Below are 144179 nucleotides of genomic sequence, written 5' to 3' on the forward strand. Positions count from 1 at the left end.
GCCGGACAAACGCCTGGACCGATGGAACCGATGCCTCAAGTTCCTGGGAAGAAAAGAGAGGTGGTTGGTAGCCAAGGCAACATTGAAAAGGGGAGAGACCCGTAGATGCAACAGGGAGAGAATTGTGGGCATACTCAGCCCATGCCAAATGCCGACTCCAGGATGTGGGGTTCTGGGACGCCAGGCACCTAAGAACCCTTTCAAGGTCCTGGTTGGCCCGCTCTGTCTGGCCGTTGGTCTGAGGATGGAATCCTGAAGAGAGGCTGGCGGTGGCTCCAATAAGCCTACAGAACTCCTTCCAAAACGAGGACACAAATTGAGGACCTCGGTCAGACACCATGTCAAAAGGCATTCCATGGATCCTAAAGACATGGTTAACCATGAGAGAAGCTGTCTCCTTGGCAGAAGGGAGTTTAGGCAGAGGGACAAAGTGCACACACTTGGAGAACCGATCAACAATAGTCAGGACAGCAGAGTTACCATCAGAAGGCGGGAGGCCAGTCACAAAATCCAAGGCTATGTGGGACCATGGTCGTCTGGGTACCGGGAGCGGCAGGAGGAGTCCGACAGGTGGCTGATTTGATCTCTTGTTTTGGGCGCAAATCTGACAGGCAGCAATGAAGGCTTGGACATCTGCAACCATTCGGGGCCACCAAAACTGTTGACGGAGAAATGCCATAGTCCTCCTAACCCCGGCATGGCAGGTCAGTCGGGAGCAGTGACCCCACTCCAAAACCTGAGGACGGACAGAACTGGGGACAAACAGGCGGTTAGGGGGGCAACCAGCTGGGCAAGCCTCCTGTTGCTGGGCACTGCGAACCACAGAGACTATATGCCAAGAAACTGCACCCACTAAACAGTGAGAAGGCAAAATGGTGTTAGGGGCAGGGGCAGCATCTGGAGCACTAAACTGTCGAGAAAGAGAGTCAGGTTTAGCATTCTTGGACCCAGGACGGAAAGACAAGGTAAAATTGAACCGACTAAAAAAAAGAGACCACCTGGCCTGGCGTGCGTTGAGTCGTTTGGCAGACTTCAAATACTCCAGGTTCCTATGGTCCGTCCACACAAGAAAAGGAACCTCAGCGCCCTCTAGCCAATGACGCCACTCCTCCAGAGCGAGTTTGACCGCCAGAAGTTCCCGGTCCCCGACATCGTAGTTTCTCTCAGCAGGCGTTAACTTGTGGGAGAAAAAGGCACATGGGTGCAGCTTACTGTCCTCCTTGGACCTCTGGGACAGGACAGCTCCAGCCCCTACCTCAGAGGCATCCACCTCAACAATGAACTGACACGAAGGATCTGGCATAACCAGAATGGGAGAAGAGGTGAAACGCTTCTTCAGTTGTTGGAACGCCTTCTCCGCCACTTCCGACCAGAAAAACCTGACAGAGGAGGATGTCAGAGCAGTTAGAGGAGAGGCAAGAGAACTATAGTTACGAATGAACCGTCTGTAAAAATGTGCAAAACCCAGAAACTTCTGCAGATCCTTGCGGGACTGAGGGGTAGGCCAATCAATGACTGCCTTGATCTTAGAGGAGTCCATCCCAACACCACCTTCAGAGACGACAAAGCCCAAAAACGATGTGGAGCGTTGATGGAACTCACATTTCTCAGCCTTTACATAAAGTTGGTTCTCTAGTAACCGCTGAAGAACTAATAGGACATGATGGACATGGTCACGAAGGGACTTGGAAAAAATCAGAATATCGTCCAAATAAACAAAAACAAATTTGTTTACCATATCCCGCAGTACATCATTGACCAAAGTCTGGAACACAGCTGGGGCGTTGGTCAGTCCAAACGGCATTACAAGGTATTCGTAGTGCCCTGTGGGTGTATTAAATGCTGTCTTCCACTCATCTCCCTCCCTGATTCTCACCAAATGATAGGCATTACGAAGGTCCAATTTAGAAAACACTGTGGCACCCTGTAACAGTTCAAAGGCTGAGGACATCAAGGGAAGAGGATATCTGTTCTTAACCGTAATATCATTGAGGCCCCGGTAGTCAATGCAAGGTCTTAATGATCTATCCTTCTTGTCCACAAAGAAAAACCCTGCCCCTGCTGGAGAGGACGAGGGACGGATAATACCTGCTGCTAGGGAGTCCTCAATGTACTTGTTCATGGCCATTCTCTCAGGGGGCGCCAGAGAGTACAGACGACCTCGAGGCGGACAAGCTCCAGGAAGCAACTCTATAGAGCAATCATATGGACGATGAGGTGGTAGAGAAGTTGCCCTGGACTTGCTGAAGACGGGTCTCAGGTCTAGGTATTCCTCCGGAACTCTTGACAGGTCTGGAAACTCCTCAGGTAGCTCAGGAAAAACAGGGAACCGGTTAAGGGCAGACCTCAGACACTGGGAATGACAGAATGGGCTCCAGCCCAAAATAGAATTCTTCTCCCAATCAATGTGCGGGTTGTGTTTGACTAACCAAGGGTGACCAAGAACTATGGGAATCTGTGGTGAATCAATAACATAAAGAGCAATCTCCTCAGTGTGATTACCAGAGAGCATCAAACTCACCGGGGATGAGATATGGGTTACCTTGGCGAAACAGGTCCCGTTTAGCGCTGAGGCAGTCAATGGCACTTGCAGGGTGGTTACTGGAACTCCCCATCTGGTGGCCAGTGATACGTCAATGAAGCTCTCTTCAGCTCCAGAGTCAATGAGGACGGAGGTGGTGTGATGATGGCTCCTCCACATCACAGTTGCTCGCAGAACAGTGCGAAGGGATGGGGAGATCCTTGAGGGAATTGCGCTCACCAGTACTCCCCGCCTCACTGGTGAGCATTGTCTTTTACAGGACAGGTTGAAACAAAATGGCCACGCTGACCACAGTACAGACAGGCACGAGACTCCAGCCTTCGCTGTCTCTCAGCTGGTGAAAGACTAGTCCGGTCTATCTTCATTGGCTCTGGAGGAGCCGGAGTGGACGACCTTGATCCCCCCTCAAGGACCTGAAGAGGAGAACTGGACCCTCGACGAAGCTCAGTCCGCTGAGAACTACTGGTTGTCTTCAACCGATGAAGCTGACCTAGCCGAGTGTCCACACGGATAGCCACATCCACCAAGCCATCAAAAGATGAAGGCAAATCGCGGGGAATGAGTTCATCCTTAATCCCTTCAGAAAGTCCATTGAAAAACGTATCATACAGAGCTTCCAGGTTCCAACCAGTAGAGGACGCCAGAGTCCGGAATTCTATTGCAAAGTCGGACACTGACCTGCGGCCTTGACGGAGGTTAAGGATCTCACGAGCAGCCTCCCTTCCCTGTTTAGAGCGATCGAAGACCTTCTTCATTTCACCAGTGAATTGAGTGAAGTCATCCTGGATCGCCACCTGGTTGCTCCAGATGGCCGTTCCCCACTCACGAGCTCTTCCAGACAACTGGGTGATGACGTAGGCAACCTTAGAACGATCGGAAGGAAAAGTCAATGGCTGCAGTCCAAAAATCAGCTCACACTGAGCTAGGAATGACTGACAGGATCCTGGATCTCCTGAGTAAGTCTCAGGTGGAGGCAGGCGAGGTTCTCGGGCTGGAGCAGCTGGAGGAGGTGGTACTGAGGAGGTTAACTGGAGCTGTTGCACCCTAGCAGCAAGGTCAGTCACACTTGCTGTAGCTGCCTCCAACGTCCTGGAAACAAACTCAATTTGTGCCTGGTGTCTCCCCAGCGTTGCTCCATGCCGATCAAGAACCTTACTTATTTCTGCTGGGTCCATTATCTGGTCAGATTGTAATGTCAGGTTTTGTAGAAAGTTCGGACCCAAATGCAGAAAGTTCCAAATTCAAGAGTTTTTAATTGAACAGAAAAAGTCAAAAAAACAACTCCAACAAAGAATGTCCCGTCAAACGGTGAAAAAACTCAACAAAAATGCAGGCTCTTGGCCACAAAACTGAAACAGGAAAAGAGCTGACAAACTAGAGGGCAGTCCAAAGAGTGGTCTAGAGGCAGGCAAGGGTCAGGTCCAAATAAGCAGTCCAAACAGGCAGATAATCCAAATCGGCAGGCAAAATCCAAAAACCAGGTTCACAGGCAGAGTACAAACAAGCAGGTTGGCAGACAGGAAAAGCAGGTAACAACGGTAGATGTGCTCAGAACAAAAGACTGGGACAATCTGACAAACTGGGGCTGACAGAGCACAGAATAAGTAGGCCTAATCATTAGGAGTTAACGGAGTACAGGTGAGCACAAAATGGCCGACAATGACCACATGGAAGCATGACAGGTGAGGGCGGAGTCATTACCCAAAACAAACAAAAGCACATGGTTGCAACACACAAAAAATGTCCAGCAGGTGTCAATGAACATGCAAGGATACTGACACTGGTACACACACGAAGGCTACACACGCACGCACTCAGAAAGACACTGGAAGGACACAGAAATTATGATAGCCCGTGGAATTAACAATGAAAATGTTTTGGGATGTGTGTATCTTCACTTAATAGTATCTGGGGATATTGTAATCTAATTATCTGGGGCTAAAAGCGTGCAAATGCTCAACATAGGAAATTATTACAGGACTCATTTTATTCAGTCACACTTAAAACATCCTAGTGTGTGTGTGTGTGTGTGTGTGTGTGTGTGTGTGTGTGTGTGTGTGTGTGTGTGTGTGTGTGTGTGTGTGAGTGTGTGTGTGTGTGTGAATTGCATTTATAGCCTTTGTTTTCAAATAATGCTATGAGTAGACTCAGTGTCCAACTTACAGTGTTATTTTAGCTTGCCATAAAGTTATAGTTTGCAGGTGTTACAGCTTACAGTTATTATTATCATGTAATATTAGTGAAACATTGCTTTGCCTAAATGGATGATAAATCATTGGTAGGTAACCAGAGAAATAACACTAGTTAAATTAACATTCCTGCCTCTCTCTCTTTCTCTGTGTTTAGTCAAGCCATACTGTTGAAATAGGAGTGGAGGAGTCACAGGGAGATCAGGTAGTTGTACACTATTTTAGCCGCCCTCATTCCACAAAGAGTCAGGAATTCATTAAGTTTCACCTACAACAGGATGCCAAAAACCCTGTCGTCCAGAGGCTCTTCACTAGAACGGATGACGTGGCATGGAAATGGCTGACTTATTGTGGTCAACGTCATACTTTATTTTGTTTTATTTGCCTTGCTTTTAGCAGGCCCAATGATCCAACTGGATGTATGGTCTTACTGTAGGCTTAATTGTCTTATTTGTATTTGTATAATTGTATAAACAGCATATTTCATTAAACACTGAAAAGACATCTCTAGCAGTGTTTCTTTGACAACTACTTTCACTCAAGATGGGAATTGTGGCACTGTACCCCTCTCTCCCAAGATGAAAGTCTCTGTAAGTAGTGAAAGAGCGTATACATTTTTTAACATGTTAAACTCTTAACAACTCTTCCATTTAGGCTACTGTGCTGTATTTTCATTTTTGAAACAACACAATGTGCGCATATATCCTCTGGTATGTCGTGTGCCTCCGCATATCGTATAAATAATCATGGTGGGCCGCCATGGCCAAAAATGCCAGGGCCATTTTTTGGTCCCAGTCCACCCTGCTTCAAAGGTATTATTTATAGACGCAGTTAGCGTCAGAAACAATACCTTCAGGTTTGGTAAATCACAATGCGTGTGCTAAATAACATATTTGAATTTTCTCCTCCCTGTATTTTGCGCTCTGGAGTAAAAACGCCTCATATTACATATTCATTATGGTAAACGTAATAAATGGACAGCACGTACTATCTTGCACAGATGAAAGACGCAAACCTCAGTGCGCCGCGTTAGTAGATCAGCTTGCAAATTATTTGCGGGTGATGTCAAGTTTGCACACGTTTCTACACACGCAAACCTTTAGTAAATCAGGCCCTAAGTGTTGTCATTGAACAGGAAGTAGTTTTTGAAAAAAAATCCTCATAAGGGGACAATGGGTTCATTTTACTGTAAAACAATGAATTCACTAGTGTATAAAACTATGTATTTTCCTACATTAACACCTTCCCTTTGTATGACATTAATAAAGTCCCAACATCCTCAAACGAGTACTTCTTGATTAGCAGTGACGTAGCTTGTTGCTTTTACTAAAATTAGTCAAATGTGTATAGCATATTAAATTGCAAACATTATTAAGCATAAATAAACATGTTTCAACCATAACATTTACAAGTTTTGTACCTGGTCCACTTTTATCTGGAGATCGGCTGATTGATTTGGCTAAGATGCTTGCCACTGATTAATGTATTGTGCTTTTGCTGCCACTAGGTGGCACAGAAAAAGTGTTAATGAACGAGGACAGGTCCACGTTAAGCAGAGTTAAGTATAAGGTCCCCATATGATGATGCAGGGTTGCAGGAGGTTTTTACACATATATTTGTGGAAGTGAGAGAAATTTCAAGCTACTGCTTATATCCAGCATAATGATGGAGACACTGAATTTGCTTATTTGTTGCGCTCCATCTGGTTTAAAATGAGGAAACGAGCAACTTTCTTTTAAGAATACAATGGCATGTTTCAAAACAGGGCATGTGTTGGTAGTTAATTTTAGAAGGGGCATTACGTCCACACTTCAGGCCATTCATGATGTCTTTCCTGCCATGCAATTCAATATAGCCCTATTAACTTTCCCGGACAGGGTTAGGGTTAGGGCACCCTGGGGACTCAGTTGGCCACACATGGTATGAATCTTTAATGTCCAGAGATGAATGGATACTTGGTTCATTGTTACATGTTGACTTTCTACAATAGAAATCTGTCCAAAAACTACAAGTTAAAAGCAATAAGAGATTCTTATTAAGATACAAGAAAAAGTGATAAGACTTGTAACAGGAAGGTTGAATCAGGACAGGGTTTGACCTCTTGGAGAAAAATTCACTTTCAAATATTTATTGTCTTTAAGTGACGGTTGGAGCCATTCACAGCATGCACAGGGCAGAGGGCAAAGCAACATTTTGAACAGTAATTATTCATCATCATCACAGAAAGACCCCAGGCAACCTCTCATTTTGAGCTGTTGACTACTTGAATTGAATGTTTGGGCCATGGTAGGATGACCAGGCAGGCAAATACAAGGAGAACATCAAAAATCACACATTTTCACTTCATTAGAGTTATTTACTGGGTATCAAAGTGTTAACTGCAGCAGCTAGCTAGTTAATTCAGAGCTACATCGGCAGCTTTTTGATTCTAAAAATGGTCCTCAGAGAAAGACATACAACGCTGTATTTATCCTTGGTTACACACGTGTTAACACTGGCTCTTCACTTTGATTTCCTTTAATAAACCAAGCTCACGACAAAGGATAGCTAGTCAGCAAGCTAATTAGGTAGCATGTGCTGCCTTTTTAGGCTCAATAAAAAGACATATTACTTAATGTGTCTGTGTTTATTTGCAGCACTATCTGGTTGCTTGATCCATATTTAACATGAGCTTACAGTCTACATTTGTTAGCAGTTTAGCTTGTTAAGAGCGGCTGGAGGCATGTGATTGGCTGCAGTGGCGGCTGGTGACAAAAATGTTTGGGGGGGGGGGCGCAGTTTGATGGTTGGTGGTCCTAGGATTAGTGTAATAAGAAAGAAAAACCAATCTAAAAACAACACAACACACTATAATGTCCCCTGGTTTGTCCCAGTATGGTATCTCTGACCCACGGAGAGAGGAATAAAAAATTATAACCAGACATGATAAAAATGCCCATTTCACTCACATCACCTAAAGTTACCAGCAGTTAAAGCAGAGTTACCAATAAGGTAATATGCTTAAAAAGAGGCACCACCTATATTTTAGTTATTGTGTCTTCAGTCCTGATTTCACTGTAATATGTTAGTTGTAGCAATACCTAAACATGACAATAGATGGCGCATTAAGCACTATACACTGCTGTGATTAAGCATCATTTAGTTAACTTATTTTAATAATGAAATGTACCCCAAATCAACTGTAATAGTCAAAATTACTTCCATCATTTCTTATCCTGCATTTATGCATTTTAGTTTTTTACACTTCATAGTTATGTCTTTTATAAAGTATTTTTTTTAACACTTTACAATATTAATAACAGCAAAGCAGCTACTACCTGATCTTTTATATGTCCTGTTGGATCTGCTGGATGCAGACACTGACTGAATCTATGTTCCTTTTCTGGAGCTTGGCATAGCAGAGGTCTACATGTGGCCAGATGTGGTGAAACAGCTGCAGAAAGAGCTCAGCAATGCTAAGTCTGCTAAAAACAACTTAGCTTCATGCTATTGTCTCGATGGCTGCAGCTTTATATCTGTTTTTTTTCGGAGAGATGTTTTAGGTCTCGTTCCCCTGTCGTTGTCCACAACGCTTCGGTGCTGGCACTTTGAAACAGCAAACAGATTAAGCAATAAAAGGAATAACTCACTCTTTCTCTCTTCTAGTGAAAGTCTTGTGAAATTATGTTTTTGTAGAGAAATTACAAAATAATCTTCTTTAATTTCCGCGGCTCCACTTTAATGTCATCTCCTGAAACTACCGTCAGCAGGAGTTTGGGTGACAGCCAGGCGGGGAGTTCTGGTCCTCTGAAATGATGCGAACGCGGAAGTAACTTAAAACTGCATTCTATCAAAAGGCCACCAGGGGGCGACCGTTTTGGTGTCAAAAGGACTTCCGTCTCTATACAAGTCAATGGAGAAATCACCAACTTCTCACTTGATTTATAACCTCAGTAAACGTTTTCAAAATGTGTTTATGGTCTCAATGCAGTATGATGTTCATTTGTGAAATGTTGGCCTCCCTGATTTTATATTTGATGATAAAGCAGGGTATGCATTAGGGCGTGGCTACGTTGTGATTGACAGGTTGATTGGTTCACAGGTTGGGAAACGTGACGCAGGCCAATGAGAGAGCAGCCTCAGGTCATGTGCTTGTCAAAAGTTTGAGAGCTTGCATTGACTCCCATTAGGCCGGCGCCCCGCATACAGGAAATACATATAGAAATTAATAAAATACAATTTGGAATCGATTTATAATGAATGCTGACAGGTGCTGAGAGACTAACAGGCGCATTTTACAAGCAAATACTTTTGATTTCATAATGATTTAGCATTATCTAATTAATTTATATTTAATATGTTTAAGTAGACTTTCTCTAGATTATTGGATGGGGCGGCGCCCCAGCGCCCCGCATTGACCAGCCGCCACTGATTGGCTGAAAGGTGAGGCAGTGACAACTAAATATATGAAGAGTGAATAGTGAGAATATTAAATTTAGACTGATAAAATAAGTTATAATAATTATTTGAATTGTTATATAATTTGTTGAATGTACATATTTGTGTGCAATGCATTAATATAATTAAATATTTCATAATTACTCCATATATAAGTGCTCTTCTTTCATTTATTTTATATATCAAATATGGACTCCTGCACTACCTGTGGCCACAAACACTTTGATAACAGTAGATACTGTACCTTTTATCTCTGACTTTGTCTCTGTCTCTTCTCAGACAAATGTAGTGTGGCATGATTTCATGTGCAGACCACCTGCAGATGTTCATAATGGAACATCATTAAGCTCCTCTGAATGCAAAGATTTGTCAACATGAAATAAAATCCTTATAGGAAAATGTAAACTATTCCTAACCCCTCAGATGATGTCTGTGTTAACATTTAAACACTTTGGTGCCAGTCTTTATGTTGTGTTAGGTAACCAGTTAAAAAATCAGCATTGCCTTTTAATACCAGAAACAATCAACAGGCTGATTACTTTACCACACTCCTGACAGCTCGGAAATCAAGTAATTTGACATAAATTACACCCTTAAAGAGGTATAAACTTGTTGAAGACATTGACCTAGAAAGTTAAGGGGCCCCTAACCCAGTTTGTACATTTCCTTTGGCAGAGATGTGGCTCAAATTAATGAAATCAGTAAGCAATAACAGGATTCTTCCTGACTGTACCTTTGATAAGCCAAATTGAACTGCCATATCACAGTATAGACAGATTTAATTTGATATTCTTACCTTCAACAACTTCATTTTATGGTAACAAACTAAAGTGAAATACAATGACAACAATCCACAATACTTAGATGGCATTTCTTGTCCAGATATTAGTACTGTATGGGTTGGAGAGACAGCAATGTTTGGGGGGCAAGTGAGGCAAAAGGACTAGTAGGGGAGGCATAGGATGGATGGACAAGTGAACCACAGACAGACAGATTTGAATGATATGGCAAATGAGTGCAGAGTGTTGGCAAAAACAAAAATACAAAAACAACCGAGGTTTTAAAATAAGCATTAATCAACTTTCTAAATGAGGCTAGACTCGTGGCAAAGTTGAACAGTACACAGTGCTCCAAATTACACTTGGTGACCATTAGCATTGTTAGTAGGGTAGTAAGGTGTAGACAAAGACTCAATGATGTATCAGAATAACAGGTGCTCAGTTAGTTATGTAACTAGTGCTATGCTTGCGAGGGGCAGACAAACTTGACCAACAACACTGACACGACTCATAATGCACTTTCAAGTCTGAAATCCAAAGTTTAGAAGAGATTTGGATTTTAGAAGAAGAACAGAACACTAGATAAAACATTGCAGCATGTAAGGAGTGTAACAGCACTGAAGTTCAGCTGTAGCACGACTAATCTCAACACATGGAAACACAGGCTTACTGTTACTGTTGCATTAACTCTCTGTGTTGGCTCAAGTAACAAAAAGACTTGTTCCCTGCTCTTTTATTAAATATATCTATTTGAAGGATTGACTTATGTTCATTTATAATGTAAATGAATGTCTTGTACTGTACATTGTAATGTACTTCAAACAAAGAAACTGTATCAGATTGCATCATATCACATTGAATCATACCGAATTGAACCAAATCATTCCATATTCAAATGTATCATCCCTGAATCGTATCGTACCCCATGTATCTAGATATGTATCGGGTCGTCTTACACTGGAGAGATGCACACCCCTAAACATACCAAGGCCAAATACTACTACTGCTCTGTTCATTTATACATGTGTCCAGATAACAACAACAATGTGCCCAAGGTAGCAAAGCAAGTACATCCTCCAAGTGTGGAGATCAGAATCAGAATCTAAAAAAACGTTATTTTCCATTGCAAGGCAGTGGAGATTTATCTTTGACGTGGTGCTCAATTTACATAGTATAAAAAAGTAAAAGAAGACTGAATGATACAGCTCTCTACCTTGAAAGGTTATGGGTAAGGGTAGTTATAAGGTCATTTCTCTAGTGGACATCACACATGCATGACTCTGCAGGAAATCCTCCTTTGAAATACATACATCAAAGCTGTACCAGTGTGATCAATCTGTTGTTAGATGACTTGATGAATTTCATCCTGACCTAGACCTGGAATATCAATTTATATTTAATGTCATTTCTCGCAACATGTGTCAGTACACCATTTGAGTCATCGCCTCATCACTCAAGCGTATGGAAACCTCACAGATTTATTGTCTTTTCCAACATCAATCATAGACTACACTCACTGCTACATATACAGCAAACATCATGACAACTTCCCAATGCTGAATATAATTTGGAATTAATTTTAAGACGTAATCATGAACTATTGACGAAAAACTAGGATTTTGGATGTGTGAAGAGGTTGGTTTATTTTTGTCATTTAGCTTCACGTTAGCATATCTATGGTGTAATTTCATTGTGAGCAGACATATATGTAGGATCTACAGCATGTCTACTGAACAATCACACTGACGAAGTTTGCCTTGACTAGAAGGCACTTATTGTTACATTTTGAAATGAAGGTAACAGCTAATATGACAAAGAGTCTTCAGCCATGCTAGCAGCTCTGTGGGGCTATTGGGCCTACTTGGGCAAAGCAGTGCTTTAAGCTAAATGCTAACATGCTCACAGTGACAGAGCTAACATGCTGATATCGAGCATATTTACTATTTGTCATCTTAATTGAGCTTATTAGCATGCTAACATCTATTAATTAGCACAAAGAACAAATATTTGAGTGTGCGCTTTATGAAAAATGACGGTATTACCAAAGCTGTTGGGTTTTTAAAAAATCGTGTTTAGCTTATTTTTATATTTTAGCTTATTAGCATGCTAACATGTATTAATTAGCCCTAAAAACAAAGTGAGGCAGAGTGTGCGCTTTATGAAAAGTTAAAGTATTTCCAAATCTGTTGGGGATGTTTTAGTCACATTTGCACTGTGGTTAAAAAGGTTACTGCCCTATTTGTGATATTTGTTACAATATCTTCATATCACTGCTATCCAAAAATGTCAACTTTTCATGGCTTGTTTTGTTTTAAGCGTAATGACAGAGCATTTGTAGATAACTGAATTTGATTTTAAGAGAATTTTCGCAACCAATAAAGGAACATTTAATCCATTTAGTTTCTATCTGAAAACAGAAAGCACTAGCTTAATACAAAGAAGGATGGTTTTGCGCAGTGAAAACACCTGGTGGTATCCAGGAGCCACAACTGGTTGAAAAGTCTAAAAATGACTAAAACAGTTATCTATAAGCAATGTAGCTCCTTACAAAGCACAAACAATCTGAGGGTCAAAATGTCTTCATCATAACGAAGTCGTGCAACACGCTTTGCAAGTAACCCAGTGACCAAAGTACAACCAAAATTTCATCAACCCCCAAGAAAAAAAAAAGTACACAGGAAGTGCTTTCTCAACTTTTGAAACCACAGTCAAGTTTCAATGCTTTCATTATCTGTAAAAAGATTTATGTAGAGGTGGCAGTGGAATGCAGTGTGATAAAAGAGCTATTATTTTCCCAGAGTTGTGACCTCTGAACGTCCCCAAGACACATTCCAAACCTGAAGGGCTGCTGAAGCACTTGCTCACATAACAGCATTTAACATTAATTAAACAGATTGAACAGCATGTAAAAACAACACCGGTGATAATGATGGAAACTTAAGTTGACTGCTGAAACTGTTGCCACATGACAGCTAAAGTTCCCGTTTGGCATGTTTTGTAACCAAAAGTATTACATTATTGATACAGACACACACACACACGCACACACACACACACACACACACGCACACGCACACGCACACGCACACACACACACACACACACATACACACTCACACACACACACACACACACACACACACACACGCACACACACACATACACACACACACACACACACACACACGCACATACACATACATACACACACACACATACACATGCAGAGACAAAGTCATATTTGTGAGCTTGGATCATAACATGTAGTGCAACTTTTATCTGCATATTCGTAACACCATTACCATGGTTACCAGACTCCATACACATCTACTTGTTTTTTTTTAAGTAATGCATTACTTTACTTAGTTACTCCCTGTGGAAGGTAATCAATTACTCTTTACATTACTTTTGCGTTACTCTTTAGCACTGGCTGCGATGTGTGCGACACACACACACACACACACACACACACACACACACACACACACACACACACACACTGACATCACATCCTGGTCCTGACGACTGATCTAAACCCTAATTCAAAATTCAGCTTTTGTCCCCAATTGGTAAAGCCGCCAGCAAATTAACTTATCCTAAGTCTTACATTTGTCCGCAAAAGTAGCCTATGACAGATGACACACATACACATGTCCTTACATTCCCACGCACAGATAAAGTTAGAAGTTAGTAGGGGACGGTCAGTTGGTTTAGGAAAAATGGTCCCGTCAATGACAGTGTCCATTCATTTCCTGAAGACTTTAACCACTGTCTCAAAATTCAGCAATTTCCCAATTGAGGACTCAGCTTTTGTCCTCTATTGGACAAGCCAGCCCCAATTAACTGGTCCTAAATCATAAATTTGTCCCCAGAAGTAGCCTATGACAGACGACACACACATGTCCTCACATCCCCACACACACAGATAAAGTTAGTAGGAGACGGTCAGTTGGTGTAGGAGAAACGGTCCCGTCAATTACAGTGTCCTCAGTTAACAGGCCTTCCTCTTGTTTTAAAAAAACTATGACAAAACAAGAATGTATTATCCACTTACATCCTCACGTCACAAGGTTGCATACTTCTTAAGGACCATCATACCCTCCAAAATAAAGTCATTTTGAAATTAATTAGTAAAGGACCATGTGAAACCATGATCCTGTGTCCTGTACACTTCTCTCCTCAAATTAGGAGCACATGTCCTGCGGATAAAATTCACCGCAGGGCTCTTATTTGTTGTCCTTTACATATTTAAAAAAGAAAAAAAAGAAAAAAAGAAAAAAAGAAATCCAACAAACTGCCCATGTGGTTTCAGTTCTATAAAACCCTACGATGCCATTGTTCTGACTGGGAAAGTTTAGTCTGGCCAAGTTCTTTGCTTTTCTCCCACAGGGGCAAAACCCATCAAGTGTCCACAAGTGCTGGACCAGATGTGAGGACTTAGTTGTAGCGGAGTGTTATTCTGCTGTGTGACACATCATTATCCTCTTGTTGTTATGCAGGGTAAACAAGCTGCTGTCAACAGAGAGCTAAATTGACCATCGCATGTAACACAAAGAAAGTAAAGAGCTGCCAGGTTGTTACTCCATGTGGGACTGCACTGTGTCCACCTGCGGAGGAAAAAAATGCATGTCACACTGTCATGCCAATGAATACTTGGGTTTTTTGGCTTGTTTATTTTTATAGAGGTCTTTTTTTAACTTTCCAGAAGTGGTTTTAATGAACCGTCAGATGGGAAAAACCATCTACAACCGTTTTAAATATCTGAGAAACCCAGAGGTGCATTCATCATCAAAAAAAGAGCGAGTTTACTGATTCTTACCAGGACATAGACAAGTGGATTCAGGAGCACGGCCGGATCTATCATACAGGTAATCTGGGCAAGTGGCCCTTGAGCAGAAAGGGGTCCTCCATGATATGGGGTAAAAACATGTGCACTTTTTTTATTTTTTATGTTGTTGGGCTCCACAGAAATAAATTACAAGTCCTGACCCATTCTCTTGATGTTGATAATTATTGTCAGTGTCAGAAGCCTAGTATGTCCAAAACTAAATATGGAGTTACAAGGTTTCCATCCGACAGCAGCGTTATCCAATCAGAATAAAATAAAAGTTGTTTGGGGGACATGAGCTTCAGTGTCCAGCAGTGGCGGATTTAGATATGGGCGACATGGGCATCTTGCTGGGGGCAACATGGGGCGCATGCACCAAAAGAAAAGAAAAAAAGATTGCTCATATGTTCGTCATGTCTTTTTATATGACTGCGTATTAGGGTCAAAGATTAAAAAAAAAAAAAAAAAAAAAAAAAATATATATATATATATATATATATATATATATAAAAATTGACCTGGAGTAGGGGGTGGGTAATCAAATTAGGACAGATAGTGTCTGATACTGGTGTGTGGTGAGGGAGTTGTGGGATGCGACTGGTTTTCTGGAGATAACACCGTCTCTCTTACGTGGTAGTTCACTATGACCTCGGGGGGGTCCTAATACCCCGCCTTATTTTTATAATGTCACTGTGTGGGTCAATTAACCTTGTTACAGGATAGGCATCGTTCTAGTTTGTGAACTAGCGTCTTGTACCTGCTGAGATCTCTCACAGTCAGCAGTAAATGTGTATGTGTGGGGGTGGGGTGTTAGGTTTACCTTAGGTCTCTCCACTTAAAGCCTGAGGTAAGAGTGGAGGAATCTAGTGCACCTAATTTGTATGGTAGCCTAATGATGCAAAAAATTAGAATGACTACCAAATAAACCACAATTTATAAATGTGTTTTTATTTTTGTGTTATTGTGATTTATTTCTGTAGGGTTTTTTATTCGCAATTTATGATAATTTGATTCTTTATTTCATTTAAATGTATATGCTAAAATTGTTTCTATTGTTTGTACTTCATTTTTGAAATTTGTGATTATGATTGTATATCATTTTGGTATTTTTTATTGGGTTATTTATATTTACCTATATCTATATTGGGTTATTTATATCTATATCTATATGGGGGTTCGCACAGGGCACCGCACACGCTAGAACCGCCACTGGTGCCCAGGGGCCTCTGGGGGGGTACTAATGCAGCCTTGTTCAGAAGATAATTATAATATACTTTCCCAAACAACTTTACTCATGGTAAATCACTCATTCACTACTCCCTCTATAATATACACTGAATAGTTCACTCAATAATGAGCAGCAATATCAAGATTTTGGCCTCTAATCTGTCATATTGGTGGTATGTATGTATGTATGTATGTATGTATGTATGTATGCATATATATATACATACATACACATATACACACACAGTGACAGGAAATAACACACAAACACATGGTATTGTAAAGTAAAAAAAAACAACAATTTTATTTACAAAAAAAGACCACTGCCCCCATCCCACAAGCCCCTAAATTCAGTGACTACAGTGGAATGCTATGTCTGAGCTTGTGGCTGAGGTTGGGAATTTACAGGACTCAGAAGAACAACACCCAGTGCAAACCTTCAGTATTCTTCCGCCCACTTATTTAGTCTGAGTTCACCCGTCGTCTAATGCCAAAGTATGGCAACAATTTTTGAATCAAACCGTGGCCTCTGACTGATTCACAGGTCGGCTTCTGTTTGGCTCCCAGTTTGCGAGTAAGCAATATGCTTTAATGAGCCTGGGGGCCGACGTGTTATTAACTGAAGACAGGTAGGACCGGAGGCTAAGAGAGACTTAATACCATCAGAGACTGTGGTATATTCATTATGACAACTAGAACCAAAACATTAAAATAAATCACATCATACAAAAACACACTTCATTCTGCTGAGATTAAAGATAGGACACACAAAATACACCTTAACTAAATCACCGCTTACAGACATTAAAAATATTCTGTTTTCACGTCTTCTGTCCAGGCAGTATGAAACATGTCTACTGAACATGTCATTAGGAAACTTTTCTACTTTTCTTCTTGGCATGAGTTTAAATAAAAATGTATGGTTGCTCACCCATGACAGGTAATTGCATTCAGTCTGCATGTACTGTGCATGAGGATGAATGTGAGCTAACACAATCCAGTATGTGTGTGTGTGTGTGTGTGTGTGGTTGTTGTTGACAGTAACGGGGTGGGGTGGGGTGAACAATTGACGCTAATTTCTCAGGAATTGCGTCAATAAGCAGGTCTGGTGGTGATGATGTTAATGTTTTTCACACCAGTGTTGTGGGTGACTGTTTACACACAGTTCTGAATGCAGGTATTCTTGTTGGCGAGGGAGACAGTGCATGTGGGTTGCAACATAATTGAGCAATGCAAGAGAGTCAACAAGCATGTGGCTTCTTGTTGTAAGTTTTTATGTGATAAGGTGTGTTTGTGTGTGTGTGTTTGCCCACAGATACCCATACAAAATACAAAAACTATGTCCTAAAAGGAGGAGGTTACTGTAGCACAGGAGGTGTTTGTGTGTGTGTGTGTGTGTGTGTGTGTGTGTGTGTGTGTTTGTGTGTTGTTGAGGCATTGTCTGTGTGGTTAGAAGGCGTAGCGAGTGCGAATGTCCTCCAGTTTCTTAGAGACCTCGGGTGGCGTTCGATCAAGCTCTTCGGCCACGCTTTTCTGCTTGTGAGGGTCCATGCTGTTGAACTGCTCGCACAGATCTCCATCGATCACATTCTGCAAAGCAAACACAGAAAAAATACTCACAAAATGTTTTCAAAGAGTCCTCCATGATTTCAGGACATGAGATTGGAAAAGAGGGGAACGGCTCGACCACCTACCTTAACGGGGAAGTAGTAGGATCTAAAGCTGAGGTGGTCTCGGCCACACAGTGGGGGGAACTCGGAGCGCATGTGCATCTCTAAATGCTGGAAGAAGTCGTGGTCCTGGATAAAGACATGAAGCACAGAGTCAGACATGGTTGAAAAAAAGAGCTCAACAGGGTCAAAAAAACTAGTTGGGTTAAATCAAATTGGGACAGATAGTGTGTCTGATACTGGTGGTGTGGGGAGAGGGTTGTGGGATGCGACTGGTTTACCTCATGTGAAGTGAATGGGACCAATATGCCGATTCCTCCGGACAGCGTGGTGTAGACCAGGGACTCTGAACCTCCAGGGATCAGAGTGGTTTTCTGGAGAGATAACACCGTCTCTCCTACGTGGTAGTTCACTATGACCTCAGCCTGGAGAGAGAGCGGAGAGAGAGCAGAGAGAGAGAAACTGTCATGTGTTGACTGGTGGGATAACACTCAAACCCACAAATGAAGTAGTAAAATATGGTTATTGACTTGGCAGTATCTGGTTTCTGATCAAAAACACACATGCAGCACCTGATTATTAAGTCAGAAACAGCTAACCTCTATCTGTCTACTGTCATTCAAATGGAATATTACCATCAGCTCAGCTCGGATGAAATAAGATCATACAATTACACATGTCTGATATGGCACTTGAAGCCATTTCAGGTCTTAAGATCACCCGCGCTGCCATCTGTACGTACATATAAAAGTATGGAGGAGTAGAATGTTTGCCGAGGTCAGGAAGAAAAGACACAGTGTCATCCTCTGCTCAGAGGAAATTGGTCCAGATGGTCAGTTCTAATCCAATAACCATCAAAAAACTGCTTTGCAAATAATTAGAGGTAGTAATTAGGATGTACCTCGGATACAAAGGCGGCATTGGGGAGGAATAAAACCTCAGTATTAGTCTGGGCAAACTGCCTACAGGACATAGATGACACTGACGCCATGAGACCAAAAAAGGACGGGCGAAGTTAAAATAAACTCTGTGCTTCAGACAGACACACACACACACTCACACACACACACACACGAGCCGGATATAAACAGAGCACAGCTTCCCTCTGATGGGAAACAACAGCTCTGAATGAGGCCAAATGAGTTTTTTTGGCGGACAAGGTCATCTACCGAGGGGGCAGAAATGAAATTATTCGAGATAAAAAACCCTGCAGCTCTGAAATAAGAGAGCACAATCTTTGCTTTTGATCATCATGGCCTGAGACTCAGCAAACTTTAACAGCCAAGAGGTCAGAGTCACATCAGTGACGTGAATCAGATTCATTTATGAACTAAAACAAATTCACATGTCTGTTCTTTTTCTACTTGCCAATCTCACATGTTCAACTTTTGATAAGATTAGGGGTATGCGTTTGACAAAAAACTGTTCATCTTTAAAACATTACAAAAGGTGCTTGAACTTGGGCCCGTCTGATACTGGATTTTGTGGGCCGATGCCAATATTAGAGAGTAAAATATCAATATCCAATATTGATATAGCGGCCGATAATCTTAGATATACAGAATGTATATAAAACACATATTTGTTGTTATGAAACACTTGTGATATAGATATGTTGTAATGGAGGCAGGATATTTTATGGTTTAACTAAAAACTCTAAACTTCACTGGGAATTGAATTATTAGAAATTCCTATAAATAATAAAACACGTACAACAAAAAACATAGGTACGTATATATTACACCTGAATTAAGAAAAAGAAACTGCCTATATAACTTTTAAAGAATGTCGGTGCATATCGGACAACATATATGCCGATACTGATGTATCGATGATGTAATAGTCTAGTTATACCAGCTGACCGATATGTCAGTCGTTCTCTAGATTTAACTGCTGCTTTTCTCCATATATGTTTCATTTGTTTCACTCATAGTTGTCATGTTTCATACACAGATGTATAAACACACTCTCATACTGATTTTGTTATGGTGTATATATAATTACTATTTAGTCATTTTATTTTCTGTAACACTGAAATTTTATTTTATTTTTTTTAGGTGGAGGCGTCAAATAAGTGTTCAGGTGTTCTGCCTCTCTGCACTATGTATGATTTGTTGTTTGTAGTTTTCGGTGTCATTTTTGGTTTGTGCAAAATAAACTAAACTGAACTACGCTGAGCATCCTGTGGACTTCCTGTCATGATCCGTACAGACTGCTGTGACTGACGCTGCATCAGCATTTGAGATGGATTCAGATAGTGAAGAAAGGGTAATAATAATGTAATAATGTATGTGAGGCTTGTGATCACATGACTTGTACCTATATCACATCTGTGATTGGTTCTTATGAGAAGAGAGCCCGATGAAGGCAAAACATGGATGGTCTTTTATTGGTTTTAAATGATAAATGAACTGTACTTATATGCACTTTTCTAGTCTTTTCTACCACTTTTACACTACATGTCTCATTCACCCACATTCATACACTGATGACAGGAGCTACCACACAAGGTACCAACCTGCTCACTAACTGGACAACCCATCTTATGTTCTGAGCCACAGCTGGCGACAATAGGTCAGTCCACAGCTTTTTGTAAGACAAGCCGCTTTTCCAAATTCTTTCCTGTTGATTGTGTTTGAGCAGTGATCTGACTTGATTTTCCTGCTATGTGGACATCTTGGATGAGAAAAACCAACAATTGAACTGCAGCCTTTATAGGGACTAATCAAACCTCTGCAGTGGTGTGGCGCTCTGTGGGGATTCCAGCACAGTGGAAATGTCACATCCGCTCAACACAGGCTGAGGAGTTTAACACAACACTACTGAGATGTTTTTGTTTTAACAAGCCTCTTTAAGTGTTGAGGAGCAGAAGACAGGAAGTAAGCGGAGGTTAATGTAACCTCGGGGAAGAGAAGGACTCCCTAGGTGCTGTGCAGGCGTGTGACTGGTAAAGCACTAAAACATTTGCTTAACCACTAAAAGGCCACAAGTTGTGTGTGCAGAGAGGGAGAGGGTGCCATTTAAAAAGTAGGAAGACTGTAGCTGCTGGCAGACATGCAGTGTAACACACTTTCTCTTGGTTTCGTGCCAGAGGAAAAGTGGACTGCTTAATAAAACTGAGAAGGGTCATGTGAATTTGAGTGGACTGATTTGCTTCTGCTGGCAGAAAACCTGCTATACATTTTTAAAAGAAGCTAAATTGGTGAATATTTATACTCCTTCAGTCACAGAGAGCACAAATTGATCCAAATGTATCACATATGTATATCTGTTAAACTTTTCCTTTAGATGTCACATTTCTATATTTATATGAAATGTTTTGACTTGTGTGTAGATTTGGACATGAAACATTGCTGAAGTGAATAAAAAGAAAAGAAAAAGAGAGGATGACAGAAATGTCCCCCCCACACTCTGTATGACATTTGGGGTGAAGACAGTTGATCCTTTCATTTTACTCACCAGACAGCTCTGTTGCCCTAACCTTGATCTTTACAGATATATTAATCAAATAAAAGTGGAATGCATCTAATTTAATGTAAGGCAGCATTTAACCTAGCCATGTATAGATAATTATGTTCAACCAGCCAGATGTGAAAACACACACACACACACACATATACATTCTGTATACAGACAGACAGGCATGCACCCAAACCCACATCTAAAAACGGATGCAGTACATTTCCACACTCAAATTAAATTCTCGATCAATGTAACGTGGACGCAGAAATAGCTGACAAACAGTTTGACAAAGACAACTGGGACCAGCTTATAATGTCGAAACTGGAGGGACTTTCCCAGTCTATCTGCTACCTAAACAGTTTCTGACCAGGATTTAAATATGGGACGAGTGTGAGTGTGTATTGAGTTGTGCATGTGTCCACACGCGCTTGTATTTGTGCGTAGGTTAGACTTGTGGTTGACGGTGTTATGCAGTTTATGCATGTGTGCTGGCGGTTAGAGGTCAGAGCGGTTAGAGTCCTGTGCAGGCCTCAAGTTTGGGGGCGGGTGTGCCGGTGGTGGAAGCCATTCCGTTCAACTTCCTCCGGCCTGGACTCAAAAACTGGCACAAAATATCTTCCCTCAAACAAATCCTCAAAGGCTGAACTAACAGTTTTCATATTTAAAAAAAACTCTCTAACTACAGTCCTGACACAATGTTGCACATAAATGCTGTCTCAGTCTCAATAAACACACGTAAAGGGCAGCAGTGCAATATGAACACACTGGTGGCCTACTCTGGTGCTTTATTGGCTTTTCCATCATGTCATAAATTCGATTTATATACATCTAACTTCTTCTATCAGGCTCGAGTCAATTTAAAGACCTCTACACCTAATGCAGGTAAAAAATCTTGCATTTGGTTTGTTGAGGCCCTCCATGGATAAAAGCAGGATCCAAATATTGCCTTAAGTCAGGGTTGATGTCAGATCGAGTAATTCAAATTTTCTTGAAAAGGAAAACTCTAAGTTTCTTAGTTTCCACATAATTACACATCCTTCATATCATAATCATCATTCACCATCATCCTTCATTCATGCCACTATATTGAGTAACAATCTGTTGAATTCATATTGTTTTGCAAGTTATTCATCATTACATTTGTTTCTACATCACTTATTAATAGTGTGTAGTTAATAAAATCCATAAAATTCACTCAATTGTGTTTGTGTATTCTTTGAAGTGGTACAGGGGATCTATTGAACCGTAGAGCCACGAATTCAGAAATGTGTCTGATTTATCAAAATGTATTGATTTATTAAAAAGAATTAATTAACCAATTAAGTAAGTACAATCTTCCCTCCGAAAGACGGAGGTGGTGCCCCTGATAACGAGAGCTTATAAATTTAAACATCCAAAATGCTACACAAGGAAATCACTGGAATCTACAACACAATGCTAGAGATGACCCTCAGGAGACTGTATAAGAAGGATGGATTTGGGGAGTGGTGGTTTTACCTTCTGTGATGCTCCGTTAAGAAGACCTCTGTCCCATAAAGCTTTGTTCCCTGTGGGGTCCTCATCCACGTCATCGCTGGTGTTGGGGGGAAGACGCACCTGGGAAAAGTAAAAGTTAATGATTAGATGTATTCCTACGAGTCAAACAGACAGATGACGCTCTCTGTACTCACAATGCTGATGTTCCCGAACTTGTCGGCGGAGGCCATGGTGTCGTAGTCCAGCAGGCAGGCTGTCGTCACCCAGCGGGGACATGTGTCGTCGGCGAAGATGATGAGCTGGTTCTCATTGCGCCGGTAACGCACCCAGAACAGACTCTCCTGAACGTCGGACACGATCACACGCTGGCCGATCGTGTAGATCCCCGACACCAGGTTGGGAACGTGCTGGAGAGAGAGACGCGGAGGTAGAGCCATAAGTACACACAAAAGATACGTGGAGGAAGATTTGTTGACATGGTGAATTGTCAAAAAGGGTCGCATATTATTAAGGCTGGGTATCATTTAAACATGTCGATACCATTACCAATCCAAGTACCATTAAAGTGATACTGATACCAATTGAGTACTTCACTCAATAACAATCGCATTAAATCAAAGAATTCCTTTGTTGATTGGCTGTGAGTAAGTCTATACAATTAGTCATGTTTTGTAGCTCTGGGTGCAAAAAAAAACTGTTAACAGCCCTCGGTCTCTCCTGTTGTAGTCATATAATTGTGTGTTGTATCATGGCCAGAAAGCCAAAAGCAGCTCTGGAGTGAGTCGTGTGGAGCAGCGGCTCATTTGCATCGACACAAAAACAGCTCATCCAGAACAGGACTCAAACACAGGCGGATTCACAAATGCATAATCTCAGTGGTATTTTCAACAAACTTCAGAGACATATTTTGAGGACCTCAGAGACCTATATTAACTTGTTGACCATAATATTGCTTTAAAACTAGCATTGTTTGCATGAGCATGTGGTTTTTTTCACCCCAGGCTGTTAATGTTCATTACAGCACTGCGCAATTGGCAAAAATGTGTATTTACATAAGACACAAATGACACTCATTTAAATGTTCCTCTACAGCGCCACTAGGGCCTAGATAGAAATATGAATTTATTACACACAGTCTCTTCTTTAGAAACAGCAGGCAATTCAACAGATCCTAACTGCAGTGATCAGGAAACTGTGCACCTTTCTGTGATTCATTTTACACTGATGTGCATCACAATCATATTTCATCTTTAAAAAGGAATAAAAAAGGTCAGAGAGCAGCAGATGGTTGAATTGAATAAAACTACTTCAACCAGCGATGTTACACACTGTCAAGATAAAAACAACTTATTTGTCCTCACGGGAAGGACGAGCCAAGCTTTACTATTACTACATTTATCTGCACTCAGGTGTCTCTGAACAGGTTATTAAATGAACATGAGCACATTTCTGATTGAAAAACATGATTTGACCGTGATAAAGATCCAGGAACAAGAGTATCACTAAATCTAGTTTCTCTGTTTCTTTGTTTGTTCATTTTGACAGATAAAGATTTATTTGCAAAGATTCCATGTGTGTAATTGCATTTAGAAAAATACACCCATTCTCTACATCACCTGTTTAGGTTTATAAAATTCTAGTTGGGGCACAGGCGAATAGTTTATGGTGTTTACTCAGCCACTAGTGTGCACCCCATGTGTTTTTTTTTTGTTTACCCTCAACTTGGCTCAGTGCTGAGTGAGGTCAACCCGTCAGGCATTGTAATGTATGAACTTACTTATTTAAGAAGCACAATCAAAAGGTTTCTGTAATGTACTTTATTTTAAAATGCCATATTTATTTGATATAAGAAAGAAAATGTATTTATTATATTCTTAGTTTATTTCTTTGTTTTACAGAAAATTCCCCAACAATTCTTGGTGACGTAGAGAATGGGTGTATTTTTTTCTTATACAATAATTATTTTATTTTGAGTCAGACCTTAGACATGATAGAAATAATGACTGTCCATAAAGAATAAACCAGGCACCCAGTATTGGTGATGTTTATCATGGCGGTGTGTGTGGAAGAGGAAGAGGATATTTATTTACTATGTCTTGTACTTAATTTCATAATACACTGTTCAAAGACAATAAAGGCATTGAACACCACGTGCCTTTAAAACTTGAATGGATAACAGTAAACATATTTACTCAAGGGCTTCAATAATTAATATAATATGTTATGCTTTAATGGCATCAGGAATGCAGCTGCATTGCAGCTTCATGAGACTAAGCTAATTATGTTGTAGGATGTGACCGTTTTGCTTGATGAGTCACTTGGTCAAGGCCCGGGGTCAGTTAAAAGTCGGCTTTTTTAAATGTGAATGCTATATGAATGTATCTAAAGATTTGCAGTCCTCACCTGCATTTTTCTTTTTTAAAGTCTCTGGTCAAATGTATCCTCATATAGAGACCTACATTAAGTGCACTAAGGTGTGTGTATTTTGGCCGCTGCCTTACCTTGTTCTCACACTTCCGTAGCAGTTTCTTTTTGCCCATGTCGTAGATTCTCAGCAGTTTCCCAACTCCCACCATGGCACGTCCCTGGAATGGAGCAATGGCCAAAGGTACGTCCTCTACTGGGGTCTGCCAATCAAAAAAACAAAGAATCAGATTATTTTATGGCAGCTTTTAGTTTGAGATGCAGTCAGTTTGTCACAACAGAAACTGTTCATATTTCTTAAGAGGGGAAAGACTTTTATTTTGAAGCAAGGTCCAATATCGCACTAAACAGATTTTGACAGTTCCAGATATCCGTTGTGTCAAAACTGTGATCCAAGAAGGTGTGAAAGTGTTTTGGAGGCAGACTAATTTTACTGTTTTCTGTGTCCTTCACATGGCATCCACATAACACCTTTATGATACAAATACCATGATGATAAACTTAAATCTTCAGATTAGATTTTCAGATTTGACTTATTCTGTGTTTAAGAAATGCAAAATAAAACAACGTTATTGAAAAGTGAACTTAAAACTACTGTTGTAAATGTTGTCTTGTTCTGAGACCTATAACAAGATCACATCCCATGACTTTAACATTAATGCAGACTTTGGCAAATCTAGCATTTTATTTTTAAGCTATGACTTCTATCAAAAATTCATTACCTCTTAAAAACATCAAATTTTGGTAAATTATATTTTTCAAATTAGATTATAGCGGTCACAAGTCAAACTGTCTAAATACTTTCAATGTCCAAGATGAGCCTTAATCATAACTAACACATGAATTTAGAATCCACATTCTCCCAGCTCTCTTCTGGAGAATCAGTCTTGTGATATTATGGTATGTTGCGTTTCAGTTGATTCACTTGGCACATAGCATGGGATATCCACCCCTGAATGACCTGACTGAAGACCCCTCTATTAACGCCTTTGAACAAGTATTGCCTGTCCCTGCCCATGTCTTCAAGGGTGTGGCTTTGCACAAAAAGACCAGCACGGTAATGTTCTTGAAGACAGTGCTGGGAAAGAATAACACCACATAGCACGGACCATCCTCTCTAAGTCGAAGGATCTAGCAGAAGTATTGACATCTGCTGCTAAATTAAGATGTTTTCAAAAATATTGGCTTTGATTTATAGTTTAAACACAGCTGGACTCACAGTCAGTGCAGTGTTCAAAAACAGCCACTCAAAACCAACTATGGGTGAGACCAAAGAAAGACAGAAAAAGTAACACGAGATGACACTGGTGTCAGTGCTTGGTGTCAAGTCATGTCAAGGGCGTAACCAAACAGCTAGAGGAGCATTGTTAAAAAATGCTGGGGAAACAATTTTTAAAATGTCTCAAAGTGAATTTTTATTGGCAAAGTAGTCAGAGTTTGTCGTTAAATATTCGTTAAGTGTGCCACTGTGATCACTGTGATAATCAGTACCTTTGCGATATGAATGTGATGTATATTGTGACCTTTCAACACCATCACTTACAGACTACTTTTAGTGGAGTGGAGCAGCAAACTCCAGCAGTAACAAAAACCAACTCTGAGGTGAAGAATATAACTCAGTGCTCAGTCTGTCACACCTCAACCCTGCACCTGCTCAGTGTGTTGGACAGTGATGTAATTCAGAGACAATAGTGCAGCAGAGAGGCTGCTCTCCACTGCTGGAGACATGATGTTAATAACACAGCGGAGCACTCCACCCCCCTCAGTCATTATTAATAGTTAACTGTTTTTAATTAAAAAGGCTGCGGACCATTTATGTTTCATATTGTATTGCTGTGGACTACAGACACCAGTGAATGGCTTTGCACACAGTATACTGCAGCAAGAGACTGAAAATAGTTCCCCCTTTTCTATTCAATTAATTGAGAAATGGTTTTGACTCGAGACTCGATTCTGAGCCAAATTAGCACCCGTGTGTTATAAAAGTATGGGATGGGGAGATAAGCATCCTGTTCCAGGCCTACAGTGTATGAATAATCGGAGTTCTATCTGGCTATGAATGTGCATGTGCATGTGCATGAGTACATGATGTGTGTTTAACCAGACTTATCTGAAACATCCGATCTGGTTAAGAGGTTGGGAAAGTCCTCTAACTTAAAGTGGCTGACATCACTGTGCAGTACAACACTTGTGACTCACTTCCCCTGTTCGTCCACATCAGGTAACAACTGCATGTGGGCTGATTCACCCTGATGGCCTCCACCCTGCTCCAGTTTCTGGGGACTTACCCGGGAAACCAGTGCGTGGCTCCAGGGGCAATAACCTCTGTGTTTGGCATCATTACATTTTTAACATGGGGTTGTCCTGGCCTGGTGAACTTTGAAGACCGTTTCACCCTGAAATCCAATCCTTATCTTAATATCCACCTCAGACTTTGACCTAGTGACACACATTTCAATAAACGCCTCATGCTAAGTGGCCATGTCACACTTAGCCATGGGAACAGTTTTCTATGATCAGTATAAGGCTATTCAATACAGCTCCAGTGATTAGTTTATTCACTGATAAGTCAATCAACTGTCAATCAGCAACTACTTTGTTAATTTACTCATTGCTTGGAGTCATTTTTTAAGAGACAAATGCAAAAGTTGTGTGGTTACAGCTTCTTAAATGGGAGTATTTCCTGGTTTCTTTTCAGTAAACGAAATATCTGTGGGTTATGAACTGTTGGTCGGGACAAAACAAGGCATTTTAGGTTGCATCGACTTACTACTTTCTGGCATTTTTAAAATGTGGACTTTTAATAATGAAAATAATCTTTAGTTTGAGCCCTATGTAATATGTGCATTTTGTGCTTAGTCATTGAATCATTCAATCTTCTTTGTGTTGCTTTTCTATAAAAATGAGCTTGACACAATGCTCTTCCACTGATGTGCAGCCAGTCCAACCTGTGTCACCTATTGGCAATAAAAGCAATAGTGGCAGCAGCAGTATAGACCTGCACAATCTGCAAACAAGTTCATTCTGCCACCTACAGACAAAGAAAGCAACAGCTGCTGAAATGTTCTTGGACTTGCACCACCTGCAGGCAAATGTTACAGCAGCAGTTTTCACTTCTCTGTGTGTCTGCTACATAAGACTGAGTGAGACATGAGTTGCTTTCTGTGTGATGTCAGCAACCGAATCGCCATTTCACTTCACTTGAGATACTTAATCAATCAAACCCACCTTGTGCACAAACTCCAGCTTCTCCCCGCCGCTGGTGAGTCGATAGGTGTAGATGAAGCCGCCGCTCGTCGATCTGGGGTTGAGAATCATGTCTCTGGCCACGCCCACCAGAACGTACCAATCATCTCCTGCGTTGTTGAAACGACACACTGCAACGCTGAAAAATATCAGGGAAGAAATGTGTGTGAGATATGAGCTACTGTGCCATCCTATAGCAGAAAAAGAAATAAAATGTCCTTTTAATAAATAATAAAAAACTGTCCTACAGAGAAATGCTACATTTCATCAGAGCATCAGTTCCACTAACATATTAAGAAACCAGGAAGTTACAGGGTCAGCAGAACTATATACTGCTATGGTATGAATGCAAGTTACCTGTTGACTAACACACCACAATGTTATGTATATAAAAATGTAATAAATACAAGAAGTAACTAATATGGCGGTTTGCTATTTGACTTAACAAGTGAAACCAAAAAAGGTACTATTGAACAGCTTCTCATTTCTTCTTATTCAGGATATTTTCTAACAGCAAAACCATTTCTATCTTCACACCAAACAATGACATTTCAACTGACATTTTATGCCCCAAAACCTTCACTGTTCTGTTTTGGGAGCTGCCAGTTCAATTCACAGTCAGGAATATGAGACACTGACTGTACATTAAAAGTGAAAGGTGTTATAAATAAGAAACAGTCCAGGGTCAGACTCTGGACAACGTGGTATCCTTTAAGTTCACCCACACCACTCACAATATCCTTTCAATAACCTTTTTTTTCAGTTTCACTTTTTATTTTATGGCAGTGTTTATCTTATCTCATCTCTGATCATCCCTCTACTCTATTCTCTTAACGGTTAAAGCTTCCTTGTATCCATTCGTAAACAAACACCCCCACCTCTTAAACAAAAGGCTGAACTCTGGCTCACTGTCACAGTTTTATCATGCCATTCTGACATCTCACTTCTTTTCCTTTCACTTTATAGTCAGAAATATTGTGCTTTACACATCTCAGAGTTATAAATGACTCTTAACTCACCTAAACGCTGCTTCATTCTGCTCCAGCTGCACCTGGTCCAGCGTTGTACCCTGAATGGGGTTGACCAGTCGCACCAGTGAGGCCCACTGCCCCGCTCCAGCTTTAGGTGCACCGAAAATAGCTTCTGGGAGATTCTCATTGAGAAAGGCGGCGGCCATCTCAGCAGCCAGCTCTCTTTCATCCTCACCAGCAGCCTCCACCATCTCCTGCAGGGGGGGGGGGGGGGCAACAGCAACAAAAGAGGTCAGTTGGAGGGATACAATGGCATCAATAAATCTATTTTATTACAACAAGACTTTAGGGAATTCAAGCTCTTAAGTTTAAACACTTCCCTGCTTTTGTAAACATGCAAAAATACTTTGAAGAACAGTGTTCTGTCACTGAAGAGCCTGAACCTCTGTTCTTACTAGGTGGAATAATATCTCCCAATTGGAAATTTGCATTCTCCTGTTGTCACAACTTTACTAACCACTGCTCTGGTAAATGTATTACTGTGATTTACCACAGAGTACTCCATTATTATTTTACTGTGTGTGAACGTTGCACTTCATACCTCAGCCATCTGCTGCTTTCTCTGGGCTTTGGTGGCCTCGGTGTAGGCATTGTGGTCGGTCTCGATCAAAATGAGGTTGTTGGTCTCTGGGTGGATCACAAATTTCCTGGGGGTGTACTGCAGAGGAAAGGCCACCTGGTTGAAGACAGCTCCTAATTTCTCCAAAGCCAAGATTCTGCAAGACAGATAATGAAAAAACGAAACGATCAAGAGGAGGGACAGACAGTTACAAGTCATTTGAAACTTTGAGCTTCACGACTGAGGAAAAAATTCTGGCTTATGAAGTGTAGAAATTCAAAGTTACTTTCCTTAATAGACAGAAGACACCTGTGTCTTTTGGCTGAACCAAAGTCCCTAAACTCTCAGGATCTTCCATACACCACATCAAACTAGTCTACACTTTCTACCGCTCTTTAAGTTATATGCAAACATGTCTACATACCTCAGTGTGTTGGTGGAGATGGCCACTATGCCTTCTGGGCACTGCTCCGAGGCAAAACCAGAGGCATACTCCAGAGTCTCATATGACAGAGGGGTCAGATGGAAGCGAGACTGATACGAGTAGCTGAGCCAGGAGCGACTGGACATTGCCAGCACCTGTCAACGAGAGGAGACGGAGACAATACTTTACTGCTGCACCTATTATTGGAACTATTATCTTGTCTTTAAAATGACAAATCCCTGCAGGTTCTTAGAAGGTAACATTTTTATGTTGACGTGGTCTCTTCAGCAACAACAAGAGTATTCATTTCACACTTGTATGTGAGTAAATAATATAACAGTCTGTGTGCAAATTATGTGCAAATGTGCAGGAGTCACGTACAGCTTCTTGTCCCTGCATCCTGACTCTGAAGAGTTTGACAGGTCGTGAGCCCAGATATCTTGTTCTGGTATCGGACAGATCACCAGTTACTGGGTCAAGCACGGTCCTCAGAAGCACACCGTTCTGAGAAAAGAGAACACACACACACACACACACAGATATTACTATATGACATGATCTTAAATCCATGTCATCATAAATCTTTACCAGTAGCCCTCAAGAATGATAATATAGATTTTTTTTTTCATGCATCATATACTGCTGACATGTTCGTATTTACTGATTACAATAGAAGGATTTTAAAATGATTTAAAACTGCTTCAATACCTAAGGTTGTTGCAGTTATTATTAGAGAAATGATAAGAATAAACAGTAACCTATATTCATTGAGAAATGTCATATTCAGCGTGCCTGTGTAACTTTATTATTAAAGCATGAGGTAAGCAACTTTTCCTACTACAGGAGGAATCTGAGTCAATGCTAACACATACATATGAATGTCTTATGTGTACTTTTACAGGGGTATGTGGGCACTGCTATTACAACAAAACTAAACTTGTGATGGAGAAAAACGTAACATGAGAATCGCTGAATGAGAAATAATACCTGAAGCCCTATGTTGAGGTAGAGGAAGCCGATGGTTCCCTTTTCTCCAAGTTCGTCCTGTTTCTCGACCCCTCCCATCTCAACTATACACAGACTCTCTGGCTGGGCGGGCAGGGCCTGCATACTCAGTGGCTGTAGGCAGTCCTGAACGTGAAGAAAATTCAAGGTGTTAAAACTTTATCCAAAAAAAATGTACAGGTTTCACTGTGGTGCACACAAAAATGTAGATGATGGTAGTTCTCTCTCTTTAAACCATATTAAGTTGTATGGACAGTGGAAATCAACCACTTGCTTGTGTTTGGCTGAATAAGGGCTAATTGGAACTTTTAGGAGTAATCAGTAATCAATGACTGTGAGCATTGATCACACTTATTTAAACTAAAGCTGTGGTGAAAAGGTGGTGTGTAGCAGTGTTTCCCCTATGTTCATTCATTCGGTTTTCTATCGCTTTTGCGCGTCAAATCAATGATATAATGTCACTGTGTGGATCATTAACCTTGTTGCAGTGTGCTCCCTGGTTATAGTGAGTGAACTATCAGCTTCTACCTGCTCAGATCTCACAGTCAGCAGCAGGAAATGAGGAGAGCAGCAGCTATTAGCTATGTATGGAAGCCTAATGATGGTAAAAGTAAAACTGGTTACTACAAAAATAAACCATTATTATTATTTATCTTTTATTTATTGTTCCAACAGCTCAGGTCCATTGAACAACAGAAAATACCTTTTTGTGTAGCATACATGTGTATGTTGTTTTGTTAAAGCTATCAGACATTAACATTTAGTTGTTTTGTTTAAATTATTATTTATAATTTAATATTACTTTAACAGCTCAGGGACGTCCAAGCAGCAACATGTTGTTTGAGCACTTTTTGCAATGTCAATTTGAAATAATGTTTTGATTTTTTTATCCGATTATTCGAAAAAATAATGGACTGATTAATCGATGATCAAAATAATTGTTAGTTGCTGCCCTATTATTTTTCAATATTTTTCTTCCGGGGGAGCATACCCCTGGACCCCCCTAGTGTTGCTAAGTTACCGACACACAGCACCGCTGCTACAAACATTTCTAGGGGAAACACTGGTGTAGTATATTGGGCCTTTTCCATTTCAGGAACCCAACGACCTTTCCCTCATTATCTTGGTTCTCCTTTTGTTCCCACTAACCAGGTGGAATTTAAACAGCTGGTGACCAACACACCACAATTTATATAGCAGGGTGAATGCCTTCTGTCTGCAGATTCCATTCAATATTTGCACTCACTTTCAGAAGTGTATCAAGAAGCCTCACCTCACACATGAGGATTTAATCCTTGTCAGAGATTTGGCAAGATCACAAAACCAAGCAACAGGACCCTGGAAAATATTTCAGTATTTTTAACCATTTATGTTGCAGACAATATTTATAGGCATACAGACCCTGTTTACAGTGGGTTGTAAAGTGTGTTTTGGCCAATTGGATCACAAGTGGACGTTATTAAATATGAGAGTAAACAAGCAATAAGATGATCTGTTCAATCAAACCATCGTATATTTGACCTCATATCTTTTGTATAAACGCTAATGTGCCCTGACGTGTATCTGACGAGGACATAATATTACATCAGTGTAGGACACGATTGATTTGGTGACAGTGCACCAACGCCAAATGCTTGACAATCCCAACAGTTAGTATGACCTGTTCATAAAACCATTTTATTTCCCTAGCTAGCCCATGTGAAACAAATGTCATGGTCGTCTGGCAGCAGATTGATGTGTTAACTGCGCAGGTCTCTTTGAAGTTTTAGCGGAAGAAATGAAATCTGAACACAAGGGGTCAGCTGGACACCTCAGAGACGAAGGATAGACACAGATGTGTACGGTGATGTGTGTCAGTTGTCCACTTGTGTTCTAGGTAGGTAGGGTAGGGTAGAGAAGGATACATTTATTGATCCCCATAGGGCGAAATTCAGAATTGACGCAACAGTAACACTGAAACGCATTTTAAAACTAAGGTCACAGGTTAAAACAGCCTCATAGTTTTTCTTACTGGCCTTCAGGGCATCTCTAAAAGCACCATTTGATATCTGCACCAGAGCTTTGTTTCTCTGACTTATACTTATACGTTAGACAATTTTAAATCATAAAGGAGGATGAACAATATCTGGTATATGGGAGTATAATACAGCCTGATTCTGCTCTATTATTATTGTGACTGTGCTGTGGACGGCCTTTTGTTCTCATTTGTTTTGGCTGATAGATAAATATAGGTCTGACTGGTTTGCTCCAAATGATTGCGGCTGTGTCTCATCTGAAATAAGACTCTGCTGATCCTAAAAATAAATACTTTAAAAAGGGCAAAGGTTGTTGTGCATTCTTTAGAGTGGTGAAAGCAGGGGGCCAACTTTCATGTTACTTTCCCAGAGGACAGGCTGGAACTGTTATTTTAACAAATATGGATAATACTGGATGATGACCTGAGAAGAAAGTCACTGGTGTGTTTTTTACTTCTTACTTTATATTTACTTAAATCAGAGCCTATAAAACCTATAAAATAGGCTAGGCTGATAATAGCTCATTGTAGATATATATAAGTATCAGCGTATATCAGTCGATAAATGACATGAAATTGAAGTACAAGTGCTTTTCTAAAGTTTGTCCATTGGAGAGTACAGTTTATTTTTCAGCTGCAAAATTCCCTGATCAGCAAACTTCTAAGTTGCAAAACACATTTAAGGGAACCTTACCAAAAATATCTATTCATGGTATAGACAAGACAATAACTGCCTTGTATGTTAACATTTTTCAAATTTAACTACACAGTAAGACCAACTGAAACGTGACATTAAAAACTTTAGTTCATTTTAGAGTGTCATGCGTGCTGGTTGGGGTCCCTCTGGTAATAAGAAAAGCTTTGCCACGAGTCTTATACGTAAACAAATGTATGTATTCATACCGAAGGGTCCAGGGAGATGATGCGGACAGTGTTGTCAACCAGTCCCACAGCCAGGAACCGGGATCGCTGCTCACCAGGAGGAACGTTAGCCAGGCTCATACACACCACATCTGCTGACATCTCCTTCCGCTCCGTGTACTCATTGAGCTGGCCAGACTGGAGATGAAGAGAACAACAGTGTTAATATGCAGCTTCTCAGTCATATCAGTCATCTACTGTGTTTATTTTGGTGCCTCATGTTAAGTGCTGCCTGAAAGTTTGTGATTTTTTTTTTAAAATGTGCAAATATGACCTAAAACATGATCAGATTTCCTGGCAAGTCCTAAAACTAGATAAACAGACATCATATAAACAATTGAGTCAAAAAACTTGCACTTTCTTTATTTATTGAGGAAAATGATAGTTTGTTACATATTTGCGTGAGGCAAAAGTATGTTAACTCTAGGATTGTCAATTCATTTGAATAGCAAATTAGAGCCGGTGTTTCAATCAATGTTCACGATTGTTCATGAGTCCACCATCAAAAGAACATTGAACATCAACAGTGTACATGGAAAAGTTGCAAGGAAAAAAAGCCACTACTCTCCAAAATGAACATTGCTGCTGTCCACAGTTTATTAAAACCAAGTGGATAAACCATGAGACGACTGGAAAAATGTTCTGTGGACGGATGAGACCAAAAATCTAATTTTTCGGCTTGAATGAGAAGCGTTTTTGTTTGGCGATGAGTAAACACTTCAAACATAAGAACTTCATCCCATTTGTGAAACATGGTGAAAGTATCATGGTTTGGGTCTGCTTTGCTGCCTCTAGTCCAGGACAGCTTGCAATTATTGATAGAGCTTTGAGTTCGGAGTTGTACAAGAGAATAACAATCTGTCTGTAAAATGAAGTTCAACAGAAAATGGGCCATTAAATGAGACAACAACCATAAACACACAAGTTGCTCTACCAAAGGATGATTAGAGCAGAAGCCTGATCATGTTTTGGATTGGCAGAGTCAAACTCCTGACCTAAATCTTTTAGAAATGATGTGAAAGCAGCCCACCAACATCCCCAAGTTTTATATGTAGGAACGGGCTAAAATTCCTCCAAGCTGATGTGCAGGGCTGATAAACAGTTACCAGAAACATTTGGTTGAAGTTACTACTGTGAAAGAGGGTTACAGAAAGCGAGGGTTCACATACTTTTGCCTCATACAAATATGTAAAACTGGATCATTTTGACTTCCGGTGAGACAGGCGAGCAGCATGGACGCGTACATCAGGAGCTCCCCGATGCTGACACTTGAACTATACAAGAACTCGAGACATAGACGCCGACGAACTCAAAAAATGAGAATATGATAGGATTGTCGACAAGAACGAAGAATAAAAATAACCCGGTCATCCAAGTTCAAGAAATGAACCGAAAGGTTAAGGAGAGCAAGCTAGCAAGCCAACACCACCACAATCTAACATGGCCTCGTTTCAAAGCAGCTTAGACGGCATTAGCAAACAAATTCAAACCCTGCAAAATGTAATGAAGACGGACTCCTCAAATCAAAAAGAGAGTCAGCAGAAAAGGAGGGTTGCTGACATCTCTTTATGGAGGTCACGTTTTTTGTATATAGTTCAAACAAGTTACAAACAGTTACTGAAAATATTGAGAGTTCATGAATGTTTAACTGAAAGCCGGTTGATGAATCTTCACGAGGTTAACACAACAAAAGTGATTTATGGACACCAAAGAAGTAATTAAGACTCTCTCTTTGAATGTTAATGTCAAAAGAGCTAAAAATAATGACCAAGCTTAAAAAAGAAAAGACGCAAATAAACTTTCTACAGGAAACTCATCTCAATAAAGCAAAACATGACAAATTAAAGAAATTTGGTTTCAAGAACAACTTTTACAGCTCACATTCTAATGCTCGGAAAAGAGGAGTAGCAATACTCATGTCTAACGTAATCAAATTTGAGTGCATAAAGGAAATAAAAGACAAAGAAGGAACCTACATTATTGTAAAAGGGAAAATAGACCAAATAATGATAACATTGGTAAATATATATTCCCCACCTGAAAGTAATAAAGATTTATTTTAAGTCCCTATTTGACACCATTGCACTAGAGGCTGAGGGCATACGTATATGTGGGGGAGACCTCAATGTGTTAATGGACCATGATATGGACACAACTAGTCTTAAGAGAAATAAAAAATCTATTACAAAACTGGTCAGGAATACATGGGGGGAGATGAGGTTTTTTGACGTATGGAGAGATCTACATCCACTAAAGAGGGATTTTAGTCACTCCAGGATTGATTTTTTTTTTATGCAGACAGAAAATAGAGACATAATACAAGATTGTTGGATTGGTGTGGCAGATGTGTCCGACCATAGTGCCATATATTTGAAGAGACACTTCACTGTAGACAGAAAGATACACTATTGAGGTTGAAAGCGGTGATACGGGGAAAACTGATTGCAATTACTAGTAATCTCAAAAGAGAAAGAATAAAACAATATAAAAAAATATATAAAGAAATTGAGAGATTTGGAACAAAAACATAAGGGAAACAGAAAAGTTGACCCAAAAGTTAACAAACGAACGAATGAGGTGAGAAAAGAAATGAACGATCTACTCCAATATGAAGTAGAAACAAAAGCAAGATATTTAAAACAGAACTATTATGATTCAGGTCCCAAAGCAATGAAATTGTTGGCGAGACGCTTACGGAAACAGCAAGCAGAAACCACAGTCAATAAAATCTATGACCCAAAAACAAACAAACCCAAATATAAACCAAAAGAAATTGAAAATATTTTTAGAGAATATTACAAAGAACTCTATTCTGAATCACCAGCTTCAAATCAGAAAGATATTAAAACTTTCCTTGACTCCCTGGACCTACCTTCAATAGGCACAAAACAAAATGAACAGATAACAGCAAAGATAACAATCAACGAAATCCGGGAAGCAATTGGCAAAGTGAGCCAATTGCTTCCCGGATTGATTTCCAGGAACTGGCTCAAGACTGACCCCCCCTTGCAACAAACAATGGATGTCAATTATAGACGATATACTAGCGGTGGAACATCTCACACACAAGTTGAAAGTGAAAGAACACTTATTTGTTAAAAGATGGGGGAAATCGTTATTATATAAGGACAGACTTGATTTTATATAATTGTATACAGGCTCTGTTCTTGATGATTGTATTTTTTTGTTTGTTTGTTTATTGTTTGTTTGTTCTCCATAATTCAGAGGGGACTGTATTGCAATGTAATGTGAACATTGATAACTAAAACAAATAAATAAAAATTGTTTAAAAAAAACCCAGAAAACTGGATCATTTTGCTCAATAAATAAATGAATAAGTTTGATGTTTCTGTCTCATTTATTTAACTGAGTTCCCTTTTATTTACCTTTAGGACTTGTGATTCATGTGTTCACAAACTTTGAAGCAGCACTGTAGATTAAACTGCACGCTCATTTTTTCAAACATCAAGTGTAGAAAGTATTGTCCATATCATCAAGTCCATATATATATGTTCTGTGAGGTCTGCTGTAGTAAATACATCCTAAAATCCTTGTGAGATTCCACTGAGATCTGTTAATTGTTGACTTAAAGCTTAAAAAAAAAGGTTGAAAAACCATTCAAAACTGGTAGCAAAGTATGAAATCAAAGCAGTATATGGTCATTTTACACTCTAGTTTATCATAATTTGAATTTCAGTAACTCACAAAAACATTTCACTTCAACTTGACTCATCAAGAATAGTTTCTTGAGTTGATTACATAACAAAAGGTAAAACAATGTGATCTTTCTTACCGGGTCCATCTCAAAGTAAACCAGCTCCCCTCCGGTGAGGGCGATAACCACTTGCCGCTGATTCACAGCGCAGCGGACGATTGTCTTTTTGCCGGGAGTCTTCCACTCATTAACACGCTTGTCGGCTCTGATGTGGCGGATGCCGTCTGGGTATACCTGTGTGGAGAGGCAGAGAGCGGGAATGCAGCAGAAATAAGAGACTGAAACCAAGCAGTGGGTTGGTTTAGTTCTGGATGTTTTTATCTTGTGTTTGCTATTGTTCAAGCATCAAATCAAATGTGGACGGTGTTGACTGGTAAAAATGCAGCTCTGTAATAAAACCCACACCTCTCTGTTGGATCATGACACATGAGATGTTGGGAGTCATCTGTGTTGCTTTAAAGACTATTTTGGCTAAGAGTCACACACAAACAATAACTGAGAAAATATTTATGGGTTTATATGTTTAGCATTCCTTGTAACAGGTTTTCGATGTTAACTTCTGCCTCATAAAACAGAGTGAGGACAGACTGTTGATCTCAAACACACTGTGTTTCAACCGTTCTCCCCAAAAAGCTCTGGGATGTAAGTGATGACTGGTCACACCCAACCATTTAAACCTCAGAGATCATGTGGAGAAGGGCAGAGACTTTTAAGCAATCTGAAATCTGAGGAAGCAACAATGAAATGATCAAGACTCAAGACTACTTTATGCAATCTTGTTGATGTATCTTAGTTGTTTGAATCTGCTATCTGGCTTGAGAAGAAGATGTTAAAAAGGTGCATTTCACCCCACCTGAACCAGGGCGTCTTCACCGAGCAATGAGCAGGAGAGAGTGGGCGTTGTTCCCAGGAAACCAGAATCTGTCACTTCTTCTACAGTCTCTCCGATGGACAGGACCAGAGTAGCGTTGACGAAAGACACGATGATGTAGGCATCAAACTCATCTAATTAAAAGAAGACGAAAACGGAGCACCGGTTAGAAAATGAATGCTGGTTAAATGGGGCAGAGGATGTATATGATGAATAAATGATTTCATTATTATCTGTTAAAGAAAATGAAAAATATAAAGAACCTTATGATACTCCCAAATTGTAATGACACACTATCAATGTCATGAATTGGCCTAAAACTAGCCCCCCCCACCCTTACACACACACACACACTATGACTGATCTTTACCAGCTGTGGTGAAACAATGTGACAAAATGTGAAAACCATTTGACCTCAGAAAAATGCACTGTTTGTTAATAAATTCAAGATCTCTCTCACACACACACACACACACACACACACACACACACACACACACACACACACACACACACACACACACACACACACACACACACACACACACACACACACACACACACACACACACACACACACACACACACACACACACACACACACAGGGTCTTCAATGTGAGCCAAACAAAACAAAACAAACAGAATAAAAGTGATCTGCATGCAAGTGGAGATTTGTTCTGTTAGGAGAAAAAATAAATAATGAAGGAATAAGCAAATATTTGAATGATATACATTCACTACATATACATACACACTAGCACTAAACAACAACCAGGTCTGATGCTGCAGAGTAGCAAAATATAACAGTTAAAAACATCTGAACAGTGAAATTCCTTCACTGTGTCAGTCCCGTTGACCCAGCCAGTCCCTGCTGCCATCTGCCTTTAACTGACTGTATGCTGACATTGTAAATTTACTTCATGAGACGTCAGAAAAGAAGTGTCTGAGACAGGAATGTTATTACCTTCCACATGTCTGCGGACTGTCCACACAGCGTTGGGGTTACCGGGCAGCTCGGAGACGGCCATCTCTGAAACCTGATGAAGACGCACAGAGGAGACAGAGGAGGAAGAACAAGAGAAGATTCAATGCTTAACAAATATTATGATATTGTGAAGGCTGATCTGAGGATGTTCTTTAGTTTACATCATTGATAAGACAGGATGCAATTGAAAACGCTGTGTATAGTGTTTTATCATATACATCATCTGAACTGTCAGAAAAACCCACTTGACTGTGTGTATGCCACTGGTGGATACAGCAACATTCAGATTACAGGTGTATTCACTTGACGGTTGATTGTTTTACACCATGCTTTACTCTTGTAGTAAATACATAAATCATGTAGTAACAAGCAGTTTCCGTGGAGATTGCACCAGAACTACTCTGGACGATTAAGAGACATGAAAATTTGATGCTCTTCAGGTTACATAAGGTTCCTTCTCCTAACAATGAAAATGCAGAGATGTGTGGTATCGTGCTGTGAGAGATTCTACAATATCGGATCCAGTTCTAAGGTCTGCATGTGACCAACAAGATATTTCTCCTTCATTCACATCCCAGCCAATTGATTTTAGTGTCGAGCATTCATGTGAGCACACTAACATGCGATAATTCTCCTGAGTATGAAAATAACCTGACTGAAGTGTTTTTGTCATACTGAGCTCACATCATTTATAGTGTCTGTGTATTTATTTAGCACAGATTACACACACATATCACTGCAGCAGAGCTTTGTGAGTGTGTAATCTCGGGTGGTGCAGCTTGATACGCAAACACCAAAGTTGCGTGTTTGTGCTGAGATCAGAGTAATAAGAAGACTCTTCAGCTTTTATTCAGAGAAGAGACATGAAAAAACTCATCATTTTCACAGCGCGCAGAGTGTGTGTGCCCTCGTCACAGTGCACAAAGTGTTTGTGTGTGTGTGTGTGTGTGTGTGTGTGTGTGTGTGTTTACCTCCAATCCGTGTCTAAGAACCCTCAAAGTAGACCTGGGTCCTCGCCCACAGGCCACGTACAGCTGAGGTGTATCTTCATTGGCCAAATCAGCAATCTGTGAAAAAAAAGAGAGAGAAGAGAAAATAGACAATGAAATGCATCTTTACGTCAAATTAAATTAGACTTTTTTCTTTGCTATGTTTCAAAGAGATGGGAGCCTGGTGTTTAGGCTACATGGTATTTTTAACACCTGTGCAGCGTTCTGGCGTCTGATAAGCTTTCAAACCCGTGGATTTAGTATTTAGATTCAGTATTCATGTCTCCTTGGTATGTAAAGCAGCACGCATTATTAACACCCACCCACCCACACACACACCCCCGCGTACCTGGCAGGACATGATGGGCGATAAGTTCTCCTGTTCGTCCACCAGCACCAGGTTCTTGAGGGGGCGGGGCTGGAAGAAGAAGGTGTCCCCCTCTTCTAAAGGCATTGCAGAGGAGAACTCGGGCTCGTCGTCGTCGTCGCCCAGGTGAGCGATCTGATACAGGTAACTAAAGGAAAGAAGAGGAAGAATGACAACATGAGCGAGGGTAGTTTGTGAGAAAAACAATCGACAGAAAAGAAATTGAAAGATACGAGCTGCGCATTGTTAGGAAGAGGAGGAAACAAACAGCTGCACAGACGGATGGACAGCCTGACACTTACTGGTTTCCAAACTCTGATGACACAAACAGGAAGCCGGTCTTCAGGACGCACATGGCCGTCGCCACGGGGATCGTGTCAAAGTACTTCAGCCGAATTTCCGTGACCTTGAAAATAACACAGACTTCTTCAGGACACAATATAAACAACAAAAATATTTGACCCACAGAAATCTTTATGACTGCTTGAATGCTACCAGCTATGGATGGTATCACAGTTTAAAGGGAAATCCCACAAGTATGATTTGTAATACCATCAAAGATGTATTGTAGTGCACGACATACACCACCAGAGGGCAATGGTTCAGATTCAATTATATATATTGGGAAAAGCATTAAAGTCCAAGTCTAATGCACACCACTGCACATTCAGCAGGATTTGGTAATACCGCCGGTTCCAGTGTAAAACGTTGTTTAATTGTCACGTGACAAAAAGTAGCTGCAAGTACCAGTATGAATACATAAGAGTAATAAAACTAAATATATTATACTTGTTACAATATGTACTGTGATGTAACTTTTAGGAAATTACACCCAACCCCATTTAAATTACTCAGGTTAATGAAGGATAATTGCTACTACTGATGCTAGAAAATACACTTGTGTGCTCAGATCAGAGGTGTTAAATCTTTCTCCAGTGTTTGTCAGAGAAGAGACATGACAGACTCATCACATCTACAACACACTGATGTGTGTGATAACATCTGATTAGAGTAAAGATTAATCTATTAATAAATAATGAGTAGAGAAATGGCAATGTCCATTTATAAAGGTAGGTTTGGAAAGCTGCACCCTCCACCTTGCTTACCATTTCTTCATCTGTTTCCAGGGTAACCTTAAAGATGTCTCCCTGCTCAGTCTGGGCCAGGAAGAAGAACATGGACTTGGTTTTGTGGGTGGCTGAGCAGACGAATATCATGCCACGCTCCGGGTCATCCAGGTCATTCTGCGGGATGGAAAGATGAAGAAAAGGGTGTTAGGAGAGGATAACAAATAAAAGTGTACGCAGCTTTGGAAGTGACCCGATTACACCGGGAACACTTCCTCACAGTAAAGAAAAGGGGCCACATTTGAATGTATGTCATTCTTGTAGGATGCTGTAATGAAAAAGTGTGTTAAAGAAAGCTTTTGTTCTAATGGTGTTTTTTTTTAAAGACAGACAGTAGTGATGACAGGAAATGAGGTGAGAACAAGGGGTCTACTGCTGAAATGGAACAGTGGACGTTGTGGTTATGTGACATGAGTCTTAACCAGTAGGCTGCTGGGGCCTGCTACTTGTGTATTTAGGACTCACCCTGCGTCGTGGGATCGGACAGCGAATGTCAGGCTGGTCTCCGAAATTCTTGTAAGTGATGTAGTTTTCGGAGCAGATCAGAACTCCGCTGGGCCCGTCTGAACCACCAGGAACTAGACAGAAAAGGAGAACTTAGATCACTGCAGTGAAAAAAAACATAAGGCTGCTCCTTTCTACTAACTTCAACTTTGCTCTCGACACTTAAGCTTGTGTTCTGCGATCAGAGATGTTCAATCTTTCTCCACTGTTGATCAGAGAAGAGACATGATATACTCATCACATCGCATCACAACTATAATATATATATATGTGTGTGTGTGTGTGTGTGTGTGTTATCTTACAGCCAAACCCACACACACAAAAAAGTGTCCTGAAAACAAATCTAATCCTAAGACATTCCTCAGGATATTTCTGGTTAAATTTCAATTCCATTTTCCCCCGTTTAGTGTAATTTGACACACCAGCCTCTTTCTTAGCGTCACTTTTGACGGTCTCCAACCATTAGTGACAGGTATTGAATGCTGGTTTTCATTGCAGCTAACTACTGAAGCATGTGATAACTGATGCAGTTACTGTTTGAGCCCTGATGTGCGCAACCACATTTGCCCATTTGCTTACCAGTGATGAGGAAATTTCCGTGCTCTTCCAAGGCTTCGCTGTACTTGCGGACCACATGATTCAAGCCGAGGTCCAGCTCGTAAAAGGTGAGCGTCTGCTGTGTGTTAGCGGCTGCTTCTCCGGTCGGGTCATTGTCAGCTTCCTGCACACAGCGAGTATCAATAAATAATGAAAAAGGACTAAAAACCCACATCAGGATAATGGAGGATAATTGCTACTATTGATGCTTGAAAATACACTTGTGTGCTCAGATCAGAGGTGTTAAATCTTTCTCCAGTGTTTGTCAGAGAAGAGACATGACAGACTCATCACATCTACAACACGCTGATGTGTGTGATAACACTTTGTAATCGATCAAGCGGTGTGCGTTATTAGAAAAGCCGTACCCTCGACATTTCGTGAACGTACCTCGTAGTCCATTTCGAGGCAGGCAAACATGGGGTTTTCAAAGCCCACATCCACTCCTACTACGTGGTAGACCAGTGTGTTCGCTTTGTGGGCTTCCAGAGGAGAGGAGATGGTCAGTCTTGCGGCTGCATCTCTGTTCAGAATATAAACCAACTTCTGTTTCTCTATCGCTCCTAAATAATAGAAGGACAAAAAGGAATACACAATAATTAAGTCAATTATTTCACAGGAATATTTCAATTTCCTTTAAGAATGAAACTGTCATTTTATACTATGGACACTGAGAATTTGAATTCTGATTGGCTGGATGGTGTGGACTAACTAGACAGTATAATCAGATTTGTTTGTTAGCTGTTCTAAAGGAATGAGCCAACAGTAAACTGTAGTTGAGGACAGCAGTGCTACTGTAGGTTACAATATTTTCTGTAAGAAACTCATTATTCTGGGACTCTCCAACCGAACTGCATCCGACCAAAATAAACAAGGATGTGATCACCTTTGTTACTCTGTTGGCAAGATGACAAATCTCGCTCAGATGGAAATCTCCTGCACCTTCATCTCATGCCCTTTGGATTAAAGGTATCTTAAATTGCATCAAGCTGGGAAAAAATCTAAAGAAGTCTAAAAATAAATTCTGGGCAATGTGGACTTGTTTTCATTCGTATGTTACGCGAATAGATTTCCCTGGACCTTCAAGGTAATCATGTATTTTTTATTGTCATTCCCTTTATTCTATCCTTAGTATATGATGGTGAGGGCACAATGTATTTTGGCAGCTCAGAATATGGACTACACTGTTTGTTTGATCTGGTTGACCTGTGAATAACTTAGTCAAAATATGTTTGTTTGTTTGTTGGTGTTTTTTTATTTACTTCATTTTATTTATATACTTCACACACCTAATGTGTATAATGTATAATTTGTATATTTTAATTCCTGATATCACTTCATACCGATCATGACAGCTCTGCCTTTTGGGTCCACGGCCAGGAACTGTCCGGGGACGATGCGCCGACAGCCGCTCTTCCCAAATGTTTCCTGGTGGATCTTCTCAAACATGTTTTTTGATGGATGATATTCCAGGATGACGATGCGGCCGCTGTCACTTCCAACAACAATGTAATCTAAAAACACATGCATGAACATACATAAATACATACATGTGACCGACAGATGAATTTTCCTTTTATCAGTGTACAAGTCCTGATGCAACAGAACTTAAATATTAAATTACATGCCCACAAAGCAGTGAGAGGCATTTCCACTGTAATCCACAGTTTTAATTGGAGGATCGTCTTTATCGACAAAATCCATGTTTGTAGTCATAAACGCATGTGAGTGAGCGCATGCACACTTGAGTTATGTACCTTTGGTTCCTCCAGTGAGTCTGAAGGCCATCAGAGATCTTACGATGCCAAACACCTCCACTGTGAGCAGAGTGTGCACCTTCCCTGTGTTGGCATCGGGTCGAAGTAACTCCAAGATTTTCCCCCTGGAGACGACGATCTCCTGCATCTTGGTTCCTACCGAGATACAAACATGTTTTTTCTCAGACAGGTGTGTGTTATGATTGCAGTATTTCACAGGATGACTCACCAATCTTCTCCTCTTTCATAGAGAAAAATAGAGGTGAAACAGTTATTCCATTAATCAATTAGTCAAAAAGAACAACAACAACCTCTTGCGGCAACTTTAAGTCGTTTTTCAAGCAAGAATGCCAAAATTCCAGCTTCCTGCACACAGCGAGTATCAATAAATAATGAAAAAGGACTAAAACCCACATCAGGATAATGGAAGATTATTGCTACTAATGATGCTTGAAAATACACTTGTGTGTTCAGATCAGAGGTGTTAAATCTTTCTCCAGTGTTTGTCAGAGAAGAGACATGACAGACTCATCACATCTACAACACACCGATGTGTGTGATAACACTTTGTAATCTATCAGGCGGTGTGTGTTATTAGAAAAGGCGTACCCTTGACATTACATTCCGAGATTGTTGCTATTTTTTTCCATTGATGTACAGTCACAGAAAAGTTGTGACATGATGAAAACTCATATTCATCATTTAAAATGTGCAGGCCTGTCTGTTTACTACATAAACCTGAAAAAACACAAAACCAAAAGACATGAGACCTGACTGGTGAAGAGACTTATAGTGACTTAGTGTTACATTACACCCATTATCTTCATTCCTTTCATCCAAAACATCTGGTACGTGTCCCCACCTGCACACACATCTGGAAAACACTTTTAGCTATAGAGTCTTCCTCAAGGACAGATGTGTGGACAGACACCAACCCTTCAATACCTGAGCTACAGCTGCCTCACTCATCACTCAAGATTCTTCCTCTTAGGAGACGATCCAGGCCTGAAAAGGACAAAACAACAGCAAGCATCCCCTCACCTGAGAAGTTTCCATGGATGGCGTGGGTGATGCCAGTGGCACGCTGCAGGGTGATGTTGTACAAAAACATGGCTCCCTTTCTTTATGTGGCTTCAGGGGTTGCAGACAGAGAGCTTACCCCGGCTCAAATCTGTAATCGAAAGAAAAGGAGGACAGAGGAACAGGTTACATACATGCAGTGCAGGACAGAAGTAGAGTTGTGATGCTTGTTGATGGTGTGAGCAGGTTTCTTTCCTGTGGCCAGCCTGCTACAGTTTCTTTTTCTGTGGTTGGCAGCAAGGTGACTTTTTAAGAGGGATAGTCAGACTGGGTTGGGGAAGTAACACTAAGATGAAATGAACTAACTGAACTCTTAACAATAAAAGCAAAAGAACCTGACAGAGATATAAAGTGCTTACTGGGCAAGGTTGATTTGAAATACTTTCCGTTAGCTTAGCAAGTAGCCAGAGTACATATCACTATATTTGGTTTGAAAGCTTCTGTATTTGTTATGAACTGAGGTAGCACAGCGTTAGTTATATTCTTATAACTTGACAGTATTAGCAGGTTAAAGGTTTGCACACAGTTTAGCTTGCACGGCTAGTCGGCTAACTTGAATTAAACGTTCATACAAAGCGCCACTTTTTCTTCCTGACGCATCTTCCATTTCCGACCTCTATTAGTGAATATTGTGCATCGTTTACACACATACAGTGTCTGTTTGATTGCGGACAAAGTGCAGATGTGTAGAATAATATATTTACCGGCTTTTTAAATAAGATGGTTCTGATTTCAGACGGATAAAGTTTCATTGACACAAATTCATTCACTGCAGCTCCAACGATGACCCGCCGTTGGTGGGGTCCTACCAGCACCAATACGACCGCGCGTCACTGTGAGGTGGCCCTCACCCTGCCTGACGGGAAAAGCTGGGGCAGTGGTGTAGTAGCGCGGACCGTCCAGCAGATGTCGACAAAAGAGAACACATTTACGTATCGGTATCAAATGCTTCATATGAAGGAATGAAATTGCGCTCGAATTGGAGAAAAGGTCGCATAAATGGAGTCATGTGTGCCAAAGCGCTAAAGGGGGCTTTTTCATACCACCAGCCATCAAACTGGACCACACAACAGCTCCCAGTAGCTCACACCCCCTCTAAAAAAGACTGATGCTGTCCTTACTATGTAAATCTCAGGAATATAGTACCAAAATTGGTTCCAAACTAGTTATAATGTCACAAATCATGCTTGTATGCCTGCCTCTTAAAATCTGATCATCAATAAGCACAAAGAAACTTTCTACCTTCAGTAGATATGAAAACAAACTCTGCACAGTGAAGTTCAAACATTAAATTTAGGAACAAGAAGAAAAACATATTTTTGAGAATTAAAATTAAGATAAAAAATAAAAAAAGATTAGAAATAATAGTAGTAATAATAATTCAGGATATAAAGAATCCAGTGTGCAAGGTTGAATTGGTACAGGCAAAAAAAACCCACTGTCAGCATTCATGAACATGGATTGTATAAAATATATACTGTATATAAATAAATCTGGTTAATGTTGTATTTGTATATAATGCAGAGTGCTGCAGTGCAAGAGGATCACATGACTCAGTAATTATCCATACAACTTTGTAAAGGTCGTGCAACTGGAACATGCAAACTGCAGCCAAGTTAAAAAAAATACATACAAATATATAAAAAGACATATTAAGTGAAAATACTACTCATTTCTTATGTCAACAAAGGTGTCATTTGAAACTTCAGACACCAGTGCGCTTATTTCCAAATACTGTAGTCTTAAACACACACACACACACACACACACACACACACACACACACACACACACACACACACACACACACACACACCTCATTATACTCCTGCTACAGTCGGAGAATATTGACAACAGATTTGAAATGTAAATCCCACACATGGTTTGATCACTACTGTACTGTATTGTGACCTTTTCTGACTTTACTTACTTTTTTATTTATTAATTTTTTACTCATTTCAAAACATCACTCTCACTCACTCTCTTTATCTGTCTAATGTTATCTTTTTACTCGGTTTCCTTTCCATTTTCTACATGTATTACATTTCGAATTGAATCCCATCTAAAAATGTTCAGACTTCATCTCAGAAATAAGGATGTGAAGGAACATTTATTTTCAGACTTATTAGTGGAAGGTCTGTAAATGCATTTGTGATTGTTCATACTTGCCACTAATTACAGTAGGCAGTAGATCTCTAGATTTGATGCAAATGCAGGTTGTGTTCAGGGACTGGAAGACTCCAGCAGAACCATCTTTTCATGAATAGACTATTCAGCTAGGCATGTTAGCCTCATTTTATATCAGAATGTAAAAAATAAGGTGATTATTATGTGATCAAATGGACTGGTAGCTTGGATGTATTTGTATCTATGATCTTTGTTTGCTCATTAGAGAATTTTAGTGTTTGCTTATATAGTAAAATATAATAATTAAAAATAGGCAAAAGACGACAAAGCTCCTATCAAAAAATATTATAGTGTACGCTATATTTAATACAGCACTGAAGCAATGAAATATGATTTATTAGATAGGTACATAAGGTTTTGAATGTAGTCTGTGATCTGTGACTAACAAAACTAATGTTTTTTTCCTGCGATGGACTGGTGACCTGGATAGTACTTAAATGTACAGAGAGACTTTCAGTGCATGAATGTAATTGTGTAATACAATGTGATAATGATCCATCCTACTACTATAATTAGAGAGCGGGATGTTGGTCTGTCCGTCCGTCTGTGCGTTCATCACCATTCGCCAACCCCCTCCAAGTTTCAGGGAGCCAGCATTTCTATTTCAATGTTAAATAAATAGTCTGCAGTTATACTTTTTATTTGGGACTCCAGAACTACTGTCACCTGGGACCATTCGGCTCAATTTTCTTGCTTTGTGTGTGACAAAAAGCCACATACAGCACCATCGCCTCGATTGTTTATGTGTTTGTGTCGCGTATTGAAACGAAGTCACGTCAGTTTCGAGCAGCCGTGCTAGGACAACCCCGCCCACGTTGAGAGGGTACTATATTAATGGAAGAGGTCGTTCCTGGTACTGAGCCGAGTCGTTTTTTTTTTTTTTTTTTAATTGCAAAATGCAAAATTACCGAGCCGAGTAGTGCTAGAACTGTATGGTGGAAAATTGCAATATTTTTTCAGCCTGTGACGTATCGCCGTATGTATGAGGCGTGAACGACGGGAGGAGAAGATGATAACAAAAGAGAAAGGAGACATTTTGTTACGTACATTTATCCACGGTCACGAACATTTTCAACATGCCTAACAAGAGCAAATCACTTTTGGAAAATACTCGCAATTCCACCAAACGCTAGCCTGGATAACGCCAGACGGTCTGGGCAGTGGGGAGGAGCCGTTCACTTCCTCGTATTTGAGCTTCTGTACGCTACTGGACAAACTTACAGCCAATCATATCAAAGATACACGATGACGTATACAGAGCCTGTAGGGAGCAGCGCGAACACATCCTTTTTATGAAGGAAGTCATGTAGCGCAAGTTTTTTGTTCTATTTTCAAAGTGAACTTGCCTTCCAATTTATTTAGCACACAATCTACTGCTGCTTCGAACGGTTGCTGCACCTCCGTGGCCGCCATGCTGGATGTAAATAGAGACGCTCTACTTGCGTCATGGTCTTGATCCCGCCTCCCCGTTCTGTGATTGGTTCCCTATTTCAGGCGAAGATTTTGTTTTGGTGGCCATGCTAACTTAAGAGCAAAGTAGAATCTTGCTCGTATGAGAGCATACCCAGGCTAACCAAACGCCGCAGAGCATACCCAGGCTAACCAAACGCCGTACGACATAAACGCAAGGTCGCAAAACTCCAGAGAAGCCAGGTAAGAAACCACAAACTGTTCTTCAAAACACAATAGCTAATGCTAATGCTACAGTTTGTTAGCTACTCACCCATACAGCCTTCCAACCATGCAATTATCCTTCAGCGACATGAATTCACGCATTATGTTCCTTTTGGTCTCAGGGTTAAGATCCCCTTTGTTCCAGAGTTAAATAATAACTCCCCTAACAAAATCTTTGGTTTATGATTGAGGTCCTGGAATCATGTTGTTAGCATAAACAAACGCGCTACGGACACACACACACATTTTCTTCTAACATTACCCATCCTTACCCAGATTTTTGTTTTTAACATATGACTGTTTTCATTTGCAATCTACAATGTGATTATGCATGCCTTACCTTTTTCCACACACCACATTCTATATGTTACAGTTCTATGTGAAGTTTCACGTCCACACCTGCCACACGGCAGCCAGAGGCAAACCAAAAATAATAAAAACAATGTCTGAACAATATTATGTTCTAAAGCTGCTGGACTTTTAATAATCATTTTATAAACATTGTTAGAAAGACTGAGGGCGGAACCTAAGTTTGTTTTTGCCATGGTTTCCTTCTGTCCGGTTATTGCGTTACACGATACGAAGCCGGCTAACTTTATTTTCCCTAATGTGCGTCCTTAAATGATAAGTAAGTTATGACAATTGATGTTTAGCTGTTTAACCATAACCTGTTTATTGATTTATGTAAATTTGACGGCATTTATAGAATTTAAACGACAGTTAAAGCACTCGTTAGCATTATGCTAGCATATTTCTATAACAGTTAGGCACTAAGTTTTCTGTTATCAGTGCTATAAATAGTAACAAGTTATTTTATCACCATTAACACACTAATATATTGCTTTGAGAGAAATTGTAATGGGAAATGGTTTGTTGCACTGTTCAGAAACTTGCAAATTAGTCTAAAAAATCTATGTAAAAAAGAATCGTGATAAAATTGGATCGTGATTTTATTATAAAAAAAAATAGTGATATGATATTTTTGCCATATCGCCCACCCCTAGTTCCACTATATTACAATTTAGTCTCTGTGTCATAGCCTTTATAAACATTTTTCAGAAATCCCATTATCAATATATATTGACTTATGACGTTAACGTTATAAGTGTGTTCTCTCATTTTTTAAAAACTGTCTTGACTTTTCAGCAGTGCACTGTGAGGAAAATTGCCACACAATGAAACCGCTGAGAGAGACACCTGAGGCTGCAGGTATACTTTTTGATTAACCCTTTCATGCCTATATATGCACATCTTTGAATTAATGTACAAATAAACAAACATATTGTTGCTTCACTTTCTCACCTACCTATCTAACTAATTCATCCCACAGCAACTCAATAACAATTCCCATTTACATACACTGTCTCATTCACACATGGCATAACATGTCCTTGGTTATGTGGATCTAATTTCAAACAACTATCTGATGCAACTACACTCATGGATTATAATTTACTCAAGAGCATAAAAAAACGAATTTGAAATATTTACTTTTCAGCTGAGCGCCGTGAGAAGGATCGACAGCGGAAGAGACTGAAGAAGACATTGGAGTCACCTCAGGTTGCAGGTACTTTCTGATTACCCCAGCTGATTCATCCTACAGTAACAACATTAACGATGATAATTTACATACACAATCTTATTCACAAATGGCCAAACATAGTGTTTGCTATGTGGATCTTCTTTCAAACAACTATCTGACTCAATTACACTCATGGATTATAATGTACTCAACTGCTTAAAACGCACTTTAATATTTACTTTTCAGCTGAGCGCCGTGAGTACGATCGCAAGCGACAGAGACAAAAGAGGTCATTGGAGCCACCTCACGTTAAAGGTGCTCATACATTCTGCTTTACATACACAATCGTATTCACGCATGGCCTTTGTTATGTGGATCTAATTTCAAACAACTATCTGATGTAACTACACTCATAGATTATCATTTACGCAATTGCATAAAAAATGCATGTGAAATATTTACTCTGTAGCTGAGCGCCGTGAGATTGATCGCCATAGAAAGAGACTGAGGCAGTCATTGGAGCCACCTCACGTTACAGGTACTCATGCTTTCTGATTACCTCAGCAGAATTATCACACAGTAACAACATTAACGATGATAATTTACATACACAATCTTATTCACACATGGCCTAGGTTATGTGGATTTAATTTCAAACAACTATCTGACTCAATTACACTCATAGATTATAATGTACTCAACAGCATTAAAAAATTGCACTTTAATATTTTCTGTCCAGCTGAGCGCCGTGAGTATGATCGCCAGCGAAAAAGACAAAAGAAGACAGTGGAGCAACCTCAGGTTAAAGGTACTCATACTTTCTGATTATCACACAGTAACAACATTAACGATGATAATTTACATACACAATCTTATTCACGCATGGCCTAACATGGCCTTGGTTATGTGGATCTAATTTAAAAAAACTATCTGACTCAATTACACTCATAGATTATAATGTACTCAACTGCATAAAACACACTTTATTATTTACTTTTCAGCTGAGCGACATGAGAAAGATCGCCAGCGACAGAGACAAAAGAGGTCATTGGAGCCACCTCACGTTACAGGTACTCATTCAGTCTGCTTTACATATACAATCTTAATAAAGCATGGCCTAACATGGCCTTTGTTATGTGGATCTAATTTCAAACAACTATGTGATGCAACTACACGCATGGATTATCATTTAGTCAACTGCATAAAAGTCACATTTGAAATATTTACTTTTCAGCTGAGCGCCGTGAGGACAGTCGACAGCGAATGAGACTGAAGAGATCAATGGAGACACATGCAGCTACAGGTACTCATACTTCCAATTAACCCTTTCAGACAATTGCCTGTAACCAACATGTGGCCCCTGGTTATGTACATGGTGTCCATAAAGTCTCTTTATTACAAAAGCAAATGATTAGACAAATCTGTGGAAATTTAATCATTTAATACACCTCTATATGGGCACCATTAGTTGCACGAAGCACATCAAGACGGTACTCGATTTCTTGCCATGTTCGCTGTAGCATAGCCTCATCAATGGTGCCAATGAACAGCTTATTTTCTGTCAACATAATAGGTACTTTTACGATAACTTTTACTTTGAATTTGCTGATGTTTTACTTTTAAATAACATTTTGAATGCAGGTATTTTACTTGTTACTCTTTAATTCACAGATACCCAACATTCCCACACGAAACCGGGAGCAGAACAGGCCTGTATGTGGGCACTTTTCCGCCTTCACCAGCTGGTTTGAGAGAGAAAGAAGCAAGAGAGAGACACAGAGGAACAAAACAACAATAATAAAAATATTACTAGTAATAATACCAGTAGCAACTTTTGCTAAGATAAGGGGATCTACCTCTTTGTATTTTTTATTACATTTTTTGTTGACTGATTTTCATTTTTGATTTACAAGTGGGTATTTCTCTTTATATTACCCCACATGTCTACTGTATATATTACCCAACATGTCTATATATTACCCAACATGACTAAATATTACCCAACATGTCTACTGTATATATTACCCAACATCTCTATAGATTACCTAACATGTCTATGGTAAACCTACAGTATTCTGTAGGTTCTTTAAAAAAAAATAAAACTGAGTTGAGAGGCATATTTCTGCTGGCATGTGAATTTTTTGTAGGCTATTATATTTTGTTTCATATACACCACATGTTGATTTATTTAACGCTGAGTTAAATGAGTATAATGAGTATAAGTAGTTGCTAAAGCTACTTTTTTTAGCTGTAGTTTGTTCAAACTACTGCCAGGCTGAACTACATTTAGTTTTACAAGCTACGCTTGCAAAGTAGCTTCCCCAACATTATATAATACAGGGATCAAATTTCTCCGTCGCTATGACGGATTTTCGTCAATTTGACTCAGGCGGGGAGTTCCGGTCCTCTGAAATGATGCCAACGCGGAAGTAACTTAAAACTGCATTCTATCAAAAGGCCGCCAGGGGGCGACTGTTTTAGTGTCAAACGGACTTCCGTCTCTATACAAGTCAATGGAGAATTCACCAACTTCTCACTTGATTTCTAACCTCAGTAAACGTTTTCAAAATGTGTTTATGGTCTCAATCGCTAGTTTAAAGCCTTCCTCAATGCAGTATGATGTTAATTTGTGAAATTAGGCATTAGGGTGTGGCTACGTCATGATTGACAGGTTGATTGGTGGAGGGCGCCTCATGCCCCTCCTGATGCCCATATAAGTAGAATCCGTGTTTTTATTTTTCCCAGCATGCACCGGAAATTTTAAAGATGGCGCTGCCCAGATCCGAAACTATTGGCTTCCGAGCAGCAGTCCACAAACCAATGGGTGACGTCACGGATGTTACGTCCATTTCTTATATACAGTCTATGATTTGACTGCCGAAAGGCCATATATGAGATCATTGCAGATCTGATACTCTACATTATTATCACAACAAACACACAGAGCAGGTATGGGCAGCCTGCCAGTCAATTTCCAAATATCTATAAATTGTTAATCTGGTGTTGGAAGAAAGCAGTCCATTACTGCATCTAAATGACTGAGTTAAGTTGTGACAACTCTCCACCGCTCTGTCTGTCTGCTGCTCGGAGGACTCAGCTCCTCCCCCGTTGAGATGAAGGAGAGGAGCCGCTAAGGTTAGTCTCTCTGCTGCTGTTTGCTGTCATCACCCTGCTCTCCTTTGAGAGTCTGTTCACGGCAGGAATGCTGCTTCTTTATTCATCCTCGCTGTTCTATATAAAAGGTCCGGACACTGAATGGAGGACAGAGTTTCTCCGCCAATAAGCGGCTGTAGGACGCTGTTGTGTTAGCTGTTAGCTTCCCCACACACCTCCACCCAACCCTGCAGCTCCACCTCAAACGTGTGTTCAAAACGTCCGACCCCCACTGTTTTACAGACTGCAGCCTTATTATTGCCTGTAAGTTTTTTTCCCATTTCATTTAGAAAAGAGCAGCAATGGTCAGTGGGTGAATTATAATCTTGTTCAGCAGGATTTAAACAATTTGCCATTTTCTCAGCTGTTTCCACCTTGTTTTACCTTAAATCCTAGAAAGCGATCGTAAAAGGGTTTCTATGACAAGGTAGATGATGAACAGTTTATGACTTGGTCAGAAAAGACTTTTTTTTGGATATACTCTAGGCTATAATTCCTGGTTGATTCCAAGTTGTTATTCTATGCTTAATATATTTTATTTATGTTTGGCTTTTATGAAAGGCTGAGTAGAATTATATGCTTTTGATTTCATTTTTTCTAATATTCAGTAACAAGTGGAACAAATTATGATATGATCCTATGATATCCTGCAGTATGAAAATGTCAGTTTCAGCTTTGATGGCACGTGTCAGCTCAATGTTAAAATACTGGTTTGCTCTTTTTTGGGGGGTTGCTGTTTCATCTGTGAGTTGTGTGAAACAGATTTCAAGTGCATAAAAAGATCTGTTGCTTCACTGAAATCTTGTTTTTTCTGAAATGTTGTATTTCTGAAATGTTGTATTTCTGAAATGTTGTTGTCTTTTCTGAAATGTTGTTGTCTTTTCTGAAATGTTGGTTTATCTCAAATGTTGTTTTCCTAAATGTTGTGTTTTCTGAAATGTTGTCTTTTTTGAAATGTTGTTGTGTTTCTGAAATGTTGTTGTGTTTCTGAAATGTTGTTGTGTTTTCTAAAATGTTGTTGTGTTTCTGAAATGTTTCCCACTTTCCATCAATCCATGTGAAAACAGTTTCTAGTGTCAAACTCTCATACATCCTGCTGCACAGTGAAACTCAAACATCCAACTGAAGAATCAAGGAAAACACATTTTTGAGTGGAGGGGGGGGACTTTGTTGTATTTTAATAGGACAAAGGTACGGCAGGAAGTTGTAGATGTGCGCTTGTTAGCTTGACAGCTGCAGCTGAGCCGCCGGGGTCTGAGAGGACTGTCCCTCCCTCCCACGATACTCACACCGCCTCCCCGCCTCGTCCACGACTAGAGGGCCGTCCTGGAGAACAGTCCGGGGTCTTCATCTCGTATTGGGAACCTCCTCGTTACTCATTTTTATTCAGCGAGCCATTTAGCAGGCTTGTAACCTCACCAACATCTGGTACCCGTAGCTTTCGCGTAGCTAAACCGCTAGCACCTTTTATTCCCTACTCTTTTTTTTTTTTTTTTTTTGTTAAACCGAGGTCTATTTAAATTCCGTCGTTCGTCTGACTTTATATCCAGAGAGAGTAACACAAAAAGAAAAAGACAAAACACACACACACACACACACAGAGACACACATTTAGATTCAGACAACGTGACTGCATGCCGTGAACGATGAGAGCCGCTACATGCCTGAAATAAGCAGCAGCAGCAGCGAGCACGGCTGAAATGTGGGATTTCACTCTGGAGCCTGCGATATACTACAACTACTACTACAGCGAGGTGAGTGTTTAAAAACAACAACAACTACATCATTTATAAGCAACCAAATTGTGTTTAATAAACTGTGGTCGCTGTGGTGGTATTGATGAAGAGTGAAGGCATCACTCTCCTCCTCCGGTGCTTGCTGCTGGTGTCGGGAGAGGCCATCGACTCTTTGCGTCTCCTGTGCCCGGCCAGAGATGCGTTGTTGCGGCTGACCTGCCTGATAATGTCCGCCTCTTTTTTTTTCATACTTTGTCTTTTGCCCATGGGCATCAGTTCACCGAGGCCAAGTGTGTCCATTTGTCTTACAAAATATAAACATTTGAGTGAGTCCCACGTTTAATCTAGTGGGTTTTATATCATTGGGATAGTTCTAGTTAATAATAAAACTACTTCTTACAAGTCAGATGCTTCACAGGGAGCAGTGCACCTGCTGTGTCTCAGTTTAGTGAACTGTAAAACTAAACCTACAGGCAAATGTGTCAAAGTCTCCTCCGACTTTATCGTTTTGACATTTATTGTCTCAAATGACATCAGCTGGATATTTTAAGCATCCTTTCTCTAGTTTCTTTTCTAACCCTAACCCACTCTGTACCATCTTCTTCCCTACCTTCCTTCTCTTCTTTCTTCAGTCACCTTCTTTTTCCTTTCCTTTTTTTTTTTTTTTTTTTTAAACCTCTCCTATCTCCTTCCATGTCTTCTCTTCTTTATACCCTTGACACCCATCTGCCCTTCTTCCAGCTTCTCCCCACTCCCCTTTTGTCCTCTCACCCCCCCCCCCCCCCTTCCCCATTTATCTCTCCGTCTCTCGTTTTCCCCCTCCATCGATTTGCCTGCCGGCGTTGCTAAGAGACAACGGCGGCCGGAGTGCTGTGAAGGATAGAATAGATGGAGGGGCAGTTTCTCCTGCTTGTTGAAAAAAAAAAAAGGTGAAGATTGGAAGGGGAGTTCTCGTCTCTCCTTTCTCCTCTTTTCTTTCCTTGTCTTCTCCCCTTCTCTGTGTTGCCGTTGTGTTTGTTGCAAATGGACACTAGATAACATCAGTGGCTGCCAAACATTTAAATGTCAGCATAGTTCCTGATAGATGCAGTTTAGGCTGCTGGATGAGATTTCATCTTCCTATCTGATTTTGTTGACAAGCCAGAAACTGTCTGTACTACAAGCGAGGAGAGGTCATGATGAAACATGATGACTTTGCATATGTTTTTGGGTAAACACACCATTGAAATGACATGTTTTGTGCATCATTTTGTTCTGTATCCTGGTTGATCATGCAGAGAAGTATGGCCATTATTCAGCACATCTATTTTTTGAATTGTTAAATGCATTTTACTATCTAACATAGAGTAAGACTGACATGGTGAGGAGTGTGCATCACCTTACCTACATCCCAATTCCCTTATTTGATCGCGCCTCCATCGATTAGTGAGGAAGCATGAAGTCTTTTGCAGGCTGACACGCCCCCCTTATTGGATATCAGTTATGGGATGGTGCAGCTTGATTAGACTGCATTGATACTTCACAACATCTCTGTAGTTCCAAACTGGACTAGACAGACAGATAACAGATTCAACTCAAGTGTATTATCCCAAGTTTTATATTTTGTTTGTTTTCTGATTCATCATCTAGTTAAAAATACAGAATCTGCTTTATTCATCAGTCAGATCAACAAAAGAACCCTGAAAAAGTTTTTTTTTCTATTCATGATCTGATCTTATAAAGAATCTTATACAAAAATAAAAACCCTTTTCTTCATTTATTCAGTTACATGTGAGACTGAATATCCCCGAGCGTCAAGTAGAAACTATAGTACCACATCAGATATATCATTTACACCATTTCCATTATCCCTAAAACACAAACTGCTGCCGTCATCATCAGAAATGGACGTTATCAGAGAATTTTTCATCTTCTCAGAACTTCTGGTTGTATAGGGGGCGCACTTGAGGTAGTCCAGAAAGAATGGGGGCCTATGGAGCTGTAGCCCCAAAATGTCATTTTCATGGCGTTAAAAAAATTCTTCCAGTTTTCTGCCAATTTTCTTTGTTTTCAGTATAAGCAGTAGAGACAATAGATATAGTTCTATAGTACAATACATGTATGGGCAAAACCGTCGAAAGGGAATTAGTATTTTTTCATTTTAATATGTATAATTTAAATGTCTAGAAGTAGGTGTAAATAATTATTTTAGCCATTTAGCTCCATTCACTCACATTCATTAAGGACTACCTTGCGAGTGCCATGTAGGTGAATTGCAGCCAATTTCGGTACAATGCCGTTAATAGGAAGTGAACAGGCTCTCCCTAGAAGGGTTCTGACGTTACTTTGAGTGACGCTTCGGAGGAAAAGACGACTAATTGAAAAGCAGATTTCCTCGTTTCCTCCTCTCAGCTGTCCCCTTACGTCACCACGTCTTCTGTGGGACACTCAAGGAAAAGACGGCAGTGAGGGAAACGTGGACGTAAATTAACAGAATTGATGTGTACGCCTCGTATTTATATGACCTCTTAACTCTTAACACGGCATGGACTGAGCTGCTATTGAAGTTCCTCCACCATGTTTACTAGCTGATTTTATGGACTGGATGTTTTTTCCAATAGATAACAACATAAAAAGCTTTTTTTTTTTTTTTTTAATGAGACAAACCTGTTTTCATGTAAGACTTTATCAGTGCTTTGTGTGTATAAGATAATGTGGGTAGCCAGTTTCCTGCTCACACCCAAGATAACTCTGTGGAATAGGAAGCAAAATTTAAAAAACAGTTCAGAAAACAATAAAAGTACACTGGAGTCAGAGCTGCCTTAAGGTAGTACTGTTCTCTTGTATTTTCAGTTCGACTATGGCAGGAGAAACTCGCCTGTCGCTCAACATTTGTGTTAAATGTGTCCCTACCTGTTTTATCTGTTTTTTTTAAAAAGCACCATATGTCAAAGACTAAGATTAACCAACGCCTCTGTTCCCCTCTCCTCTGTTCCTCATCCCATGGGGACATTTTTTAAAAAGAACATAACAACACAAACTCATCTTCTAAGAAAACCCAGGGGCTTAAATGTAAGCAGGGAGAGTCTCACACTAGCTTAGCAACGTGTCATAACCTTCAGCCTGCCCTCCCGGTTTAATCATGGAACTGGTAAAAATAAACAGAAACGTCAGCAGACTGTCACCCAGGCAAAGTAAAATGAACAGTAACAACCACCCTCAATATCACAACATTATGTTAGTGTGGCACAGAGTGACAGAAAAAGCTGCTTTATGACTCACCTCGACCCCTTCCATTATATTTTTTCCCCTTCAGGTTGCAAGTTCTCACACTTTCATCATGTACATCTTAGAGGATTTCACGTTTGGGGGGCCTGTTTTTAAAGTCATTTAGTTAACTTGACTGTTGACTGTTTTTGAATAGGTCCAGTGTTAATGACCCGCAGAAGCTGCCTCACATCATCTCTATCTAATGCAATGAGCTCAATGCTCCTATTCCCACTCTGGATTTTTCCTGGCTTTAAAAGAGGCTTAGATGCTGCCTCAACAAAGCAGGCCCGGCTTTGTAATCGTGGCCAATATAACACCTAAAACCCCCCTGCTGTTTGAATTTTATGCTGGTATAGACAGTGTTGTGGCGCAGGCTAACACATCACTCTGTTTTAGTTGAGGCAGTATTTAGCTTGTGGATTCTAGTTTATGTTATGTTTCCATTACTTAGAGGACCAAAGCCGACTCATTAATTTGTCAGAATTCATCACCACAAATCTACTCTCTCTCTAAATTTTTTCATTTTGGGGTTGTTCTGGTGTTTCATCATGTCCCCCCTGTGGCCTCGGAGCACTTTATCAACATCTACCTCGTCTGTTTTTCTGTCTCATTTCTAATAGTACAGCCTGAAAAGCCACGCTAAGCTAACCTTGTTTAGTCATACGCTATTTACGACTATTTACTTAAGTGTTTGTTGCTAAGTGACCAGTAAAAAAAGAAGTGTTCCCCTCTGTCCGTTCCATTCAAATTCTTCCCAAGCCTACAGTCATTTATGATCTTATAAAGGGGCGCTGCAGTTAAAATATCCACAAGCGTATGGAGTTGTATAAATCAGCAGAAAAGTAGACTCATTTATAATTCTTTATGTTTAATATTTAAGATTTTAAGGGTTTTCGTACACACATAGGCAAACACAAACTCAGCAAGTGTGAGAAGCATTAACTGAGCATGAAAAAAATCACAAACAAGTGATGTGTTAAAAAAAAAGATATATATATATATAATTGTCTACCACAGTTTCACAAATACCCCAAAAAGGTGCAGTTTATGATGCATTAGAATCTGTTTACGAAACATAAATCTGTCATATGAGGTGACAGACCGTGCAAATTCAAATGATTCATGCAAACTAAGTAACTGTGTGAAAAGCTGGAGATGGAATTTGTTTAATTAATGAGAATATGATGTGCCTGCACTCAGCCACGGTGACAAGACAGCAATGCTTTTGATGTATCAACGGCAGTAAAAATTGAAAAGGGCCCGCACATAAATGTGTCACGACATAAAACACACACACACACACATACACACACAAAAGCGAAAATGACCTTGGAGCTCAGAGAAAGTACTGTTTAATGGAAAAATGTGCAAGGATAAACATGCCTCATGTGCTTCAGACGTGCTGTTCATCCTTTCTAAACCGAGCCTGGAGGGGCCTTTAACACAACTGTCCAAATAATTGTGTTCGTAACTTGGGATGTGGTGTCATGCCCAGGGCCCGACCCATACCGGAGGAAAAAAATTCAGATATATCGATATATCGACCGATACAGAATCTATACATAAACACACTTTTTTTGCTTTTTTTTGCAAAGATATGTAATGTAATGGAGAACATGATATATTAAGTGGTGAGCTGCTGCTGTAGAACAGAAATGTAGGAATGTCGGCTTAGTCTTCTTCCGAGTCTAGAGAGAGGAACCATGTACACAAAATATAACATTAATTATTAAATATTATTATTAATTAAGGTTCCATTCCATTTAGGTTTAAGAGAGCCAGGTTCCTGCTATTGCAGTGTAAGGGGAGGTCACATTAAATACTGGCCACTTTAGCCAATAGAAGCTGTTTTCTTTTCTATTTTCCCCCCTGTTTTTTTTAATACTGCATACACATTTCCTGTATTTTCTGGTTGTATTCTGTTAAAGAGACTGATAAATAATTATATATGGTCATTATAGCACATATAGCACAGTACTGTATATCTGCAGACTATAAACAAACTGATGAGGGACTTTGAGGTGTGTCAGCTGAAAAAGATGATGTGGAAATGTCCGAAGATGTCTGAATTTGACAGATTTTCCTGCTATTTACAGATAATGGGCGGCGAGACACACAGTCCTCCCTGACAAGTCTTAGGCCACCATTAGATTTGTTGTTTTAGCAATGCTATAATGACCATATATAATTATTTCTCAGTCTCTTTATTAGAATCTTGGAATTTCTTGGTACAGCCAGTGAGTTAAAATCTAATTTTTTCAAGTTTTAGATTGTGAAGAACTTCATTGACCCAACGGTCATGTGATGAGAGACGGGCAAGCCTCCAATCGAGCAAGATCAGTCGCCAGGCAAACAGGGTCGTAAAAGCCAGAGCCCACCACATCGCCACAGAGAGGTTAGTGTCAGGAGGGGTGCCAACAATGGCTGATAATGGGTATGAAAGCCATGACATTTAACAGTTTAACAATAAACACTGTACAGAAACAGGAAACTTAACTGGGAATTTAAGAATTATAAATAACTAGAAACAAAAGAAAACACATATATATATATTAGACTTATATTAAGAAGGATCAAATATACATAAAATGCTAACATATGTAACTTAAAAAATAAAGGGTGCATATCTGAAAACATATACACCAATACTGATACCAATATCTGCTCTAGTCACACCATTCATTTCTCAGAGCAAACCGTAATAATCCTGCACATGTGATTTGCAGAGCAGTTACTATAGCAGACCAAAAAAGCAATTCAATCCCAAGTTTATGTATTTGTATTGTATTTTTTCATGAACGTATTGGCCTAAACGGTTAATCAGTTATTAAAAAATTGGCGTCGTTAAATCTACTTCTTCTTCAGTCCGTTGATTGATTCGGCCACTTAGACAGTTAACACATCAAGTCGGTAATGTACACACAGCCGTGCAGAGATCAAGCCTGGCACCGACTACAGGACATCAGCTGACAGACTTAAGCATTGAGCCAAAAGGTTGCTAATAGGATTCTTACCTTTAAACCATGTGTACACACACACACACACACACACGCACACACACGCACACACACACACACACACACACACACGCACACACCTCATTATACTCCTGCTGCATTCTGAGAATAGAGAGGACAGATTTGAAATGTAAATCCCTTCTGTCGAGCAACACGACTCTTCACAGTGTGTGTGTGACTGGCCAACCACAGCATCACCCGCTGAGTCAGCACACAGCAAACTAACTGTTAATGTGTTGGCTTTTTTTTTCTTTTTCTTAAATCGAAGTACTTTCTATCTGAACAAAGATTCACACACAGAGTTGTTTTTTTTGTACCAGTTTTAGTTTTGAATAGTCTTGAATAGTGATCTCTGATTAGAATGCAGAGCGATGCCACCTTTAAGTTTAGTTCCATATGTGATATATTTTTATGCTTCTCAAAATTGTGGTAACGTTAAAGTGATAGTGATAGCTTACTTACTAATGTTGTTGGATGAATGAATGAAATGTGCAATGTGTTCTACCATATGGTATGGTATAGTATCTTATATTATCGTATGGCATGGTATGGTATCTTATCATATCTTATCGTATGGTATAGTATGGTATCTTATCTTATTGTATGGTATGGTATGGTATCTTATCATATGGTATGGTATGGTATATTATGGTATCTTATCGTATGGTATGGTATCTTATCTTATTGTATGGTATGGTATCTTATCTTATTGTATGGTATAGTATGGTATCTTATCATATGGTATGGTATCTTATCGTATGGTATGGTATAGTATGGTATCTTATATTATCGTATGGTATCTTATCGTATGGTATGGTATAGTATGGTATCTTATATTATCGTATGGTATCTTATCATATCTTATCGTATGGTATGGTATGGTATCTTATATTATCGTATGGTATGGTATCTTATCATATCTTATCGTATGGTATAGTATGGTATGGTATCTTATCATATGGTATGGTATAGTATGGTATCTTATCTTATTGTATGGTATGGTATCTTATCATATGGTATGGTATGGTATAGTATGGTATCTTATCATATGGTATGGTATAGTATGGTATCTTATCATATGGTATGGTATAGTATGGTATCTTATCTTATTGTATGGTATGGTATCTTATCATATGGTATGGTATGGTATAGTATGGTATCTTATCATATGGTATGGTATAGTATGGTATCTTATCGTATGGTATGGTATAGTATGGTATCTTATCATATGGTATGGTATAGTATGGTATCTTATCTTATAGTATGGTATCTTATCATATGGTATGATATGGTATAGTATGGTATCTTATCATATGGTATGGTATAGTATGGTATCTTATCTTATAGTATGGTATCTTATCATATGGTATGATATGGTATAGTATGGTATCTTATCGTATGGTATGGTATAGTATGGTATCTTATATTATCGTATGGTATGGTATCTTATCATATGGTATGGTATAGTATGGTATCTTATATTATCGTATGGTATGGTATCTTATCATATGGTATGGTATAGTATGGTATCTTATATTATCGTATGGTATGGTATAGTATAGTATAGTATCTTATGGTATGGTATCTTATCATATCTTATGGTATGGTATGGTACGGTGTCTTATGGTATGATATAGTATCTTATGGTATGGTATCTTATCTTATGGTATGGTTATCTTATATCTTATCTTATCTTATGATATCGTATGGTATCTTGTCATATGGTATGGTATGTTATAGTATGGTATGGTATCTTATCTTATCGTATGGTATGGTATCTTATCATATTGTATGGTATGGTATCTTTTCATATGTTATCTTATCTTATGATATGGTATGATATCTTATTGTATGGTATGATATCTTATTGTATGGTATGGTATCTTATTGTATGGTATGGTATCTTATTGTATGGTATGGTATCTTATTGTATGGTATGGTATCTTATCGTATGGTATGGTATCTTATTGTATGGTATGGTATCTTATTGTATGGTATGGTATCTTATTGTATGGTATGGTATCTTATTGTATGGTATCTTATTGTATGGTATGGTATCTTATCATATTGTACGGTATCACATCGTATTGTATAAATAAAGAAGAGGAGACAAATTCATCTGTTGCTACTAACCATGTACTGGTGTTCAGTATTGGTGTGTCGTCTTTCACCAACAAGGCATCCTAAAATAAATAACGGTTACACACCAGTTCCATTAAATGCGAAGAGGGTTGTGTGATTCAGGATCTTGAAGAAAACTGTACCTGCAAAGAAATGTCATACTGTGCACAGTTGTCCAAATGATAAGAATTTCAGTTCATGTCACGCACAACAATCTACGATCAAGGTTAGGAGTTCAGCTTTTAAATAATGTACATACTTCTTAATGAAAGCTCTCTTAGGGCAATGCTTGTGTGTGTGTGTGCAAAATTGGCCATGACAGCAAGTTGAGTGTGTAATAAGCTGGAGAAATTGTATGATGTGCATCCAGTTTAAACACTGGCTGGAAAGGCCTGCAGTGAAGTGTAGTTTATGGGCCTTCATGAAAGACTTGTGATGCAAAAAGGGCACCAGGCTGAGTTGACATTGTGCTGGTTTATAATGTGAAACCCCTCCAGTCTGTTAAACTGCATGCAGTAGCATAGAAACGATGATACCGCACGATGCTGAATGCATAGCAGGGGGGGGAAAAGTGTTCTCCACACACACACACACACTCAATCACACACACATTCACACATAATCCTATCACTTTAAACTACTTACAGTAACTGTTATTCTCTCTCTTTCTCTGTCACCAGTGCACGCAAACAGTATCCTATCATTGTAAACTACTTAACTATCTCATGTACGTTTAACTCCAAACTGTTGACACAGGTATTTGAATCAATGCTAAAAGCCACTTAGTGTAAAACCAAAGGAGAGCTTGTAGTCCGCAGTGTACTGTACTACTATTTATATAAATTACTACTTACTGCTACTATTTATATAAATTACTACGTACTGCTACTATTTATGTAAATTACAATTAAGTCTGGCTTTTGTTTGTATTAATCTTCATTTGTTTGCAATTTCATTGGCCTGTAGAATGGCTTCTGTTCCTGCCAATAAAAGCACACAACCGTTGATGGAAAATTGCATCACTTTTTTCTCATGGAGCAAAAAAAAAAAAAAAAGGAAACATCATTGAAATCAAATTAGTGTCAAAATTAAATGTAATAGATAATGTATTGTGCTAATGTAAAACAAAATTGTGTCGTACAAATGCTGTTTTAATTGCCCTTTCCACACAACAGGGGCTACATTTGCACACGTCACATCTAAGGAATACTTTTAGTTTGTCATTTTTGGGAAATAAGTTTATATTCTTTCTTTGCCGAGAGATTGATGAGAAGATCCATACCACTCTCGTGTACACCTATCAGCAATTTAGATGCAGTGACAGGAAGCGTTCAGGCACAGTGTTGAGTATGGGTAACCAGTGTTTCAGCAGTGCTCAGAGCTCAACACATAATCACTGTACACATTGTTGAAAATGAATAGGAGTGAATGCAAGGCGAGCAGTGACATGACCTCTGTAAACAGTAGAAATATGTTTGTTCAGACTTTTAAAAAATCCTGTGGAATCCCTTTCTGTGTAGGCACAGCGTAAAAGTCTTTGGACCGAGCTAGACTAGCAATTTCCAGCAGTCTTATTGCTAAACCGAGCCAGGCATACAGAGAAGTGCAGAGAAGTAAATTTGTTATTTTTTTTGCTCATGGTGTCATCTTATAATGGCTAGGTACTGCACAATAATGGGTTGGAGTGAGGTGCTGATCACCAGAAGTAGCCTTGAGAACAGGTTCATAGTAGGAAACAGGAACTGGTATATTTTATAGGTCACACCCTAGTAACACACCTGATGGGGATTAGTCACCACTACGTTCTACAGAAGTCTCCAATGAAGTGTTTAATCTTTCCAAACACCAGGTCACAATCCACTTACATGCAATCACTTTGAGTGATTACATCTGACAAGGAGTCATTCCACAAGGTCTTAGATGACAGAAGGAACACATCCTGGGCAGAAAAAACGCATGGGGAAAATTTGACCCAATGACTCTGCTTTTTGACCACCTTAAAAAAAAGACCTGGATGAATCGGACTAATCAACTGATGGAAAAAAAAACGTCTTTATCTCAAGCAGTCAGAAATGACAAAAAACTTAATGAGGCTAATCAAGAAATGCAAGAGAAGCTCCCTACAGAGATCAAAGAAATGAAAATCAAGAAAATGCAACAGAGACAAAAAAGATGCAAGTGAGTGCAACATCTATTACTGGAGGAACCTTAAACGAAGCCCCAAAAGATGGCTACATGACATCAAGAAACTGACGAGCTCTCATCACCCTCAGGTTCTCAAACTATAGACAAGCCAGGCATGGCAATCAGAAAAAGGAGTTGAGGCCAAGCAAAGGCCTTACTTAACGCAGGAAGAAGACAAAGACCCTGGACCAGCTACTAGGTCCAACCACGGAGGAAATGGCTGTTTAATCTGTCTACTAAGTCTTGAAATGAATCTCATCAACTCACCACTACTCACTAGCAACTAGAAAATGAATATTCTCAACCACCTTGTTCTACATTATCTAATGAAAACAACAATATATGTTTTAGAGGCAAAAGTGTGTTTGTACCTCCCTCTAATTGCAGTACCTCTATTAAGACATACATTCCTACTTTTTATACATTACCAAAAATACATAAGTCTACAACATCTTCCAGACCGACCCATTGTCGTCAATATTGGCTTGCTTGTCTAGGGTTGGACTAGCTTTGTAAATAGTATGTATACCTCCATACCACATGATGGACGTATTGAGGCCCTAGAATAGCTTCTTTCAAAATACAATTGTATTTGATGTCCCTTAAACAACTGTCCTCTGGAGTTGATTAAGTTGATTCTAAAACACAACTATTGGATGTTCCAAGGTACCTTTTATTTTCAAAAAAGAACCCCGTTCTCTTACTTGCATATGGGCTTATTTGTAGAGAACTTTAACTGTAATCATGGCTTCTAGGAGAATATATTCTTATGAAAGAAGTATTTGGATTATGATTGCAAACATATCAATCTTCTAGATTTGTGGATCATCAGAGAAAATAATCGCTTGTATACAGATCTGTTTCAAAAACCTACCGCTAAAAATACTTTACTAAGAGCAGGCTCGGATCATCCCTTACCGTTATAAAATAGTCTCCCCCTCTAGACAGTTTTGCAGATTAAAACGAATTTGCCAGAAAAACGGATGATTTTGACAGGAACATGAGTGGTATGAAAAAGAATTTTCAACAAAGAGGCTACAAGAAATCTGTCCTTAATGATGCTGCCACTAAAATAAAAGACAGATCTAGGTCTCATCTCTAAAAAAAAATAAACCCATAGCGAAATCAAATGAGCGTGTAATATTTACAACAGCGTATTCTAAGATTGTACAAATAAAGGGGATAAGAAAACATTTATCTATATTTGAATGTGACTGTCAACTCAATGGTATATTCAAAGAATGACATCTTACGCTACATAAAAGAGGTAAAAACCCAGAGAGACCATGTGGTACATTCATATTTAGCTCCTCCTCAATCAGTACCAGCCCAAGCCAATTTAACACGTCCATCCCCGAGGGAAACTGCTGCTATGGTTGTTGTAGTCGGTGTATCATACTTACCATTGAAACAGTTGTAAACATCCTCACACAGGTAAAGAGATCCCTATAAAAGGAGTTATTTCGTGTTAAGTCAGTCATTTATCGTATCTTTTGCCTTTATGGTAAGATTAAGTTAGAAAGATGAGTAGAGCACTCATATAGCTGAACATAGAAGCACTATTAGATGCAAAAACACAAATTATCCAGTAGCAGCACATTTTGGCGAATTTAGTCATCCAATTTCCTGTCAGATATATTAGTATTGGAAAAGTATCACTCCATCCAGGAGGAAGTAAATTGGATGATTTACTTTCCAGAAGGGAACACTGTTGGATGCACCGTCTGAGAACCATCTTATGGACTAAATATAGATTATGACTTAAAGTGTTTCCTGTAATATATACCTTTTATTTATTGTATATTTAGATCAGGTTGTTTATGATGTTCATCCAATATATTTGAATGTACTTAATCCAAAAAAAATTGGACTCTAAAACTAAATATGTATATGTGGTACGTAACATGGTTGTTTTTGTTACTTTATTTGAAGACGATTGATTAGCTGTACGTTCTGTCATTGCTTGTCAAAAGATTTGATTTGCTGAAGACCCCTTGATTGCTTTGTCTCACCCTTATGATGGAACACGATGACCTATATGTGGCCTATATAGCATACCAGCGCCTGTTTCCTACTACGATTGTTGATCTTGAAGAGGGCCTGAGGACTGAAACATCATCATCTGTAGCTTTCTCAACAGTCAGTACTGCCTGCTCTCTTTCTCTGTCTTTCTCTCTCTGCTTTTTGAAAGCAGGCTGGAGCCAACTGAAATGGTACCCTGTAATGTGTTTCATGAATATGTCAAGTTAAACAAGCACCAGTAAACACCATTAAAATTCAGTCAGTTTCCAGCTGTTCACCCAGACTAAATAGCATAGAAATGCTCAGCAAAAAACTTACAGCATTTCTCACATGATAAAAATCAATTTCCCAAATACCATATTAGATTTCTGGGCAGTCACGTGCTTTGCACTGGAGAGGGTACTTTGGAATTCGAACTCAGCCAAATAATATAAATATAGATCACCGTCTTGTGCACACATCCTGGTAATGTTCATCATATCAATAGAAACCTGCAGTGGCGGGAATCAGAACCCCTTTACAATCTTGTCTAATTAACTCATCAGGAAAAGCTTCAAGTAGGTTAATCTGATACCCAGGGAGCAGACAGAGTTTTAATAGTGTCACCCAAACCTAACTGGGTTAGTCTTATCTCCTCCCCTCCCCTCTTCTCTCCTCTTTATCGTTCCTGTACAACATTTTTTGATGGCACAGTCTCTGTCACTTTTTGTCCAGAGGGATTTCGTACTGTGTTAACACACACTGGGTCATCTTACTGATACAGCCTCAAAAAGGTTACTTTGTCTCTCTTGGTGTGCCTCCCTCCGAGTGTGTTACTTTCAATGTGAACTAGCTCAATCGCACAAGACTCTCACAGAATAAAGAAGTAGACACACAGCATCCAACTGATGTTCCCTTTACCGCAATGAGAGCTTTGGTGATAGACGTGCTGGGTATTAGACAGATGGGCTTGCTTTCAGTGGAGAACAGCATGTTCATGGGTGTAAAATAGACAATCGAAATGTTGGTCTTGTTGACAAATGAAAATGTGTGGACTGCCAGATGCATGCCAACCTGTCTGAGCAGAAACATCTGGGCAGGTGGATCCAAAAAGTACACACTGAGAATACCCCAAGGTTCATTTGTTTGTACTTCACCCCACCCTCCAGGCATAACAAAGGGAACTAGATATATGTATATATGCAATCAACAGTGAAGACACTATTGAAATTCAGCTTGTTGCACAGGTATACATTCAGTGTTTTTCTGTAGGGTGTCATGGATCTTAGCTTATTAAGAAACTGGTTGACCTGTCACAAATTCATTATGGCATTTGTTCACTGATATGTCATTTTTTTTTGTGATCATATCTGTAATGAGTTCTGCTGTTGTGTGGCATCATAAAAAAAAGGCAAATGCCACTTGTCAGTGTTATAAGGAAGGTCTGCAGGTGGTTGTTCAAATCACTTGTTGTGACAGTCCTAGTTCCCCTCAAGTAACCCCCAAGCAAGAGAAGCTACCAATTGTGTACCACTCTGCTGCAAAACCTCCTGCAGTTTTATGTAATACGTTGCAATGTCAGGCAGGTGCTTGCAATGTGTCACTGTGGTTGTATAAGGAAGCAGGTGTTAGTTTGGGGGATGAAGTGTGACAGGTGAAGGATCTATCTGTTCAATGTGAGAGGCTGTGCCAGAGGCAGAGACTTGTTTGGAAAAGATGGACAAACTATGTTGTGAACATACAAACATAAGTTGTGAACTTAGAGCCTAACCGATATATATATCGGTCAACAGATATCATTGGCCGATATTGGCCTATTACACAGATTACACCGGCGAATATGTTGTCCAATCTGTGCACGTTTTTTTTTTAAAGTTATATAAGCAGCATTTTATGTATACTTGATCATTTTTCTTAATTCAAGTTTAATATATGCTTGTTTTTTTTTTTTGTTCTGTGTTTTTTTTAATTCATAGCTAATTATACTTATTAAATTCCCAGCAGTGTTTACTGTTTCAGTGCACTGACGTCATTTAAACAATAAAGTTTATATAAAATATCACAGCCTCCTTTACATATCTTTGTAACAATTGTTGATAACCACATTTGAGGGATCATTATGTGTTTTTGTATATATTCTGTACACGTAACGTTATCAACCAATATATTGATGTCGGAATTTTTTTTGCTCCCTAATACCGGTATCAGTATCAGCCCCCCAGAATCGGTCGGGCCCTGTGTGTGTGTACCTATCTACAAGCTGCGGTCAGTTTGTGTGCATGCTTAGTCATACCTATTATAGCCTCCCTTTTGTTCCAGACGGGTGGCAGGAAAGTAGACAGACCGCTTCATCCATCACATCAGCTTACTGGTCAACTGAGGCCTTTTGTTCTCTCAGGATTACGGTGCACTCTTTAAATGTTTCTGCATCACTTGGTAGCACATGTACAGACAGCCATCATACCTCTTTAATTTCAGTGATGTTCAGATTTGGAGCTTTGAAAAAGCCCCATCCTGCTCCTGCTCCTGCTGCTGCTGCTGCTGCTCCTGCTAGCAAGCAGTTGACGTAGCTGTTGCTATTTTGGTAGCAGCTCCACAGTTGGAATCGTTACTGGTACCATGAAAATCACTGATCTGAGCCTTATGAGTCTTACCACGTCGCTTATGAACATATTGTCACCAGAAATGTTCATGTCACTGATTTTCACGCCTTCCTCTACAATATTTTCCAGTTAATCTGACGTGTAAAGAATAAGCTGCTGGCTCTGTTCCTCAAGTTTAAAAAAAAAAGAAAAAAGAAAAAAGAAGAAGTTTCTTTTCTTTCTGTCTGCCGCTCTGTGGTATGGCAACGCAGAAAGGAGCGGTTCCCAGGGCCGCTGTCTGTCACGCATTCACTTCACCATCTTATCTCTTTGTCTCTTCTCACCCTCTCATCTCTCCGCGGAGCGAGGGAAAGCACCCCAAGGGAGAGCGAGGCAGAGCGAAGGGATCCCTCGTGCTCTCTTTTCAAGAAACGTCGAGGGCCGAGGCCTAGTTAATCAGCTTCCCCGCTGCAAAACCGGAGAGGTTCTGCTGCTCTGAACCACACACCTGACTCAAATTTAACATGTATACATCAGTTCACAGTGGTTAAGTGAGCATGCATGACATTTTAATTATATCCTGTGCAAATGGGAGATGTAGGGCTACGACTCTCTCAACGCTCTGTAACCAGTGCAGCATTTGTACTTTTTCTAATTATGAATCCTTGCAACTTAAACTCCTCCTCTAAAAGAAATGATGTGCAAAATGGAGCGAGAGTGGACAGACAAATGTTGTAAGGATTACTTATCGTCATGACAACACCGAATTCAGATAGGAGACGTGAAATGTAACACCAGACAGTATGCACAATGACTCTGCAGCTTTTAGTTGTTCTCAGAAGCCTTGATGCAAATTAAATCAGAAGTTTGCAGTAATTACTCGGTGTGGGCCGGCTCTCATATATTAATCCCCTGTTGTGTTGTAAATGTAATTGACTTTTTTTCTATGCTTCTAATTGTTTATCTGGACACAACTGGTAATTGAAATGTTACCCCTGTTGGGATATAATGGTATATTTGCTTTGACTAAGCTGTTACGAAATAATGTCAGACATGCTTTAGTGTTCTGTTGTCAGGGCTGGAGCTGCTCTGTAAACTCGCCTCCGCTGAAAACTCGTTTCAATCTGTGCACCTACGCCTCAAAATATTGACTATACTCCCTCAATGTATATTGAAATATATTGTCTCACTGGCTGACACGGCTCCTGGCTCACAGAGCTGATGCTTGGTAATTACAGTTGTTAATCCAAAGCTGCTTTTCTCTTCCCATATCCGTTTACATTAGATTGAAGTGATAAAGCAAGTCAGTCTTACAGGTGCAGCTTTTATGTTTTGGCTGATAGAAAAACTGATTAATGAAGGCATGTGTAATTTGTCTACTGTACACAGTAATGTGGAAGTATAGAGGAAAGATGGAAAAACGTCTTGCCATCTGTGTACATGGCTCATAAGGGAGAGATGCTCTTGTAATGGTAACATTGTTTATAGAGTGTAGACTGGGGTGTCCCCCAGTATGTTATTCATTATTAGGGCAGAGCATCATCTAGCACCTAGAGAGCCCAGGGCTTTACTGAGGCAGGCTTACCCAAGGAGTTTGCTTCAAGGGCTGAATTCCAAAGCAGTGTCATCCCTGCCTGCATGTGTTTAGATGGATAGTCTCTGCAGCAGTAGCAGCTGGCACTGGGCCTCAGGACGAAGGACTCTCCTCCTCATCTTCCCTTTTGTATTCCTCTCGCCTCTCTCCTTAGGACTCAAGACTAATGGAAAGAAAAGGAAGGGAGTGTGAGAGTGGAGGAACAGCCTAGAGACACTAGCAGGGAGATTAGAGGGGAGAGAGACAATTGGTTGGTTCATGCTTTCTGTGTGGCTGAAAGTGCGGGAGCATCGTACGAATGCAGACATGCCATCTGTGTGATTTGGCAATCTTGTTTCTTGCACCACCTACTCGGGCTGTCGCGGTGAAGGAATTTCCCCTGCGGTGATTCAGGGTGATTCAACAGCGTGGTATGCCGTCTACACGGTATGTGGTATCAGCACCAGGGTTGTTTTTTTTGGTGAAAATCAAGTAATTTTAGTCTGATGATTTGTTGGCTGAATTGAGCTGCAGTACCTGACTGACTCTTTAAATTAGCATCACCACCGACTCCTGGTCAGCTTACCACTTAGCCCGGCTCTGGTATGAGGGCTATGGACCAGGTTAGCCGGTGCTCAGTGCACAAGACACTGTGTGAGCCTGGTGGGATCCTCCAGGACTACCGGTCTGGACTGGGTTGGCCACCAAACACTCAATACAGTGCACAATGCGCTGAAGTGTAAAACAAGAAGGGACCTCCGAAGGCTCTCCGTTCTTGCATTGCACAAATGCAGTTTATAATGATTTCTCATTTGAAGACAGCAACTATCAAGTGAGCTTTTTGCAGGTTAAAATCACAACTGATAATTCATCTGTTGTACCTAGCAAGGTAATTAAGCTAAAATAAGCAACATTAATTGTTTGTCTCTGGCTCACATTTTAATGTTTCCAGCTGACTTGTTTTAAAATGAATATTGAATATTAGATTCTTCCTGATAAGCAGGTTGGCAGTCTGCATGGCAGTCCCTGTTATCAGTGTGTGAATGTGTGTGAATGGGTGAATGTGACATGTAGTGTAAAAGCACTTTGAGTGGTCAAAAGACAAGAAAAGCGCTTTATAAATACAATCCATTTACTATCTAAGCTAAATTTGGACAAAATCTCTTTGGTTTAGTGTATTGTCATATGGTGTCGGTTCTTTTTTTTTTTAGAGCCACTCCTGGTTGCAGCCTTTTCTGCAACTTTTAAAGCTTCAGATGGTACACAATTTCACACACACAAAACAGTAATTGTAAGTGCCGTTTCCATTCTCTAAACTGTCAAAAACTATTATACGACACATGTTTTCCATCTGATTTTTGTTGACAGCCATTTCTGTTGGACATCAGGGATGCTAAGCAGTAAATGTCATCACCCACTGGGATTTCACACTCACAGGGAAATGCAGTTTCTGCCAATGTAGCAGAACTAGTCGCTGACAGTATGAAAGCTGTGAACGGGTCAGAACAGGAATAGCAAATGATCAGTCTAGTTGTAAGGTGCATATAGGTCACGCAGTACTCACCTAAATGCAAATTACAGAGCGAATTACAGCGCAGAGCAGATTAAAAAGCAAAAAAAAAAGAGAGAGAGTGAGGGAAGGAGGGAGCAAGTGTGAGAGAATCTTCTTGAACGATGAGAAGATGGAAGAAAAGGTGAGGTGAGAGAAGTGGGGGTATTTAGATGCAGGAGGTAATCTAGACTTAAATGTAAAGCAGCAGCGTATGACAACAGAGTGTTAGATTGTGTGTTAGAGAAAGTGTTGGCAAGTGATGCAAGTGTTAAGAGAGTCATATTAATGTTAATGTGAGCAGTTTTGTAATGGTAAATGAACTGCATTTATATATCACCTTTTTAGTCACATATTCACACGTTTCATACACTGATGGAAGAGACAGCCATGCAGGTGCCTGCTCATCAAGAGAAGGATCTTATCTTAGACACATGCCAACAGCACAGCCTCTAGGAGCTATTTGGACTTCAGTATCTTGCCCAAGGACACTTCGACACGTGCACTTGAGGAGCCAGAGATCGAACCGCTGATCTTCTGATTAGTGGATGGCCCATTCTACCTCCTGAGCCTAATAAAAATAATTGAGATCTACGGGAACAAGTGAGAGACAGTAAAGTTACACAAAGAGTCATGAGATGCTAGCATGAATCCATTCTCAAACTAGAGGCGATAAAAGTGTGGAAGGGGGGGAAAAGTAAAGAAGAAGAAGGATAGGAAGACTAGTGTATAACTTGCCTGTGCTTGCATACATTTTCTATAATTCACACTCATTTATGGTCCCTACGGTAGCACGCTTTACAAAAATAACCCATCTTAAAGTCGTGATGCGTGACCGAGTAGAATTTCTGTACAAATCTGAAGGAAAATCCTATTTGTATAGGATTTTAAATAAAATCCTGCCACATGGGGTTTCTGTACAATAAAGACAATAGAAAGACAGATTATAGGAGGATAGAAAGCGGTGAAAGTGAGTAAGGTATGGGAAGATGATAAAGGGTATACGGAATGAACGAGGAGATGAAAGCAGGAGAGAAAAGTTATTGTCTTTGCTATGTCACCGCTACCTTTATTCAACCGTCGGAGAAGAAATATTGTAAGTGCTCTTTAAGTGCACCCATTTTTTCCAACGACTGGACAAATGCGATGCTATCCAATTCAGATACAGGGTCTAATGACTCATAAATCAAAAAAAAAAAGAAAGTTGAGTCAACAACTGACGAGAGAAAGCCGTGTCCTTTTGATTCAGAGCGATGACTCTGTGTGTAAGAATATATCAGTGTTATCATATTATATAGACAGACAGTAAACAAGCTGTGGAACAGGGGAAACAAAAGGCGGCCGAATTTGCTTCTATATCAACAAAAGTTGGTGTAAAGATGCCACATTGCTAAGTTAAGACAGCAGCCCAAACATGGAGACATTATTTATGAACTTCAAGTCATTTAATCACCGTGGGAGTTTTCCTCCTCCATCCTTGGTCCCGGTGGTGTTTACATCCCACCCCAGGCAAGCCTGAATGACACACTGCAAACCCTGGCCGACCAGATAACCGGCTTGGAACTAAAACACAGACTCATTTTTCACAGTCCTCTGGGATTTTAACAGAACAAAATTAAACCATGAACTACTAAAATATAGACAGCATATTCATTTTCCAACCAGGGATAGCAACGCATTGGACCACTGGTACACAGTTCACGCATGCTCTGTTCCCCCGGGCAGCTTTGGCACATTCTGATCACTGCTTGGTTCATCTAATGTCAACCTACAGGCAGAAACTCAAATCTGCAAAGCCTGTGGTCAAAACAGTGAAGAAATGGATCAGTGAAGCAGAGCAGTAACTGAAAGATTGTTTCGACTGCATGATTGGAGTGTTTTTGAAGATGCAAGCGTCAACTTGAACGAACTGACTGACATGGTGGCACCTTACATCAGCTTTTGAGAAGATGTGTATGCCAACTAAGACCTTCTGCATAGAAAACAATGACAAATCCCGGTTCACAGCCAGGCTAATGGCGCTTTCCCCACTATACAGTTCTATAACTACCTGGCTCGACTCGGTTTGGTACCAGGAACGACCTTTTCCACTATTTCATAGTACCTACTCAACGTGGGCGGGGTCGTCATAGACTTCGTTTTATACGCGACACAGAACACATAAACAATGGAGAACATGGAGGTGATGGTGTACTTGCTGCTCTGCTTGTGCCTTTTGTCACATACAGAGCAAGAGAAGAGAGCCGAATCGCTGTAACACTGTTGCCGATTTTAAAAATGCCGGGTTTGATTCTTGTGTGGGACGGCTCATGACTCTTCCAGCGACAACTCTTCTGACCAATCAGTGGCCGGCAGTCTGTTGACGTCACATTTTAGTATCGGCTCGGCTCGCTTGGAACCTCACCAGAGCAGGTACTAAAAAAGTACCAGGTACCAGGTACTATCCCTAGTGGACACGCAAAAAAACAACGGGTCGAGCCAAGTAGTGTGTATATATATGTATATATATATATATATATATATATATATATATATATATATATATATATATATATATAAATTATAAGACAAACAATCTACATGCAGTGTATGAGGTAGTGCAAACAACCATGTAATGTACATTGCCAGAATGGGAATACAATATATATACATGGTCTGTATTGCTTGAGAGATATAAACATCAGGAACCAAATTCCTTGTGTGTGTTAACATACTTGACCAATACATCGGATTCTGATTCTTAATTAGTGAGAAGAAGGGGGGAAAGATGACATTAATCAAAGGCAAAGGGGCCAGGATGAGAAAGAGGTAAAGAAGCAGTCAGACAAATGAGAGTTACATCGAAACATTTAAGACAGATAAGGATGAGTATTGATCGTTGGTGAAGACAGAAAGCACGCAGCAAAATAAGAAGGAAAGGAGATACGAGAGGATTTCTTTTCACAATGTCGTTTGTAGTGTGCATCATTTCAAAGTGAAGGTCTGCATTTGACTTCAGTTAAAACAGTAGTCCTGCTATGACACAAACATTTGGCAATCCTTTTCAAAAACAATATTTTGATATTTAAATTCACTAGCTAATGACCTGAAAAATGCACACAGGGTCCTGGTAGAAATTTCTTTACATCTATTGAATATATAGGCATTGTTACGCTCCTTCCACTACCACTTCCCTTTGATTATACAGGAAGAGTATTTTCTAAATATTATAAAGCAATTGCAAGGAGAGTTGGGATATAAAGAAGTCCCTCTTTTTCTTACTATACTTCCTGTGTAGCTGAACAGAGAAACACTGTCCGAGGATACACAAAGAGGGAAAGACTGTAAATGTGTAAAATGTCCAATTTATCAACTGACTCCAGATCAACCTTTAAATTCATTTAGTCACAAAAAAAGCCTGTGGATCACTTACATTGTAATAATAACATTTGGAGCATATCTTCTAATGGTTAGTACAAACAAGAGGAATGATTACAGCTAGCAAAATCTGCTTCATTGTGACAAGAAATCAGCTATTGACTCATGATGCAACCACCACCAACAACAACAACAAAGCCCTTAAAGTAACATTTCACTTTTTAAAATATGAATATCTCACCATGTTGCTGTTCTTTAAATGGCTGCCTCTAATTAATTAATTAAATTGAAAATAACTTAATTAACTTAATTTTTATGAAATATAAGTTGAAAAATCCATGTAGGTGTGTGTTGGAGGTGAAGTAGAATCAGGGAGAGATCATGCCTGAAGCAAATGGTTTCATGGTTTTTCACTGAGCATGTGCAGCTGCAAACAAAGTGCGTCTTGTTAAGTGCTATCCTGTGGTGATACCTCATCCCTACACTGTGCTCACTGTTCTGGCTCCGAGATGTAAATTGTGTTTGGTAAATGGGACACGGCCTCAGACGAAACATCTCCCAGTCGGCGCGAGGCATTATTTCGCACCAAATTAAAGTTTCGTATGTTAATGGTTTCTGTTTTTCAGTCTTTTTGAGGTTGAACCTGTGCGTATGTGGCTTCGGGCGATGCTGCCGCGAGCTTGTCTCTGTACAACATATTTCCTGGCTGATAACATTGTTGCGAGTGTATAAAAATACATACGTTTGGTAATTTAGTTCATTGGGGGAAAAAAGGTGCTTTAGAGCAGCATTAATTGACTTTTCTGGGACACTTGGGGGCAGCAGGACAGGCTCTAAACTAAATATTTACATATTATCATCTTATAAAGTACAGTAGTAAACATACTAGCAAAATTGATTAGTGCAGCTTTAAAGAAAATTGTAAGTAATGCAGAATTCTTATTGTTACTTCTTATTGTCAGATGCTTTGTGTGAAGCACTGAGGCTTTTGAGGCTTTTCCTTCTACATGAGCCAGTCAAACAGAGGCCAGCTTATATTATCACTGGTTCCCCAGCGATATGAGGGAATTTGGCAACAATCTCACAGCAGTACAATGACATGACATGACTGTATCATGGAAACAAACAGAACAAAAGTTAGCGATCGCTCTTTTGCATTTTTTTTGTTTGAATTTGTTAATGATCTTTTTCATTATTTCGCCGAATCTGGCTGCGATCCTTGTCCTTCTACAGTTATGCATCCACCCGAGCCCGAGGGTGTAATTACCCCACCCTTGCTCCCTCGTACAGTAAAAGAATTAGCAGGGGTAGTAGAGGCGCTGCTGCAAATGGAAAGCTGAGTTTTGTCACAGCGGTGAAAATCGGAGCACTTCATGGTTTGGTTCGGCCATATCCGGGACCTCTTTGGCACCTCCGGCACGGTGGGGCCGTTCAGTCTCTCCTCGATAGTGATCTCACACGTTTATTCTCGCTCGCTCTTCTCGTTCTGTCGGTCTCACTCTGGCAAAATGACAGATAAAGCGTGCTCTACATGACATGCAAACACATTCACACAATATCTTTCACACAAACAGCCACACATTACTCATTTGACTCCACCAGCAGAAAGATGTCAGATGTGTTTAATTAGCCACTGGGGAGCTAATGGATGGACTTTTTTTTTTTCTCCCTGGCTCTTTCTCTGACTGTACTTCCTCTCTGCACCTCCCTTCCCTCTGTTTGACTGTGGATTAGAGTCCAAAGTCCAAACTCACTGAAAATAACAATATTTAATACAGACTCACCGGTAACAACACTCAACATGTACGGCTAAGCCGAATACAATGCGTTTCAATCGCATATTTCGAAATAGGTTGACGACGTCTTTAATTCATTTCCTGGGGGGATTCCTCAATATGTTACTTGCAGTCTTATCCGCAAATTGATTTTGACGGTGGCAGCTGTGTTGTGCATTCATAGACTTCACACCCATTGTCACATGAACGGATTAGACAGCTTAATGTTTTACATTTATTTCATGTTAGATGAAATCAGGTAAATTAAATTGGTTTTTACAACGACCCTCCACTATACGAGCAGATACACCTCATCATAGAGGTCAGCATTGCTCTTGAGGTGTTTCCTGCTTTGCTGAACGATACCACTGTTCATATCAAACCAACCACTTGTTTGTAGTAGTGGCACACTCTGCTGATGGTACCAAAGATAGGTACAGAAACCTTGTGTATAATGATAAGCAAATGTTAATAGTGCTTCATATTAAAAGGGTCTAAAAGGAGCATGAAGCACTCTTAAAAAAAGAAAAAAATTAATGTTATATAAGACGGAAAATAAAAATAGTAATAAAATAGTACATAGTAAAAGTAGTAAATACAATATATAAAATCGAGTATAATACAACATTTTAAAGGACCAGTGTGTAGAATTTAGTGGCATCTAGTGGTGAAGTTACAGATTGCGACCATCTGAATACCCCTACCATCACCCTCCCATTCCAAGCATGTAAGAGAAATTACGGTGGCTTCGAAACTTTCACAACACAAAAGTCCCTCTCTAGATTCAAAAGTGTTTGTTTTGTCCATTCTGGGCTACTGTAGAAACATGGTGGGCTCCATTGAAGAGGACCTGTTGCCTGTGTTGATATTAAGGGTTTCGTTCTAAGGTAACAAAAACAATTCTTATTTTCAGGTCATCATACACTAATCCAAACATACTTATGAATATTATACGTATCCGCTAAATGCCGCTAAATTCTACACACTGCACCTTTAAAAGAAGCTCAGTCGTGCATCAGTGTGAAGATAACTGTCAGAAAAGCTAGTTAAAGGCTAAAGTGAAGAAGTATATTTAGTGGGCTGGCTTCCCTGATATCTAAAGGGTGTGTTCCATCATAATACCACTCAACCAAGTAGTATTGATTATTTAAGAATGGCACTATTTTAGCTCTTTACGTAATCTTAGCAAAGATAATTATTATCTAATGAACCCCACTGAATGTCCTCTTCACCCCCTGTTACAAAATGTCATTGTCAGTGATGTTATTGTAGCTGTGGGAGCTTGCCTCAATATTCAAATCCCCCATCTGGTGTGATTATCTGTGTGACTCTGTCAGTTTCAATGACCTCTGGGAAAAGTACCGTTGATGCATTCATTAACATTAACAATGCAAAAATAGTTGCCACCTACTTTGTTCACTTTGAAACACCTGTGTGCCCTGCCCATCATGACATCATGCATTCAACCCCACCGAACCTTGTCACAGAAGTGTAGACACAGAGCTTTCCAAAGGCTGAATGTGTCAGGATGAAAAATGAGGAAATATGCATAACCATTACATTTAATATACTTTATCTATTTATATATAGACATAGTGTTTCAGCATTTCACTAAGCAATAATAGCTTTATCATTAAAGTGCACATTGATTTACATATTGTCATATTATGTGGATATAAAAGAGAATTAGAAATCTTCTTTAATCAGCATTTAGATGATGTCTCAGTTTAGTATTCAAGGGTAAGACATATACCTACATACAAGATATGACATGTACAAAACTGTAATTATTTAAAGATTGGAGTATATTTTTTCAGGTCAGGAGACACTATTCTGAACTGATCCTTTGCCATTGGACCCAGGCTCCTCTAATTATAGTCATGCTGACATTACTAAATTTGGAAATTGCACTCATCAATTGCAGAGCACCAAATTATTCAAAATGCTGCTGAATGAATCTTAGCGAAGACAAAAATGAGACATCACATCACACCCTTCCTGTCCCGTCTTACACTGGCTTCCTGTGTCACCTGGAGTTTAAATGAAAGTAAAGTATTTGTAAGGATTTTAATGGATTTCTGTCTGGCTGTGTTTTCTACACCTCAGCTCACCCTCTGATTATACCTCTTGTTAAAATCTAAAACCTGCAACCATCTCTGCTTTAGGTATTAAGCTTTGAAAGACACTAGAAGACACTACACAGTGATTATAGGGAGTTTAAACTTTTAACTAAAAACCTACCTCGTCCTCTTTTTCTTACCCTAATCTGTTTAATTCCATATTTGACTTGAATTTCCATCATTATTTATATGTTATATGTTCTTTTTTGGTTTTTCATCTGTATAATTGCATTTTCATTTACTGGTGCAATTTGAGAAATTATCTTTGAAAGCTTAAAAGGTGATAAGAAGGTGTAAAATATTAACATGAAATAACTTAATTAATCCTTCCACCAAATATCAGAATACAGCGTTAAACACTTTTTAAATCGTTTGTAACTTTCGTTTTCAAAAGCTACAATGTGACTGTAATAAAAACAATGCAGCTTCTATGGATGAAAATAACAGTTATTTTCATTATCAATAAGACTGTCTTGATTTAATGAAGTCATCTTTTGGTCTAATTGTGTGTAAAATGTCAGAAAATAGAGGAAAATGTTTACTGGTAACTTTAATGGTAATTTATTATTTTTCACCTAACTTTTTGTATCTAACTCGTCCCAAAGGTAACATTGATATGAACCAAAAAAAAAAAAAAAAGTTATTTCCGATTACTTGTCTGTTGAATAACTCCCTGCCTAATCAGCCAATAATTTCAATCCTAATAACTCAAACAACAAATAATCTGTCCCTTATTCATTTTTATACTATATACAGCAAGTACTCAGCTTTGAATTAAGGCTGGGCAATATCTCTATATTATACCAATGTCATGATATGAGACTAGATCGTCATAGATTTTGGTTATGGTAATTAGGCCTGTCACAATAATAATCAACTTATCGTACAATAACGTAATTATCAAGATCATCATGTCTATATATATGGACTTATCATATGATACATGGACATGAGCTTGATCATTTTATAACCTTAATATTGCCACACTTCACATTAGCAGCTAAGAGGTTAATCATGTCACATTGGCTAAACAAGTAGTGTCCTCCATTCCTCACTGTGTACGTCCTGAGTGGAGACTGCAGAAGAGTTAAAGGTAAATAACTCTGTCCTCAACCATAATGGCAGTCTCCAATCCCACCCCCCACCCCCCCACCCCCTTTGCATTATTATGCTATTATATTATCATTATATCAGTGACATCTACATTACTGACGATCATTATCAAAAAATCTCATTGTGTAAATTCGAGATATAAGGTAAAAAATATTGTGTCCATATCGTCCAGCCCTACTTTGAATATTAATATGCACACAGTGATGCTCAAACATCTGAGTGAAAGTAACAATATGCGGAGCACATTTCTGATTGAAATGCCACTTTAAGCACCGCACATTTTGTTTGAAGTATTAAGATTACAGCTCACCAGCAGCTCTCGGGTGATTTTGCAAGATAGATTAGGGATTGGTGGCAGTTTTTTTGGGGGCAGTAATCCAACTACTTCATTTCTCCAGGTGTGATCAGTCAGTTCCAGGGGGGGGAAAAAAAGAAATGGATTTCAGATGGGTCATTTCACCAGAGAGTCATTAAATACACCGGAGAATGAAGCCAGGCTGTCTTAGAAACATTATGATAAAGTCAGAATAAATTGTTCGGCCTTGAATGAAGAATATTTGATCTATAACACATTTAATCAGGACATATGGAAAGGCTTATCAAGTAGGAGGAACATGAATTGCATAATGAAACTCTTTTTGCCAATTAAAATTGAAGGACTAGATTTTTACAGTCATTTAGTGTAATCAGAGTTGCTGTGTGACACAATAAACTGAAGGCAGCAATGAAAGAATAATCTCTTTCCATGAGATACAGATATTGGGTTTCCATGGCTACAGCCCAGTTTGCAGGGCGAGTCCTTTTTTTATAAAAACGGAGACACTCGTATTTGATGACAAATAACACATTATCTTCTTTTCATATTGGCAGCTCTTTAATTGTGCGTGGAATGATTTTTCTCATCTCGCTTGCGTTTCATTTAATGTTTCTCCCTTCGTTGTGTCGCTCGAGGCACGTCGGGGTTTGTCTGTTTCCAGATGGAGAGCAACACCGAAGTCACAGACACACACACACACGCATCCAAAGCACAGACAGAAGATCCTGGTTGTCGCTGAAGATGTTTCATTAAGTGGTTTTCACAGAGATAGATCCACAGTTTATGAATGAAAAGCAGGACATTTGGAAGATAATCATGGGTGGATTTGGATCGGCTCCCACTTGAACTTTGGTTGAGTTCAACTGTGATGAACTTTCACATCTGAATTTGAGCAGTTTACCTCAGCAAGCTGTGTCGACAGTGCTGACCTTAAAGCAAACACAGAGACTCTAAAATGGTGAAAGATGTTGCACCTTTTAAGCTGTGTGTCATCATACACACAGCTTAAATGGTTTACCCTCCTTATAAGCAACCTTTTCTTAAAAACTCTCTTTATTGACTGACACAATATATCTAAAAACAAAATGCTCCAGTACAGAAAGAAAATAGAAAGAAGCTCAAGTTTTTATTTTATTTTTAGCAGGAAAAACAGCAGGTGAATGAAAAAAGAAAAATACCAGCAGCAGCAAGTCTTACACAGTGAGGACAGAGCAACGATATTTGCTCTCTTGAAGCTTGGCAACCAATTAAAAATGACAACCTGTGACCGTGACACAGCGAATATAAAGAGGAGCAGATTGAGAGATGTCCTGGTCTACACATCATATTCTACAGGCTTCAGAAAACTGACAGATCCCCACAAAAATCACACCATAATCATTTTAAGAATGTGAATAAATATTGTAATACAGCGCACAAATAACAGCAGTGGGTTTCTTACTCAGACCAATGGTAAGTGTAATCACAACATGCTTTTCAAATTGGTTAATGTGATCCCGTAACCAAGACTACAAAGATAATGATTATGATTATGTTATGCGTTTGATTTTTAGCTCAGCACATGTTTTTCATCACACGGTCTCGGTTTGTTCAAGCTGCGTGTGCTTTAATTGAAAAAAAAAGACGACACGGTTGCAGATTGTCACCGCAGTCATGATGGAGAGGGACAGAACAAGGTAAAGTTCAAACAGACAAAAAAAGACAAAAGGTGTAGATCAAAAGGAAAGAAGAAGAAGAGAAGAAGGTGGTGGCAGAGCGTTTTGGGTACCTGGAACGACTGGATTTTATTGTTTCTGACTCACGCCTTCTGCAGCGGTGATTGAAATAGAAAGAGAGAGAGAGAGAGAGAGAGAGAGAGAGAGAGAGGGCTGATGGAGGGGAACGGTGAAAAATAATGACAAATGACAGCTTTGAGTGGCATTATGAGAGGAGAAAAAAATGGAAGGAAAGCATGCAGAGAAGTGATGGAAAATGACTAGAACCTGTTTTATCAGAGAAGAATCAGAACAGATGTCTCTACTGTAAAGATGGACACCCGAGAGGATAGAAGAGGAGAGAGATGATGAAGGTGTGTGTAGTGACAGCATCATTTTTTTATTTTCATAAAAACACTGTAGTTACATTCATGATTGGAGGAGATGAGGATGAACAAAGGGACCGGAAAGTAATTGGAAACGAATTGCTAACTGGAGGAGATAGAGGGAAAACATGGGCGTGGGTTAGGGTTAGGGTTAGGGTTAGGCGTTTGGGGAGTAGATCATGAGAGAATGATTAGCAAAAGTCATAACAGCTGCTATTAACAGATGTTTCTACTGTGGGATTTTGCTGACGCCTCGTTTTAAACTGTGACGGGGAGAGGAAAGGAGAGCGGAGACGGAGAGAGTACGAGATCGGACTCATCCCAGACAGATTAATGGCAGGCTGGCAACAGAGTGTTTAGTGAAAGCGACAGTTTAAGGCGAGTAATTAACATAATTAAAGATGGTAATTACACCTGAAGCTCCCAGAAGACTTACTACATTCCCCCTTTTCTGCATGTTTATCATGTTTTCATGACACGCAGACTTGTCAGACTGATGCTCAGTTTTCTCAGGAAAGCCTTCGGTGTCAATCACTATTCTGCAGCAGTGCATAGAAATGTGGAGGAGCTCAGCACTGTGTGTATTGTCAGGACTCCCTGCTACATGTGGCCCAGGCTGTTGACCAACGAGCGCATGAAAGCATCTCGCAGGGAGGTAGATTCACTCGTGTTAGTCATTGTTTTGCTCAGTCATTATACACCCTCACCTACAGAATGAAAAGAGGTAAGACTGGACTGAGGGCATCATAGACGAAAGCACTCAACAGGAGGCAGAGCGAGAGAAAAGACTGACATTTTTCCAGCACCTGTTCAGAGCTATTGTCACAGAGAGGAGGCCGGCAGCAGAGTACCGGGTGGTAATTGCTAGCCGTATAAATGTGATGGCATCAGCCTTCCGGGAATATTAAAGGACAATAGGTAAGCCGAAAGCAGATAATGGAGAGATGGCATGTAGAGAATGTAGAGGGAGGCGGACGACGGTTAAAATTGACGAGCTTTCTGTTAAAGCCTGACAAAAATCAATGCGAGTGAAATGTTACCGCTCAAGAAGGCGGAATGAAAAGAAAAAAAACAGACAGAATACAAAACACAGGAGTGGAGTTCACATACTTGAAAACTGCTCCAAAGATGTATACATGCATTAACACCCAGATAGGTGACGCCTTTGGGATGGTACATTTGAGCTGCAGTATGTTGGTGTGGGACTGTGCTCAGAGTTTGCACTAACCTCAATGCATTATAGATCAACTCTGTTTTTCTTGCATAGCAATGAGATGCGAATGCAGTGCAGAAATGAGCATTTGTTCAACCTGGAAAACCTGGTGCAATAAATCATTTAACAGAAGATTTCAATGACAGCTGCGTGGAATCTTAAAGGACATCATGGGTAACAGTGGGACATATAGTGGAAAATACAGTCAGCTGTTTGCATTTACAGCAGCCAGGGGTCCACAATTATCTGCATTTGTCCTTCACTTTCTCAAAAATGAAGTCCGTAAAGAATACTCTCGCCCGCATTCAGAGCATCTCTTAGTAAAGCTAAAGGGGCATAAGGCCAGCTTCATGCTCAAGTTAATTACATCTCTTGGCTTCGGTGACAAATGGAAGGAATGCTAACAAGCCGTTGCACAGAATCTGAAAAAAAAAAATGGATGATGAAGTGGAAAACTAAACTAAAGTTCACATTATAGCAGAATTCCTGTGACTCAAAGTGCAGTTTTTTTTATGTGCATCAGCGTGTTGTTCGTCAGTGCACTTCTACACCCAGGGGACATCCGTAATGATAACAGCGAAGTTATGAAAAAGCATCAGAGCAGGCTGTAAACGTGTGCTACTCTCTGTCATGTAACATGTGATATTTACAGCAAACACAGAAATAGAACATGAAAAGAAAGAAATGTGTCAAATCTGTTCTAGTTCCCTGGCGTTGATTAGATGGGTCAAGGTCGGGGACTCTGTGGTTCGTGTTGCCGTAACAACCCTTGCATCACTTGGTGGCTGCCATGGCAATACATCAAAAATAGAGTTTTGGAAAATAATCGCTCGTTGCTGAGTGGGTGGGGTTTTTTTTTAGGTTTGTAGGGAGCCAAAAAAGAGGCAGACTGTCTTCATAATGTAATTAGTTATCACATCCTCCTAAGTGCAAAGGGACATCGGGACATGCCGATACACACGAGAGAAACGGATGCTTACAAAGCATTTATGGATTTCAGGCAGTAAAAACTTCCTTATATAACTGAGGAATCAAACACAGGTAAAATGGAAGCTGGAAATCACATGCTCAGTCTCAGGCGACGTGTACTATAAGGCATTCAAAATATAGGAGGAGGAGGAAGAAATGGAAATTCTGAATATGTGGCGAACCTGATTTATATAACTGCTGGCTGACCACTGCGGCAACATCTGGGAAAAACTCTCTGAGGCACATTTTGTTATCAGACTCACATAGAAGAGAAAAGACTATACAGCAGAGAGAAACAATGAGAGGGAGAGAGGAGATAGAGGTGGTGAGACAAAGTGTAATCAGTGGGGCTGCAATAACCCATCTTTCTATTATCACTAATTGTGTTGTTTATTCATTGTCAAGTAGTGCAAAAATGTCCATCTGAACTTCCAAAAGCCCAAGATAATTTAATCAAATGCTTGTTTTCCTACACCGACAGTCCAAGTGGGTGATGTTGGTGCATGTTCCTAATATTTTGTAAACCCCATTAACCCTTACATACTGTTCAGGGTCGTAATTTGACCCATTTTTACATTTGAGAAGAAATAACGCCTTAAAATAATTTGATGACATATCCTCATGTGACCCAGAATATACAAAAGTGGAAATATTTCAACTTTCTAAAAACGTTTTACATATTTTTGTTGCATGTTTGAGTCATATTTATTCCAAAAAGTAAAAAAACACTATTTATTCACATTTAATATCATTAATTGAAAGCGTTATGTTCTCCAGTGTTATATAACATTGGATCATTATATCTTGCGATTGTAAATATTACAATATGTTGTAATGGATTGAATTAGATTGCACAGGTGTATCTAATGTATTTTAAACAACAAAAATGATTTTGTGTCATCAGTAAAAAAAACATTGCAGCAAGAAAAGTTCACTTCACAGCAGAAAGTTCACTTACAGTGTCTCTCCGTTTATCACCATAGTAACAGCAGAACAACAGCTTTTTACATATCACAAGATTTTAGACTTTCTATTTACCGCAGTGGTTTGCTGCTTGACTTGTTCCCTGACTTTAAATGACTCATAGCAGGTCCAGTCCTGTGTGTAATCATATATTAAGCCAGTGTTAGATTTGCATCTGTTTACAGCAAAAATCTACTCAAATAACTCATTTAGTGACTGATCTTTTAGTTATTCCCATTTACTGCATATCCTTCCTCTTGTGGGAGGAGTATTCACTTGCTGATCTTCTATTAAACAAGTATTTCAACCAGTAACCAGTATTCTTCAGAAGCAGAAACCACTTTCTTTGGTGTCCCGTTGCTTTCCAGACACGCTCAGCACGCATCAAAACAACCCAGCATCAGATCTTATTGAGCTCAAATATGAAGAACTGTCCTTTTTGGTTGGACTGGGCTCATTTACATTTTAAGTCTTAGTAAACGCCCTGCCAAACTGAAAAATTGCAGTGGAGCTGAATTTCGCACCCTGATGGTAATTTGCAAGCGCGCTGAGTAAATATCCCCCCACAGAGTCATGCATGACGGCGTGGCACATCAGCAGCAAACACAGCAGCCACCAGATCTGAAAGAAGTTGGTATGGGAGGTTTGTTTATCTGCTTAGTATTCTCCATCCACTCTTTGAGTCTACGTCCTGTCAGTCTACTGCAACATTTCCAATCCGGCATGGTGATATGTTGAAATGACTTCAGGACCAATCAACAGACACACTAGCAGAACTGGAGTTTGCTTCACGTTTAACCTCGTCCACTTTTAAGTGGAATGTCTGACAATCAAATAGGTTCAAATCGGTAAAATGGAAAGAAAAGCAGTAATGTGAAGCTCCCTGGAGGTCAAGTGGTTAGAACGCATGCCACTTAATCACAGCGTCCCTGGTTCGAATCTGGCCAGAGACCTATGCTGCAGTTCATTCTCCTCTCTTTCTCTCTCGGTTTTCTGTTGGCATTTCAGCCTGTTACTATCTAAATAAAGGCAGAAAAAAGCCCAAAATACATTTTGTTAAAAAGCATTAATGGTGAAAAGAGTGTGTGAAAAGCAGACAAATTAAAAGAGGGTTGCTGAAGACAAATAAAAAATAGAAAGGGAAGAGTTGAGGTGAGCTAGGTTAGATTGAGTTTAGAGAAGATGAAAAGATGATCAAAGAGGGAAACTAGAGAAGATATAAAGAAGTCGATGTGGTCAGTGAGCCTGATAGTTGTAAGTGACTGTTTTATCTCTCTGTCTCTGCAGGTTTTCCATGGAACAGGGAACCAGACGTCAAGCCAGACATGGCCATCACAAATCCCTGAACGACACATATAAACTCACAAACACACACACAGACATTTGATCATGGAATAAACTACTTCATAACTTTACTGGGAGCAGTGGTTTGTGCCTTAGGAGTCCAGGTTAGCCAGAAATACGCACACACCTCAGAAAGGGAGTTGTCACTGCAGTGGAAAGACAGCAGTACAGCTTAGGTCAGTGTGTGTGTGAAGGTGAGTGAAGCAGGTGTTTATCAGGCATCGGATGTACATGGGCACGGCAGACAGCTGGCTTTAAGTGGGCACTGTAGCGGTCCTACCCTCGGATTACAGTTTAGCAGATTAGAGCTAAGCGGCAGTCACCTCAAGCTCACCAGCCCCATGAAACTTATGCTGCAGGCCAAACACACGGACACACACACACACACACGCTGGCACAGCTGTTGAACACAATTAAATTAGTGCAACTGGCAGGCAGTGTGCAACCCCTAGCTTAACACCGTACTCAGATTAAATCACAGGCACAAAGACGCGCCCACGTACGCACACTACTCCGGGACTCGGGACAGATGCCGCCCCCACCCTTCCTAAAGTCGTCCTCTCAAAGCCAGCTGGAGAGAAGATGAGATTTGGGGCCGATTGGTTTTGTCTTTTTATCCATCGCATCCTCTCCGCATCACTCCATCCGACACTCTCGCTTCTCTTCTGTGGATGAACCATCGTCATAAAAAAAAAACGCATGAACGTCGGCCACTCGTGATGATTTGATTATTTCTCCCAGACTTCTTACTTTTTGGGGGTTTTTTTTGTCTCTATGAGGATAAAGTGGAAGAGTGAAAGGACGTCTTGATCAGTTCTTTTGTAACCGTATTGGAAATCTTGAACCTTGATTGGATACCATATCAGCCAGACTTGGCAGAAACTTCTCAGCTTAACTTTAAACTTTCTTTGTGACTGGGGGGGGGGGGGGGAGTGTGAAGAGGAACAGCATCAGAGGAGCTCTTTCATCTCAACATAACTGCTTTTCACCAGGCAGCCTTCAGTGCTTCAGCGAAGCAGGCCGACTGAGACAATGGACTGAAAAGGGTGAAAGAGGAGAGATCTTGAGACACAGAGAGGAGAGAGAGACTAGGCAAGGTGAACCTCGAGGACGGCAAATAGAGGGAAGTGAAAATTGAGAAAACGGCAGATAGCAGAAGAAGAGAAAAGAAAAAAGAGGTGTTTTTTGGTGTGGGAATGCTAGAGACGTGATGGAACACCCTTCAGGCCAGACCTCTTCCCTTTTACCACTCCTCCTCCTCCTCCTCCTCCCTTCTTCCCTCCCTCTCTCCGCCGCTCTCAACTAGTCTGCCAGATTTCTTTGGCGACATCGCTTCAGTGCAACGAGAGACACGGGGGAGAAAGAGAGAAAGCAGAGCACCGGAGCCCAGCTCAGCGTTCACACAGATGGCAGAGAGAGAGGCAGAGGGACCTGCTGCATATCCATCCACATGATGTGCGCTGGATTTCACTGAAGATGGACATTGCAGTTAAAACCAAAGAAGAGGGAAGGAAAAGAGAGAGGTGGATATAAAAAGAGCACGAGGCCAGAGAAGTTAGAAAGTTAAAACAAGGAGGGAATGAAGAAAAAGGATTCAGAGGTGACAAAGAAAGACAGAGGCTGCGCTCGAAGCTGAGGGGGAGATCACCTCTCATCTAAAGCAAAGGACTTACGAATCAGTCAAGCTACAGCTGTGTGTAATTCAACTGTGTGTGTGTGAGTGTGTGTGCATGTGTGTGTGTTAAGACATTGCTGCATGTCATATGAGCACATAGCTGTGGAGGATCCAGCGGGAGACCGAGAGAAAGCGTAGGAGCATCGCTGAGCGCACAGCTTGACTGAGACAAATTGACTCTGACACATTATCCTCCGTTACTGCGTGTGTGTGTGTGTGTGCGTGTGTGTGCGTGTGTGTGTTGTCACTAGTCTGATAAAGTGGGTGATCTCGTGGTCCAGAGTGCCAGTCAAGGGGTTGTCCCAGTCACGCTGACCAGGTCAGGAGGAGGTGGGCTGGGGACAGTGGCAGGCCCAGGGGTGGGGGCATGGCCATGGGGGGGCCGCATCCCGTCCTCCACCCTTCACCGGGACAGGCGCTGGGGCTGGGGGTTCTGGGGCGGGGTTCCGTTCAGGGGAGCTCCCAGACTCTCCGAGCTGAGGCCCTGGCTGAGCGGAGGGGCGGCCGGGGCGGCAGGAGGCGGAGGTAGTAGCGGGGAAGGAGGAGGAGGAGGAGGAGGAGCTGAGAAAGGAGGCAGGGTGAGATGTTCCCGCAGAGTCTGGGTTCTCCTGGCCTCGCTGGTTCTCGTCTTCCTCACCTCGCTCTTCTTCTCCGTCTCGCTCCGGGGAGGCTACGGCTTCAACTACCTGGAGCCCCCCGGTTGGGAGGAGTCGCGGCGGGTGAAGCTGGTGCCCAGCTACGTAGGCGCACACAGGCTGTCACCACCTGACACGCAGCAACAGAAGACGTGCGCCTGCTCTCGCTGCATCGGAGACCCCGGAGTTTCTGATTGGTTCGATGAGAACTACGACCCAGATATCTCACCCGTTTGGACGAGGGACAACATGCAGCTGCCCTCTGATGTCTACTACTGGTGGGTGGTAAGTAACAATTTCATTTAACTTTACATGATGGAGTTGTGTGGCCCGTAATGTTCATCAAGTGAGGTAACCACCACTTTGAATTTGAAGTGTAAACATTGTGCAGGACTTTGGCGGATGATTTTATAGAGAATCGACCTGATTCACCTGATTTTGGGAAATACACTCATTCACTTTCTTGCCTACTATTAGATTGATACCACTCTCATCCAGCCAGTTGGTTTAGCTTAGCATAAATACTGAAAACAGAGAGGAACTGCTATAACCTGATGCGCCTGATGGTTTGTTACACAGAACCATCAGAGAAGTCATCCTTAGAAACAGTTTGGAAGAGGGCAGGCACTTTCAAAAAAATACTTAGCAGGTGATTGGATGAAACATCTGTCTATCTCCACCTATAATCGTCTTACCCTGCAAGGCAGCTGGATTCACAAGATCATGCAAGGATCCTCAAAGGACGCTGATTGGTTGGAACCACCAGGGGTTTGGATGCAAATGCATAACTTGTAGGGCTGGGTATCATTTAAAATATTACAATACCACTACCGATCCAAGTACCCTTAAAATGATACTGATACCAACTGAGTACTTTATTCGATACCCATCATGTAAATAGAAGCATTAAATTGCGACTTCACAACCACAGACGGGTTGTAGCTGCTGTGGCAACGGGCCAATCACATGTTGCATTAAATCTAAGGACGCTTGCATTGATTGGCTGTGAGCAAGTCCATATAAATAGTCATATTTTCTAGCTCTGGGCGCAAAAATGATCGTTTGCAGATATCATTTGACGGGAGACATTTCGGTACTACTAAGTATCGACTTATTTCGTTCGATACCTTAAAGGTATTGAGAGTAGATGTTTCTGTGATGATCTTGAAGATACAAATATGAGGCAAATCAGAAGTTCTTTCTTAATACACGTTTAATGCGGATCATCAGACAGCATGCAGGATAAATAGAATTGTGTTGATACTTGGCGATCGAGAGCTAACAACATATACCATACCGTACCGTGTACCAAATGTAGAAGACAGACATGAAAAACATACTGACAGGTATCGAGTACCTGTACCCAGCCCTAACAGCTTGACAAGATGGATTTTGGCATGAATGAAAATCCAGTTGTCTCCTAAACTGCTAGCCTGGCTCTATCAAATAGCAACAAAATCTGCCTACCAGCACCTCTAAAGTTCAGTGCCATTTTTTTTTTAAATCTTTTTTTTTTTTTGTACAGTTAAAACAAATGTGACGTGACATGTTAATTATTGAGCTTTAAAAATGTTAATAGAAGTATTTTTGATGCTCAGCTAACATAATGTCCTCCTTGCTCTATCCCCATTTGTAAAACAGAGATAGTAGAGTGGTATTGATCTTCTCATCTAACGCTTGGAAAGAAAGTAAATTAGCATATGGATCTACCTAAATGTCCCATACTATTCATTTATGGAGGGCATTGTCTGTCTGTGTTCGTCAATACCACAAGCACATTCAATGCAATTCCAAACACTATGTCTTGTATTGTCTGTTGTGTATAAGTAGCCTATAACTAATATACTTATTCTAATGTCTAAAAGTGTCTTTATGCTCCCAGCTGAGATTGATCTTTTAACATTTAATGCACTTAAAGCCACTATGTGCAACATTTAAAAATATTCTGATGGCACAGTTTTGTATTTGAAGAAAAGTTCTAGTAATAACACCGATGAAAACTGGTGCAGTCTATGTGTTGTTTTCAGTTCTTTCATGTCAGTGACACTGGCTCATATCCTTTGGTTGGAAGGGGATAATTAGTGAGCATTGTTGCTTGACACTGTGTAATATATTACCCTAGAGAGCTGCCATTGTCAGAAATTTCAAATCTTGCACACAGGGGCTTTAACTTTACCAAATTGTTGTATACATGGTTTCATTTTATTCAAAAAATGTTTTAATAAAGCTCCCAAACCCAACATTAGCATAACTGACAGTTGTTTTTTTCTGATTTAATATCCCTGACCTCATTGATATTCATTAAAAACACACAAAAATAAGATCACAGATTGCACGCTCTATAATAATTATGCTGTAAACATTGTAACAAAGTCATTTTTTAGTGTTTTTTGACACTGACTGCAGCACCATCTAACACTTTCCATTGGTGTGTGTTGCACAGAGAAGGGCAGTCAGTTACATGAGAGCACTACATTTATTAGGACACAAACATGGGGGGGGGAGTACATCATAATTACAGATCCTTCTCCATCCTCTTCATCCTCCCTTGTCACTGAGCCAACCAATCCCCTCTTACAAGTTCTACATGCCCTTCATGGCTTGTCATATGTCATGGTGTTTGTGGAGAAGTGGAACATTACAGAGTTGGCTACTTGGCTTTTTCTTAAACCACTACAGACTGCAGTACTGTCCGAAAACTGGAATAAATGCGTCTTATGAAAAAGTGAGAGGGGTAGGTGGGAAGTACTTTAGTGTTTTCAATTAACACCCAGTCTTAGTTTATGTGTGTGTGTGTTCGTCTTTGTGGGTGTGTCATTATCCAATTGACTCTAAACATGTTTGCGTGTTACTAGTATGATCTCCAGTTTTATATGGTGTCCATCAATGGCTATGTTAAAGCTGGACTCTAGGACTTTTGTCACAGACTCCATCGTAACTTACTCCGTCCTCACTGTTGCGGCTGTAAAACGGTGGATGAGTAGTTTTGAGCATCACACGACCCCTCCGAAAAGACTCATTTCATTATCAGAATTTGATCCATTGAGTCAGATAACATTTGAAAAGTCTACAAGAACCGCATGATGAAATTTATTTTACCACCATTCAAGTTAGCAACTCAGCCAGCAGAAGTCTCTAGTGTGCTCTGCCTATAGATCATGCGTGGAATGCATTCATCCAGCCAGTGCGGGAATGTTGCCATCAACACCAGATTAAAAACCGTGCTTACTGGGAAATACATGGGAGATTTACCTGGCGGCGATGGGCTTAATCAGCATTATGTGAACTCATTTGGCGAGGGCTTGAATGTAAAGAACGTTCATATATATGTAAAGGTTCCGCACTGCAGATTTAAGGTCCTTTTTCAGAGCTGTAGCGTCAGTCCAGCTCTGAAATGGCAAAAAAATGCAAACACAGGCCAACAGCTGCCAAATCATTAGGTCACACTGCAAGGGAAATGGGATGAACTGGGAGGAAGAGAGAAAGAAGAAGAAATTAATGCAGGGAAGAAAAGAGGATAGGATCACATATATAATACAGCAAAGAGGGGGAAATGTGGACATTAGGAAGATGGAAGCTATGAAATAATGAAAGAGGGGAATGAGGGATAAAGCAGATTTGCAAATTAAGTGAAGAAATTGAGAGGAAGGAGGACAAAAAGAGAGAAGGAAGAAAAACAATTACTGCATATGATCTAGAAAACTAAATGAAGAAAGGCACAGGGCCGTTTTACACAACACTTGAAATGTCGACTAGATTTCAGACTTTAAATGATGTGTTATACATTATGATTGATAACGCTCACCCATTGTCTGAGTAGAATGGACTGTTCCCTTGCATTGCATTGTATTGACATGGATAAAGCATGGTGTCCTCTTAAATATGTTTTAGAAGAGGGTTAGAATAAAAAAGGACAGAGCTCTGGATGAATGGTGATAGTCTGGAGACTATTAAGAAGAGAAATAAACAGTACAAAGTACAAACAGGAAAAAGACAAGAATGATTCATTTGATTAGTTGGGCAAAATACAAACAAAGTGGAGAATGAAGCAAGAAGAATAACAGATAGTGCCAAAGGGCAAACTGGTTGGAGAAGTTTGTAGAATATAGGAATGACTCAGGTATGCTATAGACATCTCTAGCAAATTGGCTACAGCAAAAGACTGAAAATTACAACCAGTAACAACAGTGACACTGTGTTTGCAGTTAATTACCATTGCTGTTTGCTGGATAGCTTTATGGCAGGAGTGAGCCAGGCTGAAAAGGTGCTTTCAAAGTCAATCAAAGAACATGTTTCTTAGCCAGAATTTCAAATATCCTGGATAGGACCCTGGCAGGAGCTCTAGTCAAGTTCATGGTTAAAAACAGACGTCAGACTTCAGACTTCACAATACAAGGTAATTGGAGTTATTCTGAATCTCCCCATGAGAACTCACCTTGATCCTTCTCATTTTGAGAGCCTTGGGTGGTTGAAAGTACAGGAAAGAGTCTCTCAGAGTGAGTTGTGCATTGTACATAAGATTGTGCATAACTTAAATATTATTTCACATTATATTCACAGCTATTCCAATAGGGGCATTTCCACTGACTTTGTTTGTCCCAGGTTTCAGAGTAACCTGTGGAAAGGAACTTTTATGTACATGGCAGTAAATCTGTGGAATAGATTGTCAGGAAGTCTTGAAATCATAAGCAGCTTGGGAGGTATCAAGCTTTTGCTTAAGAATGGGCTCAGAGGTTATTTACAGTAGGATATTATATCTTATTTTCTTGATTTTTTATTGATGTAGGATATTTATTTTAATTATTATGTACAGACCACGACTTGTATATAATCTGTTGAGGGTGCCATTAAGAAATGTTGATATATTGATGTGTTTACTGCTGATGCGCAGAGTTTGAATTAGTTGTATTAACTGAGTGGCGAGTAGGGCCAGGCATCATCTAACAAAGCACTATGGTAGACATTGAATAATAAATAAAGTTATAAAGTGAATAACTTGCTGTGTGACAGCGTAGGCACCAGTGATGTTTGAAATGCATTGTATTATATTATATTATTGTTTTGATGAATGTTTTTGTGTCATTCTTACAGTGTCACATCTGCTGTCTTGACCCCTCCCTTGCACATCCCCACCCCTAAAGGGATCACAATGGAAATAGGCCTTAGGGTTTTATTGTGTTATCCTGACTTTTCCTTGTATGTAAGTGCTCAATGCCCTGGCAGGGCTGGTGTTTTTAAAATGAAATTGTCAAATAAAATCAATCTATGTTACAGTATCTTTGGAATATTCTAGTCCGTGATGTTGCAGTCAGCAAACGTTCACTGCTGAATATCAATAAAACCATTTAAATGTTGAGTTAATGGATGGGAGGGAGGAGCTGGAGAAAGAATAGAGGGAATAGAGACCTCATGGGGATTAATGCACTAGCCTCCATATTTTTTCTAACCAATATTTGGGTACCATAATGGTACACAAGGCAGAATTAATGGATTAACAAAAAGAATTAGCTGTTAAAATGCTCCCCAGTCATCTACTCGCTTTTCATTTCTGAGGAAAATTCTTCAGATTTAATATGGAGAGCTGATGTAATCAAACTAAATGCTGAAATAACCTTTCTGCTGTCTGTTTTTTCCTCACTTGACTAGCTGTTAATGCTGAGTTCAATCAACCAGTGTTAAGAAAGGCAAAAATGATTGTGTATGTATGATTGGAATATATGCTATTCAATCAACCCTAATGTGTTATTGTGCCTCAGGAGACTTAGAGAATTGAGCATTAAATCAAAGAAACGTTTTAAGGAATGTTCGATTCAGCAGTACTTAGATTATTTAATTTGATGAAATGTTTTCACATTTAGGATGGAAAACATTTACACTCAACCTCCGCCAGTTTTGGTCGATTAAGAGACCTAATGTCTTTGGGGAAATCACTCTACAGGAGGTACTTTTCAACAAATAATTTGACAGCTGAGACAGAAAAAATACTTGAACAGAAATTCGGGCATAATGCCGCTGATATGAGAACTAATAATTAGGTTGCACTAGCTATTTGTAAATCCATTAGTGTGTGTATGAAGTCCTTCCTAAGCTTTTAGACTATTAGTAGGGCTGGTCAATGAATCAAAAAAAGCTGAGTTCCCTTAACTTCTTCCACCCCAACACAGTCATTGATTGAGGACAGTCTTTATATGCAGCCACCTACCCATCCAGCTCTCAGAGACATAAATAAATAACAGATGCCATCACATTCTTCCTAGCAAAAGACATCCACCCAATTAGCACTGTTAGCAACCATGGATTCAAGAAACTGATAAAAAAAACTTTGGATAAACGTTAAGCAATGCCATCACGTCACCATTTCACCAGAGTTTCACTGCCTATCCTGTCTAGTAAAAGCTGTGAGGAAGTTGTGTCTACAGCCAAACACTATAATACCACAATGGACAGGTAAGGTCAGGTGGTCAGGTCACACCATGGATCCTTACATCTGTCTTACAATTCATTACATCAATGCTGATTTCAATTTGAAAACAAAGTGTCTCCAAACTGCGTTTTTTTCTTGAATACCACAAGGGGCAAAACATCACTCATTGACTAATGGCTGCATGAGATTTAAATGAGGACAAACTTGTCACTGGGGACAATGTCTCAAACATAAAGCTGACAGCTGACGTCAATGGATGGAAGAGGTACTAAATATTAAATACTAGATACTAAATGTGTATATATTTGTTGTAATCTAAGAGAATACAATGAAGGATCCCAGGATCGACCATGCAGTGGGGTTCTGAAAAAAGTGATGAGCAGTTTCTCCTACATTTGGAGATAAAAGAGGGTGCTCGCAGAGGCACAGAAGAAGCTGAATCTGCCTTTAAACACTCAGCAAAGACAGAATGTTCAACCAGATGGGGATCTAGGAAGGCCATAATCGACAGGGTCCTCGAGCAGCAAGAGGCCATTGTCCAGGTCCTTTTAAACGTCTGAAAGGTCAGACATCTCGCCCCCTCCTGGCAGGACATTGATGTACCGGATGCCATCAATAAGTCACTCAGCCCCCTGGTTTAATTTACAGATGCACTTTCTGGAAAGAAAGTGTGTCGTCTTTGAAACCAACCCTCCACCTCTTCAAGAACTCAGTATTTGCAGTGCAGGAGGATGATACAGACCTCACCAAAACATCAAATGACAAACACAACAACACTTCAGCACTCAGCTGGTCGACATGGCCTCTGCCGTGGACCCTGTTACTCCTGAGCTATAGTCCTACCTCCAGGCAGGAACACTGGACACTGAGGAGGACCCACTGGCAAGGAAGTACCTGTGCATCCCAGCCTTAAGTTCCTCTTCAGAAAGGGTTTTCAGCACAGGTGGAAATATTGTCACCTGCCTGGGTTCATTTCTGAAACCAACCATGTAAACAGGCTGGTGTTTCTGGCTAAAAGCCTCTTAGAGATTACATGACCAAAATCAAGCAGCCCTGCCAACATTTGCCAGTTAGTCTTAAATTGTAGTTGAACATTTATTTTCCATCACTTCTGGACCATGACATTGGGCTAACCAAGGGGTTGTTGTTTTTTGGTTTTGTTTCTAAAGTCAATGCGTAATCATGTTAAATAATCATGATCTCACCAAAATAATCTTGATTATGACTTTTGCCATAAACAAGCAGCCCTAACTAATAAGCTAATTTACTGAATGAGGTATTCGCTCTACCTGACAACCCTTTGAAAATGTTGGTATGACTCGGTTATTATATTTGTATACATAGAGAAATATGTGTACTAGCTAGTATAATGAATGTAGTTTTAGATTGAGTGAAATACCAGATTAAGCTAACGTTGTTGTTTGGCTACGTAGGTTAATATTATTGACATAGTTTTTACTCTTTAAGGTAAATTGTGTTATTTATGTAAAAAGTAATTTTACCAAATTGACATCAAACAGCATCAGCTTGTGTCAACATTATTACAGTACATCTTTTACTCTTCAGTCTAAACAGGTCATATATTAACAAGCTAACGTTAGTTTTGTTGATTAAGCTAGCTATGCAACCATTACACCTTGAAATTACTGTGTTTAAACATTTAGTAACAATCTCAGAACTAGTTTGTAAGGTGCAACTCTTTAATTTAGTGATGCAGTAATCTCTATTTGGTTAATACATGTGTTATAACCAGGCTGTGTTTTAGCTTGACAACAGTTATTGCATCAAGCTCGTGGAAGTGTTATGACACCAGTATGAAATATTGGTGTAAATGAAAAAGAAAAGTTGTATTTACTTGAAAGTAGTTGTCAGGTAGCTTATACTTTAGAAGTCAGTTGAGGGAAGGAAACAAGATGGCATTTGGCATGGCTGCCAAAAAAACATCTGCCAAAAATTAATAGCCCCTGAACAACAGCGGTGAACCATGCCAAACTGGCTCTGGCATCATGCAGGGAGTCAGAGATTGAAGAGGCAAAGAAAGGATCAAGGGATCAAAGATGATGGAAAAACAGAATGGGGAAGAAGAGAAAGAATGAAAGAAAAATGCAGGTGAATGAGTTAACAGCAAAAGAAACAAAGTCAGAGAGAGTAGAGGGGAGTAAAAGAAAGATTTAATGGTCTCTGATCAGCACTGATGAGTAGCACGATGCGCCAGCGTCCCAGAGAGACAACGATATGAAGAAAGACAGGAGGAGGAGAAACAAAAGAGGGAGCAAGGGAAATTAAAGAGAAGGAATTAGACATGAGGGCAAGGAGACTGCTGGAGAGGACGTGTGAATGAAAATATAAGCGAATGAGATCTGTGTTGAGAAAAGGGAATTAAGGCCAATGGTGGGAGAAAGGAAGCGGTGACAAAGGAGTGCAAAAATAAAGATTGCTATGTGGGAGAGAGGGAGAGAAACAGAAAGGAAAACATGGTAATGGAGATCAACGGCAGTGTAGTGGCTGCTAATATCCTGATGAAACTTTTGTGTTAGCACTTGCAGGTGCTTGTTTTCTCTTCAGATGCATGAATGCACATTTGCCCGTGTGGTTTGGCAGATGCTCAAAACAAGATTTTATTTTATTTTTTCAGATCTAATTGTAGGCAGCTTCTGGTATGTGGCATCAATTCAAAGCCATGATCCCTCCCAAAAAAGCCATATTTAAATTCATAGAGAAAGCAGGAATATATTTATATTGTCACTCTTGACTATGAGGGCCACAATGTTTCATGCTTGCAAGATAATACAGCAGTCAGTAAGAAACTCAAAATGTGAGCATGGATTAAAGACAGGCACAACACAACCATAACTCTTTTTTGAAATTGTGTCATTGATGTAAAGCACCTAAAGCCAGATGCAGCCAGCCTCAACCAACTATAGTTCCAGTCCAACAATTGCCACCTTTTTCATGAAAACTAATAATTGCAGCAGTTTAGCAGGATTGCAAAGGCCAAAGGGAAATTCCATATATATATATAAGTGCTTTCCACAGGGAAGAACATTTGATAAACGGGTTATTTTAAAAAGTTGAAATATCTGTTGTTTTACAGTAGGTAGCTCTAAACAAACAGTAACAGTCACCCATCCAATGATAAACTAACAATTACTTTTATTATCAATTAAAAATGCCTGTCACAATTTCCCAAAACCAGATATCAGATCAACAGTCCAAAACCAAAGACAACAAATAACAGTTACCTGAAGTCAGAACCACTGAATTTTTTTTGCAAATTATTTAAAAAAGTGACTTGATTAATAAATGAAATAGATGCAGATTAATTTTCACATTAATGCTTTGAGTTCTACCTTCTGTTTTACATCTACAGGCAAAAAGGTTCCAGTTGTATTATTTTAACTGGTTGTTTTAGTCAGTAAAAAATGTTCAATGAAAAAAAAAAACTGAGGAGGAGGAGGCACATCTGTTCAAACTGGAACAACCTTTTTTTTTTTGCCTGTAGGCGAAGACATCAACTTGTCTCCATATTCAGGTGTAAAAAGGTGCAGCTGTCACTTTCCTGTCCTGTATCTTACTAAGCTCTATGCATATTAAAAACACTTTGCTATTGCTGTTGTAACATACGTAGGGCTGGGTATTGTTTAAAAAATTACCATACCAGTACCAATCCAAGTACCCTTAAAGTGATAATGATCACATTTCGGATTGAATTAAAGAACGCTTGCATTGATTGGCTGTGAGCAAGTCCATACAAATAGTCTGTAGCTCTGGGTGCAAAAAGGATGGATTGCAGGGATCATTTGACGGGAGACGTTTGGATACTACTTGGTATCGATTTAGTTAGGTTGATATCTTAAAAGTATCGGGTACCGATACCCAGCCCCTAAATATAGGCTATTAATAGTTAGCTTCATATTGTTGCTATCACATCTGAACCGTGAAATGTTCTCACCACTTAAAATATTGTAAAAATTCAACATGAAACAGCCTTAGGAGCACCGTGGTTGTTACACATAAAAGAACCTAAACATCAAGGACAGTTTGTGTTAATGCATCCACATACTTTTTGGTTTCACTTACAATGGTTTATATTTCCTAAAGCGCCATAATCACAATTTTTTACTGGGGTTTATTTAATGCTTTTGTATATTATAATGGATTCTATTCAAGCTTGAAACACTTTAATGGTGTTTCGTGTTTTCAAACAGGAAAGTAAAGCCATTTTCAAGGTAGCCAAAAAAGGAAATCCTGAATAAAAGTTTTCTTGCACAAGACACTAATAGCTTCATGTTCATGGTGTTACTTCTCCACAGAGCCTTTGACAGTCAGGCACTTCAAGGGCAAAATAAAGCAGTGCGGAGAATATTAGAGAAAAAATTACAGCATCCTGTAAAGTATCAACTCCTCCTGTTTCCTTTCATCTCCTCTGCCTCTTCCTGCTCCCTTCCTCTTTACATTCTACACACTACTTTTACTTTTTTATCCAACCCGCTATATATTCAGGTCGTTTTTTTTTTTTTTACTCATCCAAGCTGGAGAGCCTTGATGTCATCTTCGCTGTCACTTTTGTTTATCCCTCAAAGTAGAACAGCAGCTCCTTTCGGACATCTCACTTATGTTGATGACGGACAGTGTTAAAAGAAAACTTGTGAAGAAACTTTAGCACTAGTGTAATCAGAATAGGGGTTTTTTTTTGACTCGCATTAAAAGCAGAAAAATCCTATTCTGCCTTTTCTGTCTCTCATTATACATCCTTCTTCCACTGCCATCCGGTTTCTTATTCAGCTTGTTTTTTGACATGTGGACAGCAATGCCCCAACTCCTCTGACCAGACTGTGCCAAATCTTACTGCATCCTGTCAGTCTGACACATGGCTGTTACGTACACGCACACACACACACACACACACACACACACACACACACTCACACGAGCGCACAAAGAGTAACTCAATTTAAAGTGTGTTGTCAGATTTGATTTGTCTGCAGAGAAGAAACTACACATCCTAACCATACCTCTCTCTCTCTCTCTCTCTCTCTCTCTCTTTCTCTCTCCCTCTAGATGTTACAGCCCCAGTTTAAACCCCACAGCATCCAGCAGGTGCTGCTGAGGTTGTTCCAGGTATTTTATATTATTAATTCATCTTTTCATTACTCTGGTTCTTTCAAATCAGCCAAGTCATTACTTCACACTCTTGGGGGAAAAGGCTGAAGGGAACAGATAGTCTTTATTAGATGTCAGGATTTATCAGCGACCTGACTCATTCCTTTTAAATGTACCTGTTTATCTTCTTTTTTTTTTTCCTTCATCCTGACTCTCAAAGCAGATCAGTGTTTTCACATGAAGCTGTATGTTTTAATATCTCAGTCTGGCTCCCCGAGGACAGACAGAGGCTCATTTATTTTTCATGGATGGGTCTCATGAAGAATTCACCCCAGTATTACGAGCAGGATGTATTTTTACAATCAGGTCTAAGCTACAGGTTAGGTTATTTTATGTATCTTTCTCTTCTAGGTGTGAGAGTCCTCTTTTCATTTCCCTCTGTTGCTTGAATCCAGTCTGTTTTAATTCGATCATGGCTTGTCTTATCGCAGGTGATTCCCGGAAGGTCGCCGTATGGCTCGTGGGATCCGGGACGCTGCCTGCGCTGCGCCGTGGTGGGGAACTCCGGTAACCTCCGCGGGGCCGGATATGGGGCGACCATTGACGGACACAACTACATCATGAGGTGAGAGGAATGGATGTAATGGCTAGATGGGGAAACCCGGGGGAGCAGATGTAGGACACATGAGATAAGAGGAAGATAAGAGGAGGAAAAGATGGACATAGAGGCAAAGATGAAGGCTTCGCGGAGCTTATGTGAGGAGAGCTCTATACCATCACACTGCACATTGTGTGTCATTAAAGTTACATCATGCATCATGTTTGTTTGTGCGCTAAAAGGAGAAAGGCTTACAGAGTAGCAGACAGCAGATGTGTGCGTCTGATTCTATATTTAATCTCACTCTTTAATGCTGACCTGTATTCTTCTCTCTAATTGGTTGGCAGGGGGTTCGTGTCACTTGGCTCATGTGAGGTCACCACTCTGGGCATTGTGTCCTAAGAAGTAGAAACATATAGATTGTGTGTCTGTCTGTCTGTCTGTCTGTCTGTCTGTCTGTCTGTCTGTCTGTCTGTCTGTCTGTCTGTCTGTCTGTCTGTCTGTCTGTCTGTCTGTCTGTCTCTCTCTCTCTCTCTCTCTCTCTCTCTCTCTCTCTCTCTCTCTCTCTCTCTCTCTCTCTCTCTCTCTCTCTCTCTCTCTCTCTCTCTCTCTCTCTCTCTCTCTCTCTCTCACACACACACACTCCCACACACACACACACACACATGCATTGAAGCACATAAATCCTTTTGTCTCAATCTATTCCCTCCGGTTATTTTCATGCAGCAGTGACGGATCACAGTGGCTGATTGTTGTCAGCTGGCGTTAACACACAGCTATACGTTGTTTCCCACAGCGAGTGTGTGTCGCGGCTGCAAGGATGACTTGTATTTTGTGTGTGTGCGCGTGCTAAAGGCATTAGCATCCATTACACGTTGCACTGTCAGCAGACCTGTGTGGGCAGCCTCCAACCTCCAACTCCTGTAACACTTTCGGGTTACCGCAGTTCGATTCTCATTTGTTTTTAAAATCAGCTTAGCCCACAGCGATCCCTCTCTCCACCACCACCGTCACCCACCCACGTCATGATCAGCCTTTTTTCAGTCCTGCTATCTCCACAAACATCTGTTTTGCTCGCTGGCATATGAGTAGGCGCACTTGGTGGCCTTTTTTTTTTTTTTCAGGTGCATCTTCGCGTTTGCATAAGCAGCTCACTCCTCCAGACAGTGAGCCACGTCTACTGTAAATACAGCAAAGGTCTGAGGTACACACACAGAGCAGAGAGGTTCAGTTACTGATTATCAATTATACTGCACAAAATATACTTGATATATCTAATGTAATACAATGTGCTGCTGGGAAGTCCTTGTCAAGCTATGGGTAAGGACCACACATTAGAAAGTAACAATGCTACAGTATCAGACAAAAGGCTTTTCCAATGTACTGACAGCTCCCAGTGAGCTTTCATTTAAGCCATTGTCAAATTTGAAATGTTCACATGTAAGAACAACCTGTCAAACCCTAAAGCAGATGGTCTTCAGCAGCAGAAGGTCTACACTCAGTTTTAAAGTACAAAAAAGAAGAAACTAAGAAGGTAAGATAGATAAGCTTTGCGTGGTTCGACAAAAGAATTTTTCTGTAATGACATGTTGAGAGGTTGGTGTGAACCACATGAATATAACATCTACTCTGGTTGCTGTTTTTTTTGTGGTGCATCTATGTAGCATCAGCAAAAGCAGGATGATGCAACTTTTTTCAGAAACACATTTTTTCTCCTACGAATGAAAACCGGAATTTATAAACATTAAAACAACCTCAATTCATTACATTGAGATTTGAGTTGCTACAGCCTAATTTGGTTTAGTACAACCAGTGGCATATGATGACTAATGTAACAGACTTTACAGAGTCAGTGTTATGTAATGTTTTAGCATTTACCATTATCCTGTCATTTTTACATGTGGCTACAGTGTAGTTAGGCTGAAAACAGGAAGCATACAGCTGCCTGCAGGAAATGTGAGTGGCAAGAGAGTACCAACACAGTGAAGTAAACAATAGAAAAATGAAACTGGAAGGTGGTAAAATGCTCTGTAGAGCTGAGGTGATAATTCTCTGTGATTTCATCGCTATATTATACATAGCTATCCAAGTTATTGTTAATATAAAATATGTTGATTAGAGCAGCTTTAAGTAGCCTACCTTAACATAAAGACTAGAAGCAAAGGGAACAGCTGTATACCTAACAACATCTTTAAAGCTCATTAATACACATGTTCAGTTGTTTGTTTTGTATTGTTGTTTTTAGGGTTTTACTGTGTGTTAAAGCCCAACATGGTGAACTATACAGGTTTAACACTAAAACCAAACTGGTTTTGATCTTCTTAGGTTGTAAAATATTTAACCACTCCTTTAAAAGCCCTTAAGTTGGTTCAAGGAGCTGCTGTCAAGTCAGCATGAGCGCAGAGTCTTGTGAAACAGAACTTGACTGCAGGTAGAGCTGGAGGCCTTCCACTTTGCTAGCTAACCAAGCGTGACCTGAAAAAACGCACATCTCTCACCCCGTCCCCCTCTCTCGCACGCCTCCAGGATTAACCTGGCCCCCACGGTGGGCTACGAGGAAGACGCCGGCAGCCGCACCACTCACCACTTCATGTACCCGGAGAGCGCCAAGAACCTGGCGGCCAACGTCAGCTTCGTCCTGGTTCCCTTTAAAACGCTGGATCTCGTCTGGATCACCAGCGCTCTTTCCACGGGCCAGATTCGATTGTAAGAAGACACAAACACAAACACACACACACACACACACACACACACACACACACACTGACACACTGAACAGTTGTGAGAAGCCACGAGAGTCACTAGACTGTAACAACCTGTCAGCTGTCAATCATTACAAATTCATAGCAGCAGCAATCACATAAAGAGCTGATTAAATGCGTTTAATCAATTTCTCTTTCAGTACCTACGCTCCAGTGAAGCAGTTTCTCCGTGTGGATAAAGACAAGGTGTGTGTCTTCAACGTTCACTGCAATTACTTTTAGCCATTCTTTCTCACATACAAACACACACACACACACACAGTAAAATAACAACACATACACATAAGCAGTCACACACATACACACACACATATAGCGACCCTGCTTTGCTGCAATTATATCATCCCCTCCCTATTGTTGATGAAGGATTACAGTTAGATTATAAACCTTCCCTTTGTTTTAGATAATCTTCTGCTCACTCTTTAATCTGTGAAGATAAATAAACTCGAACTAATCCCCGCCATGTGAGGACTTTATGAATATGTTCGCCTGGTCAGAGACACAGTTTTTTACACAGCGTCTTTTGGAGCCGACCCAAAAATATAGATTTATAAGATTTACTCCAACTGCGAAGCTCTAAGCAGCCTAAAGCCTTGTTTGTTGGCATCAAACATCACCTGGAGGCAGATGAGAAATTTGTAATTACTATTAATCTGGTTAGGATTGCTATTAATCTTTCAAAGCAATCAAAACCTTAGGGAGTATTAAAATTTAACATGGTTAAAATCTTTTCCTGTTCAGTTGAGCCTTTTGAACATGTAGAAGCTGAGATTTGCATGAGGTCGTCATCCTGGGTTACCAATCGTCTTAGGGATAAAGCCACTTGAATTTTACCTTTCATAGAAGGGGAACCATGTGGGGAAACAGATCCTCTTCCTTCCATTTGCAGGAGTTTGGGTTTAATTCTATCTCTATCTAATTCAGATTTACAGTTAATTGTAATATTTTCCTTTGTCTGCGTCTCTGCCCATCACCCAGGTCCAAATCTTCAACCCAGCATTCTTTAAGTACATCCACGATCGCTGGACCAGACATCATGGGCGTTACCCCTCCACTGGCATGCTAGTGCTGTTCTTTGCCCTCCATGTTTGTGATGAGGTCAGTTGTTCTCTTTTTCTCTCTGTGTTCACGTAACATACTGTCAATCCTGGCATCATTTTGAAACTACTTTTGCATCGTGTGTAGGGCTGGGTGTTGGTACTCGATACCTTTAAGTTATCGACCGAAATAAGTTGATACCAAGTAGTTTGGAAACGTCACAGCAGGTACAACCTGTCTGTAGTGAATTTGAGTTAGCCCGCTTAGCAGTTCAGCAGTCAAGATGCCACCTAAGCGCTCTAAAGTGTGGCTACACTACACGCCTGTTACACAAGATAAAAGGTATTGACTGAAGTACTCAGTTGGTATTGGGTACTTGGATTGATACTGGTATCGTCATTTTTTAAACAATACCCAGCCCTGTTCATAGTGGACAGATACACATTTAACCATCCAGAGGAGTCAAGAGTCAATTGAATCGACCCTGTACCACAACCTGTATGACTAAGAATCTCCACAGACACATTTGTAACCTCAAACTTGCTCTCCTCTAGGTCAATGTGTTTGGATTTGGGGCGGACAGCCGGGGAAACTGGCACCATTACTGGGAGCAGAACCGCTACTCCGGAGAGTTCAGGAAAACCGGCGTCCACGATGCTGACTTCGAAGCCCAGATCATTCAACAGCTGGCCAAGGCCGGCAAAATCACCATATTCCCTGGGAAATAACCAGCAAATCTCCCAGCATATCTAAGGTTGTATGTTAAAAAGCTGGTTTGGCAACAGACACTATAGAGGCCACTTAGAATGTGTTAGATATTCTCGCTTTCACTTTTTTTGGGCTCCCAGTCTCACTGAACGTGAAACAAAACGGTCACAGAGGAAGTGCAAATGGATTTCAGTTGCCCAACTGGTACCAAAAAGTGTCATTCCACTCACTTACCCTCATGTTTGGGAAGTGGCCCACCAGTCGAGACCCTGATTGGATAAAACGGTGTAGACTCTTAAGAAAAGGGATAAGGGAACATAAAGATCCAAATGTAGTTCTGCTCAAATAGGATTGACCTAAAAGTGAGAGTTGAGCCTTAAACTAGACTACAGAGCAATTGGCTCAAGATTTCACCTCTAACGACCAGCGCTGGGATTGAAAGATAAGACCACTGATTGGTTTCCAAGGGCAACTTCAACTCAGGAGCAGACAAAAAAAAAACAAGTGAGGGCCAGACAGAAAGAAAACTCAACCAATTATCAGAAATACCGACTGTGTCTGACACCGAGAGAGTCGGGAGAGGGAACGATCAGATGCAAATGTTCCACTTCTGGACTCAATCCAGTGGAAATGAACAATGTTCACTGTGGATAAGAATCTAATCCTCACCCATTAACATAAAGACAGTGTGCTCGGTGCTGAAAGGTCACAGAAACAGCACCATCAGCAATCTAGGGGACTATTGTTCTACAGCTATGTGGTTTCCGATGGCAAAAAAAAGTGACACAGTTTGTCTTCAATTGCTTAACTGTGGAATTTGGCAACCAATAGGCACTGCACTAAAGGCCTGCAGACAGTATTGACTCAGCAGACAAACTGTGCAGCTGTGAGAAGCTGTTGTACTGTTGTAACATTTTGAGACACCGGGACTCATTTTCCATCCCTCACAGAACCATGGGCTATGACTTGCTTTGCCCTCACTTGGGAGAGAACCACTCTTCTCGAACTCTATATGGTACGAGACATCGCTTGCCACTTTTCACTGTCATAACTCTGCTTTACATAAGGTCTGCCCCACGAGACAGTCTTACAAGGGTCTTGTGTGACTGTGATGGATTGTAAAGCAGTTGATTATATGATCTGAGGTGACTGTTAAGGTTTATATCAAACGACTGTCCTCTAACAAACCCCCCGCCGATGTGTACCAGACTTAGCAAGGCCTTGACACCTTGCAGCAGATTCACAGAAACATAATCGAGACTTCCTGCTTTTGGACGTCATGACTCAGATAGTTCACCGCAGCACTGGCACAAACCTGCACATTCTATAGAGCCAGCTAACTTGGTTTTGAACACCATAGCTGTGCTACAGTCTGTATTCACAACCGTACAGAGAAGAGAAATGTTCTGGGAGAATGTTAGTTTGACTGCGTGAGACTCTAATGAGGCCAAAAGTCCATGTCCTTTCCTGTTTGGATGGAGGCACACTGGTTTCTGGACTGGAGTTTAAATTCCCATGTGGTCTGTCAGGGTCTAATTTGCGAGAGGAGGACTGGAGACAGAGAGCCGAGGCATGTAGAAACCAGCCCGACAAAGCCAGCATGAGAAACACATCATTTGCTCCTGGGTTTTTAAGGATGAAAAGAAAAGACGGAGGTTTGCTTTATGTGCAGCAGCTTCACGCTTCTACACAAAGTGTAGTGGGTTCACCACTTTGAAAACACTGAGACAAAAAAGGACCTCGCTCTACTTCTTTTTTCTCTCACAGGCCTAACCCTCCAAGCTGACTGCTGTGTCCCAGTGGAGTTAGAGATCGTCAGGAGCATTTTGTCCCAGATTAAGGCCCCAGTGATGGGATGAAAGAAAACGGAGAACCCTCTGGATCTGGGAATTATTTAACGTGTCAGCAGCTCGGCTTCATTAACCACTAGCCCTGGTCCCCGCTCAGCCAATTAAAACTTCAGATATGTCTGGAGGGGGTAAAGCCACCAGACGCCTTAGACTTCACCTACGTACCGCAGAAACTGCACTTCCTGTTTTGATTTTCATGATGATGGCATATCCCCCTGCAGACTGCAGACTTGATTTATTCGATTTGTACCGTTTAGCTTTGAGTTGAAACTTTGACTGGATTTATACTGTTGGCTCAACTTAGATCTTTTTTTCCCACCCAGGTGGCACATAATGTGTTTTACTACTACCTGTTATCATAAAGTAATATTCCATTAGAGGAACAGTTAGACCGTTTGGAAAATTTGCTTAGTCACCGTCTTTCTGGGAGTGACGCTACAGGCAGGAGACGGTTAGTTTAGCATAAAGAAGTCATGTAACAACAAAACCACAACTTTTTGTTGTTATACTTTTTTTTTTTTAACAAGATATGACATTAAGCAGTGAGCTTTTGAAGCTTGTGGACAGAAGCAAGCTAGCTGTGCCCCCTATTTCCAGTCTTTGTGCTAAGCTAAGCTAACTGCCTATTGGTTCTAGCTTCATATGTTTAGCATACGGACATGAGAGGGATATCGATCTGATTGCAAGAAAATAAATCCCAAAATGTTAATAAGTCACATTCTTCAAGCATTAGTTACAAACACCAATCAGCTTTTTAACAAGTGGCACTAGACTGTATCAGAAAACAGATTTGAATCATAATCAGAGGAAAAAGAAAATGTGTTCCACAATGAGGAAGGAAAATCAAAGTGTTTGGGTTGAGCCAAGGCAGTAAATCCATCCAAAGGTGTCGTGACATATATGTTTACTGAGAGGCAGCTGGTGGCCGACCACTAAAAGCACTCAGGGTTCCTACGCAAGTCTGGAAGTTACAAAGTTTTTAATACGTCTTTTAAGGCACGATAAGTAACATTTTACACAAAACCGATGTTTTTTCATGCCATTGTTCATCTGTCAGCCGTATCAGTTACTTCATTGTTGTGCTGATATCTCTGACCTTTAAAGTTCATTCTCCAGACTCAATTGAACAGAGTCTGAAATGGATTCATTCCAACCCATCAAGTCTCGTTTTGAAATTATAAATATGCAACTAACATTCAAAGTGAAGTTTAGAAAGAAAACTATTTAGTATGTATTAAGAGTAAAACACACACAAACATGGCTAATCGGATTATCTCAGCTAATCTGTTTATCCGGTAATCTGTAGTGTGATTAGATTGGATCGACAGTGATGCGGAACCATAAGTAAACAATCCCAACTGATATCATGTTTTGATACATATGTGTGACATAACTTTTTTCCAATCGAGCACCACCCGTGTCACTTTTAATCTATGAGATCTATGAGAAAACTATACCAGTGACATTATATTTTTCTGTATATTATTTCAGTAACTCATAAGGGTGTTATCCAATGACTTTAGTCTTGGAAGACGATTAAATGGGTGAACAGGAGCTGTGTAGGAACCACGAGTGCCAGCGGCTGTAGCAGATGGTACATTCATGTTAAATAACACCTGTGTGTACGTGTGAGACCAGAGCACATTGTTGAACGCACACCCCCTCTGGGTGCGTTGTTAAAAGTGAAGGGATGTAACCACGTGACATCATGAAGCTCGTTCTTATTCAATGTTTTCATTTCTTTATGTGTTTTATCCATCTTGCTGACTGACCCTCTTGCTGAGAATGGTTTTAAAGTAAACAAACACAGATAGAAAACATATTGAGGAGTGTCAGGGGTGATATACTGCCCCCAGCAGGCGATAGGAAGAACTGTGCCTCCTTTGCTCATATCAGTTTTGTGTATTATTGTTGTATTATCTTTGGATGAACTTGTGTTATCACATGTATACCTGTTGTACTTTGATCTGCTTTCAGTGATTTTATCTTTCTTTGCACATAACAGATTTATTAGGACGCTTCAGTGTTGAGCTGGGCTCATTTTACGAGTCGGTGGGAACGTATTGTTTTTGTTTTCTCTCTTACTGTCACACACACACACACAAACACAAACACACGCATACGCACACATTCATGCTTTTGTGCCTTGTCCTGCCGCTGGACGTTTCTCGCCTACAGCTGCTTCATCAGCGACACACACCTGATACCTGCGTCTTTTAAGTCTACATAGACTGACACTCACAAACACACACACACACACACTTCTGCTGGCTGAGAGCTGTGTGCCTTCTGAGCTGTACACACACACACACACACACACACACACACTTACATAAAATCACACACTCTGCCTTCTGCTCGGGGTTCAGACGCCTTCTTCACTTCTTACTGCTTTCTACACTGACTTTGTTTTCTTTTTTCTTCACTGTAGGCTAAAAAAAGAAGATGTAAACTTGTAATGCAGTGTGACTCACCATTGCTACCTTTTTGAACATATAGTGTATACTTTTATGGCATTTCTTCCCTTTCTAGATTCTAGATATAAGAGAGATGAGATAGAGTAGGAGGAAAGATGGCAGACAGAGAGGGTCTTCTACTGGATTCGAGCCCAAAACACTGCAGGTACTTGTTCTATCTCTGCGTCTAATGGTTTCAAAAAAGATATCTGAAGGTTTAGACACATCGTTGTACCTCTGGTGTCATGGTTCAGTGTTTTCTTGGAGTCTTTAGGTTTTTTTCTTTGTTTATCGTTTTCATTTTTTCCCCAAGATGCTCCTTTCAGTTTCAAAAAAATGAATGTGGAAATTGTTTCAGAGATATCACAGTTTTCATCTGAACATTTTTGGGCTCCCTGGCAGCAGAATAATTACACATTCCTGTCACATTCCTGCCGCCTGTGGTTGGTAGGGGGAAAAAAATCTAAATAGCCGGCTGTGCACCCAAACAGGCGAGACCCTGTTCCAGCATGGAAACTGTTATCAGTTCCCTCAATTTCTCACAGTTGTATAGCAGAACATTGTGATCAGATAGAGGGGTGAGCAGGGTGATCCGTCTGCTCTGCTTGCCTGTATTAGAGTGAAAGTTGTTTTTTTTTTCGTTCCACCTACAGCACACGATCTGTTCCCTGCAGCATTTATCACCTAAAGTAGGTCTTTTCTCACACTGCTGACCCAATACACTGATTATTTTTTCTTCTTAAAGCTGACATCTGTGTTGTCGCTGTGTAAGGAACATCAATTAAGAAATTAAAGCTGCAAGCAGCACGGAACGGCCCTCGCATCCCTGTTCTTTTTCATCGAAATTCGCCGCATCACCACACCCGTCAGGTATTATGAAGGCAAAAGATTTGGATAACTCTACTTCTCCAAGGCCTTAAGATGACATTGAACAAGTTTGAAGTCAGTCGGGTTAAATCTGTAAGAGAAGTTTGTTAAAGAACAAGTTGTGGAAATGGCAAAAATGGCACCAAAATCAAACATTTGAATCAAAATGGCCAACTTCCTGTTGGACTTAGGGTATAGCTCCAATAGACTTTTTTGTTTTGCTTTACATGATACGTATGCATACTAAATTTCGTTCATGTACATCAATCTGGAGCGAGGGGCTGAATTTTCTTAATTTTCTAGTGGACAGTGTTGAGCTATTTTGTGACCTCCATTTCTCCGACCTATAAAATATCAAATTTTTCCCCTGGACTGACGTGTGGGCAAATTTTCATGAGTTTTCGTGCATGTTTAGGTCCTCAAAAACGCATTCCTTTTGGAAGATGAAAAAGGAAAAGAAAAGAATTCCTTCAGATGCAATAGGACCTAAGCACCGTTTGGTGCTCGGGCCCTAATAATAAATAGCTGCATCGACAGAGAGCATTTTGGGAAATGTGGTGGAGGTGGGTGGTTGGGCGTGGGGAGGGGAGGGGGGGTTGTTTTTGCTTTTTTTAATAGGTGATAGTCAGTTGCCTAGGCAGTGATGTGTTTTCTCAGGTGAAATCTGAATGTGTGGTTCAGTCCAATGATAGCGATGACAGAAACAAGTAGTGCTAAGTGAAGCTGACACGCTTGGTGAGTTTCTGTCACTGATTTCTTTTTAAAGGTACATTGTCTTTTCTTTTTTCTTTTTTTTTTTTAAATTCCAGGCCAGACTCCCCCAAATCATCCCCAAATCAACCTAGTTCCCTTCACATGCGGGACTATTTTTACACCGTTTTGACCTTATGACTGATCGCCTGAAAACGTGTTGTGGAGCCAAGTACGACTGCAAAAGCAGAAGCAGGCGGCACAAATAACTAGAGCTTACTGCAACTCTCACTTTCCTGGATTTTTAGAAAAAGAGGGACATAAAAGCTGTGATTTTATTTTTTATTTTTTAAATGAGGTAATTAAACAGAACAAGTGAGGAAATGAACAAATCGGAATGCACACCTGCTCAGCTCAGGAAAAGCAGACGTAAAATATCTGTTTAGTATCTCAATCCCCATATGGATCTGCATTTAAAGGAATAATGCATTAAAAAAGGAGACAGCTGAGCATAAAGGCTGGAAACAGTAAGCCTGACTGAAATGAGCCTATCAGCAACTGGCTGCACTTTAGATTAACCTTAAAGACCTGAGAGTGGTATTGATCTGCTTAAATAACACTAAGCTAAAAAAAAAAAAAAAAAAAAAGCCCAAGATATCAGTCTCTTCTTCTAAATCAGCAATGATGAGGGTAAATAGGTAGTTTCTCTCTTGTTGTAGTGCTTTACTTTAAAATGTGAATCAGAAGCTGATCATTGTGTCTGTGTAACCACACTAGATGATTAGATAGGAAAATTGGATCAATTTGTGGTTGTCCTGCAGAGGAAACACAATCTTGTCTCCAGCTGTAACGAAAGAGAATCTGAACCAGAGAGAGAAAAAAAAAACTTAAGTACACATCTCGTCAACCAGTTTTTTTCTTTCCCTCCTGTTGCTATAGTTAAAGCTCAGTCTCATTCAGTTGTAATGGAGAATTGCTTTCTGCAGCAGGGACAAAAATCTCAATGACTGTGGGGAAAAAAAAGCTTAGAGGAACAAATACATCATGATGAAAACAGTGCCGGTCGAGGCTGTCGGCATCACGCATCGGCTGCAACCGTTGCCAGGCTGCTGTTGCCTTTCAGACTGAGGTGAGAGCAGCACTGGGCAGCTTTCTCCTCATCGGCCCCGCCGGTCTGCTTTAAACATAAACAGCTCTTGAGCAGCAGTCACTGAGCTGCAGGCTACACATATCACACTTTCTCTGTGGATTGTAACATTAACTCTCATACCTCTGTCAGCTCACCTACTGTACTACTACCTACAATCTATACCACTAAATACTGCACTCATCAAGCAGGATAAAGGCTGCTTAGCGAACATGTCTGTCATAACAGCAAACTGACAGTTGGCTCGTGTGAAAGCAAGTTCAGCTCAGTTTGGATGGGTGAAGTCTTTTTAATGTGGGTGGTTTCTTGCCGTCTGGATCATCAGTTAGTCCCGGCTTTAATGTCTCAATCTTCAGTAGGACTACGTTTCGGACGAGGCAGCACACGTGTATTTACTACATCGGAACGTCTGAATGATATGTGATCAGACTCTTTGTATCTTATGCTATTGTACAAATAAAAGCTTCATGAAACATGAGTTTGGAGTCTGATGTGTTTGTGAAGGGAAAACATAGCTTGCAGTTTGCATCACCTTTTTTGCTTTAAGGGCAGGTTTCCAAACTTCTCTAGGCTGCCTCCTGCCTCACATTATGCAATTAAGTTAAATAGATCCTGATCAAACACATTGGATTAAACATGATTAAATTAAGTTAAATTAGATAACTAACTACAATTTGATTGAATAACATAAATAAACAAATTAAAATAAAATAAAAAACTTGAATAAGATCAAGTAAAATAAATAATTTCTATAATTAAATACAAAACAATACAAATTTGATTGCTAAAATTAGGTAGAACACATAAAATGTAATAAATACACATGCATTTTATCAATTGCATCAGTTTAATTGAAATTAATTGAATTTAATACAACTGAAAATTAAGTTATATTGACATGAGTAATATTTGGTATGAAACTATCTGAGTATGCATCCTGTGATGAGGTAATTCTACATATAGCAGCAATGACCAGGAATAAAATCGATGACAGATTTATATTTTATTTATTTTTCACAGATTTTTCTAAATTAAACTAATTTGTCCTTAAACGCCAAGCAAATTTCAATCCAATCAGCTTCACTTATTGCAGTTGGTGATTTTACCTAGACTTCTGAAGAGTCAAGAAATAATGCTGGAAAATGGTGTTACTGAAGAGTATGGATTTCTTGGTGAGCTGAATAGTTTCTTATCAACTCTGCTACCATCTAAATAAGCTTTTAGGGTAAGGTAAGGTAAACTTTATTGATCCCCCCCAGGGGGAAATTCAAAATTGAAATTAGTCATGTAATGGTGAAGTGATTCAAAAATAAAATACTATATACAATAAACAATCTCTAAAAAAAATCTAATTATATAAATCTACAATATAAATAAATTCCTTATAGTATAAGAAATGTATGATTATTATTATTATTATTATAAGGCTTATACTATATACAAGTGTGCAATGTTCCTGGGATTAAACAGTAAGGATACAGCTATTTAAAAGATAGGATTGTTTTCACTATTTTACTGTTAGCCTCCTGCTGTCAGGCCTGAACAAAGTGTATAAAACTCTCAAACTTTACACCAGCACTGCTTTTGTAGCTCTCTCTTATAAATTTATAGCGCAATCACTTTTGTTCAGTGATCCGCATCTCATGATCTCAGTCTGACCTCCGGGGGCTAATTGATCAAATCTGAACCGAGCCCAGGACTCAGTAGCTGCCTCCCTGAATTAATCACATCTACACATAAATCACACAAAAAAGAACAAAGGCAGACATTTGGCATTTACCAGTAGTATTTATTCCATACTCACAGTGTGACATTTCTCTGACATGAAACAGCTTCGATGATTAAAAGACATTTTTCAACTTTCCTGCGTTGGATCGATGAAATGAAATGTCAGAAAATTTAAGTTATACAGAATATTAGACATGGACGTGACCCCTCCTTTTATACAATTCATTATTATTTTATTTACTAAAATTAAACCTGCTGACTTACAGATAATGGCTTGTTATTTGAAAAAGCAAGACTATGGTACAGCTACGATATCAGTCCGACCAATCACAGGAGGGAGAGAGAGAGAAGTCACGCGGCTCACACAGATGGGACGGCGCTGCTGTTCGGAAATCAGATGAAAAGGTTCAAGGCGACATAAAGAACGTAGTGAGTGGTTTAAAGAGCCGGGGATGACTTTTGACTTTTCCTCTAAATCTCTCATCTCTCCGAATTAAGCCCTGAACTAGTGGAGAGAGGAGAGAAGAGAGAAGAGAGAGAGAGAGAGAGAGAGGGAGGGTGCTTTGGGGCTTGTTTCTAGAGTGAGCAGGAGTCTGAAGTTCAAACTATAGTTTTCTTCGCTTCATCTGCATACAAGGCAAAAAAAAAATCAATCAAAGTACATCCCTTCTTTTTTCTCCTCTGTACATGCAATAATGAATCAAATCACCTGCACTGGTTGTGAGATCCTCTCTCAGTTAACTGCATGAGAGGATCTTCTTATATATATATTTATTTATATTCAAGTAGGTTTCATTTCCACAGAGATTAATTTTACTGGAGCAAGTCAGAAAGAAAAAAAAGCCTACTTGCAATAAAAACTAGTGGTTCATTTACTGCTGGCTGACTGTCAGTAGTCATCTGTCAACATGGCGGGAGTTGTGTTTGATTTCTAATCTTTTCTGACCCTGAAGGGAAGAGAAAAGAGAGATGAAATGAGGAGGATGATTTCAAACGCTCCCTAAACTTGAAGCACCTGAGTGACTCAGGACTCTTCAACCGTCTCCTGCCCCCCCCCTCGTCTTTCATCCCCATCCTATCTGCTTTAATCCCTCTCATCCTTCCCTTTCATATTTCCGACCTCATCGCCTCCTCCTCTTTCCGCCTCCCACGCCCACCCCCTCTTCTCCCTTTTTTTTTTTTTTAAACTCCTCTCAGTTCTCTCCCAGTTTGAGCCGTGCAAACTCGTTGGCCATCTGTAGCACCTCCTGCAGGCACTGTGTGTTCCTGCCCGTGGCCTGGGCCGACATGTCCTTGCCGCCTCCTTTGCCGTCCAGCAGGGGGCACAGCTCCTGAACCCACTCGCTGGCCTTCAGTCCGCGCTTGGCCACATCCTGGAGACGATGGGAGAAGGCAGAGGGGAGGTTAAAGTTCAAATCTGTTGCGGATGTATATTTCTATTAATCAATGCTTTATCTGGACTGTGTTTTTTGTTTTTGTTTCTGTCTTTCTGCTTCGATTATTTCTTGAGTTTCTCATTCATTTGCTTAATATATCATTTTAGATTTGCACTAATGGTGTATGGCTCTGAGGCAGGGTGGGTGGACGTTATAAAAATGCAATCTTCTGTATTTTGGTATTTCATACTGACTGTATTACAAAGCTGTTATGTTGTTGGAAAAAAGGAAAATAAAATGAAAAGAAAGAAAAATGTGCTGCAGTTGCTGAGGACAGGATGTATGAATGATCTGGTGTGTTACCTGTGGAACTTGACACAGGCAGGTGATCTTTCCGGCGTCGGGGTCTACGGTGAAGAGCATAGCAGCGGTCTGAGGAGAGTTGGACTTCAGCAGCTTCAGGGACTCGTTCAGAGCCTAGGGAGAGAGGGAGAGGAGGAAAAAGAGGAAGAGTTGATTTTGGTCCAGTGGCAATAACACAATGATAAGCTATGAGACTTACTCCTGGATATCATTGCAGGCTATTCTTCTACAAGGTTATGGATATCTTTTGGGCAAACATACTTCAGTTCATCACTTATCGATCCATTTATAAAGTCTCACCTTAGCCGACGCTCCCGTCTCCATCTCCATCACTAACAGCGGCTGGTTGGGGCTGCTCTCGATCATCTCCTTGGTCTTCTCCAGGACTCTCTTCTGGATGTCGGCCTTGTAGTTGCGGTCCAGATCGTCCATGGTCTTCTTCAGGCCCTTCAGGGTGTCCCTCATCTCGTCCTTCCGCCACTGAGAGATCACGGCTGTGCCTATCGACTGCGCAGAGGACGGAGAGGTTGATAATGCAGCACGGTTTAGGAGTTTAGGAGGTTTGTCTCACACACACACACACACACACACACACACATACCTCCGTCATGTCAGCGATCTCTTTCTGTACGTCCTTATTTGGGGCCGTCTGCTGCTTCACCTTGTCTCCCAGGGCAGACAGAGACTGCTGCAGTGCGTCGGCTTTCCTCTGAGCCTGATGGATGTAAAAAAACAAAACATGGAAGTGTGAGAGTTAAACCAGGAAGAGGAGAAATGTGAAATAATGGAAAAGGAAGCAAAGCGGTGGACGGCAGAAGGCTAAAAAGATATTTATATTTTTTTAAAAGGAGGATCAAACTACTACAAAAAAAGTGTGGTTTAAAAACAGTAAAGATGGATTTGTCATCAGGGCCTGGAGGGAGAGGGAGAGGCAGAGAGGGAGGGGGGGCAAAAAAAATGGTTCTTTCCAGCTCCAAGTTCATCACAAGTCAAAAAAACAAGCTTCATTAAACTTTCATCACTGGGGAACTTTTTCTGTCTCCGGGAACCAAATAAGACACGCAGTCCTCCAGTCTGACGCTCTTTTTTTAAAGCAGTCCACTTTTTCTGTTATGAGTGGCGCCAACAAACTGTGACGAGTCATCGTTTCATTTCAGGCTGAGACACACAAGTGTGGGTGAATGTGAGTATATGTGAGCATACGCTGGAAGAAAGTGTGTGTGTGTGTGTGTGTCCTGACCTTCTGGGCCTCTGTTCCTGTCACAGCAACAATGCGGCGGATGCCCTTAGCGATGGCCTCCTCTGAGACGATGACAAACGGAGCGGCGTGACCCGAGTTCTGCAGATGGCTGCGGATAACAGAGAGCAACAACAGCACCATTACAAACACGGGGGGGGGTTAGGAAGGGGGGTTTGAGGATGCGGAGGAGGAACAGGAGCGGAGCTGAGGAAAAACATTACAAAACAGCAGCAGCGGGAACAAGGGAGTCTTTGAAGTGGCTGCAGATTAAAACAACATCAAAGACAACATCAGAATGCACAAAGTGTTACTAAAGTGGGATTTATTTTAGTGGTTGAATCAGAACCAGCTCTGAGCACTCAGGCTTGTTTCAGCACATGGACACATCCAATATTAATTGATTATCATTTTAAGTCTGGACGGTAATCAGGTTGAATGAAAGCCTTGCTATCATGGTTAGGAAGGGTGGGGGTGGGGGGTATCTTTGCATTTAGGTGATTTTTCCAGCCAGAAGCAGACACTGTAAAAGTCAGCGGGCGAGTCTATTTGTTGGATGGAGCTTTACAAAAACGTTCCGGGCCTTCTTCTCGCACAGCGACGCGAATATTCTCTTATTTCCTCACAATAAAAATCACTTGACTGCCACCTGATCAGAATAGGTGTAAGTAGGGCTGTCAGTGTTAACGTGTTAATCGTGATGTGATTGAGTGCCGAGCATAAGGCATTTGTATTGGTGCTTTGCAGAGTGTTGTGTCTGAAGGAGCAGAGGAACAGAACTGTTGGTGGCTGACACACAGCTGCTGTGTGACGGGGAGCTGTGAGGGGGGGAGAGAGAGAGCCGGGGCCGATTTATCTTCATTCTCGCTTCTCAACCCTTCTGCAGTAGTGAGCCGAGAAGGCACTGAGCTCCACTGTTGTAATGTAAGTAACTTCTTAGAGATATTAAAATCAAGCATCATACTCACGTTCCACCACAGAACTCGATGGAGGTGAGCGAACCAGCTGCACTGTTGGGGTCGTCCAGCAGGTCCTGAACGGGTATGCCGATAGACACGACTCGGACGGGGTCGGGGTAAGTCTCATCGAACACGGCGCGCAGACCCTGAATGGCCTTGGCTCCTGCGAGGGGGGCTTCCATGGCGTACACTGGCTGGAGAGAGCCAAGAACATGAGGGAAAGTGTTGTCAAAGGCTGGTTTATATGGAGCTGATGTTCAGAAATGTTTCCAGATTGAAGTAAAAATGGTTATGGGAAAGAAAAACTAAAACACAAACTGTTCCTTATCTCATTGGCAGGAGACTAACCATTTACTTTTAGAGCAAATGTGATTATTTTACTTCCTCCTCTCACCTTGTTGTCTCTTATCATGGCACAAGCCATCTCCTCAGTCCGCCGGACCTCCCCCGTGCTCAGGGCACCTTTAGCGGTGAAATCAAAGCGCAGGCGGTCGGGGGCGACCAGGGAACCCCTCTGGTCTGCCTCCCCCAGAACCCCCCGCAAGGCGAAGTTGAGGATGTGTGTTGCCGTGTGGTTGCTCATGATGGGCCTACGACGAGCCTGAGGTGAGGAGAGAGAATCATCTTTTTAACTGGATATATTCTTACTTTGGTGTCTTTTCGCTGCCGTTTCAAATCCTTTGTAAGTCCTCACCTCGTCTACATGCAGGGTGACGCGGTCTCCAACCTTCAGTGTTCCGTAGACGGTGCCCACGTGGAGAACGTAGCCTCCTCTCACCTGAGTGTTCTTCACTGTGAACTCCATCCGCTGTGAAGAAAGAGAGAGACACAGCGTGGTTAGATGTTTTTTCGTTCTGCAGAAGAAGAAAAAAAGAAAAAAGCAAAACGCAAGAAAAAGCTGATGGTGCTTAGTGTTTGTATTTTTTGCTCGAGCATTTGGAAAACAAATATATTTTTGAAATGTTACGAACAGATACGAAGAGAAGACTTATCACGTCAGTTTTCATCCTCAATAATAAAAGTCTACACAGAACTGACGCTTCTGACATCTGAGTGGAATCTTTTGAGACTGATGGTCGGCGAACTGAGATAGAAATGTGAAGAAGCAACAAAACTGTTTTCATGATTTTTATTATCTTTCATCTGTTCTCCTGTCAAACTGGTGATATTTCAATATGTCATTCGGCAGCCTTTGTCTCCTAGATTTCTGGCAGACAGGGCCATCAGCCATCTATTTAGACGAATGTTAGAGAGCGACTAAGATACATCTAAATAAAGAGGTGATTTCATTTTAGCTGTGGCAGAAACCTGAATATTGCCTTTTACCTGCAATGAGGGTTTTTAAACCTGTATCTCTGCCCTGATGACATTAACAGTGGTTTTATCTGAAGGCTGCATGTGAACCTACAGTGGAGCTCGTTACAAACTACTAAGAAGCATCTGTTTATTTTCGCTGCACTCACGTCCTCCGTGCTGTCGTCCTCTCGGAGGAGGTAACCCTCGTCATAAGTCTGTCCTCCCTGCTCGGCGTAGAAAGACGTCTGGTCGAGCAGCACGCCGCACTCCTGACCCGTGGTCACTTCGTCGCAGAAGGCGCGGTCGCGGCGCAGAGCCAGCACTGTGGCTGAGGCCTGATGGAAGTCTGCACACACACACATAAACACGAACACACACACAAACACACAGGATGAAAGTCAGCGTGTGGATGTCCTGAACGCACGCCGCCGTCCCCGCTGAACCGTGTTTGTATTTACAGAGCTCGTACCGTAGCTGCCGCTGTCGTCTGAGGTGTATTTGTGTTTGGGAGAGTCGTCTGTGGCGGGGGTCTTCTTGTTTCGCAGCTCATCGATGGCGTAGATGTCCAGCATGATGTGGTCCTGGTCTCCTGCGCCCTTACCCTGAGACTTCAGCTACATACACACAGAAACTGGTGTTATTACATTAAAGCACAAACTCTACAACACTTTAAACAGATACAAACACAGACATTAATTGGACATTGTACATAATCACAGCTTTACTGATTAAGAAGATTATCATTTTGTTTACCTACCTGGAACAAAGGAGGCATGATATATATTGGCTAATTAAGGACTACTTATCTTTGTCCTGGCTGCATCTAATAATCAGATTTGTTTGCTGAAGTGCGTATTTACACAGAGGCTTCATCTCTCTTGCTTGTGTAATGACACTTGAGAACATTTGTATAGTTGAGTTATCAGTTTATTTAGGTGCACTGGTGCAATTTAACGCACATCAATACATTCCATATTTCAATTATTATTTTATAACAACCTCACAAAAGGATTTCCTGCGATTGTACAGGTATGTCTGATAAGCTGTGAACTGAGTACATGACAGCATGAGGAAGCAAAGTGTGTCTGCTGCTCAACACTATTTGTAAACCAGGCCATCATTCAGGGAGCAGACAGTGTGTGACAGCAGTCTGAGGTTGCAAATATACCAGAAAACATATCGATTTTTTTTTTTTGCAAAACCAAACAACAAGGGATTAGTGCAAGGCTGTGAAGTAAATGAGGGTTTATTTAAACAGCAGGTGCACGGCTGCTGATTCTCACTTACAGTGCAACACTGAGAGAACGCTGACACGAGGCGGAACAGTGCACCCAAAGGAGAGGGACACAAAACACTGTTCGCTGAGGTTTCCTAAAGAGCACAGCCGAGGCCAAATTTATCTTCTCGATCCCTGCTCCGTGCCCTCCACCCTCTCCTCCTCCTTCTATCTCCTCACCTGTGCTGCCTTCTTCTCCTCTTCAAAGGCGGCCAAGTCCACCGCCATGCCCTTCTCCTCTGCGATGAGGGAGGTCAAGTCCAGAGGGAAGCCGTATGTGTCGTATAGCAGCCATGCTGTGTCGCCTAGAGAAGAAAAAAAAGCTACTTGATATGCAGCAAGATGTCCACGAGTCAAACAGTAAACATGTCATACCTACATAACCATGCCGTCACCATTTCGATCAATCAGTGAGAAATTTATAGTTGGGAAACAAAGCTTTGACTTTTACTCTTGGCTAGTTCACTCTGAACTCTTTCTGAAATTCTCTCCGTCTCCTCCCTGCTGCCGAGCCTGAGGAAACTGTCACATACGCTGTTTCACCCATTCAGTTGATAGGATAAGATTAGTTAGTTACCCAAGGACTCTGCTAACATTACCCTCAACATCTAAATATTACACAGAACACATTCAGCCTCAGCTCAGAAGAAAATCTTTATTTTTCTTATTGTTTTAACGATTGGAGGTTGTTGTTTTTTTAATAAACACAGAGTCAGATTGTGCTGTAGTGAAATATTTTATTACTGTGAGAGACTCCAGGCACATTGGACATAGATCAATAATTAATCTTATATTTATCATGATGTGATATTTCTCATAGCATACAGGAGATGTGAGGACTGTGCTAGAGCTGAAAACACTTCCATTTTAATACTGAATTAAATGTTATTTAAAAAGTGGTTTTTTTTTAGGCTGCAAACAATTAACCATATTTTAATGACTATGTTTAAAATCAACTACACTTGTATGGTCAGTGAATGCTGCGGAGCCAAGATTTATATGTGGAAAATATATGCATAAAATGTTAAAATGTAAATCACCAAAAATCTTTATTAACAAGTTGGAAACCATATTAGTGATGGTTAGTCAGCTCAGGTTTCAGAGTTCAGAGTTTGTTTAACCTGCTTTCTGCTGTTTGGTTTTTCTAACAATGCAAACTCACTGTCACTCCTGTATTTTAGCATTTTGTAGCCTCTCATTTTGGTTGAGTGCACAAGCGATGCTGTAACCCTATAAATAAATGAATAAATGGCCCACTGACTCTTTCACAATAAATGAAAGAGTCTGATGTAGAAAGTGATCTGACAAAGGAATCCAATACAGCATACACTGATGACCCTGGAGGAAGGTTTACGAGGAGAGCTGAAGGTGCATCAATTTTCACATCAGTTTACACACATCTAACACAATTTACAGTGTGAAAGATCAGGTTTTTCTAACTGTAGTCTTAGTAGAATCTTTTTCAATATTGAATAAGAAAGTTCCAAAACATCATGCATGAAGGTCAGACACACAGGATGAAAGAGGTGAGACCGATCCATAATGGAAGAGGGAGGGAGTAATAAAGAAAAAAGGAGAAGAAGAGAGAGAGAGGTAACGTAGGTGGTAAGGATGATGAAAGAAAAGTAGAGAAACAATAAAGAAGGATGATTTAGGGAGAACAGAGACGCTTGATGTATTGAAGCTGTTCTAGAAGATAAAGACTGATATCTGAGAAGCAGATTCAGGAGCATAGAGCGTTGAATATGTAGACATACACATAGTAATGCTTTTTATTAAGAGTGTCTCACCTGGGATGGTCTTGCTGTCTCCCAGACTCATGATCTTCCTATCGAGGATACGGCGTCCCCTGCTGAGGGTTTTAAGGAACTGCATCTCCTCCTCATTAATAATATCCTTCACCATTTCGGGGTCTTTCTTCAACTCTGGGAAGGCATCGCCCTGAAAATGAGAGTGATAGAAGATGAGGATCAAAGAAGAAGAGGTGTTAATTCCACCCTGAATTAAAGAGAACAACAAGGCAGGTGATGAAAAAAATAATAATCTCACCAGGGATTCAACCACTACATCCACCAGAGAGGCAAAGAAACCTTTCTGAGCTCCCAGCTTCTCGTGGGAGTAACGCACGGCACGACGCAGGATCCTCCTCAACACGTAGCTAAACGCGATGGAAAACACAAAACGCTGCTGTTATAAAATGCACGGCACGGTCATACAGAACAGCAGAAATAAAGTCTACTTTCCACAGATGCCGTCTATGCTCTGGGTCATGTTTTTCCTCCATCTTTGCTCTGAAAATGTTCTCACCCTCTTCCTGTGTTGTCGGGCCGACCTCCGTCTGAGAGGGCGATGGTGATGGTGCGGGCGTGGTCGGCCAGCACACGGTAGGCCATGTCGATACCGTCAGCATCCTCGGCGCCTACTTTACCGGTGTATGGTTGTGCACCGGTACCCTGAAACACACATACAGAGGCACGACGTTGTCACATTAAGAAGGGAAACTATTAGTCTTTTTTTAATATAAGTGTTATACAAATATTGTGAAAGTATTAAAGCACAGTGAAATGCACACAGCCCATATTCAGAAACTGTGCCTTTAACGAGCGTTTGTGATGTCACGACTATACACTCAGCATTTACCCTACCGTTGCCTTGGAGGGGTCCAAAGAAACAAAATATTTATTGTATTATTTACCTAATTTGTGCGCATTTGTTTCATTTCATCTCAGTGAGAGTCTCTACTTCGTACTTGACCATAAAAACATTCAAATCTTTGTAAATAGACCATGAAAATTTAAATATTAAAACCGGTAAAGGGTTTTAATATGATTTGTAAAAACAAGTATACTATATGTTCATTTCTGCTCTACAATCACAATCCAAACTCTCAGTAATGAAGAAACAGCAGCTCCAAATGCTTTAAACAAGCATCAAGGTGTTTAACATTATTAGACCTAGCAAACTGAAAATTGCATTTCGGGCCTTTCTGTACCTTCTGAATGGCTTCAAAGTATGGGACGAAGAGGTCGGTGTCATAGTTGGACATCTTGTTCTGCAGCACAGACACCAGGCGCTCCAGACCCATCCCTGTGTCGATGCTCTTCTTAGGCAGCGGCTTCAGCTCGGTCTCTGACTCTCTGAGGAGGGTTTGAACAGGAATATTTTAACAACACAAACTGATGATGGAAGATGGCAGTCACCAAAACTGTCCAATGAATGAGCTACCTGTCAGACCATATGACTTCATGGCGTGTTTGTAAAAAAGCACCAATGTCAACACAAGTATCACAAGTATCAATGTATTCTTTTTCTTTCCTTGATTCAGACCTAATTAACCAAACTAAGAGATAACAGATGACTAAGCACCACTCAAGTCAAGAAGCTGAATCTTTCAACACACTATGATCAGTTTTGGTGTGTTTGAGCCTGTTACCTGTTGAACTGGATGAACACCAGGTTCCAGATCTCCAGGACATTGGGGTCGTCCATGTTCACCAGGTGAGAGGCGTCTCTCCCTCCGATGCGGTCGTAGTGGATCTCGCTGCAGGGGCCGCAGGGACCCGTGTCTCCCATCTCCCAGAAGTTATCCTTCATGCTGCCTGGCAGGATGCGAGCTTCCTCCATCCTGACAGAAAGAGAGAGATGATTTAATTCATTCTTCAGGTAAAACAGGGAAAAATGTAATTATGTGAAAATGAGCACATATATAACTATATATCTCACACGTTCGCTCTCTTTATTGATGTTTTTTTTTTTTTTATCTAAGCAGACACGCAAAAAGGAAGTAAAAAGTGAAACCAGCATACTTCCTCATCTCTGACGAAAGAAAAAATGGAATCAGGATGGAGTTTAGAATAAAAGAGAGGGGGAAGTGTCAGAGTGGGAAAATGGAAGCTGAGATCTTTGACATTAAATGAATAGTAAACATGAGTTAAATGAGAAGAAGGGGAATGAAGAAAAAGACATTCTAGACTGTTTGTGTAGGCAGTGCAGTGGCTCAGTGGGAGGAAAGGTGATTCCGACGAGGAAGAATCACATGACATTATGCACTATTTTTAAAATCCCATCATCCTTCACAAATACATCTCATTCCCAAGACAGACTCACCCGAGGTCGATCCAGATTTGTTTGCACTCCAGGTCGGGCTCCAGGCCTGCGTCAGCGTGACCTCCGAAGTAGGTGACGTACAGGCGTTCGATGGGAATCCCAAACTCCTGGGTCAGCAGCTCCAAGGCCATCTTACAGGCCAGTTGCTGCAGAACGAGCAAAGAATTGACATCAGTATAGGCTTTGAAAATCCACATCTGTGACGCATCTGAAAAGGAGGACGACGGAATACCTTGAAGTAGTCCCCGAACGACCAGGACCCCAGCATCTCGAAGAAGGTGTGGTGGTAGACGTCTTTACCCACGTCGTCCAGGTCGTTGTGTTTGCCCCCTGCCCGGATACATTTTTGGGTGTTGGCGGCGCGATGCAGCCTGGCCATGGGGTGGGACGGATCGATGGTGTTGAGGAAGATGGGCTTGAACTAGGAAGGAGGGGAGTTTTGCAATAAGAGCCTCGTGACTTCAGCGAAAAACAGTGTAAATCAGTGAGTGTGTATGAAGGAGAGACGCGCTGATAGAAGAGAGGCGTGGACAGATACCTGGTTCATGCCGGCGTTGGCGAAAAGCAGCGTGGGGTCGTCCATGGGGATGGTGGAGGACGAGTGGACGTACTGGTGCTCATAGCGACGGAAGAAGTCGATGAACTTCTGGCGGATTTGTGCTGCACTCATTGACGAGTCCATTCTGATTCAGCTCTGTGTACGCGAAAAGAAACAAAAATGCATGTTTAAATAAGCAGCACTCAAGCAGCCATTTTTAATGTCTGCAGCATGTCCAATTACATTGTTGTGGGTCACTGCTTTTGCTCTACAGTGATAAGAGAAACATTTAGATGTATATTGCTGGTACAGGAAAGAATAGGCTGAAAACACATACTGGTCTGAACATGTGTTTTTTTTTTAAGTAGCTGTGTTTGAATTGGTGTAACTCCTTTTACTAAAAGCAACAGCTGTGCCTGTGTGTTTAAGCTTTTTGTGTATTTCAGAGTCGGCTGAAGCGTCGCCCCTCCCTCACAATTAAAAACAGGACAAAAAGCAAACAGGCCTGGAGGCAGCACTCAGGTGTAGGTTTTACTGCACTTCAGCCCAAATTTGGGTCTGACACTAATGTCCAGGTTGGACTGTGCTAGTGCTGACTCAGCACTTCCAGCGTGAGAGCGGAGAAGACTAGAGAGGTTAAACGCTTGTTTGGTATGTCCAACGGCAGCTGTCACCTTTTGTGTTTATCATACTTTCATGCAGACAAACCTGGTTGGATGACTCCACTAATAGCAGTTGGGTGACACCCTGAACACTAACATGAAAAACAAGTGAGAGCAGAGTTTGATGTTCTTCTGTCACAGTGCTCCGTGATGCCTCAACGACAGCTCACAACTACATCATAGCGTGTTAAGAACCATAACAGGCGTGTAGTGTAGACACACTTTAGAGCATTTAGATGACATCTTGGCTGCTGAACTGCTAAGCACGCTAACTCAGATTCACCACGACTTCACCACCACAGACAGGATGTAGCTGCTGTGGGCAGTGGGTCAATCAAATGTTGCATTAAATCAAAGAACACTTGCATTGATTGGCTGTGAGCAAGTCCATACAAATAGTCATATTTTCTAGCTGTGGGTGCAAAAAGGATGATTGCAGGTCTGTTTGATGGGAGACATACTACGTACTACTTGGTATTGATTTATGTCAGACGATATCGTAAAAGGTATTGAGTACCAATACCCAGCCCTAATGCTACTTTCCTTTATGTCTTTTTAACTCACTGTCTGCTGACGGTTTGGGACAGTTCAGATTTTCCAAGAGATAACTGTGTGTGTTATCACTACAACTAGCTGCTGTTTCTCACTGGGAATTCATGGGTTCATGTTAGCTTGGGTAATAGATGTGTAAAGTGTGTTGTGTGATACAAAAAAAAGTCTTAGAAACACAGCTGTGCATGTATCCTCATGTTTGTAAATAGAAAACCCATCTATACTTCTCATTAAGGGAGTATTTAAAGTAAAGCGCTACAGATTTATCACAATACACTGTACTCATGGCTGCAACTTGCGATTATTATTATTATTATTATTATTATTAAATCCTGTAAATCATTTTTCAGATTAATCGCATACTCTATAAAAACATGTCACAAAACGGTGAAAAATGTCAACTTGATACTTAGGACAAACATCTTTGTAAAGGTGGACACGCACCTTTGTCTCACATCTGTCCTAACAGGCTGTCTTCGTCATCTACTGTGTTATTTCCCTCCAACAAATTAGCCTTCAGCTCTTCTTGTAAACCTAGCAGCTCAGGAATCCTGCGAGGCAGGTGAGGCTTCTCTCTCATGCTGCAGGGTGCTGCCATCACACTGACAACAGAGGTCGACCAAACCATTTTGGAGGTCAACATGTTGCAACACAGGATTGGTCTGGCCAGGAGGAGCTTCACTAGAGTTTAATACGTACAACTGCGACATCAAATATCAATTCATGATTCAAGTCATTTATCATTTAAAAAATGCCAAACAGGGCGCGCAGGTGGTCGAGTGGTTAGAGCGCATGCCATGTACGCAGCCGACTCGGGTTCGAATCCCGGCCGGAGGGTCCTTTGCTGCATGTCACACCCCTCTCTCTCTCCCATGTTTCCTGTCCGTGTACTGCTAAAATAAAGGTGTCTATGCCGGAAAAAATCTTTGAAAAAAAGAAAAAAAGCCAAACACAGCTGGTTCTAGTTTCCCCTAATATGAGAATATTCTGCTTTCCTGTTCATATCATTGTCACATTAACACCTATGCACCTTCAGTCAGCTTCAGGACAATTGTGACACTTTTTGTTTTTTGTTTACTTGCCTGCTCAGATGAGAAACTGCTGTTGATGTACCTTTACCTTCAAGTATAAAAATAAAATAGAAATTACACTGGAAAAAGTAGTGAAGTAAAATGTAGTCGTTAAATACCCCTGAAGGCCTTGAATTCAATTAAATCAACCTAAAATATTTTTGTCTTAGAACAAAGAACCATGACTACAGCATCACAAACACCAGTGTGCAGTCTATAATTAACAAGCGGTGGAACTCCCATCAGAGGACTCATTTGTAAACTAGATGGCTAAGGAAACCCCACAGCTAGTGCCTCCTGCTCTCTGGGGCCAACAAGAGGATGGTAAACAGCCCCTGTCCCCATCCTGACTACCAAACCCAGTTGGCAACCATGGTAAAGTGGAGGAGGTGGGTGATGGGAGTGGAAATTTCAGCCTCTGAGAAGAACAGCAAGTAGAAAAATGACATCCATGAGAGAGAGGGGAAAAAATGATTCATTACTGACACTGACAGAATGGATTTTGGTGCATTATTGGTACTTATTTATAATCACTGCACTGATAGAGCTCAGGTGGGTGGGTGCTGCATTTCCACACAGTTAGTCAATGGAGCAGCCCTGTGATTTGTCTTACTAGCTACATATCATAAGTTAGCTTTGGGAGGATGAGGCTGCTGCAGGTGTGACAGGCTTCTGTTCCCATGCTAATTAAACATCTGCTCGCCCATACCATCTCTACACCTCCGCAGGAAACAAGCTCACAGGAATTAGTACCATAAAATAGTGCCAGTCACGCCGGACAAATCACTCATCTACACCTGACTGTACAGACCGGTATACTGCTTTATGATGTCGTCAGTTGATATTAAAAGGCTACGTTTGGTTGAGGCACTAGCCTGACGAGCTAACTGTTAGCTGAGAGAGGCTAACCTCAATATGTCAAGCCCGAGAGAGGGCGTGATTCCAACACACAACCCTGACAGAAAAGCTACTTAGCTGAATGAGATTTCATTTCGACATTAGCTGAGAAAACGATAATACTTACAGAAGTCGCTATTCTCGCTGAATGAAGCCGTAACTGCTCCCAAACACACCGCTCTGACTCCACGCTGCTGCTCGACCAGAAAGAAAGCGTAGAGTCAGTGACACGCCCACGGAAGCTTCTCATTGGTCAATGTACCGGCTTTTCAGCGAATCTCAAACCCTATTGGACAACTCTACACTCAATCTTAGCTGAGCCCGCCACATCAAACCACACGCTTCCGTGGCACGGCTGATGCAATGAGAAGACGCTAGTGTCATAAATATACACACTCTATATTCATCTTATTGTGGTTAATACACATTTCTTCTCCACAGCTAAAAATCCTGATGTTATATATTTTGAATGTCTACACGCAAAAAAAAATATTTTATTGTTAATCATACATATTTATTTTAGTCTAAAATACAAAACGTGCAATATTTACTACTGTATGTATCTATGTGTGTATCTGAACAGGATACTGCACATGAACACCACATGTATGTTAACTAACGTCTATATTTTGCCATTTAATATCATATACCATTTACAGTTAACAGAAAGGGTTTCACCTGTATTTAATCATTCATTGAGTGTTTTCCTGAGTATGTTTGTGCTGTTTTGCTGTGTAAGCACATTGAGTCACTTGAATAAAAAAGCCATATTAAAATGTCCATAATAATTGTTGGTGTTATTGTTATTTTTTTGGTGTTTAGATTCTGTAGTACTTATTGCGACACATCACAAAATTTGTAATAATTTTACATTTATAATAATTGTGTGACACAAAAGTTTTTACATTTTCTGATGTAATTTCCTGCAGCGGAACCATTTCTCTGTCTGCTCTGTTACTGGGGGGGAAGGATTTCAAGCTGGACTGACGTGCATGCTGTTTTTCTGCTGCAAGCTGGACTGACGTGCATGCTGTTTTTTCTGCTGCACATTCAGTTCCTTTAGTTTGTCTTCACCATGCCGACTGACACCAAGCGAGTACGCGGCCCAGAGGTGTCCCAAAGCCCACTTCTGTTTGTGAGCAAGCCGGCGACCTCCCTCCCTTCTCACGGCCCCAGAACGGACGGTCGGCCGCGGGATCAGGTGGACGTCCGGCCCGTTTTTGTCCGGTGCGGGCTGGTGAGCCAGGCCAAAGGCTCCGCGTACATAGAGGCTGGAAACACCAAGCTGATGAGCTGCGTGTACGGCCCCAGAGAAACAGAGCGGAAAGATGAGACCGATATGAAATGTGGAAGGTTAGAGGCGAATATGTTGTCCGATATTTAGTTAAGTTTTTAAAGTTATATAAGCAGCATTTTATGTATATGTGTTCCTTTTCTTAATTCAAGTTAACATATTGTTTTGTTCTGTTTTTTTTATTCATGCTAATTATAATTATTACATTTCAGCGGTGCTTACTGTTTAAGTGCACTGACGTCATTTAACACAATAAAGTTTATTGTTAAACTATAATATATCAATATCCTTCTTTACACATATTCGTTACAAGTGATTAATAACCACATTTGAAGGAATCACTGCAAAACTAAAAAGTGTTTGTGTTTATTCTGTACATATAACGTTATCGATATCAGAATTGTTTTGTTCCCTAATATTGGTATCAGCCCCTAAAATCTAGTATCAGTCGGCCCCTATTGCCAACATTGTCCAAAGAGGTTATAAAACAAACTGAAACATGCAATATAAAACTAAACATCAGTGCAAACTAGGGGACACAAATATTTATTAGCACATCCAATTATGGTAAATGGACTGCATTTATGTAACACCTCTCTAGTCTAACAACAACACAAAGCTCTACACTACATTCCACATTCACCCATTCACAGACACACATTCATACACTGATGGTGCAGCCTTTAGGGGCAATTTGGGGTTCAGTATCTTGTCCTTAGACTCTTACACATGTGGACTGGTGGAACTGGGGATTGACAACAATCACAAACGCCCCATGATGAACATTTAGTAATGGATTTATTGCTGTGATTAGGTCAAAAGGGGAACCCTGGAGTGCTGTGACTGAAATCTATTAACTTTTTTTCTTTTATGTTATATGTTTGAAGTGGATGTTTGTCTGTGTGTGATAGGAACAGTTTATGAGGTCTGTCTCTCTCTCTGTGTATCCAGGTTGACCACCGACATGCGTTTCGCTCCATTCTCCTGCCCAGAGAGGGGCTCCTGGATTCAGGGCAGTCAGGACAAGGACCTCTCCCTGATGCTTCATGAGAGTCTGCAGCCAGCTGTGTGCCTCCACAAATACCCCCGTTCTCAGATCGAGGTCAACGTCATGGTTCTGGAAAACAGCGGTTCGGTTCTGGCCCACGCCGTCACATGCGCCTCTCTCGCTCTCGCAGATGCCGGGATTGAAATGTACGACCTGGTGCTCGGTTGTGCCGTGCGCCAGGACGGCTCTTCGTATGTGGTCGACCCTACTTACAAGGAAGAGAACAGCTGCAGCTCAGCTAGCAGCGAGAACCAGGGCGGTCTGACCGTGGCGTTCCTACCCAGCCTGAACCAGATTTCTGGGCTGCAGTCAGATGGAGAAATGACTGAAGAGACTCTTACAGCTGGGGTTCGGACCTGCATTGAGGGATGCTATAAAATATACCCAGTCATCCAACAAGCCCTGGCCAAGGCTGTGCGCAGGGCTGCTCCCCCACCATCAGAGAGCTGAGAGACTCATTAAACAATAACTGTTAAGTTCATAGTTTCCAGTCCTCACTTTGATAACGTCATCTATTTTTCTATGTTTGCTATTATGATCTTTAAATTAAAATTGATAAAACATATTTAACTGGTAGCTGTGTTTCATTTTTTAAATATTTAGTAATGTGCTTATATGGTATATGGTATGGGACATTAACCCTTAAACAGACAGGAGTGGAAAATGAATGGAAAATAATTTGATGTTACTAGTTATTTCTTTTGCACCTAAGAAAAACATTTCCATAAATATATATTTAAAATATTTTGGATTTTTATGAGTTGTATCTCCTCATAATAGATACATTGTTCCTATTAAGGTATAAAAATTGTCAAAATGGTAAACAATTGAGAGGTGCTTTCCCTGGTCATTAATAGTTTTATCATTTCTATCAAAGTATAGACCTACCACAAGCTTCAGTTCTACTAATCTAGTCCTAACAATTCAAGGCACATAGAACTGAACTACCACCGTAACCAATTATAAACAAGTATAAAAGGTGAACCAGGCTCAACTTTTTCTTCAACATGTAATAAGATAAGATATTCCTTTATTAGTCCCACAGTGGGGGAATTTAATTGCAGCAGCAAAGTGGATGGTAAAAATAGAAAGGGCATCAATAAAAAGATTAAAGAACAATAAATAAGTACACAAACGTTAAAGAGACAACAGTAGTAAAAAAATATAGTTAAAAAAATAGTAACATTATGTACAAGAGTAATATTGGTGGTAAGTTTTATATTGTTATTGCTGCATTGTACTAGAACGCCGCGTTAAATGAACTAGAACCAAAGCAAGATTGATTTTGGTTCTGCTGTCATGTACACCGATCATCTTGAATGTGCTGTTATGATGCAGCTTATTAATGTACTACGTAACATTGCAAAAATCAGATACATCCTGTCTAAAAATGACACAGAAAAATTAGTCCACGCATTTGTTACTTCTAGGCCTGACTATTGCAATTCTTTATTATCAGCCTGCTCTAACAAGTCGTTAAAGACTCTCCAGCTGGTCCAGAATGCAGCTGCACGCGTTCTGACAAAAACTAGAAAGAGAGATCATACTACTTCTATTTTAGCTTTGCTGCACTGGCCTCCTGTACAATCCAGAGTAACATTAAAAATCCCTCTCCACACTTTCAAAGCTCTTAATGGTCAGGCTCCATCAGATCTGAAAGAGCTCATAGTACCTTATGAACCTACTAGAACACTGCGTTCCCAGCATGCAGGCCTACTTGTGGTTTCTAGCATCTCTAAAAGTAGAATGGGAGGCAGAGCCTTCAGTTATCAGGCTCCTCTCCTGCGGAATCATCTTCCAGATTCGGTCCGAAGGGCAGACACCCTCTCTACATTTTAGAGTAGGCTTAAAACTTTCCTTTTTGATAAAGCCTATAGTTAGGGTTAGGGTTAGGGTTAGGGTTAGGATTGTCTTGGACCAGCTCCTAGTTTGTGCTGCTGTAGGCCTAGACTGTCAGGGAGAGCTCCTCTCTCCCCCTCCCTCTCTCTACCCATTTACATGTATGTGCTATTAATACATTCACTAACTTAAACTTCTTTCCCGGAGTTCTCTGTGCTCCCTCGTCTCACAGGTAACCTGGGGTTGTAGTTGGGGAATGACAGAATCCTGTCCTGGACCTTCTATTTTCAATGTGCTTCTCTCTCCCATACATCCAAACATTGACTGTATATACATTAATGGTTCCACATGAGTTCAAACTACGTAAGCGTATTGCTGACACGCCATAAAAGTGTCATGTTATAGTGTGATACTAGTTTTTTTCTTTTTCTGGCATGACATCAATATGTTTCCATAGTCTCCCTATAACATATTTATATTGAGTATTCAGTACTTTGGAATCCCTGTTACACCAAAAGATTTCTCAGATGTCACATCAGGTAATACTGCACTTTTCAAAGGTCTTCAGGGTAACAGCAACACTCCCATTTTGTTTGACATAACTGAAACATCTGTGGAGAAAACTTGCTTTTTAGGTCAAATGTGTCATCTATTCAACAAGACCTCAACACACCAGTATTCTTTTGTTGACAACTCTCCTTCAAGATGGTCACTTTTGCAACAAGCAAGCAAGCAAGATGAACTCCAGATGTCCTTTACCACCAGCTGTTACTAATGAGCAATCAATCCTCACAGCATTGAGAATCATTTAAAAGCAGCTCTTTGTTCATGGAGACACTACAGAGGATCTCCTGTTAGGAAGGTTTGCTGGTTTGTTAACAGGTATGAAATGGCTTTTGTTTCATTTACAATACTGATTGTAATTGTTGGTGCTAATTATAATATTTTTTTTTAATGTGCAGTCTATTGGGAAAAAGCAACAACTTAGCTTCAACTCTAACCACACCAAGATGAGGTAAGTTATTAGCTGTATATTCTTATATATTACCAAAATCTCAAGGCTCAAAACCAAGTTGTTTTGTTTTTCAGGGTGTTATGGATTTCATGCCTGCTGATTGGAAGCATCTCCTGTGTCCCTGCAGGGAAAAGTAAGACAAGAGCCTCTGAAATCAGACACTAAAAAGATCTCTACTCTAAACAGCCTGTGATGAATGCTAGTTACTGCTAAAACAGAATCCTGTGTCTCCACAGAATACGGCTCAGGTGCTGCTGATGCAGGCTTCTGGCGGCAGCCAAATCATGGGAATTGGTTCAGTGGAGGAGGGGTGAGTTCTGACCCAGGCAGCAGCTCCTCTCGACCAAGTGTACCCAACCCAAGCTCTGGAAAACCCCACAAGCTATCTGCTGCTCAAAATGCCCCTTCCCATGCTGCCCCTGGCATTTTGAGCAGACCCAACATGGCTGGGGGTAACTTCTTTGGTGGCCATTTTACATATGCTGCTTCTCAGCCCAGTGGGTATGACAGTGGTGCTCTAGGTGGCGGCTATGGATATGGTGGCTCAGGTGCTGCTGACCCAGGCTTCTGGCGGTCTGTGCGCTATAACAGCCCTGTGGTCTCCTCATATGGGGCTGCTTATCCAGCTTCTCAGCCCAGTGGGTATGACAGTGGTGCTCTAGGTGGCGGCTATGGATATGGTGGTGGCTATGCTAGCTCAGGTAGTGGTTCTGCAGGGGACGCCTCTTACGCCTTTGTTACCAGTTCTGATGCTGGTGATGAAAGCCCAGAGCCGGTCTTCAGTGACGTGTCTGATCTGGAGCCAGTCTACGCCATCAGCTCTCGCTCAAGGTACCAGCAAGGAAGAGCAATGTATACTAAAACTCGCTACACCCCAGGAGAGCCTGGTCCTGTAGACATGTCAGTATCAGGAGCCACCAGTGAAACCTCAAACCAGAACTATCCTGCTAAAATACCAGCCAAAGGTGGCTACTAAGAGCCACTTGTGGTAAGGTACAACTCACTAATGCATATTCTCAGTATTTACAGTGCACTTTATTTACTGAGTTTCTTACTTTGCAGGTCTACATGCTGTTCCTGAATTGTACATTTAACACTAATAAACTGGCTTTGTAACAAATCTTTGAACCCCTTTTCTTGTACGATGACTGAAGCATTTGCAAACTCGGGTACACAATTGGTCCTGACTTTGGTCTATGATGTGAATGTGGCATCTGTGTGTGCCAAATATCTAAGAATGAATAAATATTACCTTCTGAGAATTGCTTGACCTGTAGGTGTATTCAAACATGTCATTGTACTGCACTGAAACTTTAAGATTACATCTAATTGCAACATTCAATAATGACAGTATCCATGGCAGATACCCTAAATAACTATTGGCTCAACTTGGCTGGTTCAGAGTGGTGTGGATCAGATATCTCTAGCAGATGGGGGGGCTCCTGTAGATGTGTCCTGGGTGCATCTGGACAGTTGATTGGCCTATTGCAAGCAAATACAACTGATACACCACTTGTGTTCAAACTTACATAAATTACTCACATGCATTCCTAAAATTAAAGTTTGCATCACAGACATGAGTAACAAATTTACACATGCTCGTAGGGTAGGTCTTCTTCACAATGTCATAAGTCACTAATGGTAAAACAGCATTTTTCATTTTTACAACAGTAATCCAGTAGAGACCTAACTTACACATGCTACAATGCCAGTTTACACAGAGCTGGTGTAACCCAGAGCAGAACTGTTTTAATGGCTATAGCATTAATCATTATCACTGATAGTGGTCAGTGAAATTTCAGCACATGAGTTATTGATTGAAGCATTACTGATAATTGATATTGCAAAAGTGAAACTGTTGTGCATTGAAAGATCTTCCTGTGATGTACTGCATATATGGTGATGGGGTCAGTGCTCAAATTCAAACCTTTGCTGTTCATGCTTCTCAGCAGTGACATTTTTAATTGAACACCCTTTGTGAGATATTGACTGGTAATTAGTCTCTGACCTCAGGGTGGTGCCCTGTGATTCATTCATATTTATAATTTCATTGATTTTTATGATTGTCTTCAAAAATGTAACTATTGCTAATAGCCAAACTTCCCATCCCAACAATGGTAAACCAGTTAGAATAGTGAACCAAAAGTAATGACTGAAATGCCAGCTTCCTCTTCTGCCCAGCTTGTTTGAAACGGCAGTGAGTTTCAAACCAATTCAGATGAACACATGTTGGTTGTGTCAATGGAGAGGTGAATTCATCTGGAAGGAGCTGTGGTGGAAGGTCTTACATAAAATGTTGTAAACATGGCTCCAGTGAGTATTTCTGGCAGCAGTAAAGTGTGTGTATGACTGAGTCAAAATAAACGGCAGTGTGAGTTCATAGCAATGAATGAGTAAGTCACCCAGTGCAACATTCAGGGTCATAGATGAGTTTTTGATAGATTTTGGACAACAAAGGAGATCTACAGCACAGAAGAATAACATATATCAGGCTTTGATACACAATACCTATCAGTAAATCAATTCCAAAGTTGGAAGACGAACAGAGCAGAGACCAACAGGCTACTGTCTAAAGTGGCACCTTTCCTTCAAGATGTCTACTTAAGTTAATTGACCAACACTCCAGATGTCCTTTACCACCAGCTGTTACTAATGAGCAATCAATCCTCACAGCATTGAGAATCATTTAAAAGCAGCTCTTTGTTCATGGAGACACTACAGAGGAGCTCCTGTCAGGAAGGTTTGCTGGTTTGTTAGCAGGTATGAAATTGGTTTTGTCTTGGCTATACTGACTGTAATTGTAGGTGCTAATCATGATCTCATTTTTAATTTACAGCCTGTTGGGAAGAAGTCACACATTAGCTTCAACTCTGACCTGAAGTTATATCCAACTACACAAGGATGAGGTAAGTAATTAACTATATGTTCTTAGATGTTGCCAAAGTCTCAAGGCTAAAAACCAAGTTTCTTTCTTTTGTTTTTCAGGGTGTTGTGGATTTCATGCCTGCTGATTGGAAGCATCTCCTGTGTCCCTGCAGGGAAAAGTAAGACAAAACCACTGAAATCAGACACTAAAAAGCTCTTTAGTCTACTCTATCAGCCTGTGATGAATGCTAGTTACTGCTAAAACAGAGTCCTGTGTCTCCACAGAATACGGCTCAGGTGCTGCTGGCTCAGGTGCTGCTGACCCAGGCTTCTGGCGGTCTGTGCGCTATAACAGCCCTGTGGTCTCCTCATATGGGGCTGCTTATCCAGCTTCTCAGCCCAGTGGGTATGACAGTGGTGCTCTAGGTGGCGGCTATGGATATGGTGGTGGCTATGGATATGGTGGTGGCTATGCTAGCTCAGGTAGTGGTTCTGCAGGGGATGCCTCTTACGCCTTTATTACCAGCTCTGATGCTGGTGATGAAAGCCCAGAGCTGGTCTTCAGTGATGTGTCTGATCTAGAGCCAGTCTACGCCTTCAGCTCTCGCTCAAGGTACCAGCAAGGAAGAGCAATGTATACTAAAACCCGCTACACCCCAGGAGAGTCTGGTCCTGTAGTCATGCCAGTATCAGGAGCCACCAGTGAAGTGTCAAACCAGAACTATCCTGCTAAAGCACCAGCCAAAGGTGGCTACTAAGAGCCACTTGTGGTAAGGTACAACTCACTAATGCATATTCTCAGTATTTACAGTGCACTTTATTTACTGAATTTCTTAACTTGCAGGTCTACATGCTGTTCCTGACTTGCAAATCTGACTTTAATAAACTGGCTTTTTAACAAACCTTTGAACTTGTTTCTTGTACTGACTGTATTGCATTCCTTTTGATAGACAAATTCTAATATTTGGAAGGTTTAATAAGCTGCCTGCAGGTACATGACAACTGTCCATCTTTCCAATTTAAGAGCTACCTTGGTTATTCTCACTCATCAGTTCTACATCACAGTCCAGGTCACAATTATGATGCACCTGCAGCATCACTGACAAATGTAGTGTTGGCCTCATGACAATGCTGCAATATGAAGGCCTGCCATTCGCAGCAGTCTGGGTCAGACTGAATATGTCCAGCATAGGTGTCGGTCTGAAATTTCTTTTATCACTCAGGGCAGACAGTAGCATGAGAATCATTAAATGGCAGAGGACACAACCTACTGCTGTAAGAGCAGCGAAAAGCACTTTTCCCAAAGATTTGTGTAGGAACATAAGTATTGCACTTCATTCAGTGACTCTCCAAGGCCTACAGTGTTTAAAAAAACAAATGAATTAAGATTAACCTTTTCTGAAGAGGGTTTTTAGGCCTCTTTCAGCAACTATGGTCTGTGCTTCCCTGAGATGTTTAGGAAGGCTGTTCCATAAGCATTGTGTGACAGAGCAAGAGGCTTAATTCCCACTCCATGATGCAGAGTTTTGTTCTTGAGACTCAGACAACCAAACTGTTGGTAGATCTGAAGGTGGAAGTTTGTGGTGTGATCAGGAAGCACGTATGGATGGTAGCTATGGAACAGATTCCTGAGTTTATAACTTATAATAAAGATTGAAGGTGAAAAATGCTGGGCATTAACAATGTACCTTTATCCAATATAACAGGGTTTCTAAGTGTTTTTTACAATTATGAATGTGCATGTAGACTAGTTTAGGATTATTAACTAAAGTGGTAAATTATTTAAAATTCCAAACTCTTACAAACTGTCTAGTTGAAAATCTGGGTCCTTAACATTTGACTATTTGCTGAATTCAGTTCAAAAATAGTTTAAAAGAACTTTGTCAAGCATGCTAATAGTCTTCCACTTTTGTCAGGCTTTTTGCCTTTATTTGGCAGACAGTGTAGAGACAGGAAAATGGGGAAAGAGAGAGGGCGATATAACCTGCAACATGGGTCCCTCGGCTGGGAGTTGAGCTGTGGACCTTGCAGTTATTTGGTATGCGCCCTAAGCATTAGGCCAGCAGGATACTCCTGGACATTCACGACCATTACAAATTCAAATATCAACAGGGTATTGTCAGTACTTTCACATGTATGATTACTCACCTGCAAGCAACAAATAAAATGATGGTATAGATGACCACAGCACCGTTATAACGCTTCCCTGTATGGCTGCTGCCCTCTGCTGGCTAAAAGTGGTACGTCCAATGAAGAGCAGGTCAGCTACAGGTAGTCACACAATACTTGTTAATATAACCAAACATTATTCAAATAACCAAACAAATACAGTAAAACTGTGTCATAAACATAGTTATATCAAATTGGAATACAATGATAAGCTGTAACACATCCATGGCACCTTACCCTCCCCCACTTAAAAAAACACTTCATTTTCACAACAGTTGATGTATAGTTGGTGCACTCCTGAATGACGAAATATTTTTAATTACCAAAGTAAAGACTTCTATCTTACACCTTCTAAATTAAATGCATTCAAAAGCCAAAGTAAAAAATATTAGTGTTTAATATGGTATTTAATATTAATATAACAATGCCACTTGATCTGAATACCAACCCATTTTCTTTTTTCCAGGCTCCATAAACATTTTCACCTTATTTGGATGAACTGGCCACTGTAACCAGACACTAAATTATCTGCTAATACTAGACTCTTCAAGGTGCCCACTTGATTGTTTGCTTCTTAACGTGCAGGTTAATTAACCCACACTCCAGATGTCCTTTACCACCAGCTGTTACTAATGAGCAATCAATCCCCACAGCATTGAGAATCATTTAAAAGCAGCTCTGAGTTCATGGAGACACTACAGAGGAGCTCCTGTTGGGAAGGTTTGCGGCTTTGTTAGCAGGTATGAAATTGGTTTTGTCTGGGCTACAATACTGACTGTAATTTTAAGTGCTAATCATGATCTCATTTTTAATGTACAGCCTGTTGGGAAGAAGCCACACATTAGCTTCAACTCTAACCTGAGTTTATACACGTAACTACACAAGGATGAGGTAAGTAATTAACTGTATTCTTAAATGTAACCAAATTCTCTAGAGTCATAACCAAGTTTTTTTCTCATTTTTTAGGCTGTTGTGGATTTCATGCCTGCTGATTGGAAGCATCTCCTGTGTTTCTGCAGGGAAAAGTAAGCCAAGAGCCACTGAAATCAGACACTAAGAAGCTCTGTAGTCTACTCTAAACAGCCTGTGATGAATGATAGTTACTGCTAAAACCGAATCCTGTGTCTCCACAGAATACGGCTCAGGTGCTGCTGGCTCAGGTGCTGCTGACCCAGGCTTCTGGCGGTCTGTGCGCTATAACAGCCCTGTGGTCTCCTCATATGGGGCTGCTTATCCAGCTTCTCAGCCCAGTGGGTATGACAGTGGTGCTCTAGGTGGCGGCTATGGATATGGTGGCTATGCTAGCTCAGGTAGTGGTTCTGCAGGGGACGCCTCTTACGCCTTTGTTACCAGCTCTGATGCTGGTGATGAAAGCCCAGAGCCTGTCTTCAGTGACGTGTCTGATCTGGAGCCAGTCTACGCCTTCAACTCTAGGTCACGGTACCAGCGAGGAAGAGCAATGTATACTAAAACTCGCTACACCCCAGGAGAGCCTGGTCCTGTAGACATGTCAGTATCAGGAGACGCCAGTAAAACCTCAAACCAGAACTATCCTGCTAAAGCACCAGCCAAAGGTGGCTACTGAAAGGACTTTCTGGTAAGGCACCATTTGCTCAATCTGTTTGTTGTTCATTGATAGTTGAGTGACTAAAGTCTATGCTTTTGCAGGTCTGCTCCAGATGACTGAACTGTTCATCAACAAACGCAAATAAAATGTGGCCTTCATGACAGCCTTTCTTAACTTTTGTCTGAAGTGTTTGTACAAGTATGATCACTTTTTATTGTAGGTGAGATTACCGAATGCTTAAATTTCCATCGAGGACATGGGTTTAAAATCACTTTCTAATGTGTTTGGAAGCTAATGGCCATGTCGAATGTAGCAGTGTACCTTTTTGAGGTAACAATGGCTT

General features: G+C 40.6%; 5 protein-coding genes across 5 annotated transcripts; 3 read left to right on the forward strand and 2 right to left on the reverse strand.

The window, feature by feature from the left end:
• Positions 1-17277: 17277 nt before the first annotated feature.
• On the reverse strand, positions 17278-47027 carry sf3b3 (splicing factor 3b, subunit 3). Its single transcript, XM_062421117.1, has 27 exons — positions 46932-47027; positions 46189-46318; positions 45148-45303; positions 44734-44904; positions 43781-43953; positions 43373-43514; positions 42755-42867; positions 42269-42406; positions 41465-41568; positions 41145-41310; positions 40778-40873; positions 39786-39858; positions 38803-38954; positions 38028-38183; positions 34217-34372; positions 31282-31425; positions 30676-30798; positions 30295-30449; positions 29853-30027; positions 29300-29505; positions 28263-28419; positions 25112-25237; positions 22805-23017; positions 22632-22730; positions 17954-18097; positions 17697-17801; positions 17278-17592 (listed from the first exon to the last, which is right to left on the reverse strand). The coding sequence occupies exons 2-27, from the start codon at positions 46256-46258 to the stop codon at positions 17452-17454; spliced, it is 3654 nt and encodes a 1217-aa protein (XP_062277101.1). The 5' UTR covers positions 46259-46318; positions 46932-47027; the 3' UTR covers positions 17278-17451.
• A 2976-nt stretch (positions 47028-50003) lies between these two features.
• LOC133982528 (uncharacterized protein C05D11.13-like) lies at positions 50004-90027 on the forward strand. Its single transcript, XM_062421584.1, has 6 exons — positions 50004-50067; positions 51238-51297; positions 51587-51655; positions 51857-51925; positions 52080-52148; positions 89969-90027. Exons 2-6 carry the CDS (start codon positions 51264-51266, stop codon positions 90025-90027), a joined length of 300 nt encoding a protein of 99 aa, XP_062277568.1. The 5' UTR covers positions 50004-50067; positions 51238-51263.
• Positions 90028-91604: 1577 nt separating this feature from the next.
• Positions 91605-108988, forward strand: st3gal2 (ST3 beta-galactoside alpha-2,3-sialyltransferase 2). Its single transcript, XM_062421585.1, has 8 exons — positions 91605-91625; positions 91982-92620; positions 103821-103880; positions 104354-104487; positions 106987-107166; positions 107363-107408; positions 108201-108320; positions 108815-108988. Exons 1-8 carry the CDS (start codon positions 91605-91607, stop codon positions 108986-108988), a joined length of 1374 nt encoding a protein of 457 aa, XP_062277569.1.
• An 8765-nt stretch (positions 108989-117753) lies between these two features.
• On the reverse strand, positions 117754-132254 carry aars1 (alanyl-tRNA synthetase 1). Its single transcript, XM_062421120.1, has 20 exons — positions 132167-132254; positions 128859-129014; positions 128553-128741; positions 128321-128466; positions 127647-127838; positions 127206-127350; positions 126521-126666; positions 126263-126371; positions 126004-126154; positions 124394-124518; positions 123407-123551; positions 123105-123283; positions 122336-122449; positions 122036-122242; positions 121651-121835; positions 120686-120794; positions 120047-120160; positions 119746-119952; positions 119446-119559; positions 117754-119079 (listed from the first exon to the last, which is right to left on the reverse strand). Exons 2-20 carry the CDS (start codon positions 129000-129002, stop codon positions 118900-118902), a joined length of 2901 nt encoding a protein of 966 aa, XP_062277104.1. The 5' UTR covers positions 129003-129014; positions 132167-132254; the 3' UTR covers positions 117754-118899.
• Positions 132255-133033: 779 nt separating this feature from the next.
• exosc6 (exosome component 6) lies at positions 133034-134946 on the forward strand. The gene is made up of 2 exons (XM_062421123.1): positions 133034-133392; positions 134285-134946. Exons 1-2 carry the CDS (start codon positions 133115-133117, stop codon positions 134829-134831), a joined length of 825 nt encoding a protein of 274 aa, XP_062277107.1. The 5' UTR covers positions 133034-133114; the 3' UTR covers positions 134832-134946.
• Positions 134947-144179: the final 9233 nt, after the last annotated feature.

This window comes from Scomber scombrus, chromosome 6, assembly GCF_963691925.1.
Source record: "Scomber scombrus chromosome 6, fScoSco1.1, whole genome shotgun sequence".
Classification (NCBI taxonomy): Eukaryota; Metazoa; Chordata; class Actinopteri; order Scombriformes; family Scombridae; genus Scomber; species Scomber scombrus.

What these genes read in the sequence shown, in the direction of transcription:
- sf3b3 (XM_062421117.1), bottom strand. Translation starts at nt 46,258, where the DNA reads ATGTTTTTGTACAACATCACCCTGCAGCGTGCCACTGGCATCACCCAC. An exon ending in GTGAAGACGCCCTGGTTCAG is followed by an intron (nt 38,184 to 38,802) that starts GTGGGGTGAAAT and finishes CTCTCCACACAG; the next exon opens with GTATACCCAGACGGCATCCG. An exon ending in TACGGAAGTGTGAGAACAAG is followed by an intron (nt 23,018 to 25,111) that starts GTAAGGCAGCGG and finishes CTCTCTCTCCAG; the next exon opens with CACGTTCCCAACCTGGTGTC.
- LOC133982528 (XM_062421584.1), top strand. Translation starts at nt 51,264, where the DNA reads ATGAAACCGCTGAGAGAGACACCTGAGGCTGCAG. An exon ending in AGAGACACCTGAGGCTGCAG is followed by an intron (nt 51,298 to 51,586) that starts GTATACTTTTTG and finishes TTTACTTTTCAG; the next exon opens with CTGAGCGCCGTGAGAAGGAT. An exon ending in GGAGCCACCTCACGTTACAG is followed by an intron (nt 52,149 to 89,968) that starts GTACTCATGCTT and finishes CTGTCTCTGCAG; the next exon opens with GTTTTCCATGGAACAGGGAA.
- st3gal2 (XM_062421585.1), top strand. Translation starts at nt 91,605, where the DNA reads ATGAAGAAAAAGGATTCAGAG. An exon ending in GGACACAACTACATCATGAG is followed by an intron (nt 104,488 to 106,986) that starts GTGAGAGGAATG and finishes GCACGCCTCCAG; the next exon opens with GATTAACCTGGCCCCCACGG. An exon ending in TCCACGGGCCAGATTCGATT is followed by an intron (nt 107,167 to 107,362) that starts GTAAGAAGACAC and finishes TTTCTCTTTCAG; the next exon opens with TACCTACGCTCCAGTGAAGC.
- aars1 (XM_062421120.1), bottom strand. Translation starts at nt 129,002, where the DNA reads ATGGACTCGTCAATGAGTGCAGCACAAATCCGCCAGAAGTTCATCGAC. An exon ending in AGACGACAGCGGCAGCTACG is followed by an intron (nt 123,284 to 123,406) that starts GTACGAGCTCTG and finishes GTGTGTGTGCAG; the next exon opens with ACTTCCATCAGGCCTCAGCC. An exon ending in AGATCGCTGACATGACGGAG is followed by an intron (nt 119,953 to 120,046) that starts GTATGTGTGTGT and finishes TCCTCTGCGCAG; the next exon opens with TCGATAGGCACAGCCGTGAT.
- exosc6 (XM_062421123.1), top strand. Translation starts at nt 133,115, where the DNA reads ATGCCGACTGACACCAAGCGAGTACGCGGCCCAGAGGTGTCCCAAAGC. An exon ending in ACCGATATGAAATGTGGAAG is followed by an intron (nt 133,393 to 134,284) that starts GTTAGAGGCGAA and finishes CTGTGTATCCAG; the next exon opens with GTTGACCACCGACATGCGTT.